This window comes from Hyla sarda, chromosome 12, assembly GCF_029499605.1.
Source record: "Hyla sarda isolate aHylSar1 chromosome 12, aHylSar1.hap1, whole genome shotgun sequence".
Taxonomy (NCBI): domain Eukaryota; kingdom Metazoa; phylum Chordata; class Amphibia; order Anura; family Hylidae; genus Hyla; species Hyla sarda.
Genome location: NC_079200.1, coordinates 20,014,709 through 20,158,887, shown reverse-complemented (window position 1 = coordinate 20,158,887; position 144,179 = coordinate 20,014,709). Strand labels below are relative to the sequence as shown.

Genomic DNA, 144,179 nt, shown 5'->3' with positions numbered 1-144,179 from the left:
TTCGGCTGAGGTGGTGGAGCCTTGGCTGGATGAAGGAGGGAGCGGATGGCCACTGGGTGATGCAGCAGGCTGGACCACTACATCGGAGCCACGGTTCTCCCAGGTCGCTTTATGTTGGCGAAGCATGTGTTGACACAGGGCCGTGGTGCCACATTGGGACCCTGGCCACGCTTCACCGACAGATCTTGCATGTGGCTATGTGAACCTCCTCCGGATGCCTTTTGAAAAACTTCCACACCGCCGAGTAGCTGATTTTCCCACCCGCAGTCCGCACTAATGGACTGCTACTGGCGCCGTCTCCAGGAACCCCTGTTCCACTACCTCCTGGAAAGGTAGGCTGCCGCGAAGCAGGTGGTCTCCCCCGGGCACGTTTGGCTCCTGAATTTCCACTACTGCCGCCACGCTGATTTCCAACCATGCTACCGCCTTGCTGCCTCAAGGGCAACCTGCAACTCTCTTCTTCTGATGATGATGAAGCCCCTTCTGCACCCGGCTCCCAATTGCGATCGGCTTCATCATCATCAACAGTTGTGCGCACGTCACTGATGTCCTCCTCAGGTTCCACAACAGTGTCTGCTTCAGGACCCTGAACACTTGCAACACCGCTCCCACGTCACTCTCCGCATCACTACTTGGCCGTCTAGCGGAGCAAGCGGCGCATGTCTCCTCCCCTTCTTGGCTGTCCAGTAGCTGCCTCAGTCCTCAGTAAATAGTGGAGCTGAACCCACAGCATAAGATTCTTCTTTAGGAGAGGGAACAACATAGGACAAAGGCAATGGGAGGACAGGGACTGCTCCCGGGCCATGCCAACTGAGGGTTGTGTCTGAGGAACCCACCGACTGTTGACTGGGGGTGTCAGAGGTCACTTGTGATGATGTGGATGAGCGTGTTAACCAATCCACGACGGCAGATGGGTTGCTGGTGGAGACACGACCGCTGGCTGATAAAGGGAGCTCAGGCCTCTCGCTGCGATTCCTGCTGCCACTCGCCCCTAGTCTGCTGCCAACTCTGCCTGAAGTATTTAGGCCTCTGCCACTCCTCTGTGCACGTCCTGGTATTTCTCTGCCTGACATACTTAGTGCATTTATGAGGGTATTACAATACGCTACACTACTCTTTAAACAGTATTTGTCTAGAACAGCAGCAGGTGATTACTTTTGGCTGTCCTCTCACAGTATGTAGGCCCTTGACAGATTAACAGGTACTAGATGGTACAATATTTGGATGTACCTATGCGGTATGCACTGATGAGGGCAGTAATATGCCTAACTATTAGCAGAAAAAACTGTATTTTTGTAAAACACCAGCCGGTGGATACTATTGTTTGGACTTTGATGGTATGGAGCACCTTGACAGCTTAACAGGTACTAAAAAAAAAACAGCCAGTGAAGAGTATTGTTTGGACTTGCACAGTATGTAGCCAGCCCCTTGACAGATTAACAGGTACAAAATGCACTACAGTCCACTGAACAATCACGTATTTCTGAACAGCAGCAGGACCCAACAGTGCATAACCACAAAAAAAAAAAAATAGGGATTAAACCCTAAATTGCACTCTGTCACACAATTCTGAGCAGCAGGACATTTGTGGAGCAAATAAAAATAAACTCAATTGGCCTTAAAAATGAGGAGATGAGATGGTTGATAAAGTTCAGGCAGCTTGGAGATGTGTATGAGGCAGCTGACAGCTATCTGCCCCTCTCTGCTGCAATGCTCAATAACGTGAATAGGAGGTTTAGCAATCAATGATCCTTCTCAGAGTAACAGCACAGCACTCTGCACTCCTGCCTTTCCCTAATGCTTATGTGACTAGCAGTTGTAGTGTAACGCTGTGGTATGAGCTATTCACACACACACAGTCCCGTCCTCTCTATCTGAGTGCATAGATGAAATGAAGAGAGACAAGATGGCCGCCGATTATATAGGGGCTGTGACATCACAGGGGTCAGTGAATACTGATAGGCTGCATCTCCCATGTGATTCAGGGTCATCCCGCCTACCTTCATTCCCGCCGCTGTCTCCCGACCTCCCATAATCCCCTGCCCCATGCACTCACATGTGGATCCGCCATCTTAGCTCTACAATAGCCTGGAACGCTGTAAAATGGAGTTTAATGAAGCGATTCACGCGATCGAATCGCGGCGATATTCGCATTCGTTGCGAATCAAATTTTTCATGAAATTCGTAACGAATTTGGGTTCGTCAACTTCGATTCGCTCATCTCTAAACATGATCTTTCTTTGCGCGAAAAAATTTCAGCGCAACCCATTCACACTAATGTTAAGTTCACACCGCTCACAGAATTCTGCCCATGGAATTCCGTAGTGTGAACGTACGGTAAACAATTATAAAATGCTGATCGCGAAATATTGCACAATTCCCAGTGTAAACATGCAGGTTGACAAACAAAGGATGACATTGCACTTAGTAGAAAGTATTGCAGTATCCCTGTGATAATATTGTAAATGTGACATTAACCCTTATTGTACTTTTCCCTAGTAGTGACCTGAATAAGCATCTACAGCATCCTTAGTAAGCAGTTTATAGCAGCAATGCCCAGAAGCTTAGTGCCATCCACATTAGGGATGCGTTCCCTTTTGCAGGTAGCTCACGGTCCCTTCTTATGCACACCGCCGTGCAACGTCTTGCGTCATCGGGGTACGCCTTCTGTACACAGCGCACTCCGGGTTACGTCATCCGGCCGCTGCACTGAATGCGGCTTCCCCGAACAGCACTGATGTCAATCTCCACGACCTTCGCCGCGCATGCGGGGATCGTAGGCGCATCGTCAGGGTACCGACGGGACCGCGAGCAACCTGCAAAAGGGAGTGCATCCCTAATGTGGATGGCGCTCAGCTTTTGGGCATTGCTGCTATAAACTGCTTACTACGGATGCTGTAGATGCCTATGCAGGTCACTACTAGTGAAAACTACAATAAGGGTTAATGTCACATTTACAATATTAGCACAGAGATAGTGCAATACTGACGACTAAGGGCAATATCGTCCTTTGTTTACATTGTCAAACTGCATGTTTACACTGGGAATTGTGCAATATTTAGTGATCAGCACTTTACAATTGTTTACCCTATTACACGGTCACCTTGTGGTAAAAGACTCCATACAGGGATCCCTCAACTTACAATGGCCTCAACATACAATAGTTTCAACATACAATGGTCTCTTCTGGACCATTGTAAGTTGAAACCAGACTCAACATACATTACTACAGACAGTCCAGACCTGTGAAATGTGTCAATGGCCGGAAGAACCGACCAATCAGAATGGACATTCACTGGTAAAATCCCTGTATTACTGAAGCGTATGCACTGACTGGTGTCTGGTAGCGCCCCTTACAGTACAGGGAGGTATTACATGTTCTGTACTATTTACCTGTGCCAGGGTTAGCTGCTCCTTTGGACACCAGGTGAGAGCGACTCCATATTTCTTTTTTAGGACACTGTGTACTGTACAGGACCCCGAAGAAGCTCCTTTCCTCTACATAGACCAGTGTTTCCCAAGCAGGGTGCCCCCAACTATTGCAAAACTACAACTCCCAGCATGCCCGGACAGCCAAAGGCTGTCCGGGCATGCTGGGAGTTGTAGTTTTGCAACAACTGGAGGCGCCCTGCTTGGGAAACGCTGACATAGACAGTGCTTACAGCTCCCAGCAGATCTTTCTTACTTTTATATGTAAGTATTTTCGTTGTTTACTTATTTTTCTTTAATCCTCACTTTTTCCTATTTTTGGATGACATTTTGGGCCTTTAGAACCAATTACCAGGTTTCCATAGAGTTATGGTCTCAACATGCAATGGTTTCAACATACAATGGTCGTCCTGGAACCAATTAATATTGTAACTTGAGGGACCACTGGTAGTACTTTAAGTATTTTATAAGATGTGCCTGCAGTACGGCAGGAGTCTTTGTGAATAGAGGTTCTAAAAATGGCTCTAAACTGACATAGCAGCCAGTAGAAACGCATTAAGGGGGTGAATTACTGTTACCTAAGCAGCGGTCTGCCGTGCTGCTCGGATTGGTTATATTCTTTGAGCAACCATTTTTAGTGGACCTGCTACTTATTTGAAGAACAATACAGTTGGTACCATTGTATTTCACATTAGGGATCACCCTTTCTTTGTGTGGGGTTGTTTTAGGCACTTCTTATTATTTCTGTTTTCTTAGGGAAATTGAAAAGAAAACCGCAATTTAGCAAATTTTGGAGGATTTTTGTTTTTATGCAGTGCACTTTATGGTAAAACTAAATGTTTTTCTTTATTCTGTAGGCCAATATCATTAAAATGATCCCCATGTTACAAGCTTTTCTATTATTATGCTACTTGTAAAAAAAAACTTGTAACATTGCCCTATACTGACCCCTATAATTTTCTAATTTTTCCGTATAAAGAGCTGCATGAGGGCTATTTTTTTGCACCGTGATCTGTAGTACAGTAAGGAGCATGAAGGGGGGCATTATTACACAGTAGGGGCACATAGGGGCATTTTTACAGTGTGGGGCATTAAAAGGAAAACTATTACTGTATGAAGAATAAAATGAGCGCTATTACTGACAGGCAGCACTGAGGAGATCCCTGTTATAGTATATGTGGGCGCTATTACTGAAAGGCAGCACTGAGGAGATCACTGTTATAGTATGTGTGGGCGCTATTACTGACAGGCAGCACTGAGATCACTGTTATAGTATATGTGGGCGCTATTACTGACAGGCAGCACTGAGGAGATCACTGTTATAGTATATGTGGGTGCTATTACTGACAGGCAGCACTGAGGAGTTCACTGTTATAGTACATGTGGATGCTATTACTGATAGGCAGCACTGAAATCACTGTTATAGTATATGTGGGTGCTATTACTGACAGGTAGCACTGAGAAGATCACTGTTATAGTATATGTGGGCACTATTACTGATAGACAGCACTGAGATCACTGTTATAGTATATGTGGGCGCTATTACTGATAGGCAGCACTGAGAAGATCACTGTTATAGTATATGTGGGCGCTATTACTGATAGGCAGCACTGAGGAGATCACTGTTATAGTATATGTGGGCGCTATTACTGACAGGCAGCACTGAGAAGATCACTGTTATAGTATATGTGGGCACTATTACTGATAGGCAGCACTGAGATCATTGTTATAGTATATGTGGGCGCTATTACTGACAAGCAGCACTGAGGAAATCACTGTTATAGTATATGTGGGCGCTTATACTGACAGGCAGCACTGAGAAGATCACTGTTATAGTATATGTGGGCGCTATTACTGATAGGCAGCACTGAGGAGATCACTGTTATAGTATATGTGGGCGCTATTACTGATAGGCAGCACTGAGATCACTGTTATAGTATATGTGGGTGCTATTACTGACAGGCAGCACTGAGGAGATCACTGTTATAGTACATGTGGATGCTATCACTGATAGGCAGCACTGAAAAGATGACTGTTATAGTATATGTGGGCATTATTACTGATAGACAGCACTAAGGAGATCACTGTTATAGTATATGTGGGCGCTATTACTGACAGGCAGCACTGAGATCACTGTTATAGTATATGTGGGCACTATTACTGATAGGCAGCACTGAGGAGATCACTGTTATAGTATATGTGGGCGCTATTACTGATAGGCAGCACTGAGGAGATCACTGTTATAGTATATGTGGGCGCTATTACTGACAGGCAGCACTGAGGAGATCACTGTTATAGTATATGTGGGCGCTATTACTGATAGGCAGCACTGAGATCCCTTTTATAGTATATGTGGGCGCTATTACTGACAGGCAGCACGGAGAAGATCACTGTTATAGTATATGTGGGCACTATTACTGACAGGCAGCACTGAGGAGATCACTGTTATAGTACATGTGGATGCTATTACTGATAGGCAGCACTGAAATCACTGTTATAGTATATGTGGGTGCTATTACTGACAGGCAGCACTGAGAAGATCACTGTTATAGTATATGTGGGTACTATTACTGATAGGCAGCACTGAGATCACTGTTGTAGTGTATGTGGGCGCTATTACTGACAGGCAGCACTGAGAAGATCACTGTTATACAGTAATCCCTCAACTTACAATGGCCTCAACATACAATATTTTCAACATACAATGGTCTTTTCTGGACCATTGTAACTTGAATCCAAACTCAACATACAATGCTACGGATAGTCCAGATCTGTGAAACATGTCAATGGCTGAAAGATCTGACCAATCAGAATGGGCATTCACTGGTAAATCCCCTGTATTACAGAAGTGCATGCACTGAATTCCTGTCTGGTAGCGCCCCCTACAGTACAGGGAGGTATTACATGTTCTGTACTCTTTACCTGTGCCAGGGTTAGCTGCTCCTTTGGATACCAGGTAGGGGCTGCTCCATGTTACTTTTTTAGGACATTGTGTGTACTGTACAGGACCCTGAAGAAGCTCCTGTCCTCTACATAGACAGTGATTTACAGTTCCCAGCAGATTTTTCTTACCTTCATATGTAAGGATTTTCTTTATCTATATTAGTTATCTACTTATTTTTCTTTAATCCTCACTTTTTCCTATTTTTGGATGACATTTTGGGGCTTCAGAACCAATTACCAGGTTTCCATAGAGTTCTGGTCTCAACATACAATGGTCGTCCTGGAAAGAGATTAATATTGTAACTTGAGGGACTACTGTAGTATATGTTGGCGCTCTTACTGACAGGCAGCACTGAGAAGATCACTGTTATAGTATATGTGGGCACTATTACTTACAGGCAGCACTGAGAAGATCACTGTTATAGTATATGTGGGCGCTATTACTGACAGGCAGCACTGAGGAGATCACTGTTATAGTATATGTGGGCGCTATTACTGAAAGGCAGCACTGAGAAGATCACGGTTATAGTATATGTGAGTGCTATTACTGATAGGCAGCACTGAGATCACTGTTATAGTATATGTGGGCACTATTACTGACAGGCAGCACTGATGAGATCACTGTTATAGTATATGTGGGCGCTATTACTGAAAGGCAGCACTGAGAAGATCACGGTTATAGTATATGTGAGCGCTATTACTGATAGGCAGCACTGAGAAGATCACTGTTATAGTATATGTGGGTGCTATTACTGACAGGCAGCACTGAGAAGATCACTATTATAGTATATGTGGGCACTATTACTGACAGGCAGCACTGAGAAGATCACTGTTATAGTATATGTGGGTGCTATTACTGACAGGCAGCACTGAGGAGATCACTGTTATAGTATATGTGGGTGCTATTACTGACAGGCAGCACTGAGGAGATCACTGTTATAGTATATGTGGGTGCTATTACTGACAGGCAGCACTGAGAAGATCACTGTTATAGTATATGTGGGCACTATTACTGACAGGCAGCACTGAGAAGATCACTGTTATAGTATATGTGGGTGCTATTACTGACAGGCAGCATTGAGATCACTGTTATAGTATATGTGGGCACTATTACTGACAGGCAGCACTGAGAAGATCACTGTTATAGTATATATGGGCGCTATTACTGATAGGCAGCACTGAGAAGATCACTGTTATAGTATATATGGGCGCTATTACTGATAGGCAGCACTGAGATCACTGTTATAGTAAATGTGGGCAATATTACTGATAGGCAGCACTGAGAAGATCACTGTTAGGCCATGTTCACACGTTGGAATTTCCGTGCCAGATTCAGCATTAAAATTTGCCATGGAGTTTCCGCTGCAGAAGAGTCCTGTTGAATTCAACAGGATTCTTCTGTTTTGTGCACACGACGGAGTCCGCCGGTGCCCTGCGGTTTGCAGAATGTCCGCATGCAGATTCTCCGTCTGGAAATTCTGTCGTGTGAACATGGCCTTATAGTTTATGTGGGTGCTATTATTGATAGGTAGCATTCAGAAGATCACTGTTTATCTGTGTGCAGTGACTATTACTGTATAAAGAACAAGGTGACAGTATTAGTTTAGGGCTACAGATCAAAAATGGGTTGCACAGTCAAAAATTGCCATGTTGTTCTTCTTAAATCGTGCTTGATCTCAGCTAATGTAAGTTAATGTAGACACACAAAGAGAAATCCAGCGCAAATCAGTTCTTGCTCTTTAGGTGTTTTCTTAAATGCTTAACCCCTTAACGATGGATGTAAATGCTTAAGGCACCATGACGTACATTTACGCGCCACCATAACCGCGAGCACCGGAGTGGTGTTCGCGTCATGCGTGGCAGGTCCCGGCTGCTATCAGCAGCCAGGGAACCGCCAGTAATGGTGGACATCCGCGATCGTGCAGATGTCTGCCATTAACCCCTCAGATGCCGTGATCAATACAGATCACGGCATTTGCGACAGTGCGTTACTCTTTGAATGGATGATCGGATCGCTCACAGCGCATCATCCAGCATGGCGGCCGGAGGTCCCCTCACCTGGCTCCGGCTGTCTCCCGGGGTCTCCTGCTCTGGTCTGAGATCGAGCAGACCAGAGCAGAAGATCGCCGATAATACTGATCAGTGCTATGCCCTATACATAGCACTTAAAGGACAACTGTAGTGGTCAAAAATCCCTGCCCAAATGTTCCCCAAACAAAAGTTATACAATTCAGTCAATTAGTTCTATTTACCTATATGCAGCCGTTTCTGAGATATTAGAGTTGCCAGCATAGCCCAGTAGTCCTGCGTCCGTCCCCTATTCATTCCATTGCAGCCGCCATCTTGGGGACGGAGATCTCTTCCTCCCAGCAGTGTTTGTGCTCCCCCTAGCCTCTGTCAGCTCCTCCCTCTTATGCATATGCATGAGCGGGTGCTTTCTGAGGCAGCCATAGGCTCATCCTCAGAAACGCCCCTATCTGTAAGATTCAAGCAGGGGGAGAATGAGGACGTCCACAGCTCCTCCCCCCTCCCCTGCTCTGTCTACATAGGACCTCACTTATCACGGGGAGGATTCAAGTTTTCATGGGGGAAACACAGAGCAAACCACAGAGCAGGGAGGGGAGGACGTGTGTGTGAAGGAGACATATTACACTGCACGGGCTGGTGGTGTATACAGGGAATAAATATCATACTGATTCTGTGTGTGAGGGGGGGGGGGGGGGGGGAGAACTACTGAATGACACATGCTGGGAGTTGTAGTCTCTGTTATGTGTGTGTGTATGCCAGTGTTTCCCAACCAGGGAATGCTGGGAGTAGTAGTTTTGCAACATCTGGAGGCACCCTGGTTGGGAAACACTGGTGTATGAACTACAACTCCCAGGAGAATACAGAGATACAATAGAGGTGTTGGTGAACTACAACTCCCAGGAGACTACAGAGATACAATATAGGTGTTGGTGAACTACAACTCCCAGCCAGGAGACTACAGAGATACAATAGAGGTGTTGTGAACTACAACTCCCAGGAGACTACAGAGATACAATATAGGTGTTGGTGAACTACAACTCCCAGGAGACTACAGAGATACAATAGAGGTGTTGGTGAACTACAACTCCCAGGAGACTACAGAGGTACAATAGAGGTGTTGGTGAACTACAACACCCAGGAGACTACAGAGATACAATAGAGGTGTTGGTGAACTACAACTCCCAGGAGTCTCCTGATACAGTAGAGGTGTTTGTGAACTACAACTCCCAGGAGTCTCCTGATACAGTAGAGGTGTTGGTGAACTACAACTCCCAGGAGACTACAGAGGTACAATAGAGGTGTTGGTGAACTACAACTCCCAGGAGACTACAGAGGTACAATAGAGGTGTTGGTGAACTACAACTCCCAGGAGTCTCCTGATACAGTAGAGGTGTTGGTGAACTACAACTCCTTTATACACTCAAACAGCAGAAAGCTGTCACGGCATGCTTGGATGTATAGTCTTACAACAGCTGGAGTCACCTCTGCAACTCCAAGCATGCACATACAGCAGAAAGCTGACAGGGCATGCTGGGATTTGTAGTCTTGCAACAGCTGGAGGCACCACTGGAATTCCCAGCATGCCCGAACAGCATATAAAATAACTGGGCATGCTTGGAGTTGTAGTTGTGAAAAAGATGGAGGGACCAACAATATCAGGACAGTTTTATAGACAAACAATTATGTTTTTACCATTTTTCCTTTCACTCTCCACTCTCCAGAGCCCACACTACAGTGAGCACGGAGGCAGCTGCTTCATCACCGGACAGGAGCAGCATGGGGAGGGGGAGATGAGCAGAAGGGGAGGGTGTATGCATAGGGAAGGGAGATGTGGGCGTTACAATATAATAATTTGCTCGGGGGGGGGGGGGGGGGGGGGATAGAACAGGGGGAGGGCAGCAGCTTACAGGAAGTAAGCACAAGGCATGATGGGAGATGTAGTTTTATTTTCACTTCTCCTCCGTAATTCGTGTGCTGATAACGGGAGAAAGACTGGGCCAATTTTGATGGGGGAGACATCGTTGGAAAGGTCTTTCAAAGACCTATTAAATGAGAAATTAAAAAAAGTTTTTTTGCCCAGCACTGCAGATGTCCTTTAACAGTATTAGTAATCAAATGATTCCTATGGGGACTATTAAAGTGTAAAAAAAAAAAAAAGTAACAAGATGTAAAATAAAAAAAGTAAAAAAAAATTGAAAAATCCCCTCCCCCAATAAAAAGTAAAACGTCCGTTTTTCCCATTTTACCCCCCAAAAAAGCATAAAAAAAATAATACACATATTTGGTATCGCCGCATGCGTAAAAAGTCTGAATTATTAAAATTTATTGTTAATTATCCTGTACGGTGAATGGCGTAAACGTAAAAAAAGTAAAAAGTCCAAAATTGCTGCTTTTTTTCCCCCCAAAAAAATGTATAAAAAATTCATAAAAAAGTAAAACCTAAGTAAAAGTGGTACTGATAAAAACTACAGATCATGGTGCAAAAAATTAGCCCTCATACCGCCCCATATACGGGAAAATGAGAAAGTTATAGGTGGTCACAATAGGGCAATTTCAAACATACAAATTTAGTTAAAATGGTTCGAGATTTTTTTTTTAAGTGGTACAATTATAGAAAAGAATATAATCATGGGTATCATTTTAATCGTATTGAGAATAAAGAAAACATGTCATTTTTCCAGAAAGTGTACAGCGTGAAAACAAAACCTTGCAAAATTTGCTAAATTGCGGTTTTCTTTTCAATTTTCCCACATAAATAATATTTGTTTGGTTGCACCGTACATTTTATGGTAAAATAAGGGATGTAGTTACAAAGTACAATTGGTGTCGCAAAAAACAAGCCCTCATATGGGTCTGTGGATCGAAATATACAAGAATTATGATTTTTAGAAGGCGAGGAGGAAAAAACTAAAATGTAAAAATAAAATTGTTCTGGTCCTTAACCCCTTAAGGACTCAGCCCATTTTGGCCTTAAGGACTCAGACAATTTAATTTTTACGTTTTCATTTTTTCCTCCTCGCCTTCTAAAAATCATAACTCTTTTATATTTTCATCCACAGACTAGTATGAGGGCTTGTTTTTTGCGCGACCAGTTGTCCTTTGTAATGACATCACTCATTATATCATAAAATGTATGGCGCAACCAAAAAACACTATTTTTTGGGGGAAATTAAAACGAAAAACGCAATTTTGCTAATTTTGGAAGGTTTTGTTTTCACGCCGTACAATTTCTGGTAAAAATGACATGTGTTCTTTATTCTGAGGGTCAATACGATTAAAATGATACCCATTATTATATACTTTTATATTATTGTTGCACTTAAAAAAAATCACAAACTTTTTAACCAAATTAGTACGTTTATAATCCCTTTATTTTGATGACCTATAACTTTTTTATTTTTCCGTATAAGCGGCGGTAAGGGGGCTCATTTTTTGCGCCATGATCTGTACTTTTTTTTGATACCACATTTGTATATAAAAAACTTTTAATACATTTTTTATAATTTTTTTTTTAATAAAATGTATTAAAAAAGTAGGAATTTTGGACTTTTAAAATTTTTTTTCATTCACGCCGTTCACCGTACGGGATCATTAACATTTTATTTTAATAGTTTGGACATTTACGCACGCGGCGATACCAAATATGTCTATAAAAAATGTTTTTTACGCTTTTTGGGGGTAAAATAGGAAAAAACGGACGTTTTACTTTTTTATTGGGGGAGGGGATTTTTCACTTTTTTTTTACTTTCACTTTTACATTTTTTTACATTTTTTTTTACACTTGAATAGTCCCCATAGGGGACTATTCATAGCAATACCATGATTGCTAATACTGATCTGTTCTATGTATAGGACATAGAACAGATCAGTATTATCGGTCATCTCCTGCTCTGGTCTGCTCGATCACAGACCAGAGCAGGAGACGCCGGGAGCCGCACGGAGGAAGGTGAGGGGACCTCCGTGCGGCGTTATGAATGATCGGATCCCCGCAGCAGCGCTGCGGGCGATCCGATCGTTCATTTTAATCGCGAACTGCCGCAGATGCCGGGATCTGTATTGATCCCGGCACCTGAGGGGTTAATGGCGGACGCCCGCGAGATCGCGGGCGTCGGCCATTGCCGGCGGGTCCCTGGCTGCGATCAGCAGCCGGGATCAGCCGCGCATGACACGGGCATCGCTCCGATGCCCGCGGTTATGCTTAGGACGTAAATGTACGTCCTGGTGCGTTAAGTACCACCTCACCAGGACGTACATTTACGTCCTGCGTCCTTAAGGGGTTAAAGGGGTACTCCAGCGCTTATACATCTTATCCCCTATCCAAAGGACAGGGGATAAAATGCCTGATTGCACTTCAGTTAAAATAAGTCCCCGGAGCATGTTCACTCCGGGTCTGATTACCAGCGACCACAGGGCCAGCAGCGTGTGACATCACGCCTCCGCCCCCGTGTGACGTAACGCTCCGCCCCTCAATGCAAGCCTATGGGAGGGGTGACAGCTGTGGCCCTGTGCTCGCCGGTAATCAGATCCAGAGTGAAAATGCTCCGGGGACTGATTTAAACTAGGGTGCTACGTGCAAGATCACGTGGGTCCCCAGCAGCGGGACCCCCGCGATCAGGCATCTTATTCCCTATCCTTATCCTTATTCCCTATCCTTTAAGGGGTTAAAACTGCATCATTAAATGTATGACTTTCTGTAATCCTGTGGTTTCCTATGACCTGTGGTTTCCTTATGATGCCGTTTTGCACTGGATTTCTCTACGTGTGCTTACAAGTTGCTGTTGCTCCACAGCTGTCCGTGCACTTCGTCCTTGCAAAGGGGGAGCTGAGCTGATTTGCACTAAATGGGGTCACGTTGTGACCCCCAAATTACCAAATCCAATTTCTCATGTTGTAGTCACAGCCATTTGGATTTTTTTTAATATTGTATAAAAGATCATGTGGGGTTAATCACTGTAAAATCACGTGACATGGAGAGGTGGACCAAATTACTTATTTTTCACCTGTAGTGGGTGGTCCATCCTCCTTATAGTCAAGTTGATTTTTACAGCTGATCAGTATGACTAAGACCGGGTTCACAGTCAAAACGCGTCACTCCACTATCCACAGTATGTGATTTTGTATCATGTTAAATAGGTACTTTGGTGAAAAACTTTTTTTCTTAATCAACTGGTGCCAGAACATTAAACAGATTTGTAAATACATTTTAAAATCTCAATCTCTTCTAGTACTTATCAGCTGCTGTATGTTCCAGAGGAAGTTGTGTAGTTATTTTCTGTCTGAACACAGTGCTCTCTGCTGACATCTCTGTCTGTCTCAGAAACTGCCCAGAGTAGGAGCAAATCCCCATAGCAAACCTATCCTGCTCTTGACAGTTCCTGAAAGAGACAGAGGTGTCAGCAGAGAGCACTGTTGTCAGACAGAAGATACAAAAAATAAAATAAAAAAACTTCCTCTGTAGTATACAGCAGCTGATAAGTACTGGAAGGATTATGATTTTTTTTAAATAGAAGTAATTTACAAATCTGTTTATCATTTTAGCACCAGTTGATTTAAAAAAAAAAAAAATTCACCGGAGTACATTTTAAGAATAAATAAAGAAGCATCTGAACCAAGAGCTACTGGCAAAATCTGGAACTTAGCTTTATACTAAGGGCCTGAGTAGGTGGAGCATGACACGGAGATTGAAGAAGCTCTACATAGGGAAATCATGGCACACCCCTTCTAGGTATAATATAGTATCTTTATTTCTCCAAAATGTTCCTTTAAAGTGTACCTGTCTTTAACAAAAACTTTTGATATAATGTAGATAATACCATTATATGTATATTTGTAATATACATTGATTAACCCCTGAAGGACAAAGCCCATTTTAATCTTAAAGGGTTACTCCACTCCTCAGCGTCCGGAACATTGAGTTCCTTAATGCTGTGTGCGGGCTTCCGTGTTCACGCCCGCCCCCTCGTAACGACGTCTATCACACCCCCTCCCATAGACTTGCATTGAGGGGTGGGACGTGACGTCACATGACAGGGCGTGACGTCATGAGGGGGTGGGCGTGAACACGGAAGCCCACACACAGCGTTAAGGAACTCAATGTTCCGGAAGCTGAGGAGCAGAGTAAGCCTTTAAGAATTAGAGCATTTTTTGCAAATCTGATCAAGGAAAAAACTTTTTTTATATATCAACTGGCTCCAGAAAGTTAAACAGATTTGTAAATTAAAATAGGTAAAAAACTGGGGATGTGCAGCTCACAATTAACTAGCCGAGGTAAGAGGGCTGTACACCTACACCTGGTGTTGTGATAAGGGAAACAAAACTAAAAAAGTAGCCAACCCCTCTAGGCTAGCATCAGTTGCCTGATACAGTGATGTAATGGTAAAAATGATGACTGGATCGTGCTTCAATTATAATATGAAAGTGCAAATTTATTACACAATAAAATACATATAAAATATAAACAATAACTCCTCGAAACACAAGGGCCCTTGTGCCGAGGAAAAAATACAATATAAAACTTATAAAACTTATACACACACCAATAGCTAGCATTGAGAATTTTTTTGAGAATTTTTTAACAATGCAATAATACTTTAAATCCGGCCTCCGATATTTCAAATGGGTTAAATGTCCCTTAAAGGTATGGATTCCAATTATACGTAAGGTAAAGTCCCATATAGGATATAGATTCCAAATTTTAAACGTAGAATGGGTAAATTATAGTTACCAGTCTGCAATACATCCCGATAGAAAGTCACCTTGAGTTGAAATGTGGAGTCCGCACGATTAGGTGGTACCGATTAGGTGGTACCAGACGCTGGCATGCGTCCTCGCGGCGGTCTGCCTGCCACAGACCAGCTGTAATAGTAACCGCTTGCTGATGTTTCGCTGCAGATGGTAACCACACGATGAAACAGGTGCGGACTTCTAGGTAACTCGATGGTGGGTGACGTCACAGGCGCTTGGGCAATGCTGCCTGGAAGATGATTCCGGGAATGGTGTACTGCTTAGCAGAACTGGATCGGAGTTCGCCTTTGAACAGTCAGGTAGCGGTGATGTATAATAATCTTATACCTAGACGCGTTTCTGGGCTCACATGTGCTTTATACACGGCCCTTTCCTCAGTAGGTTTGCATGATCTCTGAAGCAACAGATCTACTATATATTCATCCGGTCGTAATCAAATAGATTGTGTAAAGGTGATATTTAAGATATTCGAAAACTAGGAATGGATCACTATGGAGGGGTTTGATGTGTAAAACCCGAACTGGTATTAATATGGACTCTTAAGTCGGTACATCCTTGCGGATCTTGCATTATCGCACCGTATGTACCGGTCTCAGCGATAGTTTCAACAAATTCACAATGGGCAAAAAACATATACTAACATCAACTGTATATATCCTAAAGTTAAATAGAGACTCTAAACATAAGGAATATAAAAGTGTTGCATGATGCGGTGGGAATTCGCATTTGCAACCTAACCATCGCATCATGTGAAATAGAGGCAATAGCAGATATGGTTCTTATGAACCAGTAAATATACAAATATAAAGAAGAGGAATAGATAATAGTAATACTAAAATGAAAAATAAATAAAATGAAAATGAAAATAATAAAATAAAATAAAATAATGGTAATAGTTAATAAGAGGAATAGAGGAGATATACAAATATAACCAGTAAATATCAGATATGGTTCTTATGGTTCTATTTCACATGATGCGATGGTTAGGTTGCAAATGCGAATTCCCACCGCATCATGCGAAACTTTTATATTCCTTATGTTTAGAGTCTCTATTTAACTTTAGGATATATACAGTTGATGTTAGTATATGTTTTTTGCCCATTGTGAATTTGTTGAAACTATCGCTGAGACTGGTACATACGGTGCGATAATGCAAGATCCGCAAGGATGTACCGACTTAAGAGTCCATATTAATACCAGTTCGGGTTTTACACATCAAACCCCTCCATAGTGATCCATTCCTAGTTTTCGAATATCACCTTTACACAATCTATTTGATTACGACCGGATGAATATATAGTAGATCTGTTGCTTCAGAGACCATACAAACCGACTGAGGAAAGGGCCGTGTATAAAGCACATGTGAGCCCAGAAACGCGTCTAGGTATAAGATTATTATACATCACCGCTACCTGACTGTTTAAAGGCGAACTCCGATCCAGTTCTGCTAAGCAGTACACCATTCCCGGAATCATCTTCCAGGCAGCATTGCCCAAGCACCTGTGACGTCACCCACCATCGAGTTACCTAGAAGTCCGCACCTGTTTCATCGTGTGGTTACCATCTGCAGCGAAACATCAGCAAGCGGTTACTATTACATCTGGTCTGTGGCAGGCAGACCGCCGCGAGGACGCATGCCAGCGTCTGGTACCACCTAATCGGTACCACCTAATCGTGCGGACTCCACATTTCAACTCAAGGTGACTTTCTATCGGGATGTATTGCAGACTGGTAACTATAATTTACCCATTCTACATTTAAAATTTGGAATCTATATCCTATATGGGACTTTACCTTACGTATAATTGGAATCCATACCTGTAAGTGACATTTAACCCATTTGAAATATCGGAGGCCGGATTTAAAGTATTATTGCATTGTTAAAAAATTCTCAAAAAAATTCTCAATGCTAGCTATTGGTGTGTGTATAAGTTTTATAAGTTTTATATTGTAATTTTTCCTCGGCACAAGGGCCCTTGTGTTTCGAGGAGTTATTGTTTATATTTTATATGTATTTTATTGTGTAATAAATTTGCACTTTCATATTATAATTGAAGCACGATCCAGTCATCATTTTTACCATTACATCACTGTATCAGGCAACTGATGTTAGCCTAGAGGGGTTGGCTACTTTTTTAGATTTGTAAATTACTTTGATTAAAAAATCTTAATCCTTTCAATAATTATCAGCTGCTGAAGTTGAGTTGTTGTTTTCTGCCTTGCAACAGTGCTCTCTGCTGACATCTCTGCTTGTCTCGGGAACTGCACAGAGTAGAAGAGGTTTGCTATGGGGATTTCTAGAGCCAGTTGATATATATATATATATTTTTTTTCCTGGATAACCCCTTTAATAACTCTTTGATGCTTTTACTTATGAATTTGATTCAGAGAATGTTTTTTCGTGACATATTCTACTTTAAGATAGTGGTAAATTTTCGGCGATACTTGCATAATTTTTTTTGTAAAAAATTCTAAAATTTCATGAAAAACTTGAAAATTTTGCATATTTCTAACTTTGAAACTTTCTGCTTGTAAGGAAGATGAACATGCCAAATAAATTATAAATTGATTTACATATACAATATGTGTATGTCAAGTGTTCGTCGGGCGCAGTAGAGGGCACAGAAGGGAAGGAGCAACAACGGGATTTTGGAGAGTGAATTTTGCTGAAATGGTTTTGGGGGGGCATGTCCCATTTAGAAAGCCCCTATGGTGCCAGAACAACAGAAAACCCCACATGGCATACCATTTTGGAAACTACACCCCTCAAGGCACGTAACAAGGGGTCCAGTGAGCCTTAACACCCCACATGTATTTGACGACTTTTCGTTAAAATTGGATGTGTAAATGAAAAAAAGAAATTTTTCACTAAAGTTCAGTTTTTTCCCCAAATTTACAATTTTTACAAAGGGTAATGGGAGAAAATGCCCTCCAAATTTTGTAACCCCATCTCTTCTGAGAATGGAAAATCCCCATGTTAGGACGTAAAATGCTCTGCGGGCGGACTACAATGCACAGAAGAGGAGTCACATTTGGCTTTTTGAAAGCAAATTTTGCTGAAATGGTTTTTGGGGGGCATGTCGCATTTATGAAGCCCCTGTGGTGCCAGAACAGCATAAATACCCACATGGCATACTATTTTGGAAACTACACCCCTTAAGGAACGTAACAAGGGGTACAGTGAGCCTTAACTACCCACAGGTGTTTGACGACTTTTTGTTAAATTTGGATATGTAAGTGAAAAAAATTTTTTTTTTTACTAAAATGCATTTTCCCCCCAAAATTTTACATTTTTACAAGGGATAATAGGAGAAAATGACCCCCAAAATTTGTAACACCATTTCTTCTGAGTATGGGAATACCCCATGTGTGGACGTCAAGTGCTACAATGCTCAGAAGAGGAGGAGCGCCATTGAGCTTTTGGAAAGAGAATTCGTTTGGAATGGTAGTCAGGGGCCATGTGCGTTTACAAAGCCCTCCGTGGTGCCAGCACAGTGGACCTCCCCCCCACATGTGACCCCATTTTGGAAACTACACCCCTCACAGAATTTAAAAAGGGGTGCAGTGAGTATTTACACCCCACTGGCATTTGAAAGATCTTTGGAACAGTGGGCTGTGCAAATTAAAAATTAAATTTTTCATTTTCACGGACCACTGTTCCAAAAATCTGTCAGACACCTGTGCAGTGTAAATGCTCATTGTAACCCTTATTACATTACATGAGGGGTGTAGTTTCCAAAATAGGGTCACATGTGGGAGGGGTCCATTGTTCTGTCACTATGGGGGCTTTGTAAACACACGTGGCCTTCAATTCCGGACAAATTGTCTCTTCAAAATCCCAATGGTGCTCCTTCTCTTCTGAGCATTGTAGTTCGCCCGCAGAGCACTTTACATCCACATATGGGGTATTTCCATACTCAGAAGAAATGGGGTTTCACATTTTGGGGGGCTTTTTTCCTATTTTCCCTTGTGAAAATGAAAAATTTAGGGTAACACCAGCATTTTAGTGAAAAAAAAATATTTTTTCATTTTTCCATCCAAATTTAATGAAAATTCGTCAAACACCTGTGGGGTGTTAAGGCTCACTATACCCCTTGTCACGTTCCGTGAGGGGTGTAGTTTCCAAAATGGGGTCACATGTGGGTATTTATGTTTTTTGTGTTAATGTCAGAACTGCTGTAAAATCAGCCACCCCTGTGCAAACCACCAATTTAGGCCTCAAATGTACATGGTGCGCTCTCACTCCTGAGCCTTGTTGTGCGCCCGCAGAGCTTTTTACGCCCAGAAATGCTGGGAGTTGTTGTTTTGCAACAGCTGGAGGCTCGGTTTTGGAAACACTGCAGTACAATACGTTTTTCATTTCTATTGGGGGGACAGTGTAAGGGGGTGTTTATGTAGTGTTTTACCCTTTATTTTGTTTTAGTGTAGTGCATTGTGGTGTTTTTAGGGTACATTTGCACTGGCGTGTTACGGTGAGTTTCCCGCTAGGAGTTTGCGCTGCCGCAGCCCAAACTTAAAGCAGGAAACTTACTGTAAACCTGCCCGTGTGAATGTACCCTGTACATTCACATGGGGGGGGGGGACCCCCAGCTGTTTCAAAACTACAACTCCCAGCATTACTGACAGACCCTGCATGCTGGGAGTTGTACTTTTGCAACAGCTGGAGGCACACTGGTTGGAAAACCTTCAGTTAGGTTCTATTACCTAACTCAGTATTTTCCAACCAGTTTGCCTCCAGCTGTTGCAAAACTACAACTCCCAGCATGTACTGATCACTGAAGGGCATGCTGGGAGATGTAGTTATGCAACAGCTGGAGGTACCCAACTACAACTCCCAGCATGCCGAGACAGCTGTTTGCTGTTTGGGCATGCTGGGATTTGCAGTTTTGCAACATCTGGAGGGCTACAGTTTATAGACCACTGCACAGTGATCGCCAAACTGTGCCCCTCCAGATGTTGCAAAACTACAAATCCCAGCATGCCCAGACAGCAAACAGCTGTTTGGGCATGCTAGGAGTTGTAGTTTTGCAAGATCTGGAGGAATACAGTTTAGAGACCACTGTATAGTGGTCTCAAACTGTAGCCCTCCAGCTCTTGCAAAACTACATACTCCAGCATGCCCAAACAGCTGTCTGCAACATTGCTACAGTTTAGAGGCCATTGTATGTATAGTGGTCTCAGACTGTAGCCCTCCAGATGTTGCTAGGCAAATTACCGGCTTCCGTAGGATCCAGGGAGCCCTCCTCTTCTGCCACACGACATCGCCGCCCGCTGATCACCGTTGCCCGCAGCCTCCGGATGGGTAAGTGGATCTTCTGCCGTCGGTCTCCTTCGGTTCCCCGTTCTGCCCCGCCTACTGTGGGTAGGCAGGAAAGGGAAAACGAAAGTTAACCCCCTCGTTCCCGATCTGCAATTGGTCCTTGCTTCTGACGACCAATAGCAGGGATAGGAGGGGTGGCACCCCTGCCACCTCACTCCTATCCCTTCAGGGGGATCGTAGGTGTCTTAGACAACTGCGATCCCCCTTATAATCCGGGTCACCATAGGCCCGTATGACCCGGAATAGCCGCAAATCGCAAGTGTGAAATCACTTGCAATTTGCGCCGGTCGCAGACATGGGGGGGTCTGATGACCCCCTGGGCATTTGCGCGGGGTGCCTGCTGATCGATTTCAGCAGTCACCCCGGTCCGGTCCCCGCCCGGCGCACAGCGGGGACCGAAATTCCCACGGGCGTATGGATACGTCCTGTGTCCTTAAGCACCAGGAAGCCAGGGCATATCCATACGCCCTAGGTTGTTAAGGGGTTAAGCATTAATAAATCTGAGATGAGAACTTTGGGAACTTATGAATTTATAGTTTTTTCATGACATATTCTACCGTATGTTAGTGGTAAATTTTCGGTGATACCTGCATCATTTCTTGGTGAAAATTTCCAAAATTTCATGAAAAATTTGAAAATGTAGCATTTTTTTTTACTTTGAAACTCCCTGCTTGTAAAGAAAATGGACATACCAAATAAATTATATATTGATTCACATATACAATGTCTACTTTATGTTTGCATTAGAGATGAGCGAATCGAAGCTGACGAACCCGAATTCGTTACGAATTTCATGAAATATTCGATTCGAAACAAATGCGAATATCACCGTGATTCCGTGGCGCGAATCGCTTCATTAAACTCCATTTTACAGCGTTCCAGGCTCCAAGACACCTAAAATGGTGGATCCACATGTCAGTACATGGGGCAAGGGAAGCTGGAAAGCAGGATGCAGCCTATGAGCGTTCATTGATGTCACAAGCCTATATAATCAGCAGCTATTTTGCGGCTGCTCATTTCATGCCATACACTGCAGAGAGATAGGACGGACTGCGTGTCTCTGTGTGTTACACAGACACGCTGAATTGATCATAGCGCAGCGTTCACTTCCAACAGCTAGTCACATCAGCATTGTGGACAGAGGGGAGAGCAGTGCTTGTTCTCACTGAAAAGGATTTTTACTCCAGCCATTAACCTCCTAGTTACTTTATTCAGCATTTTATCGGAGGGGCAGATAGCTTTTCTTTGCCTCATACATTTCAACAAGCTGCCTGAACTTCATCAACCTTATTAGAGGAGGCAGGAATGATTTTTCAGCACAATTGTGTATTTTATCCACAAGAAATCATCTGCTGCTTATACTAGTCTGTAGATGGTATAATAACCAGCAGTTCACTCCATTCTTAATACTTTTTGACAGAGTGCAATTTAGCGTTTAACCCCTTAAGAACCCGGGGTTTTTCCGTTTTTGCATTTTCGTTTTTTCCTCCTTGCCTTTAAAAAATCATAACTCTTTCAATTTTGCACCTAAAAATCCATATGATGGCTTATTTTTTGCGACACCAATTCTACTTTGTAATGACATCAGTCATTTTACCCAAAAATCTACGGCGAAATGGGAAAAAAAATCATTGTGAGACAAAATTGGAGAAAAAAAAACGCTGTTTTGTAACTTTTGGGGGCTTCCGTTTCTACGTAGTAAATTTTTCCGTAAAAATGACACCTTATCTTTATTCTGTAGGTCCATACGATTAAAATGATCCCCTACTTATATAGGTTTGATTTTGTCGTACTTCTGGAAAAAATGATAACTACATGAAGGAAAATTTATACGTTTAAAATTGTCATCTTCTGGGGCGTGTCCTAGCAGCGCATGGCGGCGGACGCTTGATTGCAGTGCTCCGCTACTCCTACGGCCTAATAGCGGCTCCACTGCTAAATAACCCACTACTTGCCTGCAATTTCTGCTGATTCCTGTGCCGAAATACTCTTCCCATATGATTATGACCCGAAGTCGGGGTAAAAAGAAGAGCCCAATGAAACTTACTGCTTTCTTCCCTGCGGCGGGGACCGCTCAAGATGGCGCCGCTCCGTCCCCTGTGCCTTCGGCCGAGACCTCCTCGCCTGGTAGCTCAGCTTCCCATCCCGCCAAAGGCGCCTCTCCTGCTTCTTCCATCTCCGCAGTGAGCAGAGTGGGAGGCCGCCATCCAGCTCCGGCGCCTCAGAGACATCGGGATGCCGCAGAGAGATCCCCGGCAGTGCCTTCCCCTCGCCGCGATGACTGCTCCCAGGCCTCGCCAGGACTACCAGGTACCCCTGCCCGGGTCTTACTAGATAATGGGGATTCTGCTGAGGCTCCCTTGAATGCAGATGTTATGAGGGGGCTTCTATCGGAACTTAAATGTTCCCTGCAGCTAGATTTTAAAAACTATTCAGCATGAGATGGCATCTCTGGGGAACCGTACATCCCATATTGAAAATAAAATGGCGGAACTGACCTCTTCGCACAATGCTGTTGTGGACTTGACTAATGCTCTGGATGATGAAGTCTCTACTCTTAGACTTAAAATCGCCGACGTGGAGGACCGTTCCCGCAGGAACAATCTTTGCATCAGAGGGGTCCCAGAAATGATTAAAACCGAGGAGCTGAGTACATACCTCACTGATTTTTTCACTTTGCTCCTACCTCATACATCCCCCTTGGATCTCCTCATGGACAGAGTACACCGGCTTCCAAAGCCTAAAGCCCTGCCTAACTCAGTACCTAGAGACGTGATCCTGCGTATGCATTTCTATCATATTAAAGATCAGCTGATGCAGATTGCTCGATCCTCTATGGACTTACCTGACAGGTTTGCTGGCCTGCAACTTTTCACAGATCTTTCAGTGGCCACCCTGGCCAGGATACGCGGATTCCAGGCTGGCACGAAGTTGCTTCGTGAGCATAAGATTCCATATAAATGGGGATTCCCTGTTAAGCTGATCATTACCCACAAAGGGGATAAGCATGTAGTTTCCTCTCCGGATGCGCTGGCTCGACTATGCAGTGACTGGCAACTTTCGGAACTGTCTTGTTTTCCTCATCCCTCCACTGCTTCCCCAATTCCTGGAGTACCTGAAGAGTGGCAACTGGTCGCTAATCGGAAACGTAAGAACCCGAAGTGACTTTGAGGTTCGATACATACACGCCTATAGTGGCGTCCTACTGAACTTTTCTACCTACACTCGTTTGCAGTTGGGTTGTATCCTGTGTTAACAGTTGATTTTTAGGCCCGGCTGCGGGTGACTTTTCAAATGCTCCTCCCTAAGGCTTACCACATGGCCTTAATATCATATCCTTTTCTCTGTTTTGTTATTGTTGTTCTACTTGTCTGTCTTACATGTTGTTTTGTCCGGTCGATACCTTATGACTTACCGTCTTGCATGCCTGTCTTTTTATGCTCTGCCTGCAAAGCTACATTCTATGACATTGCTCTATTTCAGTTGAATGTGTTATTTGTGCTCAGATTGGTTGTTCTAATTCTGTTTCACTATGGGTATTAGATTTTTGTCTATTAATGCTAGGGGTCTTAACTCCCCATTCAAAAGATCTATGTTGTGGAGGGAATCTCAACGCAGGCACGCAGGCAGACTCCATCGCTCTCAAAGTCCTTAAGGTAATGACAGACTCAGAGGGCCGCTATGTTATTTTAGTTTGCACTATCAACAATATTGTTTACACTATTGTGGCTTTATATGCTCCTAATCGGCAACAATGCTCCTTCCTTAGGACCTTATTATGCACAGTCGAAAATATAGCGGAGGGACATGTGATCCTATTAGGTGACTTTAACATGACTATATGGCCCCATATTGACTCCACTGCACGGAATCTAAGACGAGACGAGTCGGGCTTCTTTTCTTTAGTATTGTCCCATGGGCTCTATGATGCCTGGCGGATAACCCATCCCACTGAAAGAGATTTCACCTTTTTTTCTAATGCCCATGGGACATACTCCAGGATAGACTATGCCCTGACGTCTAAATCCCTACTTCCGCTAATTATGGATACTCACATTTACCCTATAGAATGGTCTGACCACTCCCCTATAAGCATTACTATATGTGAGCGATATCTACAACACCCTGTCTCTGTATGGAGACTGAATTCGATGGTCCTCCACAATCCGGAATACTCAGAGGCCACCTCCTCTGTTATATCTACATATTTTCAAATTAATAATAATGGAGAGGGTGTCTGACTCTACGTTATGGTGTGCCTTTAAGGCCCTTATCAGGGGACATTTTATCAGCCAAACGTCCTATGACAAGAAAAGGAGGCAGGCGCAGACACTGGAACTGCAGCAGAAGCTAGCTGACTTGCATAGGATTAATAAGGTCGCCTATTCTCCTGATACGGCCCTTGAAATTTCCAGACTTAACGCACAGCTCCACACACTGTCCCTGCATACCTATGAACTTGCGTTTAGACGCCTAAAGATGTCGTGGTACTGGCAGGGCAATAAACCAGGCTCTCTCCTTGCCAAACAATTGAAGAAAAGGGCTGCTAGATCACGGATTGCCTACATAAGCAACCCCTCAGACAACACTAGAGTCACTGATCCACAGGGTATAGCTAACTGTTTTGCTAGATATTACAAGCAATTATATAATCTGGGGTCCGACGATTCCATTGTTCAGCCTTCTGCAGCCGCTATCTCCTCCTTTCTCTCCTCTATGTCACTTCCTTCTTTGTCCCCTGAACAGTCTGCTGAATTAGATGCCAAGTTTACTGAAGAAGAGGTTCTAGCATGCATTCGGTCCCTCAGGCCTGCCAAATCACCGGGCCCTGATGGAATCACTAATGATTTCTATAAGAAGTTTGGCCCCTTGCTCACCCCATTCCTAACTAAAACCTTTAATTATACCGCAGATACTAGCTCTCCCCCTAAGGAAATGCTGGAGGCCTTAGTGGTCACCATCCCAAAACAGGGTAAAAGTCAGGATTGCACGCCAAACTATAGGCCGATTTCCCTCTTAAATTGTGACATTAAACTATACGCCATGTTACTAGCGAGCCGCCTCAATAACATTATACCCGGCCTTATTAGTAAGGACCAGGTGGGATTTATTAGGGGTCGCCAGACCCTAGATGGCACGAGACGGTTTCTAAACCTGATCAACAAGGCCCACATGGATCGAGCGCCTTCTCTGCTCCTCTCCTTGGATGCGGAGAAGGCGTTCGATCGTGTACATTGGGGTTATTTGCAGCAGGTATTGCGGAAGTTCCAAATTCCAACTAGATTCGAGAGTGCCATAATGGCTCTATACACGGCTCCATCTGCTAAAGTGTTCTCTTCTGGTGCCCTTTCACATAGCTTTGCTCTGAGTAACGGAACCAGACAGGGGTGCCCTTTATCCCCCCTCCTATTTGCTATGGTGATGAAGCCCCTGGCCCAAAGGATACGTATGTCTCCTGAAATTTCTGGCATCGCAATGGGGCTGAGTGATCATCGGATAGGATTATTCGCCGATGACGTGATCATTTGTCTCACCCAGCCCCTTAAATCCCTCCCTGCAGTCTTAAATATTATTTCAGAGTTTAGCTCGGTCAGCTACTATAAGTTGAATGTCTCTAAATCTTGTATACTCCCGCTAAATGTTCCACAAGATATGGAACTTACCCTACGCTCTAGATTCTCCTTTGTATGGGCGGGTGCGAGTATTCCTTATTTAGGTATTACCTTGACCGCACATCCAAATGATGTTGTACCTACCAATCTCTCCGCCCTGAAATCACATGTGGCTAAAGAAATTGCTGAGTACTCACTGTTGCCCACTTCGTGGGCAGGACGAATTGCAGCAACCAAGATGATGCTGCTCCCAAAGATACTTTATTATTTCAGTACTCTCCCAGTTGTTATACCTGCATCCTATATAGCACAACTACAACGGCTACTCTTACATTTTATTTGGGCAGGCAAACGCCATAGAGTGAGTGCGTCCATTCTATATCAGCCAGTCGATAAAGGTGGTATGGGAGTCCCTAACCTTCCAGCATATTATCAAGCTGTCTTGCTAGATCAGCTCAAGAGATGGTGGTGGCAGATAGACTCGCCCCATTGGGTAGACATTGAAGCTGACTTGCTTAGTTCCCCTTCTCTTAGTTGTCTCCTTTGGTCTCTCCGCTTTAACCCTACCTTTTCTCCTTCCTCTCCATACTCTACTGTAGCAGCGGCTGTGAGAACTTGGAGTAAGCTAAATATTCTTGACACATTGTGGCCCCCCCGGCTCCCTGACATCCCCTTAACAGCAATCAGTGCACATTTGGACAACCTAGATATTGATTCATGGTTAGTGACGGGGCTGACCTCGGTAGCTGACTTACTCGACCCAGATGGGGTGATGCCCTTCACATCCCTGACCGCTAAATACAATATCCCTCATAGAGACCTGTACAAGTATCTTAGAATCCGACATTTCTTGCAGTCCCTTCACTGGCCCATGTCACCCTCCCCCAAGACAGCATTTGAATGACATTTTTTGAACTCTCAGGACTTTACTAGAGGTATCAGTGTAGGTTATGAGGATATACTGAAACTTGATGTTGTACATAAATACACGTACCAGACTCGGTGGGAGGAAGACTTGACATGGGAGTTTACTAGGGAACAGTGGGAATTCGCATTTAAATTACCTAAGAAATGTTCCAGGTGCACGTCCCACCTTGAGGCCTCCCGGAAACTGCTGTACAGGTGGTACTACACCCCTTTGCGCTTATCCAAAATATATCCTGGAGCCTCCCCGATGTGTTGGAGGTGTAAGCAGTCCCAGGGTACGTTGTTACACGTGTGGTGGGAGTGTCAGGGTATTGCTCCCTTCTGGAGAGATGTCAAACTTCTCCTTGACAGACTTCTTGATATTCCGTTTCCCTGGGGGCCAGGGGTTGCTCTCCTGTCCCTTGACTTGGAAGCTATCCCTCTGCCATTCCTGTCCATTCTCTTCCATGTATTAACAGTTTCCCGAACGTCCATTGCTCAGCTTTGGAAGTCCGCAGAGGCACCAGACCTGGCCTCAGTGAACGCTAAGGTCAAACACAACTTGACTATGGAGGGCCTCATAGCTAAGAGGAAAGGCATCAATAGACTAACTATTGAACGTTGGTTTGCTTGGGCGGATAAATTTTAGGGGTGCTCGTCTACCTTGAGGTGTTTCATAGATCTACCATGAACTGTGCTCTAGCTTACCTATTACGATTTGGACTTTGTGATGGTGAAATTTGCTTTGCCTTTTACAGTGCAACTCATTCAGTCATGTTCATTTTATACCTGATGACCGGCACATATTTTATGATGTTTGTTTTTTTATTCTCTGTTTTCTCCCTACTCAGGGTATTTTTTGTGTTTGTAAAAACTGAAAACTTAAATAAAGTTTAAAAAAAAAATAAAAAAAATTGTCATCTTCTGACCCCTATAACTTTTTAATTTTTCCGCGTATGGGGCGGTATGAGGGCTCATTTTTTGCGCCGTGATCTAAAGTTTTTAGCGGTACCATTATTGCATTGATAGGACTTATTGATCTTTTATTCCTTTTTTCATGATATAAAAAGTGACCAAAAATGCACTATTTTGGACATTGGAATTTTTTTGCGCCTACGCCATTGACCGTGCGGTTTAATTAATGATATATTTTTATAATTCGGACATTTCCGCACACGGCGATACCATATATGTTTATTTTTATTTACACAGTTTTTTTTATGGGAAAAGGGGGGTGATTCAAACTTTTAATAGGGGAGGTGTTAAATTATCTTTATTCATTTTTTTTCCACAATTTATTTTTTGCTGTGTTATAGCTCCCATAGGGACCTATAACACTGCACACACTGATCTTTTACATTGATCACTGGTTTCTCATAAGAAACGACTGATCGATGATTCGGCCGCTTGACTGCTCATGCCTGGATCTCAGGCACTGAGCAGTCATTCGGCGATCGGACAGCATGGAGGCAGGTAGGGATCCTCCGGCTGTCTTGTAAGCTGTTCGAGGTGCCGCGATTTTGCCGCGGCTATCCCAAACAGCTCCCTGAGCTAACCGGCATGCTTTCACTTTCACTTTAGAAGCGGCGTTCAACTTTGAACGCCGCGCCTAAAGGGTTAATAGCGCGCGGCACCGCGATCAATGCCGCGCGCTATTAGCCACTGGGAAAGTCCAGGCAAAAGTAATCACCGGCTGGTGTTTTACAAAAATACGTTTTCCAAGTGTACTGTAGCGCATATTTTTGCCCTCAAACGTGCCTACCACATACCTACATCTAAGTAGTGCACTTTTTGTACCTGCTAATCTGTAACAAGCCTACATACAGTGAAAGGCCAGGGAAAGTAATCACTGGCTGGTGTTTAATGAAAATACGTTTTCCAAGTGTACTGTAGCAAATTTTTTTGCCCTCATACACGCCCACGACATACCTACATCTAAGTAGTGCACTTTTTTCTACCTGTTAATCTATAACAGGCCTACATACAGTGAAAGGCCAGGGAAAAGTAATCACTGGCTGTTGTTTTATGAAAATACGTTTTCCAAGTGTATTGTAGCGCATTTTTCTGCCCTCATAAGGGCATAGCACATACCTACATCTAAGTAGTGTACCATTTTGTACCTGTAAATCAGTCAAGGTCCTACATATTGTGAAAGTCCAGCCAAAAGTACTCATCGGCTGGTGTTGTACTCAGATCCTTTTTTAAGTGTACTGTAGAGCATTTTTCTGCCCTCATCAGTGCAGACCACATACCTACATCTAAGTAGTGCACTATTTTGTACCTGTTAATCTGTCAAGGGCCTACATACTGTGAAATGCCAGCCAAAAGTGCACACCAGCTTCTGTTCTAGAGAAATACTGTTTTAAGCAATTACTTTTACGCACTGAATATGTCAGGCCCAGAAGTGCCAGGATGTGCACAGAGGAGTGGCAGAGGCCTAAATCCTTCAGGCAGAGGTTGCAGCAGACTAGGGGAGAATGGCAGCAGAAGTCACAGCGAGAGGCCTGAGCTCCCGTTATCAGCTAGCGGTCGTGTCTCGACCAGCAACCTATCTGCCGTCGTCGATTGGTTAACACGGTCATCCACTTCATCACAAGTGACATCTTACACCCCCAGTCAACAGTAGGTGGGTTCCTCAGACACAACCCTCAGTTGGCATAGCCCGGGAGCAGTCCCTCTCCTCCCATTGCCTCTGTCCTATGCTGTTCCCTCTCCTACAGAAGTATCTTATGCTGTGGGTTCGGCTCCACTATTCACTGAGGACGATCTAATAGAGGACAGTAAGCAGCTACTGCCCAGCCAAGAAGTGGAGGAGACATGCAACCCTCCCACCAGTAGGCATGTAGTACCCCGAGATTAATCTCCTCCCCCCCAGTAGGCAGGTAGTACCCCGAGATTAGAATCCCCGTAGACAGGTAATACCCCTCAGATGAACCCCCTCCCCCAGTAGGCTGGTAGTACCCCCAGATTAACACCCTCCCCCAGTTGGCAGGTAGTACCCCCAGATTAACCCCCACCCCAGTAGGCAGGTAGTATCCCCAGATTAACCCCTCCCCACAATAGGCAAGTATTACCCCCAGATTAACCCTCTCCCCACCAGTAGGCATGTAGTACCCCCAGATTAACCCGCTCCCCACCCCGAGATTAAAACCCCCTGTAAACAGGTAGTACCCCCAGATTGACCCCCTCCCCTAGTAGGCAGGGGGTAGCCCCAGATTAACCACCTCACCATTAGGCAGGTAGTACCGCCAGATTAACCCCCTCCACCAGTAGGAAGGTAGCACCCACAGATTAACACCCTCCCCCAGTAGGCAGGTAGTACCCCCAGATTAACCCCCTCCCCCCAGTAGGCATGTAGTACCCCAAGAATAACCCCCACCCCAGTAGGCAGGTAGTACCCCCAGATTAACCCCCTCCCCCCAATAGACAGGTAGTACCCCCAGATTAGGCCAACCCCCCTGTAGACAGGTAGTACCCCAGATTAACCCCAAGTAGGCAGGTAGTACCCCCAGATTGGCCCCCTCCCCCAGTAGGCAGGTAGTAACCCCAGATTAGACCCCCCCTCCAGAAGGCAGGTAGTACCCCCAGATTAGACTCCCCAGTAAACAGGTAGTACCCCCAGATTTACCCCCTCCCCCAGTAGGCAGTTAATACCCCAAGATTAACCCCCAGTAGGCAGGTAGTACCCCCAGTAGGCAGGTAGTACCCCCCAGATTAACACCCACCCCCAGTAGGCAGGCAGTACCCCCAGTAGGCAGGTAGTACCCCCAGATTAACACCCACCCCAGTAGGCAGGTAGTACCCCCAGATTAACCCCATCCCCCAATAAGCAAGGTTTACCCCCAGATTAACCCTCTCCCCACCAGTAGGCATGTAGTACCCCCAGATTAACTCCCTCCTCCCAGTAGGCATGTAGTACCCCCAATTAACCCCCTCCCCCAAGTAGGCAGGAAGTACCCCCCAGATTAACCCCTCCCCCTAGTAGGCAGGTAGTACCCCCAGATTACCCCCCCCCCAGTAGGCAATTAGTACCCCCAGATTAACCCCCTCCCCCAGTAGGCAGGTAGGACCCCCAGATTAACCGCCAGTAGGCAGGTTGTACCCCTAGATTAGACCCCCCCAGTAGACAGGTTGAACAACCCCGAGATTAGACCCCCCTGTAGACAGGTAGTACCCCCAGATTAACCCTTACCCCCAGTAGGCAGGTAGTACCCCCAGATTTACCCCCTCCCCTCAGTAGGCAGGTAGTACCCCCAGATTAACCTCCTCCCCCAGTAGGTAGGTAGTACCCCCAGATTAACCCTCTCCCCACAGTAGGCAGGTAGTACCACCAGATTAACCCCCTCCCCTCAGTAGGAAGGTAGTACCCCCAGATTGGACCCCCCAGTGGACAGGTAGTACCCCCAGATTAGACGCCCCCTCCCCCGTAGACAGGTAGTATCCCCAGATTAACCCCCTCCCCAGTAGGCAGGTAGTACCTCCAGATTAACCTCCTCCCCCCAGTAGGCAGGTAGTACCCCCAGATTAACCCCCTCCCCCAGTAGGCAGGTAATACCCCCAGATTAACCCCGTCCCCACCAGTAGACAGGTGGTTCCCCCAGATTAACCCCCTCCCCCAGTATTAAAGTAGTACCCCCAGATAACGCCTTCCCCCCAGTAGGCAGGTAGTACCCCCAGATTGACCCCCTCCCCCAGTAGGCAGGTAGTACCCCCAGATTGACCCTCTCCCCCCAGTAAGAAGGTAGTACCCCCAGATTAGATCCCCCCAGCTGGTACCTCTGCAGTTGCCAGGAATTAAGGGCAGAACCTTCTCTAGATAAGGGCTTGCACAGCTATGCGCGGTAATGATGTTCGCTCACGTCACACTCTCATAATACCTAGGGCCGGCGTCAGGACGTAGTATGCCCGATGGCCAGTCCGGCCCTGCTCAGGCTGCTGCTGATGGAGCTGGTACTGCTCCTGCCACCCCACCCCTCCCCAGCAGCCATGGCAGTGGAAGGTGAGCACAGAGGGCCCCACAATTCAGACCTGTGAGAGGATGAACGATGGCACCGATAGGCATCGGCCAACTGACTACGTAGGATGTCTCTGTAGTAGGTCAGTTTGTCCTCCCTCTCAGTGGGTGTAAAAAAAGGCCCCTATTTTGTGCCGGTAACAAGGGTCCAATAAGGTAGACAGTCAGAAGTCATCCCACTGCCGTATGGTGACAATTTGTCGGTCACTACGCAAGCCAGTGATGATGCATCGTGCCATTTGTGAAAGTGACTCGGAGAGACTCCCTGCCTCCATCTCCACTGCATACTGCCAAGGTGTGTCTGGGTCCTCTGTCTTGCCCTCCTCATAACCCGATAGCTCCTCTGGCTGCTCCTGCCCCTCCTCTCCTATCAGAAGACTAGAAAAACGACCCATTTGGTGAAACCTAAACTGTGCTTCACTGTGCCCCTCCCCTCCTCCTCCAGTTTAGCCTCCAAAGCACTCATGTGGCCTTGAGATGTAGGCACTATGTCTCAAGTGCCCTGACCAATTATAATTTGCAACACGTGCTGTAGGAAATGAAGCAGTGGAATTACGTCATTCATCCCACAATCCTGGCGACTGACTAATAATGTGGCTCCCTCAAAGGGCCTGAGCAAACGGCAGGTGTCACATATGAGCTGCCACAGGTTGACATTGAAGTTGCACAGGGGAGTACCCCTATCCGCCTGATAGCTTTTCTCTGTTCGTATAGTCGGTCACAATATGGAGGGTGGAATTCCAATGTGTGGCAACGTCGCAAATCAGACTATGTTGGGGGATACCATTCTTATGCTGCAGCTCAAGGGGGGTGTGCTTTGCGGTGTACGAGTCGCTGAAGTGCATGCAGTTTCCTTGCCATTGTTAGGATATCTTGCAAATGGGGGGAACACTTCAGGAACCGCTTGACAACCAGATTGAACAGGTGTGCCATGCAGGGAGCATGGCTCAGCCTTCCTTGTCACTGCGCAGACAAGATGTTCTTCCCGTTGTCAGTCACCATGGTTTACATTTCCAGTTTTAGTGGAGTAAGCCATGCTCCGATTTCTTGATGAATAACTTTTAGCAGTTCCTCCCCTGTGTGACTCTGTTCGCCAAGGCAAACCATGTGAAGAACAGCGTGACACCGCCGTGCCCTGCACACATGGTATGCTGAAGGGGCACTGAGACTTGTCCATGCAGTGGAGGCTGAGGACACAGTGGAGGATGAGGAGGCGGAGTCACACACAGTCACAGGACCAATGGCCTGAGAGCGTGGAGGAAGAAGCGGCATGACCTGTCCAAGCTTTTGTGGCTGTGCAGGAACCACATTCACCCAGTGAGCCGTAAAGGACATATATTGTCCCTCGAAGAAATAAAGACAAAAAAGACAACCGGGAGGCAGCGCCTCGTGTATTACCCTTGGCAGGTGAGGGAACCAAAAAGTATGCTGAATGTACACCCAGGACTTAAGTCAGGGTGGCCGCTCACCTTAAAGTAGAAGAATTGCGCATATCACCCCTTGATTGGGGTACCAGATAGAGTTGGATGAGCTGCCGAGCCTGATGGTCACAGGAGCGTGTCAACGCCCTGTAGAAACTGGAATACTTGTGAGAAAAAAGACCAATGGATCCAGGCGCTGCTCTATCCAGGTATACACAGGATGCAGGTGAGTGTTCTTAATCAAGCAATTTTATTGAACACAAAACAACAAAAGGATCATGACGCGTTTCGGGGTAAATTCCCCTTCCTCAGATGATCTAGGTGCTGCTACAACAAGCACCCTTTATATAATGGCAAGGTGGAGGAGGTACAGGTCAGGAAGGGGTGGGCTGAATGTGATGTCACATCCAGTCCACTTACAAAAAACTTAATTTACATGTAGAAACAGCAGAAAATAATTATTGTCTAAAACATACAGGTGTGCGTTCGATTATGATAATAATATAACATCAATATAAACAGTACTAAGTGATATAACATGGGTGGAATCGGCAATGTGACAAACACATGCGGGAGCTCTGACGAGGTAAACAACATAGCCATGTGGCTGAAAATAAACATAAACAATGGCATCGGTCTATTGTAAGGCGCTCCACTCGCAGCACGCACCGGCATAGCAGTGACAGGAGTATCCACGGACGTGTTGCCAAGCAGACGTCTCTGAACGGAAAACAACCAATCACAGTACACAGGGCGCAGCTTGCAGCGGAGCGCCCAACATAGTGAGTAAACAACATAGGGAACAACACCATCTATGGAAGAAAAAGGTAAAGTAAATACAAAAATAAATAAATGAAATGAAGGCAAGAGATATAAGTAATCCACAATATCCCATGTTAAAGGGTGGGAAAAAAAAAAAAAAAAAAAAACACGCCTTAGGATGTCCATATCGGGCGTTTCTAACAGCAACAACCACAAACTAAAATGTACCTTCTGAACACACATAATAAATTATTTAACACGCCAGAATAAATTAATTGATAGAAAATGATTAATAAAAAATGCGATGATCCCTATAAACAGTACATGATTACGTAAAAAATGAATTGATATATATAAATACACAAAATAAATGTACATTAAAATACTAATAAAATTAAGTCTGGATCTTAATAATAAAATAGTATAAATAAGGAGTCAACGCTGTGACAGCTACTAACAAAATGTGATGATAAATACTTAGACAAAAGGCGTCCCCATCCAGTATGTCTACACAATCATATACCCATATCTAAAAGATTTAAAAAAAAAAAAAAAAAAAATTTAAAAAAAAAAAAAAAAAAAATTATAAAAAAAATAATAATGATAATTAATGGAAAAATAAAGCTATTAAGATGTTATAACCGCTGAATGTTGCAATATCACAAGGCAGTCTCCACCAACTCATTCAAACCAGACGGTACAAGGGTACGGAGTTTAAAGATCCAGAAATTCTCTCTCCTTCTCAATAAGCTGAATCTCTGGGAATTATCAAGTGCAATATTTTCTATAGCCTGAAGTTTCATGCAACTGAAATCAGACTGATGGTGGGTCAGCAGATGCCGAGATACACTATGCAAGGTGAACCCTAAATTTGCATTGCTACGATGTTTGTTGATCCTCTCCCTTAGGCATTGGGTAGTACGACCCACGTACTGTAGGCCACATGGACACTAAAGGAGATAAACAACAAACCGTGTGGAGCAATTAATGAATGTTTTAGTTTTAAAACTTTCATGGGAGACAGTGGAAACAAATGTTTTACTGCGACTCACAATTGAGTCGCAGCACTTACATCTGTTGTGTCCACATTTAAACGTCCCAACTGTGGTTAAAAAGGTCTCTGAAACCTTCTTGGGTGCCTTTAGTCTACTTGGCGCTAAAATATTCTTTAAAGTGCGGCCTCTTCTGAAAGTGATGCCAGGCTTAGGTGGTAGTAATGAATTCAAAAAAGGATCCTTACATAAAACATGCCAATGTGTATTAAAAATGTTCCTAATGGCCTGATGGTCCTGATTAAAAGTAGTAATAAAGTTGCCCGCCCAATCTGGTACAGTTTTTTGTTCCGTATGCTCAGTTATATCTTTTGGAACAAGACACTCTTTTTGGGTTAGGGGTCTGGCTCTATCAAGTGACGCTTTAACCAGTTTCCTTGGATATCTTTTAGCAGCAAATCTTGCTTCTAGTGTTTTACTTTGCTTATCAAAGTCGCTCTGAAGGGTACAGTTGCTACGGATCCTTTTAAACTGTCCGAAAGGGATATTAGTCAGCCATTTTTTAAAATGGGCACTACCAAAATCTAAGTAACTATTACTATCTACCGCTTTAAAGTGCGTCTTAGTGTGCAGTTTTTTGGACTCATCATGAAAGACTACCACATCTAGGAATTCTGCATGGTTATTGTAAACAGACTGCGTAAAATTAAGGCCCCATTGATTTAAATTAAGATCCGTTAAAAATCTATTGAGCTCCAAACTACCACCATCCCAGATAAAAAAAATATCATCAATATACCTTTTAAACAAATGACAATGTACAAAAAGGGGATGGGTATATATGACCGTCTCCTCAAAAAGCCCCACAAATAGATTCGCAAAACTGGGCGCCATCTTAGAACCCATAGCGGTACCCGTGTCTTGCGAGTAGATTTGTTTTTGAAACTCGAAGTAATTGTGTTTTAAAATGAACATCAGGCTTTCCAATACAAACTCTCTCTGGACATCAGGCATGTTAAGATCTCGTAATAAAAACTGTTTGACAGCGTTTACTCCTAATTCATGGTCAATCACCGTATACAAAGAAGAAACATCCATGGTGACCAAAAGAAAATGGTCTTCCCATGTTGTATCAACCACACTGTTAATAAATTGAGCTGTGTCTTTTAGAAAGGATTTTAAGCCTATCACATGTTTCTGGAGTAATAAATCCACATAGTGTGACAAATTCGCGGTCAGGGAATTAATCCCTGACACTATCGGACGACCTGGGGGGTTCATGACACACTTGTGGATTTTGGGTAAAAAGTAAAAAAAGGGGAGTGCGGGTTCTGTAACTAGTAGGTAATCTTTTTCTGACTTGGTAAGAACACCTTCCGTATAGCCTTTCATCACCAAAATATGCAACTCTTTCAAATAAATAGTAGTAGGATTAAAAGAAAGGGGTCTATAAAACTTAGTGTCTGATAGTAGTCTGAGTGCTTCTTTAATATAGTTGTCCCGGTCCATGATAACAATTCCCCCCCCCTTATCTGCAGACTTAATAACAATGTTTGCATTGTCCGCCAATTGTTTGATGGCCAAAGCTTCCTTCTGATTGATATTACTGGGCTTTTTCTGGTTGCCTTTAGAGAGACCCTCTAGATCAGTGTTGACCAAAGCAAAGAAGGTCTCAATAAAGCAACCCCTGGCTTGCAGGGGAAAAAAAGTAGATTTAGGGCGAACCCCAGTGCAAATGGGGGGTGGATCCAGGGTCTCAACATAAGTGGTGATGGGGTTATACTCAGAGTTGGTGGGGCCCTCTGTGTCCTTCATAGCAAAAAACCGCTTGATAGTTAACTTCCTAATAAAATTATTAAGATCCATAAATAAATTAAAATTATTGGACTTATCAGTCGGACAGAAAGATAAGCCTTTTCTAAGTACATCTAACTCAATCTCATCCAAGATATATTTAGACAAATTAAAAATGTTCACGGTAGTTACCGTTTCTGTAGTTGGTTGTGATGGTTTGTTCTCTTTTTCTTTTCGTCTCTTACCTCCTCCTCTGCACCCTCTTTTCCTCTGTCTTTTCTTTTTAGACCTAATGGTGGGGCTACATGTACCGTCTCTACTGGCTGGGATTCCAGTGTTTTCAAATTGGGAGGGGTAATGTTCACAATTTGAGGAAGCCCTAAAAAAGCTGTTGTGTTGGCTTGGATGGAGTCATCTAGATCAGGATCCTCATGTATAGTGAGGGCTGAAAGGGAGATATTAGGTCCTGTTGGGGTATAAAACTGGTGTTCTATGACTGAAGTTGAAGTACTGGGTGTGACATGGTGTACCGTAATAAGGGAGTCCTCTAGCAGCGAATTGTCGCTGTCATCAAACCTCCCTGTGGGAAGATTGTTGGTCCCGCTTGGTAAAAACTCAAGGAGGTCCAACAAATCCTGTGAAACATTATTGGATACAGAACAATAGCCTACTTGTTCTGTAGATGGCAAAGCACTATCAGTAGTGGATACTAAAGTGGTACTATGTATCACCTCAGGAATTAGAGGTGCTAAATGGTTACTATGAATCACCTCGGGAATTAGAGGTACTGGATGATTAGTTGTAACACAAAGGTTGCCAAGTGACTGTGTATTGGATTTAACTAGACTATTCGCAACATTAATGGGTTGAGATCTAATTGAAGAAATGTTTATATTAGTATTACTATTTTTGTTATGAACATTATTTTTATTATTGACAGTGTTGGACTGAATAACCGGCTTAGTAACATGATTTATTGCTTTTCTTTTGTTAGGGTATTGATTACCCTGATGATTGGAAGCCTTAAAGGTCCGTGGATGTTGATATGTATTCAAATTCTGCTTATTCCGGTTGGAAAGTGATATTTTGCGCTGTCTAGTAAAATTGGGTTTGTGACTGGAAAATGCCGGTGTGTTAGGCAGGCAGGTGTCTGATTGTTGTGCAGAGGATAATTGGTTATCTGTATGTTTTAAATGGGTATGGTTATTTAACCAATAACGGATATTGTTGGACCTATAATCGTCCCTATCTCTATTTAGTTTGCCTATCTTTTTGTGCATAATGTCTACTTCAAACTTATGTACTTTCCTCTTAAAACTAGAGAGCCATGACGCATACTCTGGTAAGTGTTCATACGCTGAAAGTAACAAAATACATGAGTCTATCCTATTTGAAACGTTTTCAACTAAGATGTTACGTTTGTCTCTCAAAAGTTTCAAAATGGTGTTAGAGCAAAAATTAAGTGCATGGTCCCAAGATCCACAGAACTCAGAATCATCCTCAAACGTAGGTAGAGGACGCAATCTCAGTCCACGTGGAATGATCTGTTCTGCCAGGTATACCTCTAAAAATGAACTGTCTAAATGATGTTGGGTTTCCTCAAGGGAAAGTTTCTCTAGTTCAAAGAAGAGAGATTTCATACGAGCCAGTTCATCAGGCGTACCTGTTAATGCATTGGATGAAAGGAGATCTTCCGTTCTCACGGGTTCTGTGGAGATCATAGAGTTGAAGAATGTAGATCTTTTGTTCAGACGGGAATCCTTTAGATCCATGATGCCAGTCACTGGAGGGAAGTGTACTCCAGAAATAGATGTGTAAGATATGGATTTTACACGAGTCGCTCCGGTAGTGGGCACAAATGCACCTATTGGTCTGTCCTCCTGGACAGCCAAGACCTACGAAGAAATAAAGACAAAAAAGACAACCGGGAGGCAGCGCCTCGTGTATTACCCTTGGCAGGTGAGGGAACCAAAAAGTATGCTGAATGTACACCCAGGACTTAAGTCAGGGTGGCCGCTCACCTTAAAGTAGAAGAATTGCGCATATCACCCCTTGATTGGGGTACCAGATAGAGTTGGATGAGCTGCCGAGCCTGATGGTCACAGGAGCGTGTCAACGCCCTGTAGAAACTGGAATACTTGTGAGAAAAAAGACCAATGGATCCAGGCGCTGCTCTATCCAGGTATACACAGGATGCAGGTGAGTGTTCTTAATCAAGCAATTTTATTGAACACAAAACAACAAAAGGATCATGACGCGTTTCGGGGTAAATTCCCCTTCCTCAGATGATCTAGGTGCTGCTACAACAAGCACCCTTTATATAATGGCAAGGTGGAGGAGGTACAGGTCAGGAAGGGGTGGGCTGAATGTGATGTCACATCCAGTCCACTTACAAAAAACTTAATTTACATGTAGAAACAGCAGAAAATAATTATTGTCTAAAACATACAGGTGTGCGTTCGATTATGATAATAATATAACATCAATATAAACAGTACTAAGTGATATAACATGGGTGGAATCGGCAATGTGACAAACACATGCGGGAGCTCTGACGAGGTAAACAACATAGCCATGTGGCTGAAAATAAACATAAACCATGGCATCGGTCTATTGTAAGGCGCTCCACTCGCAGCACGCACCGGCATAGCAGTGACAGGAGTATCCACGGACGCGTTGCCAAGCAGACGTCTCTGAACGGAAAACAACCAATCACAGTCCACAGGGCGCAGCTTGCAGCGGAGCGCCCAACATAGTGAGTAAACAACATAGGGAACAACACCATCTATGGAAGAAAAAGGTAAAGTAAATACAAAAATAAATAAATGAAATGAAGGCAAGAGATATAAGTAATCCACAATATCCCATGTTAAAGGGTGGGAAAAAAAAAAAAAAAAAAAAAAAAAAAAACACGCCTTAGGATGTCCATATCGGGCGTTTCTAACAGCAACAACCACAAACTAAAATGTACCTTCTGAACACACATAATAAATTATTTAACACGCCAGAATAAATTAATTGATAGAAAATGATTAATAAAAAATGCGATGATCCCTATAAACAGTACATGATTACATAAAAAATGAATTGATATATATAAATACACAAAATAAATGTACATTAAAATACTAATAAAATTAAGTCTGGATCTTAATAATAAAATAGTATAAATAAGGAGTCAACGCTGTGACAGCTACTAACAAAATGTGATGATAAATACTTAGACAAAAGGCGTCCCCATCCAGTATGTCTACACAATCATATACCCATATCTAAAAGATTTAAAAAAAAAAAAAAAAAAAATTAAAAAAAATTTAAAAAAAAACATTAAAAAAAAAAAAAAAATTAAAAATAAAAAAAAAAAATTATAAAAAAAATAATAATGATAATTAATGGAAAAATAAAGCTATTAAGATGTTATAACCGCTGAATGTTGCAATATCACAAGGCAGTCTCCACCAACTCATTCAAACCAGACGGTACAAGGGTACGGAGTTTAAAGATCCAGAAATTCTCTCTCCTTCTCAATAAGCTGAATCTCTGGGAATTATCAAGTGCAATATTTTCTATAGCCTGAAGTTTCATGCAACTGAAATCAGACTGATGGTGGGTCAGCAGATGCCGAGATACACTATGCAAGGTGAACCCTAAATTTGCATTGCTACGATGTTTGTTGATCCTCTCCCTGAGGCATTGGGTAGTACGATGATATATTGATATTGATGATATTTTTTTTATCTGGGATGGTGGTAGTTTGGAGCTCAATAGATTTTTAACGGATCTTAATTTAAATCAATGGGGCCTTAATTTTACGCAGTCTGTTTACAATAACCATGCAGAATTCCTAGATGTGGTAGTCTTTCATGATGAGTCCAAAAAACTGCACACTAAGACGCACTTTAAAGCGGTAGATAGTAATAGTTACTTAGATTTTGGTAGTGCCCATTTTAAAAAATGGCTGACTAATATCCCTTTCGGACAGTTTAAAAGGATCCGTAGAAACTGTACCCTTCAGAGCGACTTTGATAAGCAAAGTAAAACACTAGAAGCAAGATTTGCTGCTAAAAGATATCCAAGGAAACTGGTTAAAGCGTCACTTGATAGAGCCAGACCCCTAACCCAAAAAGAGTGTCTTGTTCCAAAAGATATAACTGAGCATACGGAACAAAAAACTGTACCAGATTGGGCGGGCAACTTTATTACTACTTTTAATCAGGACCATCAGGCCATTAGGAACATTTTTAATACACATTGGCATGTTTTATGTAAGGATCCTTTTTTGAATTCATTACTACCACCTAAGCCTGGCATCACTTTCAGAAGAGGCCGCACTTTAAAGAATATTTTAGCGCCAAGTAGACTAAAGGCACCCAAGAAGGTTTCAGAGACCTTTTTAACCACAGTTGGGACGTTTAAATGTGGACACAACAGATGTAAGTGCTGCGACTCAATTGTGAGTCGCAGTAAAACATTTGTTTCCACTGTCTCCCATGAAAGTTTTAAAACTAAAACATTCATTAATTGCTCCACACGGTTTGTTGTTTATCTCCTTGAGTGTCCATGTGGCCTACAGTACGTGGGTCGTACTACCCAATGCCTCAGGGAGAGGATCAACAAACATCGTAGCAATGCAAATTTAGGGTTCACCTTGCATAGTGTATCTCGGCATCTGCTGACCCACCATCAGTCTGATTTCAGTTGCATGAAACTTCAGGCTATAGAAAATATTGCACTTGATAATTCCCAGAGATTCAGCTTATTGAGAAGGAGAGAGCATTTCTGGATCTTTAAACTCCGTACCCTTGTACCGTCTGGTTTGAATGAGTTGGTGGAGACTGCCTTGTGATATTGCAACATTCAGCGGTTATAACATCTTAATAGCTTTATTTTTCCATTAATTATCATTATTATTTTTTTTATAATTTTTTTTTTTTTTTTTTTAATTTTTATTTTTATTTTTTAAATTTTTTTTAAATTTTTTTTTTTTTTTTTTTTTTTAAATCTTTTAGATATGGGTATATGATTGTGTAGACATACTGGATGGGGACGCCTTTTGTCTAAGTATTTATCATCACATTTTGTTAGTAGCTGTCACAGCGTTGACTCCTTATTTATACTATTTTATTATTAAGATCCAGACTTAATTTTATTAGTATTTTAATGTACATTTATTTTGTGTATTTATATATATCAATTCATTTTTTATGTAATCATGTACTGTTTATAGAGATCATCGCATTTTTTATTAATCATTTTCTATCAATTAATTTATTCTGGCGTGTTAAATAATTTATTATGTGTGTTCAGAAGGTACATTTTAGTTTGTGGTTGTTGCCGTTAGAAACGCCCGATATGGACATCCTAAGGCGTGTTTTTTTTTTTTTTTTTTTTTTTTCCCACCCTTTAACATGGGATATTGTGGATTACTTATATCTCTTGCCTTCATTTCATTTATTTATTTTTGTATTTACTTTACCTTTTTCTTCCATAGATGGTGTTGTTCCCTATGTTGTTTACTCACTATGTTGGGCGCTCCGCTGCAAGCTGCGCCCTGTGGACTGTGATTGGTTGTTTTCCGTTCAGAGACGTCTGCTTGGCAACGCGTCCGTGGATACTCCTGTCACTGCTATGCCGGTGCGTGCTGCGAGTGGAGCGCCTTACAATAGACCGATGCCATTGTTTATGTTTATTTTCAGCCACATGGCTATGTTGTTTACCTCGTCAGAGCTCCCGCATGTGTTTGTCACATTGCCGATTCCACCCATGTTATATCACTTAGTACTGTTTATATTGATGTTATATTATTATCATAATCGAACGCACACCTGTATGTTTTAGACAATAATTATTTTCTGCTGTTTCTACATGTAAATTAAGTTTTTTGTAAGTGGACTGGATGTGACATCACATTCAGCCCACCCCTTCCTGACCTGTACCTCCTCCACCTTGCCATTATATAAAGGGTGCTTGTTGTAGCAGCACCTAGATCATCTGAGGAAGGGGAATTTACCCCGAAACGCGTCATGATCCTTTTGTTGTTTTGTGTTCAATAAAATTGCTTGATTAAGAACACTCACCTGCATCCTGTGTATACCTGGATAGAGCAGCGCCTGGATCCATTGGTCTTTTTTCTCACAAGTATTCCATATATTGTCCCTGACAGTAGTTAAAGCTCCAGACGTCGACGCTGCCATGCGCTTTGGTACACACTGACAGGCTCAAGGACTGGCCCACCTTCTCTTCCACAAAATTGTGCAGGACTGGTTCTGCCTTCTTCTCAAAGAAATGACAGCTTGGGACTCTCCACCTGGGCTTGGCACAAGCCATCAGTTCTCTGAAAGGTGCAGAGTCCACCACTTGAAAAGGGAGAGACTGCAGCACCAGCAACTTAGACAGGAGCACATTCAGCTTCTGCGCCGTTGGATGAGTGGGTGCATACTGTTGTCTCTTGGACATGGCATCGCCGATGGATTGCTGGCAGAATGACTGACTCAAAGTAGGAGGAGCAGGAGAATCTGGAGCGACAGAAGGAGGGTATGAAACACAGCTCCCTTTGGCTGAGGTGGTGAACCATTGGCTGACTGAAAGAGGGAGTGGCGTGCTACTGCGTGATGCAGCAGGCTTAACCACCACATCTGAGCCACAGTTGTCCCAGGCTGCTTTATGGTGGGGCAGCATATATTGACGCAGGGCCGTGGTGCCAACATTGGGACCCTGGCCACGATTCACCTTCTGCAGACATATCTTGCATGTGGCTATGTTAACCTCCTCTGGATGCTTGATGAAAAACTGCCCCACTGCACAGCAGCTGATTTTCCCACCAGTCCGCACTAATTGACTGCTACTGCACCGTCTCCAAGAACCCCTATTTCACTATCTCAAGGGAAGGTAGGCTGCCGTGAAGCAGGTGGTCTCTAGTGTTGCTCGCGAATATTCGCAATGCAAATTTTATTCTCGAATATCGCATATTCGCGAATTTGCAAATATTCACGAATATAGCACTATATATTCGTAATTACGAATATTCGTTTTTTTTTTTTTGGTTTGTTTGTTTTTTCACAGTACACATCACAGTGATCACCCCTCTCTGCTTCTAGCATGTGTGGTGTAAAGAAGGCTCTAATACTACTGTGTGAGACTGGCGTACCAATTTTCGCATATGCTAATTATCGCATATGCGAAAATAACACGCGAATATTACGAATATGCAAATTTAGCGAATATATGACGAATATTCATCCATATATTCGCGAAATATCACAAATTCGAATATGGCCTATGCCGCTCAACACAAGTGGTCTCCCCCAGGAACGTTTGGCTCCAGAATTTCCACTTCTGCCTCAGCTTGCTGGCTCAGCTGCTGCCTCAGGGGCAACCTGCCACCCTCTCCTGATGATGATGAAGCCCCTTCTGCACCCGGCTCCCAAGAGCGATCGGCTTCATCATCATCGAGTTGTGTTTGCACATCACTGATGTCCTCCTCAGGTTCCTCAACAGTGTCTGCTTCAGGAGCCTGAACGCTCGCAACACGGCCTCCCACACCACTCTCCTCATCACTACTTTCCTGTCCAGCAAACTGTTCTCCCCCAATTGTTGCATAACTACCAACATGACCTTCGGCTGTCTGAGCATGCTGGGAGTTGTAGTATTGCAACAACTGGAGGCACACTGGTTGGGAAACATCGTCTGTTTCCAATTCAGTGTTTCCCAACCTGTGTGCCTCCTGCTGTTGCAAAACGATAACTCCCAGCATGCGCTGACATACAATACATGCTGGGAGTTGTAGTTTTGCAACAGCTGGAGGCACATGGGTTGGGAAACACTGAGTTAGGAAACAGACAGTGGTGCGGAAACACTGCCGTAGTCTGTTACCTAACTCAGTGCTTCCCAATCCCAACCCATGTGCCTCTAGCTGTTGCATAACTACAACTCCCAGCTTGCACGGTCTGTCAGCATGCACGGGAGTTGTAGTTTTGTACAGGGTACATTCACATGGGCGGAGGTTTACAGCAAATTTCCCGTTTCAAGTTTGAAATGTGGCAAATTTTCCGCTGCAGCGGGAAACTCACTGTAAACCCCCGCCTGTGTATATGTACCCTAAAAACATTACACTAACCCTAAATAAAGAGTAAAACATTACATATACACTAAACCCTTACACTGTCGCCCCCCAATTAAAAAAAAAACGGCTTGTACGTCAGTTTTTCCAAAACGGAGCCTCCAGCTGTTGCAAAATAACAACTCCCAGTATTGCCGGACAGCCACTGACTGTCCAGGCATGTTGGTAATTTTGCAAAAGCTGGAGGCACCCTGTTTGGGGAAGACTGACGTACAGTATTTTTGGTGCAGAAGGCAACTGTAATGCTTGCATCCGGGTACACCCCTATGAAAATCCCTAATTTAGGCCTCAAATGTGCATGGCGCTCTCTCACTTTAGAGTCCTGTCGTATTTCAAGGCAACAGTTTAGGGCCACACATGGGGTATCTCCGTACTCAAGAGAAATTACGATACAAACTTTTGGTGGCTTTTTCTCCTTTTACCCCTTATGAAAAGGAAAAGTTGGGGTCTACATCAGCATGTTAGTGTAATTTTTTTTTTCTAACATGCTGGTGTTGCCCCATACTTTTCATTTTCATAAGAGGAAAAAAGGAAAAAAAGACCCCCAAAATTTGTGACACAATATCTCCCAAGTACGGAAATACACCATATGTAAGCGTAAAATGCTCTGTGGGCGCACAAGGCTCAGGAGTGAGAGCGCACTATGTACATTTGAGGCTTAAACTGGTGATTTGCACAGGGGTGGCTGCTGGTTACAGCGGTTCTGACATAAATGCAAAAAAAAAAATAATACCCACATGTGACCCCATTTTGGAAACTACCCCCCTCACGGAACGTAATAAGGGGTATAGTGAGCCTTAACACGCCACAAGTGACTGACAAATTTTTGGAACAGTGGTCCGTGAAAATGAAAAATGTAATTTTTCATTTGCATAGCCTACTGTTCCAAAGATCTGTCAAACGCCAGTGGGGTGTAAATGCTCACTGCACCCCTTGTTACTTTTCTTGAGGTGTGCAGTTTCCCATATAGTGTGCCATGTGGGGTATTTTTTGCGGATCTGGCACCATGGGGGCTTCCTCAATGAGACATGCCCCACAAAAAACATTTCAGCCAAATTCACTTTCCACGCTCCTTCCCTTTTGAGTCCTCTAGTGCACTCACAGAGCACTTTACATCCACATATGATATATTTCCTTACTCGAGAGAAATGGTGTATTAAATTTTGGGGGGCATTTTCACCTATTACCCCTTGTGAAAATGGAAAATTTGGGGTAATTTAAGCATTTTAGTGAAAAAAATTAAATTTTTCATTTTCACGTCCAACTTTATTGAAAATTTGTCAAACACCTGTGGGGTTTTAAGACTCACTGTACCACTAGTTACATTCCTTGAGGGGTGTAGTTTCCCAAATAGTATACCATGTGGGGTGTTTTTCACTGTTCTGGCACCATAGGGGCTCTCCAAAATCCCATTGTCGCTCCTTCTCTTCTGAGACCTCTAGTGCACCCACAGAGCACTTTACATCCAAATATGAGTTGTTTCCTTACTTGAGAGAAACGGGGTTACAAATTTTGGGGGCTTTTTCTCCTTTTAAAAATAAAAAACATGGGTCTACAAGAACATGTTAGTATAAAAAATGTGAATTTTCAAATTTTTCATGAAATGTTTTAATTTTCACCAAGAAATGATGCAAGTATTGACGGAAATTTGCCACTAACAAAAAGAAGAACAATCTCTGAATCAAATTCATAGGTACAAGCATCCCAGAGTTATTAATGCTTAAAATGACAGTGGTCAGATGTGCAAAAAATGGCCGGGTCCTTAGGGTCAAAATGGGCTCGGTCCCCAAGGGGTTAACATGAAACTTGATATACATGTTACTTATAAGTCAACAACAAACATAGGATATGTGATTTAACCCTTACTCACCCCCATTTGCAAGGGTCGGGGTTTTTGTTTAAAGTCCCATACAAGTCTATGGGAAATATATGTTACTGCATAACTTCCAAACGGCTGGAGATATTTCGATAATACTTGGTCACATGTTACTTATATGTCCACTTAAAATATAGGATAGTTAATTTAACCCTTAACTACCCCCATTTGTGAGGGTCAGGGTTTTTGTTTAAAGTCCCATGCAAATCAATGGGAAATGTTTGTTCCCACATAACTTCCTTACAGCTGGAGATATTTCAATACCTGGTACACATATTACTTATATGTCAAATAAAAATATATGATAATTACATTAAACCTTACCTACACTCTTATATAAAAGATGGGTTTTTGTTTCAAATCCCATGCAAGTATATGGGACTTCCAGTACCTTACTCCACAAGCTCCGCTCTGCATCTCCTGGTGAATGTGTCTGTCCTGCTTGCAAGCCACATCCCATAACACAAAGACACGCCAACACTTGAAGCCCGACCCCTTTTATTACCTCATCTTTTTGTGCATCGGTCTGGCTTGCAAATCACGCCTAGTCCCACAAAGCCACGTCCCCTTCTATTTTCAGTTGACGATATCTACATCACAAATCAGTCTCACCTGAGGACAGGATATGAGGATGGCACATAAGGATGGGATAAGAGGACAGCATATAAGGTCGGGATATGAGGTCGGGATATGAGGTCGGGATATGAGGACGGGATATGAGGACGGGATATGAGGACGGGATATGAGGACGGGATATGAGGACGGGATGTGAGGATGCCAACGTTTCTGCTGCCAATGCAGCCTTTATCAAGGCTACATTGTCAGCAGAAACTTTGTTAGTTTGTATTACCATGGAATAAACCACTGTTTTTACACCTGAATCCTTCGTGTGCTGTGGCATCCTTCCTAGATGTCTAACTTGCCCTGACCGGGGCTCCATTCGCTGCTTGCACCGCCATCATACTATTGTGGGACGTGCTGCTCTATCCTTTCTTGTGCTATATATATATATATATATATATATATATATATAGGCTATCATCTAATAAAAATTAAAAAGAACACCACTTTTTGCCATAAAAAAAAAGAAAAACTAAAAACACCCTGTCACATGACATTTAAAAAAAGTATCAATAATTGGTATCGGCGAGTACTTTAAAAAAAAGTATCGGTGCTCGTACTCTGTCTTAAAAAATGGTATCGGGACATCCCTAGTTTCTTTGTATGTATGGATGGATTACTTGCGTTGTTACAAACATCTGGTGAAAATTGCATGTCAATATCCTTTGGAAATTAAGTGAGAAAAATGGGGACCTGGTCAATACTTATTTCCCCCATTGTATATACAATGTTTAAACACGTAGGTCAGAATTTATCAATTATTTCTCTTGTCTACATAGCACCAACATATTCTGAAGCTCTGTAAAGATATTGGTGACAATCTTCACCACAGAATTTTTAGGAAGCCTAATTAACCCCATTATATAGTAATATTTACACTCGTAAAAAATGCAACATAGGTGTTTTTGTATACATAGTAACATAAAATGAGGAATAATCTAAAAACTAACATAATTTCTCTTCTAGAAAAACCTGTAAAATGTCTATAGATAAGAAGCAAATGTTCATTTTGGGTCTCACAGTTGTTTGTATCTTTGTGGTAAGCTTCACAATCCATCAGAAAAGTGCTCAGGTAGGTTTATTTTAGTCATTGACTTAAAGGAGTATTCCGGGCAAAAACATTTTATCCCCTATCCAAAGGATAGGGGATAAGATGTCTGATCACGGGGGGCCCGCTGCTGAGAACCCCCCCCCCCTCCCCCACGATCTCCCTGCAGCACCCGCATTCTATGTGCTGAATCTCCAGTTTCGGAAACCTCCAGGTTTCTGGGACTGGGGATGGGACGTCACGCCACGCCCCCTCCATTCATGTCTATGGGAGGGGGCGTGAAGCCGTCACGCCCCCTCCCATACACTGACTGGAGGGGGGCGTGGCGTGAGGCCCCCAGTCCTGGAAGCCCGGAGGTTTCCGAAACCGGAGATTCAGCACCCACATAGAATGTGGGTGCTGCAGGGAGATCGTGGGGGGGGGGGGGGGGTCTCAGCAGCGGGCCCCCCGCGATCAGACATCTTATCCCCTATCCTTTGGATAGGGGATAAAATGTTTTTGCCCGGGATACCCCTTTAAGATCAGACACTGCTAACAAAGCTTAATTTCTTATAACATGTGGCTGTTTTTCTTTCAGCCTTTAAAGCTTGACTATATGCAAGTAAAAAAATGTATAACTTCTTGGGGGGCTGCTTCGACAACTACAGAATCATCAAGTAAAACAAGTACTATATACCTACAAATAAAACAGATAATGACTCTCATAAATCAAACTATTCCAAATGTGGATTTTACAGATTTAAACAAGACAACCAGTGCCAAACATAGCACAGCAACCATTGTAGACTATAAACCTACATACTGTGTTGGAGAGGATATAACAGTTCGAGTCGATATGTATAACTACTTGGGAGAAAAGAAGACTTATGGAGGAGACTTCTTACGAGCTCGGATTTTTTCTCCAAATCTTGCAGCAGGAGCTTCTGGGAAAATTGAGGATTTTAAAAATGGGACCTATAATGTGTATTTTACTCTTTTTTGGGAAGGTGTAATGCAGATATCCATCCTCATGATGCATCCCAGTGAAGGGGTCTCTGCTTTATGGAACTCGAGGAACAAAGGATACAAATATATTGCTTATACTGGTATATTCCTCAATAGAAGCCAAGAGGTTCAGACGGAATGTGGATTTTTTTTTTATTCACACAAAGAAAAATGTGAATATCTAGACACAAAATATGGAGAATCCTTCTACTGTATTAGACCACCAGGGGTAGCTTGTGAAGCTTTCATATTCCTGAAGAGTAGAAACACACCTTACACGGATCTCACCAATGTGCAGAAGAAGCTCTTTACCAGGTAAGCACATATTTGAAATAATAGGGTTCACAGAAGAAGCATATGCTACATACTAACAAAAAATAAAGTATCGATGACTTAAAAATATAACTTTTTAAATTATCTCTTCAAATTACAAACATTTTATAGGATCTACCACACAGTTCCTAAAATCCTGAAATGTATCCTGTTTAACTTTTGAGATATACAAAAAATCAGTTGAGTCCCCTCTTGAAAAGTTCAATATAACAGATGCCCATGAACTCTCAGAGCTCCATGTAACTCTTCATAGCAACTGAATACAACACACGTGTAGGGCAATCAAATGCTGGCAGCACGCCAACTTAAACGTTTCATATGGTGAGGGACTTTATATATATATATATATATATATATATATATATATATATATATATATTATAATCTATGGAAAACAGCAGCATTTTCAGTATGTTCACCAGTCATGGCACAACGTTTCAGGGGCGGACCCCCTTATTCATGGCGCATGAATAAGGGGGTCCGCCCCTGAAACATTGTACCATGACTGGTGAACATACTGAAAATGCTGCTGTTTTCCATGGATTATAATTAAAAAGTCCTGCGAGGCTAACCATTGTGCAATATGGATTAAGAAAATAAACCCGGAAGAATCTTACATTTTTCAAGATACGTGAGTTATGTCTTTTAAAGTCACTCACCATATGAAATGGTGAAGTTGGCGTGCTGCTAGCATTTGATTGCCCTACACGTGTGTTGTATCCTGTTTAACTTTTCCCAGGCAGACACTAACAAAATGTTTTTAGGCCTTGATGGTACTAAAGCCACAGGTATTCTACATATGTTTTTATACTATCGTAGGTAATAGAACTTATGTACTAGGGTCTCTTATTACTTTCTGTAATAAGAAACACAAATTCACAGATCTGTATTCTGTGGTGATGGTGCCCAAGCAACAGGTATTCTTTATAATTTTTCATGTTATATCATGTACTAGAACTTCATCGGTTACTGTATTTATCGGCGTATAGCACACTCTTTAAACTAAAATTTTAAGCTAAAAGTCTATCTGCGTCTTTAATGCTTATAAACTTTTTCAGGCCCCGCAGAAGCAGCTGTGGTTCAATGATTTAAAGCAGCCGATTTAAATAATGTAACTGCAGCAGCTTCTCCAAGGCCAGAGTCCCGCCGCCGCTGCTGCCCGATTCCCATGTCCCTCCCAATCCTCGACTTTCATATATACCTGCTGGCGTGCTCCTGCAGGCTCGGGCAGCGTCCTGCGCTGTAGCTGTGCGCTGACAAGTGACGTCCTTAAACCTTTTTTACCCAAATTTTCTTAGAGAAATGTGGGTGCATGTAATGGGCCGGTGCGTGTTTATACCCAGATAAACGCAGTGTGCTTACTTTGCGTAGCAGGCAGCAAAGCACAGTGGCACTGAAACAATTGGTATCAAAGTCTATTTCTTAAACTTGACTCAAAGTGGAATTTTTCTATTCTTATTTGTATTTTTATTTTCTGATCCCTCCCCTAGTCCCCTGCTCTTCACTCTGCTTTCTTTTTATTCTGTGATGCATCATCCCCATAGGGACTGACCCACTCAACCTCAACTCAATGACTGGCGGCAGCAGTGTCCCCCCTAAGTCAGTAAATTGGTTGAGCGGAAATATATACTAGTCATACTTTCTCCCAGACTAAGATGTAACTTTTAATGATGTATTAGTATAAAACATAGGTACAACACAATTATATTTTAAAAGCACCAGTGTCACCAGCTAGAAAGTGGCAATAGTGCGTCATTGTGAACTTGATCACTGGGGGTGGGGGGGATGGTGACGCCCAGTAATACACACCACTTAAGGTATCAAATACTGTATAACTGTTGATTGCTGCAAAAGATATAAGTCCCAAACTGGTGACAAAAGCTATTTAAAACCTCAGACAACTAGCCCCCCTGACATGTTTCACTCAAAAAGGCTTCATCAGAGGTCTGGGCTAATGGTTGAGTGGGTAGTCTTGACAGGTCACTAGAACCATCTGAAGGAAACCATCTGAATTGTAGCTGCAGGTGATCAGGGTATGTGAGTACCATTCATTTTTTGTTTTATCGAACTCCTATTCATTTATAAACAGTTTCTTATCCCCAGACAAGACCATTAACTAACTATTATATTATTATTGGGTTCGAAAGCATGAATTTACTTAAAACAAGGCAGCTGGATGAAATGCTGCTTAAGCTCAGACAGACTTGAGAACAAGTGTCATCAATGTAAAAACATGTTTTCAGTACATTATGTTTTTTTTTCTCACTATGATATTAAAGGTCCAATATAAGAGCAGAGATATCCAAGCAAGTAAAAACTGTTAATGTTTCGCACTGCACCAGTAAGTATATATATATATATGTATTTTTTTTTATAACTATTTATGGAGGTTTCAGAAGGTCACTGTTAGAGATCAAACCCTGCAAACCTAAATTGAATCTGAATTTAGGGGTAACCATGACTTGCATGAACCTGGCAATGTGCGCAATAATAGCACAAGGGGTGAGAAACACACGGTGTTTTGTCACCTACAGGAAGAAGTAATGGGAGAGAGAGAGAGAGAGAGAGAGAGAGAGAGAGAGAGAGATAAACAGATTTGTAAATTACTACAATTAAAAAAAAATCTTAATTCTTCCAGTACTTATTAGCTGCTGTATGCTTCAGAGGAAGTTGTGTCGTTCTTTTCTGTCTGACCACAGTGCTCTCTGACGCCTCCTGTATCCGTGTCAGGAACTGTCCATAGTAGGAGCAAATCCCCAGAGCAAACCTATCCTGCCCTGGACAGTTCCTGACATGGACAGAGGTGTCAGCAGAGAGCACTGTGGTCAGACCAGAAAGAACTACACGACTTTCTCTGGAGCATACGGCAGCTGATAAGTACTGGAAGGATTAAGATTGTTTAGTAGAAGTAATTTACAAATCTGTATAACTTTCTGGCAGCAGTTGATTTCAAATGTCTTTTTTCCTCCAGATTACCCTTTTAAGGGGGTTCTCCAGGATAAGAATAACAGTGGTAATTTCTTGCAAAAATAGCGCCACCCTGACCTCAGGTTGTGTGTGGTATTGCAGCTCAGTTCTTTTGAAGTGAATGGAGCCAAGGTGTAATACCACACAACACACAACCTAAGGACAGGTGTGGTGCTGTTTTGGAAGAAATTAGCTCAGTTTTACTATTCCTGGATAAGCTTTTAACCCCTTAAGGACACAGGGTGTATCCATACACCCCCGTTTACAAGTCCTTAAGGACACAGGGCGTATGGATACGCCCTGCGCATTTCCGGCCCCCGCCGCTAGCCGGAGGGGAGCCGGTGCCGGATGTTACCAAACTCTGTGTTTCACAACCAGTGTGCCTCCAGCTGTTGCAAAACTACAACTCCCAGCATGCACTGATAGACCGTACATGCTGAGAGTTGTAGTTTTGCAACAGCTGGAGGTATTTCCCCCCCCCCCCCCAATGTGAACGTACAGGGTACACTCACATGGGCGGAGGTTTACAGTAAGTATCCGGCTGCAAGTTTGAGCTGCGGCAAATTTTCTGCCGCAGCTCAAACTGCCAGCGAGAAACTACTGTGAACCCCGGCCCGTGCGACTGTACCCTAAAAACACTACACAAACACAAAATAAAATAAAAAGTAAAAAAAAACTACATATACAAATACCCCTACACAGCCCCCTCCCCAATAAAAATGAAAAACGTCTGGTACAGCACTGTTTCCAAAATGGAGCCTCCAGCTGTTGCAAAACAACTTCTCCCAGTATTGCCAGATAGCCACTGACTGTCCAGGCATGCTGGGAGTTTTACCACAGCTGGAGGCCTCCTGTTTGGGAATCACTGGTGTAGAATACCCCTGTGTTCACCCCTATGCAAGTCCCTAATTTAGGCCTCAAATGCGCATGGCGCTCTCACTTTGGAGCCCTGTCGTATTTCAAGGCAACAGTTTAGAGTCACATACCCTTTTTTTTTTTACATATGCAAAAGTCGTGAATCACCTGTGGGGCATTAAGGTTCACTTTACCCCTTGTTATGTTCCCCGAGGGGTCTAGTTTCCAAAATGGTATGCCATGTGTTTTTTTTTTGCTGTTCTGGTACCATAGGGGCTCCCTAAATGCGGCATGCCCCCAGAGCAAAATTTGCTTTCAAAAAGCCAAATGTGACTCCTTCTCTTCTGAGACCTGTAGTGCGCAAGCAGAGCACTTTTCACCCCCATATGGGGTGTTTTCTGAATCGGGAGAAATTGGGCTTCACATTTTGGGGGGTATTTTCTGCTATTACCATTTTTAAAAATGTAACATTTTTGGGAAACCAAGCATTTTAGGTAAAATTATTATTTTTTTTTTACATATACAAAAGTCGTGAATCACCTGTGGGGTATTAAGGTTCACTTTACCCCTTGTTATGTTCCCCGAGGGGTCTAGTTTCCAAAATAGTATGCAATGTGGGTTTTTTTTTTTTTTGCTGTTCTGGCACCATAGGGGCTTCCTAAAGGTGACATGCCCCCCAAAAACCATTTGTCGCTCCTTCCCTTCTGAGCCCTCTACTGCGCCCGCCGAACACTTTACATGGACATATGAGGTATGTCCTTACTCGAGAGAAATTGGGCTTCAAATACAAGTAAAATTTTTCTCCTTTTTAACCTCTTGCAAAAATTCAAAAATTGGGTCTACAAGAACATGCGCGTGTAAAAAATTAAGATTTTGAATTTTCTCCTTCACTTTACTGCTATTTCTGTGAAACACCTAAAGGGTTAAAACACTTACGGAATGTTTTTATAATGGGGTCTTTTATGGGGTATTTCTAATATGAAGACCCTTCAAATCCACTTCAAAACTGAACTGGTCACTGAAAAATAGTGAGTTTGAAAATTTAGTGAAACATGTCAAAATTGCTGCTGAACTTTGAAACCCTCTGGTGTCTTCCAAAAGTAAAAACTCATACATTTTATGATGCAAACATAAAGTAGACATATCGTATATGTGAACCCAAATTTTTTTTATTTTGAATATCCATTTTCCTTACAAGCAGAGAGCTTCAAAGTTAGAAAAATGCAACATTTTCATTTTTTTTATCAAATTTGGGGATTTTTCACCAAGAAAGGATGCAAGTTACCATAAAATTTTACCACTATGTTAAAGTAGAATATGTCACGAAAAAACTATCTCGGAATCAGAATGATAGGTAAAAGTATCCCAGAGTTATTAATGTTTAAAGTGACAGTGGTCAGATGTTCAAAAAATGCTCTGGTCCTTAAGGTGAAAAAGGGCTCAGTCCTTAAGGGGTTAAATATGTGGGCTGGGGCGGACGGAGAAGACGTGCTTCAGTACATCTCCCCCTGGAGCTGAGATAAATGACAGGATAAACCTGCTTACAGCACCCCAACGCACCCAAAACCCACTCCGGTGGTCTCCTAAAGAGGTGAGGAACACCCGGACACCAGCCGGTCCTCAGAGAACAACGTGGGACCGGACACGTACAGGACCTGGCGCCATTTTGAGGCAAGTCCCCTCCACAGCCCCGTCCCACAGCCCCGTCCCTCGCCTGCGCTCACTCACCTATAGTAGAGGTCTGCTGGCTCCGGCAGCTGCCGACACACAGGCGGCGTCCTGATGATTCCCCCACTCGGGAAGCGCTTCTCACACGCCGCTGCTCGTGGTGGCGGGAGGCCCTGGCAGCGACACACGCCATCTTAGCTGCAGGGCTGAGCGATCTGGGGGGGAGAAAACAAGTGGCGTGATAGTGAGGAGACTACAGAGTCCCCTCGCCTCCGCTCTACCTCTACTCTCCCTCACCTCTCTGAAGTCGGAGATAAGAAGCCTGCTTCATCAGTGCAGCAGTCGGCTGATATATGCTCCCGGTATAGGGAGCCATAACCCCCACACAGTGACACACAGGCTGTGGACTGGTCAAGACAGGGGTAGGAGCAGCGCTAATTCAGAGCTCTCACCACGCATTTACATTACTGTTGGATGTGCAATGTGACTAAGGAGCTCCCCTGTTCTATAATAACCCCTGTTCTATAATAACCCCTGTTCTATAATAACCCCTGTTCTATAATAACCCAGCTCTGCATTCATCTCAAAGGAATCTGCTGGGCAGCTGAACTTTCAGAACTCTTATTATCAAGCTATAGCAATTGCATCTTCAGCTCTCTGCCGCCATCTTGTGGCCACTCTCCAGACTGCACCTCAGTAGCTATTACAGCTCAGTGTCAAATTCTATGTTATACCATTCTAGCTCTGGGTGCCTCTGCCCCCCCCCCCCCCCCCGTCGCACCTGTCCCCCCTGGCATGCTAGTAGCCGATAGCCAAAACCAAAGTCTGAACCTTTAACCCCCGACCGCCACTCCATTAATCAATTTTGTCTGCCTGACATGTGAGAATGCTGTTGTGAAACTACCTAAGGTTCGACAGGGACTGTGAGATGTGAAACGAATTCCTACCAGTTTCCCTCCCCGCATTGGATGCAGAGCAATACCCTACTACTTAACTAATACTACAGGATGGTCAAAGTCGGTCCACCCAAAACCAGACCAGACTCTCCGTACCGCAAAAAAGGTGTGGCGGGTGACCACGAAAGTGATTCTGAGGATCTAGTATTGAATAATGCCCTGCCTCTATCCCGCACATTCATGGACAAACTACTAAGGACGGCTCTGGAAGCAGTCTCTAAGGACTTACAGGAATTAAAATCTGACATGAAGCAGATCGGGCATAGGGTCGAACAGCTGGAATCTACACAATCGCAGGTCATATCCTACACGTCGGCTTCCACCTCAGCTTTAACCTCCTGTCAGTCGCACCTAAACAAAGTGATTGATTGGCTAGAAGATCAGGACAATAGGGGCAGGAGAAATAACCTGAGAATCAAGGGCCTGCCTGAGACAATCTTGCCGGAATCCCTCAGCTCCACGCTAAAACTCATCTTCATAAATATCTTGGGCGACGCGTATCCTTTAGAGATTAGTGTTGAGCGGCATAGGCCATATTCGAATTCGCGAATATTCGCGAATATATGGACGAATATTCATCATATTCTTTTATTTTCGCATATGCGAATATTCGCGTGTGCGAAAATTAACATATGCGAAAATTTGCATATACAAAAATTTACATAAGCGAAAATTCGCATATGCAAATTTTCGTATATGCGAAAATTCGCACACCAGTCTCACACAGTAGTATTAGAGCCTTCTTACACCACATAAGCTGGAAGCAGAGAGGGATGATCACTGTGATGTGTACTGTGAAAAAAAAACAAAAAAAACGAATATTCGTAATTTCGAATACATAGCGCTATATTCGCGAATAAAATTCGAATTGCGAATATTCGCGAGCAACACTATTAGAGATTCAAATTGAAAGGGCTCATAGATCCCTGCAGGTAAAGCCTAAACCACAAGATCCCCCGAGGGACGTCATCTGCCGCCTATTGAACTCCACAGTGAGGGACGACATCCTGAAAACGACAAGATCTGCCCCGGACCTAGTGTTTGAAGGCACACACCTGGCCATATTCCAAGATTTAGCAAGGATCACCCTGTCAAAAAGAAATATGCTGCGACCGCTGACATCACACCTGCGCTCCAAGAATATCGTATATAGATGGCTGTTCCCCTTTGGGATCTCATTCACGGTGGACGGTGAAAGATTTGTCATAAGAACCAGACAAGAGCTGTCCCCGGCGTTTGAGGTGCTTGGTCAGAACGACCTGGATGTACCTGACTGGTCCACTGTTATTGACTTGACCGCACTCCCAGCGATTGTGCCTCCTACGCCATGGGAAGAGGCGGGATCCCAGAGGTCTCAGAGGGGCAAGAAGAAATCCAACAAGATGACCCCTAAACGGATCGATATGGACTCAGTGTGAAGTCGACCCTAGTCCTTTCTCTTTTTCTCCTTTTGTCCCTCACAGGTTAAAACAGCTGGACCCTCTCCTCTTCTTCCGGCAAGACATGGGAGTATGATGGACCCCTCCCTCCGCCATCATCCGGAGAGGGAGCAACGGGCCTCCTGGTGTAAACTGTTTGCTTTGATTTATTCCTCATGAACACTACCCGCATAACCAACATAACCAACAGAACCTAGATTGGTCACCATACAACCACCACTTCTAGTTAATGTATTTTAAGATGTATATATACTAATTGAACAAAGCCGATATTTGTACTCCAATCACCTAGCCCCCCCCCCCCCTACTTGTCCCCCTTAATCTAGCCGGGAGCTGGGCGGTTATATCGGGGATCACATGGTTTAAACTCACATCGGGGTGCATTGAGTGAACGGTTATTACTTCCTGACTTGATCGCATAGATCCATTCTTCCTGCACACCACCCACACTCACTAGCCACTCTAGATTAGTTCAAATATAACAGTCATTTCTTATTAGCTTAACCTAAACTGTGCATGCCTTTTTTTTTTATTTTTTGCTAACCGATGATGATATATGTTCCCAGGTTGCCTGACCCCCCCCCCCCTGGCCCCCATTCCCACTCCGGGACCTAATGGTCGTGCTGCTGGTGCACAAGTTTGATCCTACCCTCAGGCACAGTGGACAGATAGTTATTCTTCTATCCTTACATTGCTACTTCACCTGGAACACCCGTATCTGGCTCCCACTCGCTCTGAACCCATGCTCGTTGTGCCCTATACTCCCCCCCCTCCACTCCCTAACCCATGGCCTTCCTAGAGCTCTGCATCCCCCGTAACCTCTTACCCCCCCCCTCCTCCTCCCTCCCTCCCCTCCCCCTCACTAACTTCCCTAACCTCTATTCCGCTGACCTCCCCCCCCCTTCTACCCACAATCCTCCAAGTGTCCCTGTAGCCCTAATACCCCCCCCCCCCCAGGCAATACCCTATACGTGTGGTACCCCACTTCCCTCCCCCTAATGGGATTTCCTCCCTCCCCCGGCATACCGACGAATGAGCAACCTCCCCCCCCCACTTTGCTAAACCGCATCTCCTTCCTCTTATCTTTAGACCCCCCCCCATGCACACCACGCCATGTAGGGATTCTAGTCCCTCCATTACCCCCCTTTAACTTCCCCTCCCCCTTCCCTCTTCCACTGCCTCCCCCCTTCCCCCGCCCTTCCCATCCTTCCCCCTCCCTAGTATTGTCCCTTTTTATGACACTACCGGTGGACATGTTACCTGTTGCATTCTCAGTTTTTGCACCTAGAATGTCTTACGGTCCCATGATGAACCTACAACCACTAATTAGGTAGACTTGTACGAAGTTTCATTGTTATTTGCTTAGTTCAATATATAGTACTTGATACTTGAAGGGTGTTGGTCGGAGATCCGACCACTCCCGTATTTAACACCCTCCTGGTGTTTTTTGTATTCTTCACCCGAAAGAGTCTACCTAGGCTCTTGACACAACCCACTTAGGGTTAATTGCTTTCACTGTTCTTCTTTCTTCTCCTACCTTCACTTCTCTGGCCTCAGGGACCCTCTACTTTTTCTCACTCCTTCTGCCGTTCTCTTCCTTGCGCTCCTACTTCTTTCTCTTCCACCCCCCCCCCTTTTTCACACCTCTCTCCTGCCAGTCACCCTACGTCCTCGCCCATCACACCCCTACCCTTACGCCTTCCCCACACCGACATATCGGTGTCACCCAGTCCTTCAGGTGTCTGTAGATTTATATGGCACAGGTGAAGTTCTGCTCATATAACGTTAAAGGGTTTAACTCTCCCTCCAAGAGACATGGAGTTTTGTCTCTCCTGAAAAAAGACAAAGTTTCAGTATTGTTTTTACAGGAAACTCATTTCAAACATAATAGACTGCCTAAACTCCCCACTCAATACTTCTCTTCTTGGTTCCATAGTTGCAGTTCCAACTCATCTTCCAGAGGCGTTGCGGTTGCATTCCATAGGGACGTGCCCTTCACCCTCCAAGAGAGCTGTGATGGAGGAGATGGCCGCTCACTGTTCTTGAAAGGTAAAATGGGGTCGATGACGTACACCTTTGCTTCTCTATATGCACCCAACACACAACAGGTTCGATGGCTGCTGGGGACTCTGGAGAGACTGCGTGTCTTCGCGGAAGGCCCTATAATATTTGGGACTGACCTAAATTTAGCCCTAGATCCGATAAGGGACTCATCTACCGGTCGTTCCTTGGTGTCTCCAGCGGCCCTGCGAACCTTGAGGAACAAACTGATGGACTTAGGTCTCATAGATGTATGGAGATCTCTCCATCCCTTGGAACACACTTATTCCTTCTACTCGGCCCCGCACGCGTCCTCCCACAGGCTCGATTACTTATTCTGTCACGAAAGCATCATGCCTACCTTGATTAGTGCTGACATTACTCCTTGCACCCTCTCAGACCACTCCCCAATACAGGCCACCCTCTCTTTGTCCCACGTCCCCACAAGAGATTGGACTTGGCGACTTAATGAATCACTATTGACAGACGAGGTAGCGGTGGGCAAGCTGACAGAACAGTTGAGCTCCTTCTTCACATTCAACATTTCTCCTGAGATGCCCCTTCCATTGGTATGGGAAGCACACAAGGCATATATGAAAGGCTTACTGATAGCACTTGGTTCTAGAGTGAAGAGGGAGCGCAACAAAACGATAACAGTCCTGTTGAGTGACATAGCACGCCTCGAGAGGACCCTGCATAAAGCTCCACAGAGAGAAAGAGAGCAAGAGCTAGCGCCTTTGCGCGAACCCCTTAAAGATATCCTTAACAAGCAACATGCTAGCACTGTGGTGAGGTTCCAACAGAAACTCTTCCTCCATGGGGACAAGGGGGGGGCGCCTCATGTCAGCCTTGATTAAAAAGAAGAGAGAGCGTTCACACCTAGGATCGTTGATGGGGGTGGGAAGTCCCAATCCAATACGAAGCAAATAGCCATAGCCTTCCAAAACTATTATAACACTCTTTACAATATTAAGTCGGCAGGGGGGGCGGGCGTGGAGAGACGACAGGCCATACAAAATTTTTTGACTGATCTCCAACTGCCACGACTGTCCATTGAGGACGGCCAGGCCTTATTGACCCCATGTTCTTCCGAGGAAGTCCTCGCAGTACTAAACTCGTTCCCCATCGGAAAAAGCCCTGGACCAGATGGGTTCAGCCTCCTCTATTACAAAAAATTTCAACCAGTCCTTCTACAACATCTTACCAACTGGTGCAATGAGCTCCTGGGGGGCGCTGTGCTCCCGAAACAATCTCTAGAGGCTCATATTACAATACTGCCTAAGGAAGGAAAAGACTTGTCTCGCTGCTCAAGCTATAGGCCAATATCTTTACTGAACCTTGACATAAAAATTTGGGCCAAGCTCCTTTCCAATCGTTTAAGCAAACATTTACTGGATCTTATACATCCCGACCAATCCGGCTTTGTCAAGGGGAGGGAGGGGAAACACAATGCTTTACGTGTGTTACATGCCATACATTTAGCCAATACGACCAATGTCCCCCTAGTCCTTCTCGGCACCGATGCTGAGAAGGCATTCGATAGGGTAGCTTGGGACTACATGGAGGCAGTTCTACAAAGATTTGGCATACCCGAGGGATTCACAAGGGCTATCATGTCCCTGTATGGAGCACCCAGTGCAAGGATAAGGGTTAACGGGACGCTCTCAAGGGGTGCCCCTTGTCCCCGTCCCTTTACATTATAGAAATGGAAACATTGCTTCAGAAACTCAGACAGGAAGAAGGTATAGAGGGGCTCACGATTGGGGGGCAAACACACCTAGTAGCTGCCTTCGCAGATGATCTGCTACTACTCACTACAAACCCATCGGAGGCTCTGCCCAAAATACAACATGTCCTAGATGCCTATGGGGTACTGTCCAACTTTAAAGTGAATTACGCTAAATCAGAGGTGCTGAACGTGTCGGTCCCTCCGGTAATACTTGCGGACATGAAAAGACATTCCCCCTATAAGTGGCCTGTGGAGAGTATTACATATTTGGGTATAACACTTCCCACAAACTTATCTAAACTATTCCAACTTAACTACCCCCCGCTGCTCGATAAAATTAAACGGCAACTCGACTCCTACAACCTCCCATTCCTCTCCTTGATAGGGAGACGAAACTTACTTCAAACCTACGTAGTTCCCTCCATTCTCTACCTACTCCGTATGGTACCGATAAGACTACCCTCGGCTCATCTGCTCCAGTGGAAACGAATGCTTTCTTCCTTTCTGTGGTTCTCAAAACGTCCTCGCCTGCCGCACTCTCTGCTAATCAAACCAAAGCGTCAAGGGGGGTTGGGAGTCCCTGACGTAGGGCAACTCTACACCATGACACACTTACAAAGATGGGTGGAGGTCTCCTCAGGTACCAGCCTTCTGCAGGGCAACAACTTAGAGACTCTACAATTGACTACGGACAGCTTTTCGGCCACGCGGGCAGTTTGGTTACCCACGACTGACCTCATCTCTAAGATTACAAATCCCATATTAGTGGGTACGTTAACGGTTAAGAAGACCTTTGACAGGCAGAGACGATGGGACGCGACTACCTCTCACTCACTCTCCCCATTGATGCCTAGCTCTTTGATCCCCTACCTCCCCCCTTGCCCAGTGTCAGTACCCTCGGACATCTGTTCTAAACTAGCCCAGGTTCCAGTTAAGACCTTGTGCCCTGAAAACACTCCACCAACACAAGACCTCATGCAGTCCCTCCTACCTGACAGACCATTACACTTCTTACACGCCCAAGCTATGCGAAGCTCATGCCAATCAATGCTTAAGGTTTACGTCATCAGAAAAGACCCCACTTGGTTAGAAATAGCCTCGCAGTCTGCGGCAGAGTCCAAAATCAGACTCCCATTTATACGCTCTCATGTTAATAAGGAGGGGGAAGGCTCGACACCTATGTACTTAGTGTTGTGGGAGAAGGAGTTGGGACTTTCTCTGACAAAGGAGGAGAGAGCGACAGTGTTGAAAAATGCCCATGGCTTCTCCAGGTGTGTGAAACTTCAGGAAAACCATTTCAAGCTTTTGTCCAGATGGTACAGGACCCCAGAGCTGCTGCACCACTGGGGCATGTCTCCTACGAAAGAATGCTGGCGTGGATGCATACACACTGGCTCACTATCTCACTTATGGTGGTCATGCCCGGTGATAGCAGAGTTCTGGAAGGAGGTGGGGCAACACATAGATTTGATCCTGGGTGAAACGGTGCAACTGACCCCATCATTGGTACTCTTAGGCCTACCACATCCAGGAACTACACTACACCAGCATTCTCTTCTAGCACATTTGTTGGCTGCAGCAAAACTACTGATTCCATTACATTGGAGACAACCTAACGCCCCGACGGTGCATGAATGGCTAGCTAAAGTGAATAGCATTTGTAGATTGGAGGAGCTGTCCAGCTGGAGCAGTCGCTCTTACGATAAATACTTTAAGACGTGGTATCCATGGTTGCACTATAGAGATATACCACAGTCCAACACAGTAGCCACAAGTACTAATATGGGATAGGTGCCATAATAGCTCTATGAAGCGGACTTCCGATTGATATGCCTGGTCTGCCCCTTCCCATCCCTCTCCCCCCCCCCTCCTCACCCTACCCCTCCCCCTTCCCCCCCCCCTTCTATGGCCCTCCTCACTCTTCTCTTACCTTCTTTGCTTCTCTTTCCTCTTTTCTGTATTCTGAGTTTTTACCAAATTTGATTTGTTTTGGAACTTTACTTTGACACTTCGCTATTTAAAGTTGAATTGGTGTGGTCTGGAGTAGTGTTGCTCGCGAATATTCGCAATTCGAATATTATTCGCGAATATCGCATATTCGCGAATTCGCGAATTTCGCGAATTTCGCGCTATATATTCGTAATTACGAATATTCGTTTTTTTTTTTTTTTTTTTTTTTTTTTTTTCTTCACAGTACACATCACAGTGATCACCCCTCTCTGCTTCCAGCTTGTGTGGTGTAAAGAAGGCTCTAATACTACTGTGTGAGACTGGCGTGCGAAAATTCGCATATGCGAAAATTAGCATATGTGAATATTCGTATATGCGAATTTTACCTTATGCTAATTTTGTATATACTAATTTTCACCTCTGTAGATTTTCGCATACGCGAATATTCGCATATGCGAAAATAAAACGAGGATATAACGAATATGCGAATATTCGCGAATATATGACGAATATTCGTCCATATATTCGCGAATATTCACGAATTCGAATATGGCCTATGCCGCTCAACACTAGTCTGGAGAGCGTACTTCTACTGCCGATCTCAAGCCGCTTCGGCGATTGGGTGCAATCTCCGGACAACAACCTTTAACCGTATGTTACCGCATTTATGGGCTTGAGGGAGCTGTTATTAGACATGTAAACTGAGCCAAGGCAGTTATGTAACCCTGTCTGACCAGAATGCTCTGAGCCAAATGCATGCAGCCTGCTTTAATTTACTGTTCTTCATCTTTGTTATGTAATTGTTGAAAAACTAAATAAAGAATTGATTAAAAAAAATAAAAAATTGTGGGCTGATCTCAGACAGGGACCTCCTGTTCTGTCCCTACCTGCAGAAGTTTATTGGTGCACCACAAATCCCAGCTAATGGTGATCCAGTTCATAAAAATCACATGTTAAGGAGAAAAGATCATTATTTAGAGGGCTGACCTCAGACAGGGACCTTGTTTCACTACAAAAATCTAGAAAACTGACCAAAGCATTAAAATGTAATTAAGCATAGCCATCTAATGCTTTTTTACTTGTTAACCCCTTAAGGACTGAGACAATTTTATTTTTACATTTTCATTTTTTCCTCCTCGCCTTCAAAAAATTATAACTCTTTTATATTTTCATCCACAGACTAGTATGAGGGCTTGTTTTTTGCGCGACCAGTTGTCCATTGTAATGCCATCACTCACTTTACCATAAAATAAAAAAGAAAACTGCAATTTTGCAAATTTTGGAAGGTTTTGTTTTCACGCCGTACAATTTACGGTAAAAATTACATGTGTTCTTTATTCTTTGGCTCAATACGATTAAAATGATACCCATGATAACATACTTTTCGATTACTGTTGCGCTTAAAAAAAATCGCAAACTTTTTAACCAAATTAGTATGTTTAACCCCTTAAGGACCAGGCACGTATGAGTACGTCCCTGTGCCCTGGGTCTTAAGGACCAGGCACGTACTCATACGTCATACGTCTGGGGGAATTTCGCATCCCGCCGCGCAACGGGCGGGTTGCGAAACCGGATTCCTGCTGAAATCGTTCAGCAGGTGTCCTAGGCAAACGCAGAGGGGGGTCCTGAGACCCCCCCATGTCGGCGATCGCAGAAAATCGCATGTCAATTCAGACATGCGATTTTCTGCTATTCCGGGCTGATCGGGTCTCTGGTGACCCGATCAGCCCAGAAAATAGTGATGATCTGACCTGTCAGTGACAGCCCAGATCATCTTGCAGGGTAGGAGTGAGGTCGCAGTGCTGCCTCCTATCCCCTGCCATTGGTCAGAATTGATTCTGACCAATGGCAGAGCAGGACAGTGGGTTGCCATGGCAACCCCCATTCTGCCCACCCCTGAATGCCGCGGGGAACATGGGGAGAAGATGGAGGTCGGTACCTGCAGGAGAAGATGCCTGGGAACAGCTGATCGTCGCTGCAGACTGCTGGATCCTGGATCAGGTAAGGAAGCGACGCGGGGGGGGGGGGGGGGAATGAAAGTAAATGAATGAAAGTAAAAGTAATGTGATCTTTACTGTGGCAACCACTAGGAAGGCCAAACTGCAACTCCCAGCATGCCCAGACAGCCAAAGGCTGTCTGGGCATGCTGGGAGTTGTAGTTTTGCAACATCTGGAGGGTCACAGTTTGGGGACCACTGTTACAGTGGTGCCCAAACTGTAGCCCTCCCCCTCCAGATGTTGCCAAACTACAACTCTCAGCATGCCTAGACTGCCCAGGCATGCTTTGAGCTGTAGTTCTGTAACATCTGTCCCTTCAGATTTTGCAAATTTCATGAAATTTTTGAAAATTGCTGCTCTACTTTGAAGCCCTCTAATTTTTTCAAAAAGTAAAAATATGTCCATTTTATGATGCCAACATAAAGTAGACATATTGTATTTGTGAATAAAAATAACATTTATTTGGAATATCAATTTTCCTTACAAGTAGAGAGCTTCAAAGTTAGAAAAATGCAACATTTTCAAAATTTTCATGAAATTTTGGTATTTTTCACCAAAAAAGGATGCAAGTAACGCCAAAAATTTACCACCAAAATAAAGTAGAATATGTCACGAAAAATACTATCTCAGAATCAAAATATTCGGTTAAAGCGTTTTAGAGATATTATTCTTAAAGTGACAGTGGCCAGATGCGCAAAAAACGCTCTGGTCCTACAGTAAAAATTGGCCTGGTTCTTAAGGGGTTAAAATGCCCCTATTTTGAAGACCTATAACTTTTTCATTTTTCCATCAAAGCGGCAGTATGAGGGCTCATTTTTTTGCGCCGTGATCTGTACTTTCTATAGATACCATATTCGCTTATATAAAACTTTTAATACATTTTTAATAAAATTTTTTGTAATAAAATGTTCTAAAAAAGCAGCTATTTTGGCCTTTTTTTTTTTACGTTCACGCTGTTCACCGTACGGTATCATTAACATTTTATTTTAATAGTTCGGATATTTATGTGATGCCAAATATGTATATAAAATAATTTTTTTTACACTTTTTGGGGGTGAGATAGGGAAAATGGGACCATTTACGTTTTTATTGGGGGAGGGTGTTTTTCATATTTTTTTTCCTTTTTTTCCTTTTAATTTACACTTTAATAGTCCACATAGGGGACTATTTATAGCAATCATTCGATTGCTAATACTGTCCAGTGTTATGCATAGGACATAGCACTGATCAATGTTATCGGTCATCTTCTGCTCTGGTCTGCTCGATTGCAGACCAGAGCAGAAGACCCGTGGAAGGCAGCGGAGGAAGGTGAGGGGACCTCCGTCTGCCGTTCTGGATGATCAGATTGCCGCAGCAGCGCTGCAGGTGATCCAATCATCTGTTTTAGTGACCGCGATGCTGCAGATGCCGTGATCTGTATTGATCACGGCATCTGAGGGGTTAATGGTGGACATCTGCATGATCGCGGATGTCTGCCATTACTGGCGGGTCCCTGGCTGCTATCAGCAGCTGGGACCTGCCGCGCATGACCCGAGCATCGCTCCGATGCCCATGGTTATGCATAGGACGTAAATGTACATCCTGGAGCGTTAAGTACCAGCTCACCAGGACGTACATTTATGTCTGGCGTCGTTAAGGGGTTAAAGATTACAACACAGTCAAAAGCTTTGATATTGAAGGCAGCATAGCCATATGAAGTGCAGTTTCATGTATTTTCTGGCTTTAATCAAACCAAGTAAACTTACCTGGGTTTAACATAACAACGCAGTTAAAAAATGTTGAAATGGAATGCAGCATAGCTGTATGAAGCAGAATTGCGTGTATTATTTGTTTCTGCAGGGGTCATTGAGAAAGAGGTAATGCACCTCGAAACGCGTTTGATGTGGCAAATAAAAGAATTCTTGGATCATATACAAGTCTACTAAAGTTATTTCCGCCAGCGGTTTGCGCCATCCATCCGGAGAATTTTTCCCACTACTGCTACATTGAGAAGTTTACAGATCGAGTGGAAAAATCTTTTCACTCGAGAAAATCTGGAGGGCTGCACTGCGAACCTATCACAGCGACTGTGTGCTGCAGCACTGGTGTGTACAACAACTGAAAAGCTAATAGCAGGCAGCCAGTTAGGGTGAGCTCCATAAAGCGGCATGAGATGTGGCTCCGATGTGGTGGTCCAGCCTGCTGCATCACCCAGTGGCACGCTGCTCCCTGTTTCAGCCAGCCAAGGCTCCACCACCTCAGCCGAAGGGAGCTGTGTATCATACCCATCTTCTGTCGCTCCAGATGTTCCTCCTACTTCGAGTCAGTCATTCGGCCAGCAATCCATCGGCGAAACCATGTCCAAGAGACAACAGTATGTGCCCCTCATCGAACGGTGCAGAAGCAGAATGTGCTCCTGTCCAAGTTGCTGGTGCTGCAGTCCCTCCCTTTTCAAGTGGTGGACTATGTATCTTTCAGAAAAATGATGGCTTGTGCCGAGCCGAGGTGGAGAGTCCCAATCCGTAATTTCTTTGCGAAGAAGGCAGTACCAGCCCTGCGCAATTCTGTGGAAGAGAAGGTGGGCCAGTCCTTGAAAATGAAGGAGAAGTCCAGCACTGCAGTGAAGGCAGCTTTATTAAGTGAGAAGCACACAGTAAAAACACACTAGTCAGACATGTTTCAAGCGCGAACGCTCTTCCTCGGTGACGTCAGTGTGAGCACAGGTGAGCACTGATATACCCAAATCCATGGGTGGGGCAAGATGAAAAAACGCCCATATACCTGGAGTCACACTGATTGACAGGGATCGAGGTATGCAGATAAAATACACATGAACAGTACATAAAATATAAAATGTATATAAAATACATAAATACTAAATATATAATACCACATACCAAAATTGAATACCAGCAAAAGGAAAGAAAAGGAGAAATATATGAGATTAGTAATGGAACAGTAGTTCCCTACGGATATTTAATCCTGTGGGACTGCGAGTTCCTAAAGTAAACTGCCAGAAAGCTTCTCTGTCAGCTAATTTTTTCCTAGTACATCCTCCTCTAATGCTGGATTTAACAAGTTCAATAGCATAGATTGTAAAACCACTGGTATTGCCCTGATGTACAGTTTGAAAATGGGCAGACGCCGCTGATCTATGTCTGCTCGATGTAGTGGTACTATCACGTAAATGCTCTAAAGCTCTGGTTTTTAACTTCCTAGTTGTGTGACCCACATACTTTAGTTGACAGAGTGAGCATTCTATGATGTGCACTACATAGGTATAATTGCAGTTGATATAAGACTTTATGGTGAAAGTCCTAGTACCATCAGCAGTAGTAAAGGTTTATGGGCCAGTTCTTGATCCTGTCGGTGTGTACCAACGTGCACGGCAGCACCGACGTGTGGAGCTGTAACTACGGTCAGGGACAATACATGTGGTTCTTGCACAGCCACAACAACAGCAACTTTTTCAGGTCACGCCGATTCCGCCTCCATGCTCTCATCCCATTGGTCCTGTGACAGTGTGCGACTCTGCCTCCTCATCCTTCACCGTGTCCTCAGCCTCCACTGCACCAACAAGTCTCAGTGCCCCTCCAGCATACTATGTGTGCAGGGCACGGCATTACGCTGTTCTTCACATGGTTTGCCTTGGCTAACAGAGTCACACAGGGGAGGAACTGCTAAAAGTAATTAATCAAGAAATCAAATCATGGCTTACTCCACGAAAACTGGAAATGGGAACCATGGTGACCGACAACGGGAAGAAAATCTAGTCTGCACTGCGACAAGGAGGCCAGAGACAGGTTGCCAAGCGGTTCCTGAAGTGTTCCCACTATCTGCAATACATCCTAACAATGGGAAGGAATCTTTGCATACACTTCAGCCACTCGTACACCGCAAAGCACACCCTCCTTGAGCTACAGCGTCAGAACAGCTTCCTCAAACATAGTCTGATTTGACTTTCCTCACGTTGGAATTCCACCCTCCATATGTTGGACCGACTATACGAACAGAGAAAAGCCATCATCGATTTCTTGATGATCCAAGCGGATAGGGGGACTCCCCTGTGTAACTTAAATGTCAACCAGTGGCAGCTCATATGTGATTTTGAGGAAGCCACATTATTAGACAGTTGCCAGGATTATGGGATGAACAATGTCATTCCACTGCTTCATCTACTACAAACGTGTTGAAAAAAATGGCTGGTCAGGGCACTGGAGACGTGGCGCCTACATCTCACGGCCACATGAACCCTGTGGGGACTGAACTGGAGGAGGAGGGGGAGGGGCACAGTGGAGCACAGTTTAGGTTTCCCGAGATAGGAAGTTTTTCTAGTTATCTGACAGGAGAGGAGGAACAGGAGCAGCTAGAGGAACTAGAGGGTTATGGGGAAGGCGAGACAGAGGACCCAGACACACTGTGGAACTATGCAGTGGAGATGGAGGCAGGGAGTCCCTCCGGTCACTATCACAAATGGCCCGATGCATGCTCACTTGCTTACGTTGTAACGGCCGAATTGTCACCTTTCGGCAGCGGGATGACTTCTGGCTCTCCACCTTATTGGCCCTCACTACCGGCACAAAATGGGGGCCTTTTTTACACCCACTTAGAAGGAGGACAAACTTACCTACTACAGAGACATCCTACGATGCAGTTGCCACCTCCAGGCTGTCTCATTCTGCCACCATATGTTTTCCTCATGCTGGCGCCAGCTCCAGGCCGTATCATTCAGCCACTATATGGTCTCCTCATGATGCTTGTACATTACTTAAATTTTTTAAGGTATCACTAGCTACCATGAAACTTCAATTTAAAATTGAAAATTCAACTTTTAATCTTTGGGATTGTGAAGCCCTATTGTCTCCTCATGCTGCTGCAAACTCCAAGCTGTGTCATTCAGCCACCATATGGTCTCCTCATGCTGCCGCAAATTCCAGCCTGTATCATTCAGCCACTATATGGTCTCCTCATGCTGCTGGGATATTATCTAAAAAATGTTAAGGTAGCACTAGCTACCATAAAAATTCAATTTAAAATTGAAAATGACAGCAGGGACCCGCTGGAATATGTAGAAGGAGACACATTTGAGTGTTTTTAAAATTTAAGTTTTAGGGGAGTTTTCTATAAGGACTTCTTTGTGCCTTGGGCTGCAGCCCAGGGATGTTGTGTTAATTTATCTATTGGGAGGTGTCCGCTAAGGGAGATTTTACTGTACAACTCCCAGCAATTTTCCACCTACTGATGTACGCTAATTTTTGGGGGCTTTTCATACAAAAGCTGTTTCTTCTTCACTATTTTAGGGCACCAATTATGTCGAAACTCTTACATTTTTTAAATCTTGGAAAAATCAATTGCCTCTTCTTGACTTACCAGACTAAAAACTGTTGCTACTTTTAAAAAAAGGATAATTTTTGGAATGCCTGCAAAAATCCATTGCATCTTCACTTGCCAGACTCAAAACCTGTTGCTACTCCCATAAAGGTATATTTTTGTAATGCTTGGAAAAAGCCACTGCATCTTCCATGTGCCTTTTTAACACCGGCAGGCATCTGCCAACAACCAGGGATACTTTATGCAGCTTTATTTTAGTGTTAAAAAGCTGTTAGTTACCTTTGGTTATCGCATGTCACTGTAACTTTGACATTAACTTATCCACTTTAAAACTACTTAACCCCTTAAGGACTCAGGGTCTTTCCGTTTTTGCACTTTCGTTTTTTCCTCCTTCCCTTATAAAAATCATAACCCTTTCAATTTTCCACCTAAAAATTCATATTATGGCTTATTTTTTGCGTTGCCAATTCTACTTTGCAGTGACATTAGTCATTTTACCCAAAAATGCACGGCGAAACGGAAAAAAAAATCATTGTGCGACAAAATCGGAAAAAAACGCCATTTTGTAAATTTTGGGGGCTTCAGTTTCTACGCAGTGCATATTTCGGTAAAAATTACACCTTATCATTATTCTGTAGGTCCATACGGTTAAAATGATACCCTACTTATATAGGTTTGATTTTGTCGCACTTCTGGAAAAAATCATAACTACATGCAGGAAAATGTATACGTTTAAAAAGGTCATCTTCTGACCCCTATAACTTTTTTATTTTTCCACGTACAGGGCGGTATGAGGACTCATTTTTTGCGCCGTGATCTGAAGTTTTTATCGGTATGATTTTTGTTTTGATCGGACTTTTTGATCACTTTTTATTCATTTTTTTAATGGTATAAAAAGTGACCAAAATACGCTTTTTTGGACTTTGGAATTTGTTTGCGCGTACGCCATTGACCATGCGGTTTAATTAATGATATATTTTTATAGTTCGAACATTTACGCACGCGGCGATACCACATATGTTTATTTATTAATTTTTTTTTGCACTGTTTTATTTTTTTTATGGGAAAAGGGGGGGTGATTCAAACTTTTATTAGGGAAGGGGTTAAATGACCTTTATTAACACTTTTTTTAACTTTTTTTTTGCAGTGTTATAGGTCCCATAGGGACCTATAACACTGCACACACTGATCTCCTATGCTGATCACTGGTGTGTATTAACACGCCTGTGATCAGCATTATCGGCGCTTGACTGCTCCTGCCTGGATCTCAGGCACGGAGCAGTCATTCGTCGATCGGACACAGAGGAGGCAGGTAAGGGCCCTCCCGGTGTCCGATCAGCTGTTCGGGACGCCGCGATTTCACTGCGGCGGTCCCGAACAGCCCGACTGAGCAGCCGGGTCACTTTCAGTTTCACTTTAGAAGCGGCGGTCAGCTTTGACCGCCGCTTCTAAAGGGTTAATACCGCACATCGCCAAGATCGGCGATGTGTGGTATTAGCCGCGGGTCCCTGCCGTTGATGAGCGCCGGGACCGACGCGATATGATGCAGGATCGCGGCGCGATCCCGCTTCATATCGCGGGAGCCGGCGCAGGACGTAAATATACGTCCTGCGTCGTTAAGGGGTTAAAGGAGTACTCCACTGGATTATTTATTTATTTTTAAATCAACTGGTGCCAGAAAGTTATAGAGATTTGTAAATTACTTCTATTTAAAAAATCGTAATCCTTCCAGTACTTATCAACCGCTGTATACTACAGAGGATGCTCTTTTTTCTTTTTGAATTTCTTTTCTGTCTGACCACAGTGCTCTCTGCTGACACCTCTGTCTGTTTTAAGAACTGTCCAGAGTAGGAGCAAATGCCCATAGCAAACTTTTCCTGCTCTGGACAGTTCCTAAAATGGACAGAGGTGTCCGCAGAGAGCACTGTGGTCAGGCTGGAAAGAAATTTAAAAAGAAGAGAGCTTCCTCTGTAGTATACAGCAGCTGATAAGTACTGCTTAGTACTGCTAAGATTTTTAAATAGAAGTAATTTACAAATCTAATCTGTTTAACTTTCTAGCACCAGTTGATAAAAAAAAAATGTTTTCCAGTGGAGTACCCCTTTATACATTCCTAGCAGTGTTATGCAGGGCTTTCTATCTAAGGCAGTGCCATACACACGTCTTGAGGCTTATTTTGTTTCCGGTTTTCAGAGAACTAGTTTGATATGAGCTGGACATTTTCCAAAAATTCAGCAAGCCTGGCATGTTGATTTTTTTTTATTTTTATTTTTTTATTTTTTTACATTCAGTGTTAGTGAGTAAACTCTGCATTGGTAAATATATTTTGCCCAACAAGTAGCCAAAATAGTTAATAGTAGGCCATAAAGTAGCTAGAACAGGTGCAACAGCCCTTCTTCCATATATGAAGACACAAATATTATAAAAGGAAGCCCCAGAGGGGAAAAAGGTGGAGTGAAAGGAGCATTACAGGGGTAGGCTGTAGCTAGCAATGGCAGTGATAGGGTAAGGACAGTGAGGTTCACATAGTGGTAGTAGAAGAAAAGGGGCAGTGATAGGGTAGGGCTTGTGAGGGAAGAAAACATACTCTGCAGTGAAGCCAGAAGAATGAAATTAGATGCTACGTCTGGCAATTTTAAGAAAATGCTGTACTGGGTCCAGGAAGCCGCTCTGCAGTGAGGACCGAGGTGGCTAGAGCAGCTATTTTTCTGGGTTTCCCCTTCTCCTGTGGCTCTTTTGGTAGAAAAAGGGATGCAGGCGAGCCCCTCTTGGTACCCTTTGGTCTCCAAAGCCCGATACCCGCTCGGGTAGCAGTAAGACTTGGGGGAATCCCCAAAGCACAGGCAGAAGAATAACTAGCTCAGTCTGTGAAAAAAGGGGATAAGACATTCTTCAGATATATAAATGAAAAAAGGAAATTAAAACAAGGAATAACTAAATTAAAAACAAAGGAAGGAAGGTATGTAGAAGAGAATTAAGGGCTAGACAACTGCCTTAACCGGTTGCGTCCAAGGACGAGCCAGCTTGTCCTGAGATGGCAAGCGGTGTATGACGCAGGCTCCTGGCTACAGCCCGCGTCACACCTGCCCCCAGCTGATTCCTGTAGCTGGGCCGCCGTTAATAGCTGACATGCGGCGATCGCCGTGGGCGGCTATTAACCTTTCAGATCGCCGCTGTCAAAGTTCACAGCAGCATCTAAAGGGACATATAAACCATCTCTGGTGGTCCATTGGGGTGGACGGCCCCCCTGCAGAGCGATCTTGGGGGGGGGGAGGATGAACCACTGTGGAGGTAGCCTCTCCTGCTGCGGCTGTCTCGGCTCTGTGATTAATAGAGCCTGGCTGAACCAGGCATTATCAATCAGGAGCAGAGCACACAGATCAATGTGGTTCTATAGAACCACATTGATCTGTATGAGGAATCTAAAAAAAAGGAGTAAAATAAAAAAAAAGTAAATTAAAGCATTGAAAAAAACACCCATTAACCCCTTCCATATTAAAAATTTGAATCACCCCCTTTTCCCAAGTTCCATATAAAAAATATGTAAACATAATAAAAATAAACATATGTGGTATTGCCGCGTGCGTAAATGTCTGAACTATAAAAATATAATGTTAATTAAACTGCACGTTCAACGGCGTACACATAATAAAATTCCAAAGTGTAAAATTGCGTTTTTTTGGTCACTTTGTATACCCTAAACGAATACATAAAAAGCTATCAAAAAGTCCCATCAAAACAAAAATGGTATCGATGAAAACATCATATCATGGTGCAAAAAATGAGCCCTCATACATCCCTGTATATGGAAAAATAAAAAAAAGTTTTAGGGGTCAGAAGATGACAATTTTACACATATTAATTTTTGTGCATGTAGTTATAATTTTTTTAAGTAGTGAAATAAAATAAAACCTATATAAATTAGATACCCTTGTAACCGTATGGACCTACAGAATAAAGATTACGTGTTTTTTTTTACTGAAAATTGCACTGCATAGAATGGGAAGTCCCCTAAATTTTCAAAATGACATTTTTTTTTTTCCAATTTTGCCCCACAAATATTTTTTTTCTTATTTTGCAGTAAATTTTGTGGTGAAATGATTGATGTCATTATAAAGTATAATTGGTGGCGCAAAAAAATACCTCATATGGGTCTGTATGTGCAAAGTTGAAAAAACGAAACATCCTTAAGGGGTTAAAGAATACTTCTGTTCAGTTTTTACTGATGTAAAAGAAGGGAAAGGACCTCCATTAGGGAGGAAGACTAATGAATCGTTTGATGCATGTGTCTTTACAGAGGAAGAGGTTCTACGTTTGCTTTCTAAAGTGAAGACAAATAAATCACAGGGGCCTGATGGGATACACCTAAAATTATTAAAAGAGCTTAGTGGGGAGCTAGCAAAACCGTTAACAGATTTATTTAACCAATCACTGGTAACAGGAGTCGTCCCAGAAGATTGGAAATTAGCAAATGTCTTTTTTGCCCATTCACAAGAAAGGTAGTAGGGAGGAATCAAGCAACCATAGGCAAGTAAGTCTGACATCAATAGTGGGGAAGTTAATGGAAACCCTACTAAAGGATGGGATTGTGGGACATCTAAAATCCCACGGATTACAAGATGAAAAACAACATGAGTTTGCCGACCACAGGGCTGGCGGCGTGTGACGTCATGCCTCCGCCCCTATGTGACATCAAGCTCCGCCCCTCAATGCAAGGCTACAGGAGGGGCGTGATAGCTGTCATGCCCCCTCCCATAGGCTTGCATTGAGGGGCGGAGCATCACACGCCGCCGGCCTTGTGGTCGCCGGTAATCAGACCCGGAGCGAACACGCTCCGGGGACTGATTACAAACGGGGTGCCGCGTGCAAGATCATGGGGGTCCCAGCGGCGGGACTCCCGTGATCAGGCATCTTATCCCTATCCTTTGGATAGGGGATAAGATGTGTAAGCACAGGAGTACCCCTTTAAGGACCAGACCAATTTTATTTTAGCATTTTAGTTTTTTCCTCCTCTCCTTCTAAAAATCATAACTCTTTTATATTTTCATCCACAGACCCATATGAGGGCTTGTTTTTTGCGTCACCAATTTTACTTTGTAATTACATCACTTATTTTACCATAAAATGTACGGCGCAATCAAACAAATATTATTTATGTGGGAAAATTGAAAAGAAAACCACAATTTAGCAAATTTTGGAAAGTTTTGTATTCACACTGTACACTTTCTGATAAAAATGACATGTTTTCTTTATTCTGTGGGTTAATACGATTAAAATGATACCCATGTTATGCGCTTTTCTATAATTGTACCGCTTAAAAAAATCTCAAACCATTTTAACAAAATTAGTATGTTTGATATTGCCCTATTTTGACCACCTATAACTTTCTCATTTTTCCGTATATGGGGTGATATGAGGGCTCATTTCTTGCGCCATGATCTGTAATTTTTATCAGCACCACTTTTGCTTAGGTTTTCTTTTTAATAATTTTTTATAAATTTTTTTTGGAATAAAATGTGACAAAAAAGCAGCAATTTTGGACTTTATTTAATTTTTTTACGTTTACGCCATTCACTGTATGGGATAATTAACAATATATTTTAATAGTTCATACTTTTACGCACGTGGAAATACCAAATATGTGTATTAACTATTTTTTTACGCTTTTTTGGGGGGGGGGGTAAAATGGGAAAAACTGACATTTTACTTTTTTATTAGGGGAGGGGATTTTTCAAATTTTTTTACTTTTTTATTTGACATTTTTTAACTATTTTTTTAAATTTTTTTTTTTACACTTTTTATGTCCCCATAGGGGACTATTCATAGAAATCAGTTGATTGCTAATACTGTTCAGTGCTATGTATAGGACATAGCACTGCTCAGTATTATCGGTGATCTTCTGCTTTGGTCTGCTCAATCTCAGACCAGAGCACAAGACCCCGGGAGACGGCCGGAGCAAGGTGAGGGGACCTCCGGCCACCATGCTGGATGATCAGATCCCCGCGGCAGCGCTGCGGGCGACCCGATCATTCATTCAAAGTACCGCACTGCTGCAGATGCCGTGATCTGTATTGATCACAGCATCTGAGGGGTTAATGACGGACATCCGCGTGATCGCGGATGTCCGCCATTACCGGCGGGTCCCTGGCTGCTGATAGCAGCCCGGACCTGCCGGGCATGACGTGAGCACTGCTCCGGTGCTCGCGATCATGGTGGCGCGTAAATGTATGTCATGGTGCGCTAAGTACCACGTCACCATGACGTACATTTACATCCATTGTCGTTAAGGGGTTAGAAGAAAAACTACAACAAGAGGACATTGTTTTAAATTACAGGGGCAAAGGTTTCTGCACTAATATCAGGAAGTATTACTTTACTGAGAGAGTAGTGGATGCATGGAATAGCCTTCCTGCAGAAGTGGTCGCTGCAAATACAGTGAAGGAGTTTAACCCCTTAAGGACTCAGGGTTTTTCCGTTTTTGCACTTTCATTTTTTCCTCCTTACCTTTAAAAAATCATAACCCTTTAAATTTTCCACCTAAAAATCCATATTATGGCTTATTTTTTGCGTCGCCAATTCTACTTTGCAGTGACATTAGTCATTTTACCCAAAAATGCACGGCGAAACGGAAAAAAAAATCATTGTGCGACAAAATCGAAAAAAAAAAACGCCATTTTGTAACTTTTGGGGGCTTCCGTTTCTACGCAGTGCATATTTCGGTAAAAATTACACCTTATCATTATTCTGTAGGTCCATACGGTTAAAATGATACCCTACTTATATAGGTTTGATTTTGTCGCACTTCTGGAAAAAATCATAACTACATGCTGGAAAATTTATACGTTTAAAAATGTCATCTTCTGACCCCTATAACTTTTTTATTTTTCCACGTACGGGGCGGTATGAGGACTAATTTTTTGCGCCGTGATCTGAAGTTTTTATTGGTATGATTTTTGTTTTGATCTGACTTTTTGATCACTTTTTATTCATTTTTTAATGTTATAAAAAGTTACCAAAATACGCTTTTTTGCGCGTACGCCATTGACCGCACGGCTTAATTAATGATATATTTTTATAGTTCGGACATTTACGCACGCGGCGATACCACATATGTTTATTTTTATTTTTTTTTACACTGTTTTATATTTCTTATGGGAAAAGGGGGGTGATTCAAACTTTTATTAGGGAAGGGGTTAAATGACCTTTATTAACACTTTTTTTTTACTTTTTTTTTGCAGTGTTATAGGTCCCATAGGGACCTATAACACTGCACACACTGATCTCTCATCCTGATCACAGGCGTGTATTAACACGCCTGTGATCAGCATTATCGACGCTTGACTGCTCCTGCCTGGATCTCAGGCACGGAGCAGTCATTCGTCGATCGGACACCTAGGAGGCAGGTAAGAGCCCTCCCGGTGTCCGATCAGCTGTTCGGGACGCCGTGATTTCACCGCGGCGGTCCCGAACAGCCCGACTGAGCAGCCGGGATACTTTCAGTTTCACTTTAGAAGCGGCGGTCAGCTTTGACCGCCGCTTCTAAAGGGTTAATACCGCACATCGCCGCGATCGGCGATGTGTGGTATTAGCTGCGGGTCCCGGCCGTTGATTAGCGCCGGGACCCACGCGATATGATGCGGGATCGCGGCGCGATCCCGCTTCATGTCGCGGGAGCCGGCGCAGGACGTAAATATACGTCCTTCGTCCTTAAGGGGTTAAACATGCATGGGATAAGCATAAGGCTATCCTTCATATAAGATAGGGCCAGGGACTTATGACAGGATTCAGATTATTGGGCAGACTAGATGGACCAAATGGTTCTTATCTGCCGACACATTCTATATTTCTATGTTTACTATTTACTAGTGGTGTAGCTCAGAACACTTCTGGTGGCTGCCCCTGCCCTTGGTCGACATGCAGAGATTATCCTGGATGTGGGCTGTTCCTGTGCTGATGCATCAGAAACAAGGTGGTCTGGGCAGAGGAATTGCAGCAGCGATTAGGCTCTGTCAGAAGCATGGCATTCTTTAAGCCTGCCTGGTGTAGTGCAGGCTGGTGAGCTTTTCTACATTTTGGCCCCCTGGGTTATCTTGGGTGCTGCAGGATTATTGCCGGAATGCTGATCTGTCCTTCAGTTTCTGCCACAGTGGGCATGGTGGCAGTACATGCCTTTGGGTGTTTGGTTGGCTATGAAATGGAGGCTGCTCATTACCTTTAGATAGAGAGATAGCCTCTGGGCTTTAGGGCCTATATGAGTCTGCCACCATATCCTGTTAACTGGGAGGGGTGAATATGGGTAGCAGTTTGGGGGTTATAGTCGTTGAGGACAATGCAGAAACTTTTAAGCAAGGGTGGAGCCAGTGGAGTACCCAGTGGCAGTTTGGAGTATTCAAATTGGGTAGGACTTCTCATATGGGTAGTAATTGAAACAAAAAGTCAGGAGGAGATGGCAGCGCCTCATGTATATGCAGAAGTGAATCTTCCGTATGGCAAATAATAAGGTAATGGTAAGGTATGGATGTTTATAGAGAGCAGGTCAGCAGTTTTAGGATAGAAACCTTGGCAGAGGTTTGTAATGGTAGATGCAGAGAATGTGGAGAAAAATAACTGCAGCAACGCTTTCATTCAAGGAGTCGAAGATTCAGAGAATTTCTTGGTTTCAATAACTCTTTTATTGAACAGTTAGGAAAAACAGCACAAAAAATAAAATAAAAATAAAGATAATGAAACGACAATAATGGCAAGACGCATTTTGGGAGGGTAATCTCGCTTCACCAATTGCAGAAAGTGGAGTCGTATGACAAATAGAGAGTTATGGGAGGTATATATGCTGAAAAAGGTGCCAAATTGTCGAGATGCAGCCAATCAGAAGAGTCGAGGTCGGTGACCAATCATCACCTCTGGTTGGCGTGAAGTCAAGCTGAAGTCAAGGATTTCCTTCGCTGTGCTACAGCTTTCCGGGCACTGAGGTGGGGCTTGCTAAATGACAGGTGCGGTGAGCGGAGCTGCTGGACTGTGTTCCTGAGTAGGCATCCGTTTGGTACATTTAACAGGCATTCTGGTCCTACCTTGGCTAATCTCTTCTTCGCTGAAAGTACCACTACTCTGCTCTGAACATGTCACCTTCTCCTCACCTTGTTCCTATATCCTGTCCAACACTACATCATCAGTATCAAACTCCTCCTTATCGTGCCCGCCAATCCTCTCAGCATAAACTTCTGATGTTTTATCATAGGCTCTTTGCTCCCCCTCAGCACATCCACAATGATGAATTACAGGATGCCCACCATAGCTACGCTCTGCCACAGCTTCCACCTTCACCACCTCTGCAATGCATTTTGAAGGCTGATGGTCCTAGCACAACTCCTCTCTCATGGCTAATGTTCTCTTTCTGCTTAGCATTAGGGGGAAAAGCAAAGACAGATGATGAAACATCTAGGATGAATATTTTCACCACGCCATGTCAATGTAGATGATGAGGAATCCACTGACACTTGGCTCAAAGTCATATCGTCAGACTTTTTTTCTTCCTTAGATGACCAAGAAGGAGTCAACCAGTCCACAAGGGCAGCATTATCCTCCAAAACCACATTACCTCTGGAACCTGTCCTCAGATGCCTATTCAGTGTTCACTCTCAATGCTTTAAACACACATTACAGTTAAACCCAGGTAAAATTACTATGGCCCTGATTTACTAAAACCTGAGTGTTTAATGTGGAGTGTTTTTCTTTTTACTCAGTTCCCCCCCCCGGTTTACTAATCTGTTGCCCGTCTCATTTTTATTTTTTTTGTGTCGCACAGGTTTAAATCTGTCTCATGAAATGTATTCTGCCCTGACAGGCAGTATTGCCAAGATGATTACAGAAACATCCAATTATAGATAGGAAAGTGAGAAGCAAACACACAGAACAGATTAACCCCTCAAGGACCAGGCCAATTTTCACTGTAGGACCAGAGCGTTTTTTGCACATCCGACCACTTTCACTTTAAGCATTAATAACTCTGGGATGCTTTTACCTATAATTCTGATTCCGAGATTGTTTTTTTCGTGACATATTCTACTTTATTTTATTGGTAAAATGTTGTCGATACTTGCATCGTTTCTTAGTGAAAAAATCAAAAATTTGATGAAAAAATAGAAAATGTTGCATTTTTCTAACTTTGAAGCTCTCTGCTTGTAAGGAAAATAGACATTCTAAATAAATTATATTTTGATTCACAAATACAATATGTCTACTTTATGTTTGCATCATAAAGTTGACATGTTTTTACTTTTGGACGACATCAGAGGGCTTCAAAGTTCAGCAGCAATTTTCCAATTTTTCACAAAATTTTCAAAATCAGAATTTTTCATGGATCAGTTCAGGTTTGAAGTGGATTTGAAGGGCTTTCTTATTAGAAATACCCCATAAATGACCCCATTATGAAAACTTCACCCCCAAAGTATCCAAAATGACAAAGTGTGTTAACTCTTTAGGTGTTTCACAGGAATAGCAGCAAAGTGAAGGAGAAAATTCAAAATCTTCATTTTTTACACTCGCATGTTCTTGTAGACCCAGTTTTTGAATTTTTACAAGGGGTAAAAGGAGAAAAATCCTCTCAAAATTTGTAAACCAATTTCTCTTGAGTAAGGAAATACCTCATATGTGTATGTGAAGTGTTCGGCGGGCGCAGTAGAGGGCTCAGAAGGGAAGGAGCGACAATGGGATTTTGGAAAGTTAATTTTGCTGAAATGGTTTTTGGGGGGCATGTCACATTTAGGAAGCCCCTATGGTGCCAGAACAGCAGAACCCCCCCCCCCCACATGGCATACCATTTTGGAAACTACACCCCTCAAGGCACGTAACAAGGGGTCCAGTGAGCCTTTAAACCCCACAGGTGTTTGACGGATGTGTAAATGAAAAAAAAAATTTTCTCACTAAAGTGCAGTTTTTTCCCCAAATTTACCATTTTTATAAAGGGTAATGGGAGAAAATGCCCCCCAAAATTTGCAACCCCATCTCTTCTGAGTATGGAAATACCCATTGTTAGGACGTAAAATGCTCTGCGGGCAAACTACAATGCTCAGAAGAGAAGGAGTCACATTTGGCTTTTGGAAAGCAAATTTTGCTGAAATGTTTTTTTTTTTTTTTGGGGGGGGGGGGGGGGCATGTCGCATTTAGGAAGCCACTATGGTGCCAGAACAGCAAAAATACCCACATGGTATACTATTTTGGAAACTACACCCCTCAAGGAACGTAACAAGGGATACAGTGAGCCTTAACAGCTCACAGGTATTTCACAACTTTTTGTTAAAGTTGGATGTGTAAATGAAAAAAAAAATATTTCCCTAAAATGCTGTTTTTTCCCCAAAGTGTACATTTTTACAAGGGGTAATAGGAGAAAATTACCCCCAAAATTTGTAACCCCATTTCTTCTGAGTATGGACAAACCCCATGTGTGGACGTCAAGTGCTCTGCAATCAAACTACAATGCTCAGAAGAGGAGGAGCGCCATTGAGCTTTTGAAGAGTGAATTTGTTTGGAATGGAAGTCAGTGGCCATGTGTGTTTACAAAGCCCCCCGTGGTGCCAGAACAGTGGATCCCCCCACATTTGACCCCATTTTGGAAACTACACCCCTCACAGAATTTAATAAGGGGTGCAGTGAGCATTTACACCCCACTGGCGTTTGACAGATCTTTGGAACAGTGGGCTGAGCAAATGAAAAATTAAATTTTTCATTTTCACAGACCACTGTTCCAAAAATCTGTCAGACCCCTGTGGGGCGTAAATGCTCACTGTACCCCTTATTACATTACGTGAGGGGTGTAGTTTCCAAAATGGGGTCACATGTTGGGGGGGTCCACTGTTTTGGTACCATGAGGGCTTTGTAAACACACGTGGCCTTCAATTCCGGACACATTTTCTCTTCAAAATTCCAATGGCGCTCCTTCTCTTCTGAGCATTGTAGTTCGCCCGCAGAGGATTTTATATCCACATATGGGCTACAAATTTTGGGGGGCTTTTTTCCTATTTTCCCTTGTGAAAATGAAAAATTTAGGGTAACACCAGCATTTTAGTGAAAAACATTATTTTTTTTTCATTTTCCCATCCAACTTTAATGAATATTCGTCAAAAACACCTCTGGGGTGTTAAGGCTCACTATACCCCTTGTTACGCTCCGTGAGGGGGGAAGTTTCCAAAATGGGGCCACATGTCGGTATTTATTTTTTTCGTTTATGTCAGAACCGCTGTAAAATTAGCCACCCCTGTGCAAATCACCAATTTAGGCCTCAAATGTACATAGTGCGCACTCACTCCTGAGCCTTGTTGTTCGCCCCCCGAGAATTTTACGCCCACATATGGGGTATTTCCATACTCAGGAGAAATTGCGTAACAAATTTTGGGGGTCTTTTTTTCCTTTTACCTCTTGTGAAAATAAAAAGTATGGGCAACACCAGCATGTCAGTGTAAATTTTTTTTTTTTACACTAACAGGCTGGTGTAGACCCCAACTTTTCTTTTTCATAAGGGATAAAAAGGAGAAAAAGCCCCCCAAAATTTGTAGTGCAATTTCTCCCCAGTACGGGAATACCCCATATGTGGCCCTAAACTGTTTCCTTGAAATACGACAAGGCTCCGAAGTGAGAGAGAGCCATGCGCATTTGAGGACTAAATTAGGGATTGCATAGGGGTGGACATAGCGGTTTTCTACGCCAGTGATTCCCAAACAGGGTGCCTCCAGCTGTTGCTAAACTCCCAGCATGCCTGGACAGTCAGTGGCTGTCCGGAAATGCTGGGAGTTGTTGTTTTGCAACAACTGGAGGCTCCATTTTGGAAACACTGCCGTACAATAAATTTTTCATTTTTATTTGGGGGGACAGTGTAAGGGGGTGTTTATGTAGTGTTTTACCCTTTATTATGTGGTAGTGTAGTGTAGTGTTTTTAGGGTACATTCACACTGGCGGCGGTTTATAGTAAGCTTACCGCTAGGAGTATGCGCTGCAGCGAAAAATTTGCCAGGGTCTGTTCCATGTTGGGGGCAGTAGTACAGGGGCTGAGGGATTGATTGCACTGGGCCTCACTTCTGAGACCCGATCCAATCAGAAGTTATTAAGCAGGGGAGCGGACGGCATGCTCCTCACCAGCGATGTACAGTACTTTTACTTTCATTTTTAAATTCCCCTCCGGGAGCCCTGAATGGCCGGTACTGAGGCGCCTGCAGCGCTTCTATATAACTTGCCCCCTGCTGCGCTATATGTCTTGCCCCCCGCAGCGCATTTATATAGGTATTGTCCCCTGCAGTGCATGTGTCTATATATTTTCCCTGCAGCGCTATCATAAGCCCCAGGCAGAGCTATGAATGAAAAATATTCTAACAGCAGCGCATCTGGCTAGGAAGCTGTCCGGTCCGATGTACTGCTGAAAGAATACTTGTGTTTCATAGCGCTACGGCAGCATATGTTACATAGAAGCACTGTGGGGGCCAGATAATGCTATATGTCTGGCCCCCACAGCGCTTCTATAATCATATGCCTCCGCAGCGCTATGAATGAAAAGTATTCCAACACATGGATGTGGAAATCCTATCGCCTGTTGCCCGGGACATGTAGTTCCTGGCGCCGGAAAGGTGAATTTTTCATAGATTTATCCCTGTATCGGGCAAGCAGGGCCGGACCGATTTCTCCATTTTTTTTTTTTTATAATGCCGGTGTGAGGTGCAGGAACGGATGCAGACTTGCATGGGACGCAAGTCTGCTCCTCACACAGGTGCTCAGGGTGTATGTAGCGGGCTCCTGACTCCTGCCCGCTCCATACCCGGCGGCCCCCGGCTGATTTCAGTAGCTGGAGGCCACCACTAATAGCTCCGCATGCGGCGATTGCCGCGGGCAGCCATTAACCCTTTAGATTGCCGCCATCAAATTTGACAGCGGTGTCTAAAGGTATCTTTTAACCATCCCTGGTGGTCTAGTGGGGTGGACTAGTGGTGGGCAATCCCCTGTGGAGGTAGCCGGAGTGCTTACCACTACATCCATGGCTGCCCCCATAGATATGCATTTGATTGAGCCTGCCTTGAGCAGGCTCAACCAAATGACCACAGATCAATGGAGTTCAATAGAACTGCACTGATCTGTATGAGGAATCTAAATGATTCCTCCTAAAAAAGTGTATTTAAAAAAAAAGTTTAATAAAAGTTTAGAAACACCCATTAACCCCTTCCATATTAAAAGTTCATATCACCAACCCCCCCCCCCCCCCCTTTTTCCATAGAAAATAAGTAAACATAATAAAAATAAACATATCTGGTATTGGCACGTGTGTAATTGTCCGAACTATTAAAAAATAACATTTTATATCCCGTACGGTAAATGGCGTTAACGTAAAAAAAAAATCACAGAATTGTGTTTTTTATGTTTATAACATCATATCCCAGAAAAGTAAAAAGTGTTAAAAAAAAAGTCTGATCAATACCAAAATGGTACCTATAGAAACAGTATATTATGGCCCCAAAATTAGCCCTCATACAGCACAGTATACGAAAAAATTTAAATGTTACAGGTCAGGATATTTTTTTTTTATTAAAAAGTAAAAAAAAAAAATTTCATTTGATATTGGTGTAATCAGGCTGACCTAAAGTATCAAAATAATATGTAAGTTTGACCACAAGATGAATGGCGAAAAAAAGAAAACTTTTTTTTTGTTTCAGAGCATAAGTTATGGAAAAATGAAACGTGTCATTACAAAGTATACACCGCCCCACAAAAAACAAGCCTTATATGGGTCTGTAGATGGCAAAATAAGATTTATGGCTATTATAGTACAAGGAGGAATAAACGAAAGTGCAGAAACCAATAAAGACCTTATTTACATACTGTTTTGGTTGAAATTATTTGATCTACCAGGACAAGTGGATTTTCTTGAGGGACAAGTAGATTGTGTTCCGCTTTAGTCCCTTGGACAAGTAGTTTTTTTTATTTTTTTATTTCCACACCCCTGTCTAACAGCAGCACATCTGGCCGGGAAGCCGGACAGCACGATGCACTGCTGAAAGAATACTTGTCTTTCATAGCGCTGCGCCGGCATCTGTATAGAGAAGCACTGTGAGGGCCAGATAACGCTATATGTCTGGCCCCCACATCGCTTCTATAATCATATGCCTCCGCAGTGCTATGAATGAAAAGTATTCTAACAGCAGTGCATCTGGCCGAGATATTTTTCATTCATAGTACTACGGAGGTATGTGATTATAGAAGTGCTGTGGGGGCCAGACATTTGGATATTCATAGCACTGCCAGGGGCTTATAATAGCGCTGCGTGGGGGCAAATATATATACACATGTGCTGTGGGGGGCATATGATTGTGCTGCGGGGGACAATACCTATATAAATGCTCTACGGGAGCAAGAGTTATATAGCAGGGGGCAAGATATATAGAAGTGCTGCGGGGGGCCAGACATATACCCCTCCAGAGATTCTATATATCTTTCCCTACCGTAGCACATCTATTTGAAAACCCCGCCGGGAGCCCTGAATGGCTTCTTAGTACCACCCATTCAGGGCTCTCGGCGGGGAATTTAAAAATGAAAGTAAAAGTACACTGTACATCGCTGGGGAGCAGGGCATGCTGCCCGTTCCCCTGCTTAATAACTTCTGATCGGATCGGGTCTCAGAAGTGAGACTTGGTGCGATCAATCCCTCAGCCCCTGTACTACTGCCCCCAACATGGAACAGACCCTGTTCCATGATGGGGTTAGGATTCACTTGGTTTTGAGTCATTTCCCAATAGCTCAGAGCTGTCAGGTTTTGGTGAAGCAAAAATCACACATTTTTCTGTGAGTTTTTCATCATACTCGGAGTGTTTTTTTCTTTTTTGTCGGAAAACGCCCCTTTTACGGCTAACCATGCCCATTTTGATGGGTTTAAAAAGCACTCTGAGTGATTGTATTTTGTGTCAGGAAATTATGTTGCACAAAGTGTTGCATGGGCTGTGCGACACAAATTTGGTTGCACAATCCCAGAAAAAGAGTCAGGTTGACATTAGTAAATCAGGGCCTATATGTTTGATTGAACCCAGAAAATACACATAACTTGGCCTTCGATGCCTATTTCACACTCACTCTCACTGTTTTACTCAGCATGCTTTGAATTGTTATGTGATAGTTTTTTTGGGTTCAAACTGAAGTCAGACTACTGGGATTTGTAGTGCACCAACTGGACACAGCCATGCAGGTGACAGGTCATTGAGGTCTGCCCACTGCTCAATGCTTTACTCAACTTGGATTTGTAAAGACTTTCTGTGATAGGTAGTTTCTCCGTACTCTCTATCTCAGTTTTCTCTCCAGGATGGCAGCCGTAATTCAGTGCATAGGGTTTTGTCAGCTTCTTAAACCCACCTCTATGCTGTCTCCTAATTGGCCTGGGAACATAATGAAAGCAATGATTGGCTAACCTGGGGTCATGTGATCTTGCTATCAACTCAGTGTTCTAGTACTTCCTCCGTTCATTCAGATGCCAAAACGCCATGTGTTTCTCATCCCTTCTGCTAATAATGGTACCATTGGCAGGCTCATGTGAGCCAAGCCTGGTAAAGCTCAAATGCTGGGCAGGCAGCTTTTAACCTACAGTAAGAGCTGGTTTGCCTAGCTTGCCTTGCTCGACTCTAGTTACAGCTAAGGGCAAAGTAACATTACAGAGTTACTACATGTTTAAGTTAAAGGAGGCTAAGCAGATCGAGTTGCCTTCAAGTCCCTCTCATGCTGGGTTACTAAGAATACTTGGGGCCTTATCAAATAGTGTTTACAAGACGATTTGTATATGTGTTTTTAAATATTTATGTGTGGTATCCAAGTACCGGAGTGTGTCCTGTCAGGTAAACATTGCTTCAGGTACCTGCGATAGGCCCTGCTGCTCAGGTGATGCTTTATGGGATATTCCGGTGGGAATTTATTTTTTTTAAGTCAACTGGTGCCAGAAAGTTAAACAAATTTGTAAATTACTGCTGCAAAAAAAAATCTTAACCCTTCCAGTACTTATCAGCTGCTATATACCACAGAGGAAGATGACTTTTTCTTTTTTGTCTGACAACAGTGCTCTTTGCTGACACCTCTGTCCATGTCAGGAACTGTCCAGAGGAGGAGCAAATCCTCATAGCAAACCTCTCCTGCTCTGGACAGTTCCTGACATGGACAGAGGTGTCAGCAGAGAGCACTGTGGTCAGACAGAAAAGAACAACTCAACTTCCTTGATTAGGATTTTTAAATAGAAGTAAATTAAATAGAAGTAATTTACAAATCTGTTTACCTTACTGGCACCAGTTGATAAAGAAATGTTTTCCACAGAAGTACCCCTTTAATATTTGTTCTGTATGTTTATATTGTTTTGCACTGTACCTTTAAGAAATGTACAGGAAATCTATTAGGAGGCATGATTCAGAGTACCCTATGTGACCCTGGATGCCCAATGGGGGGCTCCTCTAGTTAGGCCATATATAGTGTAGATGGGGAGGAGCTATTCAGAGTAGAAAGAGTTTAGGAGTTTGGTGAGTCTGTGTGCAGAGCTCAGTGTAAGCTGCAGTCAGTGTGGAAAAGTGACAGCAGGAGTATGAGGTGATTCAAGGCAAGCCTAAAATAAATCTTCAAGCAAGCGACCACACCATTCTGCAAGTGTTCCCAGCCCAGGAGTAGTCTGAAATTCCTATTTGTGAGCGTAATACCCGGTGAGTCGATGGGCCAAACAGTGATAGTTCATATCCTGGCAGTGTAGTGTTAATTGGACACATCAGAATACTAGTGAGGCCTTGGAATTAAGTCTAAAGTCCCAAGTAAAATACTACAAGTAACAGCAAGTCTACAGGACTCCCAAGGGTTACACTGCATCTCCTCTACTCTAATCTGCGCTGTGAGGATTGTAACATCTACTCCTGCCTCAATAAAGACAGCTATCTGTAACCTGGAATTGTTGTATTTATTATACCGCACCTGGCCCCGGAGAAGCTGTCCTAAGCTCGGACCGTGTAGGTTAACGGTGCCCTGGCATCACAAAATGATACAACTCACCACCCCAAGTCACGTACCATACCAAAGTCTAACTCCCCGTAACTGACACATATGGTTATTTATTGAATTTCAGGTTACATATTTTTTAAGCAAAGGGGGACAGCTGTGGCATTTACACCATCTCCAGGAGTCAATAATTTTCGGGGGGGGGGGGGTATTTGGGATGGTGGCTGGCCATAGCATAGATAGACTATCCCATGGTCAAGGAAGCCTCAGAGTGGAAAGAATTGGAGCTGGGGGCATGACAGGGATAGGGTATATCTATACTAATGGCAGTAAAGGGGTTGGAGCACTGACAGTGACATAATGCTAGGGGGAGGATAGGAGCAATTATAGGGCAGGACCGGAGAGGGGAGAACCTAATCTCTGAAGCAAAAAAAAGTGAAGCCAGGAGAAGAATATTCCTACCCACCTGCCCTATTTTTTGTTGGGTATTTTAGATTGGATTACTTGTCACAGCGGCGTTAGTTGGAGGGGATTGATGAGGTACTGTAATAGAGATTGGAAAGTTTTAAAGTATTTTTCAGGGGAGCTGGGAATGGTATGTGTTTTACAACATCTATATATGGTTATTTATTAGATTTTAGGTTGTATTTTTTAGTGATAAATTTGGATCCACTGTGCGAGAGACGCTGAACATTTTGAGTCCTACCTTGCCCGGATCCGCTGCGCCGTTCGCCCGTTATAGCTGGTTTTCGGTATATTCAAATTAGCTGCTAACTGGCACAGGCGGGGTTACTGCCTTCAACTGGCACTGTGACGTAACCGCCACCTGACCCGCAGCACCGCTGGCTAATGAATATTCATACGTTGTCTTATACTCTCTGTCTCATCTCTGCCGAGTCCTGGACGATACTGTGCATGCGCGGGATTTTCTACTATAACCGGAAGCGGTCTTCAGCATTGCTTCATTTGTCCGGAGCAGCGCTGAAGTAAGGGTGCATGCGCAGTATCGTCCAGGACTTGGCCAAGATGAGATAGAGAGTGTAAGACAATGTATGAATATTCATTAGCCAGCGGTGCTGCGGGCCGGGCGTCGGTTACGTCACAGTGCCAGTTGAAGGCAGTAACCCCGTCTATGCCAGTTAGCAGCTAATTTGTATATACCGAAAACCAGGTAGAACGGATGAACGGCGCAGCGGATCTGGGCAAGGTAGGACTCAAAATGTTCAGTGTCACCCGCACTATCCACAGGTACCTGTGGATAGTGCGGGACAAAACATGTGACAGTTTTCCTTTAATTGAGCTTTGTTCATGGTCATAAGATTTTTTATATTTTTTAAATCTGACTAGTAACTTGCCAGTTAAAAATGTATATACCTTATTAAGAAATTATAGCTCTACTTAAAGAGTACCTGTCATCAATCTATGTGTTCTAAACTAACTCAGATTATATTCACTAACTACTCCTAACACCCCTCCTGCCTTAAAAAAAATAATAATTCTGAGCTTTAAAAAGCTGTGTATCATACCTTCCTCCTTGCTCACATTGTGAGCTCCCAGCAGGAGAAAGTGGGCATTCCCCAGCAGGGGCGATGTTACTGAAGCCTGCAAGAGTTGTGACTTGCCGTGCCCTGCAAGCACTTGCTGAGTTTGGAATTCTGCAAGTCCGGGGGGAGACCAAATTAACTGATTGGGAACAGAAAAGAGCCACCTAGTGGCCATTTTTTCAATCACATTAAAAACATATGTGGTAACGGGGTATGATGAGGGCAGATGTTGTTACCCTAGGGGCAGATTGAATTCACCCTATGTATTTGTGATGCCAGGGCGTGGTTTAGCTTATAACCACCTGAAGGTATACCGCTGGATCCTGGGCTAGGCATGGGGGCAGACATGAAGCCAAGTTACGGATAACAGTAGCATTACTGAGGGTAGACAGATGGTAAAGTCTATACACTTCAGCCAGGGCCCACGGATGTGACCAGTGACCCAGAGACCTTGACAGTTGCTGACAGGAACTGACTTGACTGACAAAGCTATGATTATAGCTTACTTGCAATTGACTGTGGATGCAGACTTGACTTGAGGCCTCCTATGACTCTGGACACACACCTAGACTTGACTTGACTGAACTGGACCTCATCAACAAGAGCTCTAAGCTCCAAGAGAGCGAGCTAGCTCCACCCAGGGTGTATAAGGGGGAGACTAGCAGGGAGCCCATAGGTCACCCCTGGGATCACCTGGTCACTGGTACCTTTCACCAATCGCATGGTACATTTCTTAAAGCAACAACACATGATATATTATAATACATAGCAAAACATATATACAGGGGAGAAACAAGCACAAGGGGCCCAGGGGACACTGAAGGGAGGCTACCGGACAGGGCAGTAACAGTATGGGGTAACACCTTCTGTACTTGGCCACCACAAACTCACCCTCTTAAATACAGTCATCCTCGATGCCCAGTCCTGGAGGGTGGATGACCGAAGTGGCCACTGGGGACCTAGTGACAGTTCCTGGGGCATTATGCAAAATGTCCTTCACAGGTCTGGTTATGAAAAGCAAGACAGGGGCGAGTCCATGTAGCTCTTGTAAATGTCCATACAGGCTTCTATATTTTAGGGCAATAAACATGTGGGGATAACGGACCTTGTAACTGCTTTAGTAATACATTTAAGACACTAATACACATAAGTTGCGGTTTGGGCTGCCGGAGGCTATCTTCCCAATGCTTTGGCTGCTGGGGCCCTTCGGTTTTCAACACTTCTCCCCAGAACTCAACATACATTGTTATTCAACAGTGTTACCATTACATATTGTACTCTGTCTCTATACATGCTTTTACCGTAGAGTAAGCTGTACACGTGGACAGTAGTGTTGCTCGCGAATATTCGCAATGCAAATTTTATTCACGAATATCGCATGTTCGCGAATTCGCGAATATAGCACTATATATTCGCAATTACGAATATATATATATTTTTTACTTTCACAGTACACATCACAGTGATCATCCCTCTCTGCTTCCAGCTTGTGTGGTGTAAAGAAGGCTCTAATACTACTGTGTGAGACTGACGTGCGAATTTTCACATATGCAAATTTAGGTATATGCTTATTTTTGCGCATATGCAAATTTTCGCATATGCGAAAATAAAAGCGAATATTACAAATATACAAATATTAGACATATCTATCTATCTATCTATATATGTATACATTGAAGACTTGTGGATGGGGACTACAAATGATGTTACAGTCCTGACTTAGACATTTACATGTGTGTGGACTATTTTGATTATGTATGGACTAACGATGTGTGGTACAACTTTACACATTATTTTGTAACTTACTTACTCTTACTCTTTGTACCCTGCGGGAATTTGTCCTTGTGTCGACAGTTGGGACCTGTGCAACACCACTTTGGGGGAATCTGGAACTCTTGTGTCTTCTGGAGCTCTTGGAATCTTTGCTAATTCCTCCTCGATGAACTCAAGAGCAGGTATTGGTCCAGGGCTGGCGGGACCCAGAGTCGCTGGTGTCCGCACTGGAGAGGCTAGAGATGGAGTTGGTACTCTAGAGACCGGTGTATAGGCCCAAGCCAATGGTGACAAGACTGGGACAGGTATAGAGACTAGAGTAGGTTGAACCAACCCTGGTGCTGGTGAGACACAGAAGACCGCAGGCTGGGTTGAAGAAAACATGGGGTAATCCATGGATGGGTGGTTTCCCTTGCCTGGAAGTACTCTCTCGCAGGTCTGACAGCTGGAGGAGGTGATGCTGGGAGCACTGGTAGATATTCTTTCAGACAAAACTTGATTCAGTTTCGGTGAACAACTTGCGGCTCGTACCCAGGCTTTTGTACTTTGTATACATCAGATTCCGGATAGTGTATGGCTGTCCTAGTGTACGGTTCCGTCTCCGAGATAGAGTCTAACTTGTGGGTCCTTGGAAACTTCCGCAGCCAGACTTTATCGCCCAATTGAAGTGGTTTGGCGGAGGCATGACGGTTATAGTCCTCTTGTCTCTGCTGGGCCTTGCCCGTCTTCTTGCTGACAATTTCTTTGGCCTCTTGGATTCTTCTCTGGTTGGCAGAGACCCACTTCAGAGAGGCAGCTGCCCATGTTGCCCATCATCGGGTAGAAAAGGGTGTATCCCGTAGAACAGTGGACTGTGTTCTTATAGATCTTCAATAGTTTGGGCAACAGTCGGGCCACTCTTCCTGTCTTGACACAGAAGCTGCTTGCAACATGTGGATAAAGACTTGATTGATGCCCTCACAGAGCCTGTTCCCCTGGGGGTGATAAGCTGTAGTCCGGAGTTTCTTGCATGCATGGAATTGACACAGCTCTTGGAAGAGTTGGGCTTTGAAAGCCATTCCACGGTCCAATAGGACAGACTACGAGCACCCATGGGTTTGCACCCAATTGGAGTAGAACATCTGGACCGCTGTCTTGGCTATGAGATCTTTAACGGGGACAACGACAACCCGTTTAGAGTAGTGATCCACCATGGTGAGAGTATGAGTGTACCTGGACCAATAGGAGACAATTTGACACGGTATAGCATGACCAACGGGTTAGTCCTTTCAATTTGGATGGATTAAAGGGGTGCTCTTGTGTCTTTGCGCACGTTCTTGGTGCCGTTACAGACAACACATTCGCTGCACCATTTCTCAATGTCACTCTGCATTCCGATCCAATAGAATCTTCGCCTGACAGTAGCTTCGGTCTTGTGGACTCCAAAGTGTCCTGATTGATCACGGTATGCATTGAGGACCATCGGCGCATCTCTTCGGGGAACCAGAATCTGATGAAGTTGATTACCAGAGACTGGATCCAAATAATTTCGGTACAACAGTCCTTTCTGCACGAACAGTCGCTTCCACAGATGTTTCAGCTCAGAGTCACAGAGGGCCCGGCAAAGACGGGTTGGTACCTTTTTTGCCAGAAGGTAATCCAACAGATCCCCCCATGACTCGACTTACGCCTTGAAGAGTCTTCCATGTGTATACGTCTTCTTTAACCTTTTCGTACCTGGGTTCACCGTCCATGAGGGTGGTCACAACATTCTGGTTCACGAACCGTTGGTAGAATGGGGGCATCTCCATGTCTTCCCATATGTCTTCGACAGGGGGTTCTTCACCGGGGGTCATCCTAGACAGTACATCAGCATTGATATTCAACTTGCTGCTTTTGTACTTGATGGGGAAACTGTAATTGGCTAATCTTGAAGCCTTGGCAGATAGTCTTTGAACTTTTTGGTCACGGCCCACACCAGGACAAGAAGTTTCCAATTTGAATGAGCTTTAATTTGCATCGTTCTTCTCTGCTCCTCGCAGGTTACGACTGGCATAGGCAATTACTTGCTCTTGCCCTTCCTGGACTTGGGAGAGGACAGCTCCCAGACCTTCAAAATGGGTATCAGTGTACAGCCGGACCAGCTGGCTGTAGTCTGGATACGCCAAGATGGGTGGTTCTGTCAGCAGATATTTGAGAGCTCGGAACGCCGTATCTTGCTCTTCGGCCCATTCAACAGGTAGTCTTCCATAGCAGTTCTCCTTTGCTGTACCCGGTAAGAGATCTGTGAGGGGTTCTGCAATCTGGGTGAAGTGGGAAATGAAATGGCGGTAGTAGCCGGCAAACCCCAGGAAGCTCCTGACATCTTTCACCATGTGCGGGGTTGGCCAGCTCTTGACAACTTCCACCTTTTCAGAATTAGGCTGGACTCCCTCTGCACTGACAACATGACCCAAGTAGTGGACCTGAGGTTTGAGCAAGTGACACATTGATGGTTTGATCTTCAGCCCATGCTTGATCAGGACTTGGAAGACGTCTGACAGGTGGCTAAGGTGTTCCTGGTAGGACTTGGAATACACAATGAAATCATCCAGGTACAATAGGACACTTTGAAAATTCAGATGGCCCAAGCACCTTTCCAGCAGACGCTGGAACATAGCAGGGGCATTGCACAGCCCAAATGGCATACTTTTAAACTCGAACAATCCCATGGGTGTCACGAAGGCGGTCTTTTCCCGATCATCGACGGCCATGGGTACTTGCCAATAGCCACTGGTTAAGTCCAGGGTGGAGTAGTAAGCAGCCGGCCTGATGGCGGTGAGTGACTCCTCAATCCTTAGCAATGGATAAGCGTCCTTGTGTGTGACATTGTTCAATTTCCTGTAGTCGACACAGAAGCGAATGGTTCCGTCCTTTTTCTTGACTAGGACAAGTGGCGCTGCCCAGGGCCTCTGACTTTCCTGGATTACGTCTGCCTCTTTCATGTCGGCCAGCATCTTCTTGACAGTCTGATACATGCTGGGCGCGACCGGACAGGGTCTTTCCTTGATAGGTGGGCTGTCACCTGTGGGGATCCGGTGCGGAATCATTGAAGTCTGCTCGAAGTTTGTGGGGTGCTTGCTGAAAGCCTCATGGTACCTCTTGGAAACATTGATGATTCCATTGACATGGTCCCTTGGGGTAGTGTCGTCTCCAACCTGGCGTTGCACCCACCAGGGCTCTGGAGGGCTCACACGGGATCCTTCGACCACTTGAGCTGTACACTGTCAGACCACCAGACATTCCGTCACAATGTCTTTTAACTTTATGAGGCTACAGGAGTGTATTTGAACAAGACAGTAGCAGAATCAGACAGGTTTACTAACCGCACAGGGAATCTCCCATTGGTGACAGTGACAAGGCTTCTCGCAGCTCGAACAAGAGGATGATCTTCCAATTGCATAGGTTCCAGCAGGGCCTGATGTCTAGAACTCGTACTCTGCAGATTTCACCTTGCTTGTTGGCAAACTTCTGCTCCGCCTGTAGAACTTTCAAGTGGTGCTGCGCAGCCCGCTGGCCTGAAGGGGACATATGGGGAAGAGAGGCATGCTAGGCATCTAACACTGTAGTGAAAAAATTCTTCATAATGTTAATCCCCAATATAAACTCAGCAGACCCCTTATCGGTCACATTAGTTACAATCACTCCCTGCCCGCTAAGTACATGTTCTCCCAACTGAATGGTTGGCTCCCAGTATCCATGTCTGGGAACTGGTTGCCCATTATCCGCAACTACTTGGAAGAAAGCTGATAGAAAACACTTTTAGGTCTAGTAGACACTTGTGACCCTGTATTAATCAATGCCTCCAACAGTACATATTCTACAATAACTTTTACATAGGGGAAGGAGGCGACATAAAGTGAGAGTCTGGACTTGGACCTGATGACCGTTTTCCTGAGGGTCGGTCCGCGACCTCAGGGGAAATCCGTTTAAATCCAAGCACTGCATTTTCCAATGTCCTGACTTAGTACAGTAAGTGCAAAATGGTCCTTGAGTCCCCGGGGGTCTATTGGGCAGAGGATTGCGGTATTTGAAATTGTGGTGAGCAGGATCAAGGGCAGGTTTCCTAGGCAGGGGCGGTTCAAGGTTAGGTGAAGCGGCCCGGGTGGCATGCTCCTTCACAGCCTTAGTCAGTTGTTCAATGTCCTGCCTAACACTCTGTAAATCTGAGGCTGCTGTAACTTGCAAAGCAGGTGACACTGGGGCGGGAGCTGGTGATGGTGGGGATATAGGTCTGGCTACCACCCCTAGTGGCTCTTGACAGGTGAAAAAATCTTCCTCTAACTCAGTCCTGGACTCAATCACTTGAATTGGAAATGACAAGTTGGGGTTTTAGACCGCTAAGATTCTAAACTGGGCTTTGTCCCACTGAGCCCCATCAATAAATCTGTCAATTAACATCTTGTTGCCCTGCTCAGGTATTATACCATCTAATTTTTGGAAATGGGTCGGCAGACAAGAACCATTTGGCCCATCTAGTCTGCCCAATAATCTGAATCCTATCAATAGTCCCTGGTCCTATCTTATATGAAGGATAGCCTATCCCATGCATGTTTAAACTCCTTTACTGTATTTGCAGCGACCACTTCTGCAGGAAGGCTATTCCATGCATCCACTACTCTCTCAGTAAAGTAATACTTCCTGATATTACTGCAGAAACCTTTTCCCCTCTAATTTAAAACTATGTCCTCTTGTGGTAGTTTTTCTTCTTTTAAATCTCCTCTCCTCCTTTACCGTGTTGATTCCCTTTATGTATTTAAAAGTCTCTATCATATCCCCTCTGTCTCTTCTTTCTTCCAAGCTATACATGTTAAGGTCCTTTAACCTTTCCTGGTAAGTTTTATCCTGCAATCCATGTACTAGTTTAGTATCTTCTCTGAACTCTCTCTAGAGAATCTATATCCTTCTGGAGATACGGCCTCCAGTACTGCGCACAATACTCCAAGTGAGGTCTCACCAGTGTTCTGTACAGCGGCATGAGCACTTCTCTCTCTCTCTCTCTCTCTCTCTCTACTGCTTATACCTCTCCCTATACATCCAAGCATTCTGCTAGTGTTTCCTGCTGCTCTATGACATTGTCTTCCTACCTTTAAGTCTTCTGAAATAATTACTCCTAAATCCCTCTCCTCAGATACTGAGGTCAGGACTGTGTCAAATATTCAAAATTCTGCCCAAGGGTTTTTACACCTCAGGTGCATTATCTTGCACTTATCCACATAAAATTTCATTTGCCAGAGTTCTGACCATTCTTCTAGTTTTCCTAAATCCTTTTCCATTTGGCGTATCCCTCCAGGAATTATCAACCTTACCATCGAGACCTTTTGCGATATCACTAATGAAGAAATTAAACAAAATTGGTCCCAGTGCAGATATGTGAGGTTCCCACTGGTGACAAGACCTCGCTCTGAATATTCTCCATTGACTACAACCCTCTGTTGTCTGTCACTCAGCCACTGTCTAATCCACTCAACAATATGGGAGTCCAAGCTCAATGACTGTAGTTTAATGATAAGTCTTCTATGTGGGACAGTGTCAAAACCTTACTAAAATCTAGATATGCGATGTCTACTGCCCCTCCGCCATCTATTATTTTAGTCACCCAGTCAAAAAAATCAATAAGATTTGTTTGACACGATCTCCCTGAAGTAAACCCATGTTGTTTTTCATCTTGCAATCCACGGGATTTTAAGATGTTTCACAATCCTTTTCTTTAGTAGGCATCTAGGGCATCTGGGGCCTCTAGAGCATTCTATATGGCAACAGCATATGCTCTCACTGTCTCACCTGGTTTCTGTCGCCTTTCATACAGCCGGAGATGTACCTCTGATGGAGAATGTGACTCAAACACCTGGTACAGTCCTTCAAAGATCTGCTCTACAGTTGCCTTCTCTGAGGCTGGCCAGGTGAGGACTTCCTCTAAAGCAGGTCCCTGGAGTTGTCCTGTGAGCAATTGCACCTGTTGGTTAGGAGAAAAAGAGTAAATGACAAACAAACACTGGATCCTCTCTTTGAAATCCCTCAAGGTGAAGGGGTTTCCACTGTAGGTAGGGAGGACAGGGTTCCCCATGAATACCATATGCTGGAACACCAGGACTGTTGATGTTGACTGCAGGCAGGGCTGGCATGATCCTGTCAGCTGGGGCAGGTTATGACCTTGCTGCTGGAGATGAAGGGGCACTGTTGCCTGGTTGATCTGGAGAGCTGGGTTCTAACATCCTGTTGAATTTTGAGTGCGCTGTCGCTTTAAAGGAAATATGGTGCTTTTCCCTTTAAGATGATTGCTGAAGTGCTGCAGCGGCTTGGACTTGGCTAATGGGGGTACCGTAATGGATGTTCCCCCTCTATGTTGCAGGCACCCTGTTGTAAATAGTCTTGCGACCAGACTTGCAGGTACTGATGAGTTAATGCTAACAGGTACTGAAACCAGAGACTTAATACTGACAATCGTTTGTGTTTGCAGAGTCTGAGCTGCAGCGGGTGCTTGAAAGATAATAGCAGAGCCGGACGCAGCAGCCGGAAACTCCAATATGGCTGTGCCCAGGAAACTTCCTGTTTTGGTCCGGTCGTCAAAGTCTTCGCCCGTGCAACATAGGGCGGCTCTCTGGTTCCTCCTCGCAGTGCTGAAGAAGCGTCTGACGGGACTGACTTGACGGGGCGGAGCTGCGTTCGCTCACATGCACGGGAAACACCGGATCATGTTAACCCTTTCAGGTACCTACTCTCCACAATCCACGATGGCAAATAACAGTCTTTTCTTCACCTCTCCCTCTATTTCACAAGTGCCTTGGGTAAAACACTTTCCACTGAAAGTTCCGTACACTTTCTGGTGCAAACTTTATTCGCATCGGCATGCGATTTTCTGACAACACTGGACACAGTTCAGACTGGGGGGGAAGGACTTGTCGCATAAGGCGCACACCCATATCCTGTTCGTGACGCTAAAAGTTGTGGTAACGGGGTGTGATGAGGGCAGATGTTGTTACCCTAGGTGCAGATGGAATTAACCCCTTGTATTTGTGATGCCAGGGCGTAGTTTATCCTCGATAACACCCGAAGGTATACCACTAGATCCTGGGCTAGGCACGGGGGCAATAATGACTTTGACGCAAAGTTGAAGATAACGGTAGCTTTACTGAGGGTAGACAGATGGTAAAGTCTATACAGTTCAGTCGGGGCCCACGGAAGTGACCAGTGACTCAGAGACCTAAAGGGCTTGCTGGGACTTGTAGTAGGACTGTACAATATAATGCAGGCCATGCTGACTTGACAGTTGCTGACAGGGACTGACTTGACTGATGACTGACAAAGTTATGATTGTAACTTACTTGCAATTGACTGTGGCTGCAGGACTTGACTTGAGGCCTCCAATGACTCTGGACACACAACTAGACTTGACTTGACTGAACCTCAGCAACAAGAGCTTTAAGCTCCAAGAGAGCGAGCTAGCTCCTCCCAGGGCTTATATGTGGGAGACTAGCAGGGAGCCCATAGGTCACCCCTGGGATCACCTGGTAACTGGTACCTGCTGGGTAGCAATCACATGGTACATTTCTTAAAGCAATAACACATTATATATTATAATACATAGCAAAACATATATACAGGGGGGAAACAAGTACAGGGGGCCCAGGGGACACTGATGGGAGGCTGCCGGACAGGGCAGCAAGGGTATGGGGTAACACCTCCCTTACTTGGCCACCCCACATATAAAGGTTGAGAATTTTAAAAGCAAGTAAATCGCAAAGTGTCTTATAATAACATGTGGTGTCCCGCTCCCGCATCTGATGCAGTACCTGTATGTTGTTGGGTCCCCATAGCCAGAGTCCATAGGACTTAGGGAGCCCTGTAGTATAGTTTACCCCTGGTCGCCTCTATTACAACTCAGGTATCCTAGAATTCTATTTGGTTATTGTAAATAGAGATAAATAAATGTAAATAAATAGTTAATTACCTGTTTCTATTGGCGCTGCAGGACCTTCGGGTCATGTGGTGCGTTCCAAGCCTCACTCTGGATGCGTTCCTGGCCTCACTTTGGTATTTCTAGCCTCGTTTTAGTATTATTATGTGTATAGGCCCTGTGACGTAAGCAATCCCATCTCACCATGTAATGGTGAATGGCAGATGTGCGGACCAATCAGATTCGCCCCGCCCCCTACCCATATAAGGGTGCGGCGGCCATCTTTTCGCTCTCTTGTTCCTGGCTGCCAGTCAAGCACCATCTCTCTTGGACCTGTACAGCAGCTGTCGCAGTGAGTTAGGCCCGAGCCTTGCGGCAACGGCCGGATCATTCCTATAATAGTGTGTCAATTCCCAAACACTCTGCAGCATCACCGGACCTAATAATTCCCCTAAATCCGGACAGATCTGCAAATCTTTTCCTCAAACTACAAAGACTTTATTTATAACTGGGTCAACTACAACTGCCAGTCACTATGCATCTTCAGGACTGTTATATGAGACTGTTACTGTGCCTTGGATGTGTAACAAGCACTTTGAGTAAAAGAAGTTCAAGTTCAATCTACTTGTGGACCTTCAGTTATTTCATGCACCTATCTTTCCTGGGTAGGGCGGCGATAGGCCGGAGCATAGCCTCAGCATAATAGCCCTCAGCCTGGCGTTACGAACTTTAAGGTTAACATTAACCCCTTACATACCAGTACCATACCACCACTACCATACACCCCCAAAGGGCTACCAAAAAAAAATAAGGAACAATATATTAAAAGTTTAGTTTGGTGACAAGCACTCTTTAAAGACTAAAATATTTGATGTGACTACAGTTTAGGACTATTCCTAGTTTTAATGTCTTCTAAAAACATGCTTGAAAGGCCTGGAGGAAAACATTAAAAACCTTCTTAGTTAACCCCTGATGCCACTGATCTTCAGTTGCCAGTCTTGTTGCACAATGTTTGTTGTATTTAGGGTCGGAGCTTGCATTGTCCACTCCATAGCGGGACATCATAGTCGGGACACCATAGCAGTTGCTGTTTGGCTAAGCTTGCAATATACCGTATTTTTCGCCCTATAGGACGCACCGGCATATAAGACACACCCTATTTTAAAGGTGAAAAATCTAGAAAAAAAAGATTCTGCACTCAACAGTGATCTTCAACCTGCGGACCTCCAGATGTTACAAAACTACAACTCCCACAGGTTGAAGACCACTGGACAGGAGGTAGTACTCACCTGTTACCGCTGCCCTGGATGTTGCTCCATCGCTGTCGCCGCGTCCCCGGGGTGTCCCCGACGCTCCGGACGTCTTCTTCCCCGGGATCCACGCTCTCCGTCGCCATCATCACGTCGCTACGCACGCTGCTCCTATTGGATGATGGGACTTCATGCCCGGAGCAGACACCGAGGAAGCAGGTAAGGTCCCTCCCGGTGTCCTGTAAGCTGTTTGGGCCGCCGCGATTTCACTGCGGCGTTCACGAACATCCCGACTGAACAGCCGGGTTAGTGTTATTTTCGCTTTAGACGCGGCGGTCAGCTTTGATCGCCGCGTCTGAAGGGTTAATACAGGGCATCACTGCGATCGGTGATGTCCTGTATTAGCCGTGGGTCCCAGGCGCTGATGGCCGCAGGGACCGCCGCGATAGGGGTGTATTCGCCGTATAAGACGCACCAACTTTCCCCCCCCCAGTTTTGGAGAAGAAAAAGTGCGTCTTATACAGCGAAAAATACAGTACAACCCTAAATACTCCTTTAATCTTAAAATTGTATGGGGGAGCACTGTTTTTGCTGATAATTTTCCATCTTCAACTATGACTTCTAGAAATAATACTACAATTTATTGTTTTAGGTCATTTTATCAAAGAGACTGCTAAATGCCAGACAGGGCTCTATCCTCCCTTTCCAAGTGGATATTTCCTGCAAAACCAGTGGTTTCCAATATATTGTAACTTGTCCAATTTTGAGCCCTTGATTCATATGGACAAATATCTGGCTGGCAAACGGATATATCTGATGGGAGATTCAACGATTCGTCAATGGATAGAGTACTTCACAAAAGTCAAAAAGTGTATGTATGTATAAATGTATGTATATCAATAACCACTCTTCTATTTTTAATCATCCAATAATAGTGCATAGCCCAAAGAACCTGGTCTCACTCAGAAGTTGACCTGAAATGAGGTTTGCTGAACAGAACTTTGCAGACCTGGTAATGCCGCTATTAGAGGAGAAGAGATGGGGAACAAAGGGCGTTTTGGAACCATTTCAGTTTAGGATGATGAAGTAGGAACAATGAGATGAAATCAGGGTAGCCCAGAAAACTTTGCAGCTAGCAGCAAGATCACATGACCACAGGTTAGTCAATCATTGCTTGTATACAGCTGTCACACCAGGAGAAATCTTAGGGGTGGGTCTAAGAGACTGATAAAACCCTATGCACTGCATTGCATCCGCCATTTTGGAGAGAAAGCAGACAAGTGAGTAGTGCACAAAAGAACTCACAGTAGACCTACTGATCCCAGAAAGCTTTCACAATACAATATAAAGCAATTTTATCAAAGCATTGTGCAATGGGCTCACCTTAAAAGGGAACTCTGGTACCCAATTCTCATCCCCTATTTACAGGATAGAGGATACGTATCTGATCTCAGGGGGGTCTGACCCCTGGCATCCCCCACGATCTCCTGCCCGGTGCTCTGACTTTCCTCATGCACGTAGTGATGGTCGATATGCTCCCTCCAAGCATCTCTATGGTAGAGCCAGTAATACTCGAGTACAGTGGTGCATACACAGTGCATGCAGTGGTGGTGTTGATCACCACTGCTCCGTGCACATGCAGAGCAGGTGTTTTGAATAAAAAATCTACAGAACAGCGGGGTGCCAAGCAGGAGATCATAGTGGGTCCCAGTGTTTGGAACCTGTGAGGGCCTGCTGTTAAGGTAATTTTTTCCTTTTTAAACCAAAAACTGTGCTAGGACATATCTTATAGGGGTTATACAGGATTTAAAACTGTCTCCAGGTTGTGTGTGGTATTGCAAATCTGTTCCATTGTAATGAATGGAGCAAAGTTGTAATAATCATACACAACCTGGGGACAGATGTGGAGCTGTTTTTAGAAGAAATCAGCTCTGTTTTTCTAAACCTGTATAACCCCTTTACCCCTTGAGGATGCAGGAATATTCTATTTTAACATTTTAGTTTTTTCCTCCTGACCTTCTAATAATCCTAACGCTTTCAATTTTCACCTACAGACCCATATGAGGGCTTGTTTTTCTTGCCGAAAAAAAAAAAAACTGAAAAACAAAACAACGTAGTCTCAAGGTGATAACAGGTGCTCAACCCCAAGTGCAATTGTGCACACATACAGTGGGGTAGAGGACCCGCACCTATGGACAAAAGTGGGGTTTCAATCCTGTGGTAAATATATACAATGACATTAGCTAATCCTCAAAACTGATGTAAAAATGAGACATTAGCCAGTATATCCTTATATGAAGGACTTACCTGAGCCCGCACACCACACCAAGGTTTCTCATGTGATGCGGGACCTAACCACTAACCTTTTTTGCCTGGCCAGATGCATAGAACCGGGAACCAGATATACAGCAGCCTAAGGTCCAACTTGCAGACTGCTCCCCAGTCGCCTCCAGTGTGAACTCAGCACACATACAATGGGAGGGGGGAGACAGGTTACAAGCCCCACCCTTGCTGGTCTAGATATAGCAGGCCTCACAGGTGAAAACCCCCCAACGCTACCCAATAAGATATGCATGTGCATTGGTATAAGCCTTAAAAGACGCTTGCCGGCTTATATTTGCATGGACATGGCTATAGCAGGAAACTCAACCCCAAGTGCAATTGTGCACCTTCGCTGGGGTGGAGGTCCTGCCCGTTGATAAGGGCGATGTCCCCAGCAAAAATTGCATACAATGGAGAATGCCTGCAGACGGTCACAAGTACCACAATCACATCCTGACACCTGATAAACGTGTATATGGATGCGTAAAACATGACTGACTTTAAACAGAACTCAGCCATGCCCCCAATTTTACTTTGCAATGATATCGATCATTGTACCAGAACATTTAAAACAAAACGAAAAAAATAGTTATATGCGGGGCGAAATTGAAAAAGAATGCCATTTTGTAACTTTTGCGGGCTTCCGTTTCTACACAGTGAACTTTTTGGTAAAAATGACATAATGACCCTGATTAACTATTGTAAACCCAACTTGTTTCGTTGGGCTGTGCGTCAGAATATGGCGCATTGTGCCAAAAAATTTAAAAACTCGACCAACTCTCCATTTAGAAGGGGGTGTGGCTGCCAGGATAAGGGGTGAGGCTGTCAAAAAGGGGGCATGTCCCCCAACATTTTTAACCCCTTAAGAACACAGCCCATTTTGGCATTAAAGGGGTACTCCGCCCCTATGCCCCCTCCCATAGACTTACATTGAGGGGGCGAGGCATGATGTCACGATTGGGCGGAGCGATGAAACCACGATACTCTGTCCCCTGCATCGCCTTTCATCAGCCACAGAGCGGTCCTCACTCTGTGCAGCTGACAAATGGGGGTGCAGCAGGGAGATCGTGGGAGATTAGGCAATACCAAATATGTTTATGAATTTTTTTTTACGCTTTTGGGGATAAAATGGTAAAAAGGGGCCATAACATTTTTATTGGGGGAGGGGCTTTTTCCCATTTTTTTTATTAAAAATTATATTTTTTTTTACACGTTTTATGTCCCCATAGGGGACTATTTATAGCAATCAATGGATTGCAGATACAAAACAGTGCTATGCATAGACATAGCACTGATTAGTATTATCGCCAGCGCCGCGGCATCCGATCATCCATTCAAACGACTGCATTTCTGCAGATGCCGTGATCTATATTGTTCACGGCATCCGGGGGTATTAATGGTGCGATCGCTGATGTCCTCCATTACCAGTGGGTCCCTGGCTGCTGATAGGCCGCTCTGGTGCTCTCGTCATGTACAGGCCGTAGATGTGTACATTTACATCCTGTGTCATTAAGGGTTTTAAAAAATCCCAACATATTTATTAAGGTTTCCACAGAAAATGTGATGGATTTAAGATTTGGAAAACCCCACAGTTCAGAGCGGTTGTAAAAAAAAAACAAAATGTAGGGAAAAGTGCAAAACATAGGGAAGCATTAGTAAATACCGTGGAAAAATACTGGTAGGGAATTAAAACCCACAAAGAAAACTACAAAACACTCATAAACTTTATTCTGTAGGTCCATCCGATTACAATGATACCCAGCATATATTGGTTTAGTTTAATTTTACTATTTAGAAAAAAATTTTTTGTCTGAAATGAGAATGCTTCAAATTGTCCTGTCTAATTTTTGGGACATTATTTCATTTTTTGATCTGTAGTTGTTATTAGTACTATTTTTTAAACATTTTTATGGTATATAAAGTGACCAAAAACATGCAATTCTGGACTTTGGTGTTAAGGGGTTAAATTGTCCTCTTCTGACCCCTATAACTCTTTTATTTTTCCGTATACGAAGCTGTAGGTAATTTTTTAGCTGTGATCTGTAGTTTTTATTGGTACCATTTTTGTTTTAACCTCTTGGGGACGCAGGGTGTATGAATACGCCCTGCATCCCCAATCCCCTGCTGCTCGCCGGGCGGGGACCGGATCGGGATGAATGCTAAAATCATTCAGCAGGCATCCCGTGACAACGCCTGGGGGATCCTGAGACCCCCCCATGTCGGCGATCGGCAATTTGCGGCAATTCCAGGTCAATCGGGTCCCCTGTGACCCGGAAAAAAGGATGATAGGTGCTGTCCGAGATGGCACCTATCAACGTTTAGCAGCAGAAGCCACCTCATGATTGTCCTGATTCGACGGCCGTTACCGGCCAACGAATCAGGACTCCTGCTGTGGTGGTGTCCCTAACAGCACCCGCTCCGCCCCTGTTCCAGAGGGTGAGAACGGGTGCCGGGAGGTCTCACCTGAGGCTGGGGCCCCGATCCCCGGAATCGGCTGTGGGATCAGGGCCCCAGGAGCAGCGGCGGCAGGCGGATCATTAGAGCGCAGCAGCAGGAGGTAAGGCTGGCCTCCTGCTGTTGCTTAGCAACAACTCCCAGCATGCACAAAAGGGCATGCTGGGGGTTATTGTGCAATAGCAGAAGGCACAACTACAACTCCCAGCATGGGAGTTGCAGTAGTGTGCCTCCACCTCCAGTTGCAGTAGTGTGCCTCCAGCTGTTGCATAACAATAAGCCCTAGCATGCCCTTCGGCTGTAAGTGCATGCTGGGGGTTGTAGTATTGCAACAGCTGAAGGTACACTGGTTGTGAAACACAGAGTTTGTTACCTAACTCAGTGTTTCGCAACCAGTGTGCCTCCAGCTGTTGCAAACTACAACTCCCAGCATGCACTGATAGACCGTACATGCTGGGAGTTGTAGTTTTGAAACAGCTGGAGGCACACTGGTTGCAAAACACTTAAGTTAAGTAACAAACTCCCAGTGTTTTGCAACCAGTGTGCCTCCAACTGTTGCATAACTACAAACCCTAGCATACACGGGTAACCAAAGGGAATGCATGCCCTTTGGCTGTCCGGGCATGCTGAGAGTTGTAGCTTTTTGCAACAGCTGAAGGCACACTGGTTGCAAAACGTTGAGTTTGTTACCTAAATCGGTGTTTCACAACCAGTGCCCCTCCAGTTGTTGCAAACTACAACTCCCAGCATGTACTGATAGACCTTACATGCTGGGAGTTGTAGTTCTGCAACAGCTGGAGGCACACTAGTTGCGAAACACTGAGTTAAAGGGGTATTCCAGGAAAAAACTTTTTTTTATACATCAACTGGCTCCAGAAAGTTAAACAGATTTGTAAATTACTTCTATTAAAAAATCTTAATCCTTCAAATCCTTCAAATCCTTCAAATAATTATCAGATGCTGGACAGTTCCCGAGACACGAGTCATCAGAGAGCACTTAGACAGAAAAGAACAACTCAACTTCAGCAGCTCATAAGTGCCGAAAGGATTACGATTATTTAATAGATGTAATTTACAAATCTGTTTAACTTTCTGGAGCCAGTTGATATATATAAAAAAGTTTTTTCCTGGATAACCCCTTTAAGTAACAAACACTCAGGGGGAGATGTATCAATGTTGTTGTTGGTAGACGTTTTTTGTAGATCATTTTGGTTGGTCTAAATTTGGAGCAATTTCTCCAAATTTATCAAACTTGTTCAAGCCCCATGATAAATTTCGTGCAATGGTCTAAATCTCCACACAGTTCTATTTGTAGACCTGTTCTACACCTCACAGGAATAGTGGTGTATCCTGGACGCTGGGCTTTTGTTCTATTGTTTTTCAGGATTCCACTGAGGTTTTTTTTTTGTCCACCAGCAAAAACGCCTGAAAAACAGTCCCAGCTTTTCCTACATTTTGGTAATTTTTCTTGGGGGAGATTTATCAAAAACTGTACAGAGGAAGAGTAGTGCAGTTGCCCATGGCAACCAATCAGATTGCTTCTTTACAAAAATGAAAGGAGCAATCTGATAGGTTGCTATGGGCAACTGCACCGCTCTTCCTCTACATAGGTTTTGATTAATCTCTCCGCTTGTGTTTTTTCTGGCATTTTTGCTGATGTGCGGAAACAAACATTTTTGTACCCTGTGTGCATTTTTTTCACTGCAGGTACTACTCCAGGGGTCAGATGCAGAGCGCCCGCCCCACGGAGTGTAAGGAGTGATGTACAGCATATACATATACAGGGTGCAGAGCATCACTACTTACCTCCGCCCGCTGTATAGTATACAGGGGGCATAGTGTATCCATGTATACTATACAGGAGCCCAGCAAGGAAAGAGTTAGCCCACACTGCAGTTCTGAGTTAAATCTTTGTGCGCTCTCCTGTATATACAGCCATCTATAGATGACTGTATATACAGGATACAGTAGGCAGACAAGAACAGTTGGAGGCTCCCTGTTACACACTGCAGTATGGGCGCACTCACCAGGTGAGATCGCAAATGATGTCCTTTTTTTTCCTCATTTCAGATACGTGAATGGGGAGGACTACGTCAGATTCAGTGTATTGCGATGATGACCAGCTTTTTTTTTAATGTCAATAAAAGGTTTAATGAGGGCTGTGTGGGGAGTGTTTTTTTTTTTTTAAATACATTTTTTTTTCAATGCCGGGCTTAGCGTTAGCCACAAAAACAGCTAGCGCTAACCCCCAATTATTACCCCGTTACCCACCGCCACAGGGTTGCCGGGAAGAGCCAGTACCAACAGGCCTGGAGTGTCAAAAATAGCGCTCCTGGCTGGGGTTATTTAGGCTGGGGAGAGCCAGTAACAATGGTCCTCGCCCACCCTGGTAACGTCAGGCTGTTGCTGATTGGTTTGTATCTGACTGACACTGAAAATATGGGGAACCACACACTTTTTTTTATTACAAAAAAAAAACAACACATAGGCTTCCCCATATTTTCAGTTTCAATCAGACACCAACCAATCAGCAACAGCCTGACATTACCAGGATGGGCGAGGACCATTGTTACTGGCCCTCCCCAGCCTAAATAACCCCAGCCTGTTACCGCCTAGGCCAAGGAGCGCTATTTTTGATGCTCCGGGCCTGTTGGTAACAGCTCTTCCCGGCACCCCTGTGGCGGTGAGTACCGGGGTAATAATTGGGGGTTAGCGCTAGCTGTTTTCGGGGCTAACGCTAAGCCCAGCTTAGTAATAGATTCCGTCTACAAGACGGCTTCCACTACTAAGCCTGAAATTTCAATTATAAAAAACACAACACATGAAATAAAAAATGGATTTAAAAAAACACTCCCCCCACAGCCCTCGTTAACCCTTTTATTGACATTAAAAAAATGCTAGTCATCGTCACACTCCACCGAATCTCAGGTAGTCCTCTGCATTCACTTATCTGAAATGACATTTTTGGCGCTCTCCCCTGGGTAGAGCGCACATAATGCAGTGTGTTCCTAAAGAGGGAGCCTCCAATTGTTGCTAAACTACAACTCCCATCATGGGGGCTGTAGGTAAACAACAGCTGGAGTCTCCCTGTTTGGGAACACACTGCCAAAAAGGCTCTGTTCCCATTATGCAAAACGCATAATGAGAACAGAGCCATACTTACCACCCTGGCTTCAGGCCTGGACTGTGAAGCTCCGCCCCTAATGATGTCATCACTAGGGGGCAGGGGCGGAGAAGTTGCAAGGGGTCTCAAGAGTGAGACCCCTGAGATCAGTCAGTCTGCCCTTGGACTACTACTCCCATCATGGGAAATTTTGCGTCCCATGATGGGAGTAGTTGTAGTACCGCAGTGCTGAGGGATGGCTCTTACACATCCCCCAGCTGCGAAACTGTATTGTGACTGTTAGGACTACTACTCCCATCATGGACAGACTCTGTCCATGATGGGAGTTGTAGTCCTCGGGCTGAAGGACAGATCGCAGCAGGTCATTCTCCAGAGACCCGCTGCGATCTGCATTTATTAACTTAAAAAGCCAGCGGCAACACTGCACTCCCCTCCCCCCCCCCTCCTCCTGTATACAGATGTCACGATTCATAATCCCCGCCTCCGGGAGAGGGGAGCTCTGATTGGTGGAAAGCTATTCATCACTATACACCAATTACAGCTCCTGTCTTCTGGCGGGGATTATGAATTGTGACAGGTCTATACAGGGGAGCGAGTGGAGCCGCTTCTACAGTATATAATTGTTATGTGCACTGTACCCCCCCCCCCCCTCCCCCAGACTAATACTGACCCCTTCTACAGTATATAATTGTTATGTGTACTGTACCCCCCCCCCAGACTAATACTGACCCCTTCTACAGTATATAATTGTTATGTGTACTGTACCCCCCCCAGACTAATACTGACCCCTTCTACAGTATATAATTGTTATGTGTACTGTACCCCCCCCCAGACTAATACTGACCCCTTCTATAGTATATAATTGTTATGTGTACTGTACCCCCCCCCCCCAGACTAATACTGACCCCTTCTATAGTGAGCGCTGGGACCGCTGTGTGATTGACAGGTCCCCAGTACAAGTGTCCGGCCCCACTGACCTTGTTATAAATCTTTATGATACACACTGCCCGTCCTCCTCTTCATTCTTCTCATACCGGAGACGAGCGGCTTCTGTATCATAGTCTATAGACAGAGCGCCCCCTCCCGGCCTCCACACTGCACAGGGCTGGGGTCAGACAACGGCAGGGGGCGCTCTGACTATAGTGAAAGCAGAAGCCGCGCGACTCCGGTATGAGAAGAATGAAGAGGAGGACGGGCAGTGTGTATCATAAAGATTTATAACAAGGTCAGTGGGGCCGGACACTTGTGCTGGGGACCTGTCAATCACACAGCGGTCCCAGCGCTCACTATAGAAGGGGTCAGTATTAGTCTGGGGGGGGGGGGGGGGGGGTACAGTAAACATAACAATTATATACTGTAGAAGCGGCTCCACTCGCTCCCCTGTATAGACCTGTCACAATTCATAATCCCCGCCAGAAGACAGGAGCTCTGATTGGCTAATAGTGGTGAATAGCTTTCCACCAATCAGAGCTCCCCTCTCCCGGAGGCGGGGATTATGAATCGTGACATCTGCATACGGGAGCCGGCGGTAGCGCAGTGGAGCCGCATATACCGCCGGCTTTTTAAGTTAATAAATGCAGATCGCAGCGGGTCTCTGGAGAATAACCTGCTGCGATCTGTCCTTCAGCCCCAGGACTACAACTCCCATCATGGACAGAGTCTGCCCATGATGGGAGTAGTAGTCCTAACAGTCACAATAGAGTCCCGCAGACAGGGGATGTGCGTCTCTCAGCGCTCCGGTACTACAACTACTCCCATTATGGGACAGATTCTGTCCCATGATGGGAGTAGTTGTAGTACTGCAGTGCTGAGAGACGGCTCCTGCATCCCCCACCTGCATCTTCCACCGTCTGCCATTTTCTACGAGTCCTTGCTAGCACTCTTAGGTTTAGACTACTTTTCTTGCAAAAAAGCGCAATTGCGCAAAAAAAAAAACATCTACTTCTTTTTGCGCAATTGATAAATACCAGTCCACTGGATTAGTTGGTGTACGGTAGACCAAACTGGTGACAACTTTAGAAAACTGTCCACCAAAAAAAACGCAGCTCTATGCAAAAAAAGCGCAATTGCGCAAAATTTGTAGACGTGAAAAATGGTCTAAATGCAATGATACATGTCCCCCTCAGTGTTTTGCAACCGGTGTGCCTTCAGCTGTTGCATAACTACAACCCCCAGCATGCACAGACAGCCAAAGGACATGCTGGGAGTTGTAGTTTTGCAACAGCTGGAGGTTTGCCCCCCCCCCCCCCCCCCATGTGAATGTACAGGGTTTACAGTGAGTTTCTTGCTGCAAGTTTGAGGTGCAGCTAAATTTCTCCTGCAGCTCAAACTCCCAGCCGAAAACTCTCTGTGAACCCGCCATACACAAAAAGTAAAAAAAACCACTACATATACACACATATATTCCTACACAGTTAACCCCCCCCCCCCCCCCCCAACAAAAAAAAAAAAAAAAAGAGAAACATCTGGTATGGCACTGTTTCCAAAACAGAGCTTCCAGCTGTTGCAAAAACGACATCTACCGATATTGCCGGACAGCCATTGTTGACTGTCCAGGCATGCAGGGAGTTTTGCAACAGCTGGAGGCACCCTGTTTGGGTGGTTCGGAGGCAAGTGTAATTCTTGTATCCGGGTTCGTCCCTATGCAAATCCCTAATTTAGGCCTCAAATGCGCATGGCGCTCTCTCACTTCGGAGCCCTGTCGTATTTCAAGGCAACAATTTAGTGCCACATATGGGGAATTTCCGGGAGAAATCGTCTAACAAATTTTGGGGGGCTTTTTCTCCTTTTACCCCTTATGAAAAGGTAAACTTGGGGTCTACACTTGCATGTTATTGCAAAAGAAATACATTTTTGACACTAACAAGCTGGTGTTGCCCCTTACTTTTCATTTTCACAAGAGGTAAAAGGAAAATAAGACCGCCAAAATTTGTTACGCAAACACCCCATATGTGGACATAAAATTCTCTGCGGACGCACATCAAGGCTCAGGAGTGCGAGCGCCATGTACATTTGAGGCCTAAATTGGTGATTTGCACAGGGGTGGCTGATTTTACAGCGGTTCTGACATAAACGAAAATACCCACATGTGACACATTTTTTAAACTGCACCCCTCACGGAACGTAACAAGGGGTAGTGAGCCTTAACACCCCATAGGTGTTTGACAAATTTTCATTAAAGTTGGATAGGAAAATGAAAAAAAAAATGTTTTTCAATAAAATGCTGGTGTTACCCTAAATTTTTCATTTTCACAAGGGAAAATAGGAAAAAGCCCCCCTAAGTTTATAACCCCATTTCTTCTGAGTATGGAAATATCGCATATGTGGAAGTAAAGTGCTCTGCGGGTGAATTACAATGCTCAGAAGAGAGGGAGCTCCATTGGGCTTTTGGAGAGAAATGCTCACTGCACCCCTTATTAAATTCTGTGAGGGGTGTAGTTTCCAAAATGGGGTCACATGTGGGGAGGTCCACTGTTGTGGCACCAGAGGGGCTTTGTAAATGCACATGGCCCCTGACTTCCATTCCAAACAAATTCTCTCTCCAAAAGCTCAATGGCGCTCCTTCTCTTCTGAGCATTGTAGTTCGCCCGCAAAGCACTTTACATCCACATATGGGGTATTTCCATACTCAGAAGAAATGGTGTTGCAAATTTTGGAAGGCATTTTCTCCTATTACCCCTTGTAAAAATGGAAAATTTGGGGAAAAAACAGCCTTTTTGTTAAAAAAAAAATTTCCATCTACACATCCGACTTTAACGAAAAGTCGTCAAACACATGTGGCGTGTTAAGGCTCACTGTACCCCTTGTTATGTTCCTTGAGGGGTGTAGTTTCCAAAATAGTATGCCATGTGGGTTACAGATATGCCATTCAGGAGCATCTAGAAAGAAAAGCAGAAGAGCTCCATGTGGAATATTGCTAGTAATCCAAAGGAAAGGGGGAGGGGTTAGGCAATCGCTTACCAATACAGGTTGTGTACCTGCATACATAGTTAGTATGGTTGAAAAAAGACATACGTCCATCAAGTTCAACCAGGGTATTGAAGGGTAGGGGTGTGGCGCGATATTGGGGAAGGGATGGGATTTTATATTTCTTCATAAGCATTAATGTTATTTTGTTCCAGGAATGTATCTAACCCTGTTTTAAAGCTGTTAATTTTTTCCTGCTGTGACCAGTTCCTGAGGTAGACTGTTCCATAAGTTCACAGTTCTTATGGTAAAGAAGGCGTGTCGCCCTTTGAGGCTAAACCTTTTCTTCTCCAGATGGACGGAGTGCCCCCTTGTCCTTTGGGGAGGTTTAACCTGGAACAGTTTTTCTCCATATTTTTTGTATGGGCCATTAATATAGCAATAAAAGAAGGTAAATGGCACTCACCAGTGTCGTGGTATAACAAACTTGTTTATTCCATAAAGTGCAGCATAATAACAGACAAGGCAAGGGAGGACTTGGACGCCGTCCACGTAGCGTTATATTAATTAATATACCTATATACCATTAATATACCTATATACATTTATCATATCCCCCCCTTAAACGTCTCTTCTCAAGACTAAACAATTGTAACTCCTTTAATCGCTCCTCATAGCTAAGATGTTCCATGCCCCATATTAGTTTAGTCGTGCATCTCTGCACCCTTTCCATCTCCACAGTGTCCCTTTTATGGACTGGTGCCCAAAACTGAACAGCATATTCCAAGTGAGGCCGTACCAATGCTTTATAAAGGGGGAGTATTATGTCCCTGTCCCTTGAGTCCATGCCTCTTTTTATACATGACAATATCCTGCCGGCTTTGGAAGCAGCAGCCTGACATTGCATGCTATTCTGTAGTCTGTGATCTACAAGTACACCCAGATCCTTCTCTACCAGTGACTCTGCCAGTTTAATCCCCCCTAAGACATACGACGCATGCAGGTTATTAGTACCCAGATGCATAACTTTACATTTATCCACATTGAACCTCATTTGCCAAGTGGATGCCCAGACACTTAGTCTATCCAAGTCATCTTGTAACTTATGCACATCCTCTATAGACTGTACCGTGCTACAAAGCTTGGTGTCATCTGCAAAGATAGAAACAGAGCTGTTAATACCATCCTCTATATCATTGATAAATAAGTTAAACAACAGCGGGCCCAATACTGAACCTTGAGGTACACCACTAATAACCGGGGACCAATCAGAGTACGAATCATTGACCACCACTCTCTGGGTACGATCCATGAGCCAGTGTTCAATCCAGTTACAAACTAAAGTTTCCAAACCCAAAGACCTTAACTTACCTGTCAGACGTCTATGAGGGACAGTTTCAAACGCTTTAGCAAAATCCAGAAACACTATATCCACAGCCATTCCTCTGTCAAGGCTTCTACTTGCATCTTCATAAAAGCAAATTAGATTGGTTTGATGACTTCTATCCTTAGTAAACCCATGCTGGCTATCACTTATAATACAATTATCCCCTATGTATTCCTGTATGTAATCCCGTATAAGTCCTTCAAACAATTTACCCACAATGCACGTTAAACTTACCGGTCTATAGTTTCCTGGGGAAGACCTAGAGTTCTTTTTGAAGATTGGCACCACATTCTCCTTGCGCCAGTCCCTTGGCACAATACCAGACACCAGTTAATCTCTAAATATCAGGAATAGGGGTACAGATTATACTGAACTTAGTTCTCTAAGAACTCTTGGGTGCAATCCATCTGGCCCTGGAGATTTGCTTACATTTATATTACTTAACTTACCTTGTACCATTTCTACATTAAGCCAGTTCAGTACATTACATGATGTGTTCTCAGCACTGACCTGGCCAATGTCAGCTCCTTCTTCCTTAGTATATACAGAACTAAAGAACCCATTCAATAGCTCTGCTTTCTCTTTATCGCCTGTGACAACCTCCCCATTATCATTATTAAGGGGTCCTACTTGCTCTGTCCTTGTTTTTTTTGCATTTATATATCTAAAAAAATATTTAGGATTAGTTTTGCTTTCTTTGGCCACCATGGAGAGCATTAATATGGGAAGCAGATATCCTGTCTGCAGCCTTCCTAATGTAAATGTATACTAAAGATGAGCGAACAGAAGCTGACGAACCCGAATTAGTTACGAATTTCATGAAAAATTAGATTCGCAATGAATGCGAATATCGCCGCGATTCTATCGCATGAATCACTTCATTAAACTTCATTTTACAGCATTCCAGGGCAGGGGATTATGGGAGGGCGGGAAACAGCGCGGGAATGAAGGTAGGTGGGATGACCCTGAATCACATGTGAGATGCAGCCTATCAGCATTCATTGACCCCTGTGATGTCACAGCCCTATATAATCGGCAGCCATCTTGCCTCTCTTCATTTCATCCATGTACAGAGATAGAGAGGACGGGACTGCGTGTGTGTGAATAGCTCATACCACAGCGTTACACTGCAACTGCTAGTCACATCAACAATAGGGAAAGGCAGGAGTGCAGAGCATAGGCGTGCGCACGGGGTGTGCCGGGTGTGCCCAGGCACACCCTAATCAAGCCCAGGAAGGCATCCGAGGCCACCACTGAGCAGCCCGCAGAGGACCCCCCGTCACATTCGGGACATCCCTGTGTCCCGAAAGATCTTTTCGGGACACAAGGATGTCCCAGTAACCTTTCTACAGCGGCCCCCGTGTTAACTTTCAAAACATAGGGGCCGCCGGGAAGTAGCGCACGCAGGGACGTCATTGACGTCCCGTGCGTGCGCCCATAGCAACAGAGGAGCGGAGATTCCAGGAAGAGGATGCGCGCGCCGGCCGGAATAGTAAATGACCAACACGAGCTGGTGTGGGGGAAACTATGTGGGGGAAACTATACTGCACCTAATGTGGGGAAAACTATACTGCACCTAATGTGGGGGAAACTATACTGCACCTAATGTGGGGGAAACTATACTGCACCTAATGTGGGGGAAACTATACTGCACCTAATGTGGGGGAAACTATACTGCACCTAAAGTGGGGGAAACTATACTGCACCTAATGTGGGGGAACTGTACTGCACCTAAAGTGGGGGAAACTATACTGCACCTAATGTGGGGGAACTATACTGCACCTAATGTAGGGGAAACTATACTGCACCTAATGTGGGGGAAACTATACTGCACCTAATGTGGGGGAAACTATGTGGGGGAAACTATACTGCACCTAATGTGGGGGAAACTATACTGCACCTAATGTGGGGGAAACTATACTGCACCTAATGTGGGGGAAACTATACTGCACCTAATGTGGGGGAAACTATACTGCACCTAATGTGGGGGAAACTATACTGCACCTAATGTGGGGGAAACTATACTGCACCTAATGTGGGGGAAACTATACTGCACCTAATGTGGGGGAAACTATACTGCACCTAATGTGGGGGAAACTATACTGCACCTAATGTGGGGGAAACTATACTGCACCTAATGTGGGGGAACTATACTGCACCTAATGTGGGGGAAACTATACTGCACCTAATGTGGGGGAAACTATACTGCACCTAATGTGGGGGAAACTATACTGCACCTAATGTGGGGGAAACTATACTGCACCTAATGTGGGGGAACTATACTGCACCTAATGTGGGGGAAACTATACTGCACCTAATGTGGGGGAACTATACTGCACCTAATGTGGGGGAACTGTACTGCACCTAATGTGGGGGAACTGTACTGCACTTAATGTAGGGGAACTGTACTGCACTTAATGTAGGGGAACTGTGCTGGTGCAGTACAGTTCCCCCGCATTAGGTGCAGTACAGTTCCCCCGCATTAGGTGCAGTACAGTTCCCTCGCATTAGGTGCAGTACAGTTCCCCCACATTAGGTGTAGTACAGTTCCCCCACATTAGGTGCAGTACAGTTCCCCCACATTAGGTGCAGTACAGTTCCCCCACATTAGGTGGCACCTAATGTGGGGGAACTGAACTGCACCTAATGTGGGGGAACTGTACTGCCAACCTAATGTGGGGGAACTGTACTGCCAACCTAATGTGGGGGAACTGTACTGCCAACCTAATGTGGGGGAACTGTACTGCCAACCTAATGTGGTGGGACTTATACTGCACCTAATGTGGGGGAACTATACTGCACCTAATGTGGCAGGACTTATACTGCACCTAATGTGGGGGGACTTATACTGCACCTAATGTGGGGGAACTATACTGCACCTAATGTGGGGGAACTATACTAATTGTGTGTATGTGTGCGTATATATATATATATATATATATATATATATATATATATATACAAACAACAAAAAACGTGGTCTCAAATGGCTGGAGGTGCTCAACCCCAAATGCGGTTGTGCATTTATACTGGGGGAGCAGATCCTGCCCTTGTAGTCCGTTGCTAGGGGCGATCCCCAGCATAAAAATGCATACAATGGAGGATGCCTGCAGCGGACTACAAGTGCCACAATAGAATCCTACACCAGATAAACGGTGTGGATGTGTAACAATAGGAATACAATACAGGAATATGGGTGCACTACTGTGGTAGATGTATACAGTGACATTGTTTATCCCTCAACACTGATGTTAAAATTGAGACATTATCCAGTGTATCCTTATATGAAGGACACACCAGAGCCCGCACACCAACGCCAAGGTTTCTCAAATTGGTCCGAGACCTAACGCTAATCCTACCTGTGCTTGATAAGCAGAACAGGGGCCAGTGGTCAATTACGGCAGCTAATGTGGCAGGACTTATACTGCACCTAATGTGGGGGGACTTATACTGCACCTAATGTGGGGGAACTATACTGCACCTAATGTGGGGGAACTATACTAATTGTGTGTATGTGTGCGTACATATATATATATATATATATATATATATATATATATACACACACACATATATGCACGCGCGCGGCGTGAGTTTGTGCTTTAGGGTGCACACCCTAATGCAATAGGCTGCGCACGCCTATGGTGCAGAGTGCTGTGCTGTTACTCTGAGAAGGATCATTGATAGCTAAACCTCCTATTCACGTTATTGAGCATTGCAGCAGAGAGGGGCAGATAGCTGTCAGCTGCCTCATACAGATCAGCAAGCTGCCTGAACTTTATCAACCATCTTATCTCCTTATCTCATTTTTCAGCGCAATTCAGTGGGGTTTTTTTGCGCCACAAATCTTCTGCTGCTCAGAATTGTGTGACAGAGTGCAATTTAGGGTTTAATCCCTGTTTTTCTTTTGTTTTGTTTTTTTGTCGTGCTGCACTGTCGGGTCCTGCTGCTGTTCACAAATACGTTATTTTTCAGCGGACTGTAGTGCATTTGTCTGCCCTCATACGTGCATAACACATGCCTACATCAAAGCAGTCTACTATTCTGTATCTGTAACAAGTCTAAATACAGGGAAAGTCTTGACTCCTGGCTAAAGTAATCACCTGCTGGTGTTTTTAAAAAATACTGATTTTTTCTGCGTATAGTTGCACATATTTCTGCCCTCAACAGTGCATACCGCATAGGTACATCCAAGTATTGTACCATTTTGTACCTGTTAATCTATAAGGGCCTACATACTGTGAAAGTCCAAACAATAGTATTCACTGGCTGGTGTTTTACACAAAAACTGATTTTTTCCTGCGTATTGTTGCGCATATTTCGGCCCTCATCAGTGCATACCGTATACGTACATCCAAGTAGTGTACCATTTTGTACCTGTTAATCTGTCAAGGGCCTACATACTGTGAAAGTCCAAACAATATTTTTATAAAACACCAGCCGGTGAATACTAAAGATTTTTTTCTGCGTATAGTTGCGCATATTTCTGCCCTCATTAGTGCACACTGCATACCTACATTCAAGTAGTGTACCATTTTGTACCTGTTAATCTGTCAAGGGCCTACATACTGTGAGAGGACAGCCATAAGTAATCACCTCCTGCTGTTCTAGACAAATACTGTTTAAAGAGTAGTGTAGCGTATTGTAATACCCTCATAAACTCACTAAGTATGTCAGGCAGAGAAGTGCCAGGACATGCACAGAGGAGTGGCAGAGGCCTAAATACTTCAGGCAGAGTTGGCAGCAGACTAGGGGCGAGTGGCAGCAGGAGTCGCAGCAAGAGGCCTGAGCTCCCGTTATCAGCTAGCGGACGTGTCTCCACCAGCAACCCATCTGCCGTTGTCGATTGGTTAACACGCTCATCCACATCATCACAAGTAACATCTGACACCCCAGTCAACAGTCGGTGGGTTCCTCAGACACAACCCTCAGTTGGCATGGCCCGGGAGCATTCCCTGTCCTCTCATTGCCTTTGTCCTATGCTGTTCCCTCTCCTAGAGAAGTATCTTATGCTGTGGGTTCAGCTCCACTATTTACTGAGGACGATCTAATAGAGGACAGTCAGCAGCTACTGCACAGCCAAGAAGGGGAGGAGACAAGCGCCACTTGCTACGCTAGGTGGCCAAGTAGTGCTGCGGAGAGTTACGTGGGAGGCGGTGTTGCAAGGGTTCAGGGTCCTGAAGCAGACACTGTTGGGGAACCTGAGGAGGACATCAGTGATGTGCACACACCTGTTGATGATGATGAAGCCGATCGCAATTGGGAGCCAGGTGCAGAAGGGGCTTCATCATCATCAGGAGAAGAGAGTTGCAGGTTGCCCTTGAGGCAGCAAGGCGGTAGCACGGTTGGCATTCAGCGTGGTGGCAGAAGTGGAAATTCAGGAGCCAAACGTGCTTCGCGGTAGCCTACCTTTCCGGTAAGTAGTGGAACAGAGGTTCCTGGAGACGGCGCCAGTAGCAGTCAATTAGTGCGGATTGTAGGTGGGAAAATCAGCTACTCGGCGGTGTGGCAGTTTTTCATCAGGCATCCGGAGGAGGTTCACGTAGCCACATGCAAGATATGTCGGCACCACGGCCCTGTGTCAACACATGCTTCGCCACCATGAAGCAGCCTGGGAGAACCGTGGCTCCAATGTAGTGGTACAGCCTGCTGCATCACCCAGTGGCCATCCGCTCCCTCCTTCATCCAGCCAAGGCTCCACCACCTCAGCCGAAGGGAGCTGTGCGTCAAACCCTCCTTCTGTCAGTGCAGATGCTCCTGCTTCTCCCGATTTTAGTCAGCCACTCCGCCATCAATCCATCGGCAAAGTCATGTCCAAGAGACAACAGTATGCGCCCACTCATCCAACGGCGCGGAAGTTGAATGTGCTCCTGTCCAAGTTGCTGGTGCTGCAGTACCTCCCTTTTCAAGTGGTGGACTCTGCACCTTTCAGAGAATTGATGGCTTGTGCCGAGCCGAGGTGGAGAGTCCCAAGTCGTCATTTCTTTGCAAAGAAGGCAGTACCAGCCCTGCATAAGTTTGTACAAGAGAAGGTGGGCCGGTCCTTGAGCCTGTCGGTGTGTTCAAAAGTGCATGACAGCTCCGACGTGTGGAGCTGTAACTACGGGCAGGGACAATACTTGTCTTTTACGGCCCACTGGGTAAATGTGGTTCCTGCACAGCCACAACAGCAACTTGGAAAGGCCACACCGCTTCCTCCTCCACACTTTCGCTCTCAGGCAGTTGGTCCTGTGACAGTGTGCGACACCGCCTCCTCAGCCTCCACTGTGTCCTCCGCCTCCACTGCACATGGAAAACTCGGCGGCCCTTAATCGTACCATGTGTGTAGGGCATGGCGGTGTCAAGCTGTTCTTCACATGGGGGAGGAATTGCTAAAATTCATTCGTAAAGAAATCCGAGTATAGTTTACTCCACGAAATCTGAAAATGGGAACCATGGTGACCGACAATGGGAAGAACATCGTGTCCGCGCTGCGACAAGGAAGTGTGAAACATGCGCCCTGCATGGCACACGTGGAATCTGGTTGTCAAGCCCTTCCTCAAGTCTTCACCCCATTTGCAAAACATCCTGACAATGACAAGGAAACTGTGCAAGCACTTCAGCCACTCGTACACCGCAAAGCACACCCTCCTTGAACTGCAGCGTCAGAACAGTATCCCACAACATAGCCTTATTTGTGACGTTGCCACACGTTGGAATTCCACCCTCCATATGTTGGACAGACTATACGAACAAAGAAAAGCCATCACCGATTTCTTGATGATCCAAGCAGATACGAGTACTCCCCTGTGTAACTTCAATGTGAACCAGTGGCAGCTCATACGTGACACCTGGCGTTTGCTGAGGACCTTTGAGGAAGCCACATTATTTGTAAGTCGCCTGGATTACGGCATGAACTACGTAATTCCACTCCTACATTTCCTACAACAAATGATTGAAACGATGGCTGGTCAGGGCAATGGAGATGTTGCGCCTACATCTCAAGGCTACATGAGCCCTGTTGGTGCTGAACTGGAGGAGGAGGATGAGGGGCAGAGTGGAGCACAGTTTAGGTTGGATGAGATGGCCGGTGTTTCTAGTCATCGGACAGGAGAGGCGGAGCAGGAGCAGCCAGAGGAGCTAGAGGGTTATGAGGAAGGCGAGACAGAGGACCCAGACACACCGTGGCAGTATGCAGTGGAGATGGAGGCAGGTAGTCCCTCCGAGTCACTGGCACAAATGGCACGATGCATGCTCAGTTGCTTGCGTAGTGACCCTCGAATTGTCAAAATTCATCAGTGGGATGACTTCTGGATCTCCACCTTATTGGACCCTCGCTACCGTCCCAGAATGGGGGCCTTTTTTACACCTATTGAGAGGGAGGACAAACTGACCTACTACAGAGAGATCCTACATAGTCAGTTGGCCAATGCCTATCAGTGACATGGTCCATCCACTCGCAGGTCTGACTCGGGGGGTCCTCTGCGCTCATCATCAACTGCCGTGGCTGCTGGGGAGGGGTGAGAGGAGCAGTACCAGCTCCATCAGCAGCAGCCTGAGTCTAGAGTCGCTGATGATAAGCTTTCTTCACCCGCATAGTGAAGCAACTCATCAGCAGCAGGTAGACATGGAGCAGAACCTGAATCAGCAGGTGGTGGCATACCTTGACATGGCCATGCCAACAAACATTGAAGATCCACTGGACTTCTGAGCAGCCAAACTTGATTTATGGCCGCAACTAGCAGAGTTAGCCATGGAAAAGCTATCCTGCCCGGCCAGTAGTGAGCCACCAGAGCGGGTGTTTAGTGCAGCCGGGGCCATAGTCACCCCAAGGCGAACTCGTCTGTCCACGAAAAATGTGCAGAGACAGACGTTTGTCAAGATGAATCAGGGATGGATCAGCCAGGATTTCCAGCCACCAATGCAAGATGCCTCAGAGTAGATTGACCATGCTGCTATACCAACACTTCCCAATTATGGTTATGAAACCCTCTTGGGTTATCAATTAGGGTTATGAAACCCTCTTGGGTACTGCCAATGCCTGCTCCTGACTCATCCTGTGTCTTTCAGGAACTTCTTGCCTCATTGATGCTTCTGGCCTTGGGCCTTTAATTTTTGGATGTTTAGCAGTAGCTAAATACAAGCTTAATGCAAATTTCAACATTGATCTTTAAATGTAATGGGGTTGTGAAACCCTCTTGGGTACTGCCAATGCCTGATCCTGACTCATCCTGTGTGTTTCAGGAACTACTTGCCTTCATGATGCTTCTGGGCTTGGGCCTTTAATTTTAGGATTTTTTAAATAGATACATGCTTAATTTAAATTTCAACATTTATGGTGCAATGTATGGGGTTATTAAACCATTTTGGGTACTGTTTTTTCAAGTTTTCTGATAATTTTCTCAGTAATAAACTTGAATTTTCCAGAATAATAACCATTACACCATTGAACGCTTGTTGTGTGTGATTTTTTAATTAAAATTTTCATGAACAATACGGTGATGGATGAACTCTTATTCTTTATTTCAGAAAACATTACTTTAGAGAAGAATGTCTTTTGGTGGTCCACCGTCCAGCATTATAGAGTCTTCTGGACTCTTGGATATGCGCTTGTTCTTAAACAAAGGTTAAAAAAAAAAAGGCCTGTCAGCAATGGAGACGTTGCGCCTACATCTCACGGCCACATGAACCCTGTGGGGGCTTGTTGTATTTGTTCCTTTGTACCCACACGCTGGGGTCTGGGACACTCAAACTTTGATTTAAATTTCAAAGTAAAAAATCAGACATTTCAATAGTCTCCTCATGCATCAGCCAACTCCAGGCTGTGTCATTCAGGCAATATATGGTTTACTGATGGCGCTGCTGGGCCTGGGTCGGGGAATTTCAAATTTTCTCATAGGTAGCACCCGCTATCCAAAAGTCTTCTTCATAAATTTCTACAATTGTTGTGTTTTTTTGTGGGGATTGTGAAGCCCTGGTGTGTACTCATGCATCAGCCAACTCCAGGCTGTGTCATTCAGGCAATATATGGTTTACTGATGCCGCTGTGGGGGCTTGTTATATTTGGTCCTTCGTATCAACACGCTGGGGTCCGGGACAGTTTGATTTAAATTTCAAATAAAAAAATCAGACAGTTCAATGGTCTCATCATGCATCAGCCAACTCCAAGCTGTGTCATTCAGGCAATATATGGTTTACTGATGCCGCTGCTGGGCCTGGGTCTGGGAAATTCAAATTTTATCATCTTCGGTTTAAATTTCTAAATTCATCTTTTAATCTTAAGGATTGTGAAGGCCTAGTGCCTACTCATGCAGCTGGCAACTCCGGGCTGTGCCATTCATCCACTATATGGTCTCCTCATGCTGCCAACACCTCCATGCTGTGTCATTCAGCCACTATATGGTCTCTTCATGCTGCCAAAACCTCCACGCTGTGTCATTCAGCCACTATATGGTCTCTTCATGCTGCCAACACCTCCACGCTGTGTCATTCAGTCACCATATGGTGTCCTCATGCTGCCAACACCTCCACGCTGTGTCATTCAGCCACTATATGGTATCCTCATGCTGCCAACACCTCCATGCTGTGTCATTCAGTCACTATATGGTGTCCTCATGCTGCCAACACCTCCACGCTGTGTCATTCAGCCACTATATGGTCTCCTGACACTGATGCCATCACAAGGCTCTGTCATTGTGCTGCTGTGCGGCAGTGATTCTAAAAGCGATGCCAGTAATCTGCATGTTATTCTGAATAACAGCATTATTTCACTACCCCCGCACACTCAATATGCATTTTAGAACACAGCAAAGTGTTCTATACCCCTATTGAGGCTGTCTGTAGGCTAGAAATAGCCTTTTTTAATATAAATTTGCCACAAAAAAAATTCTGATCGAAACAAACTTTTTCGAAAAAAATTCGGCGAATTGGCCGAATCGAATTTTTCAAAAGTTCGCTCATCTCTAGAATTTAGGGTTCGATTAGAATTTATTTGCGGCAAACCGAATCTTTTTGAAAAGTTCTGCATACCGGCGAGCCAAAGTCAAGGATTTACCTAAGTTATATAACATTAGTGTAAAAATAAGAGGATTGATACAATCAATATACATATCCATCCCAGGCTATCTATGGTGATGATGAGCAGGACATAATAGCCTCTCATAATTGTGGTAGCTCCAGAATGTCTGTCCTTTCCTGTCCAATGTGCAAATAGAGAGCTTTCTGGTTTCCAACATGAGCTGAAATCCCATATGCCCTTCTTAGTTGCCTATTCCCCTCTTACTTATCTCCCATTCCCTACTGCTGATTGTACCAGAAAAGGAGATCACCGAATAGGACCTATGAAATATAGGAGTGTCTTGGTGTGTTTAGGATCATTATCCATTTGTAGAAGCCATCTTCTCTTTAACTTCAGCTTTTTCACAGATGGCATCAAGTTAGCATCCAAAATTTGCTGAAAATTTATTGAATCCATTTTTCCTTCTACTCGTGAGATGTTCCCTGTGCCACTGGCTGCAATACAACCTCAAAGCATGATTGATCCACCCCCATGCTTAACAGTTGGACAGAGGTTCTTTTCATTAAATTCTGTTCCCCTTCTTCTCCAAACGTACCTTTGCTCATTCCGGACAAAAAGTTCAATTTTAACCTCATCGGTCCACAGAACTTGTTTCCAAAATGCATCAGGCTTGTCTATATGTTCATTTGCAAAGTTCAAACGCTGATTTTTGTGGTGAGGACGTAGAAGAGGTTTTCTTCTGATGACTCTTCCATCAAGACCATATTTGTACAAGTATCTCTTTATAGTGGAATAGTGTACCAAAACTCCAGTGTCTGCCAGATCTTTCTGGAGGGATTGTGCAGTCAAATGTGGGTTTTGAATTGTTTTTCTCACATTCCTGCGAGCTGTTCTGTCTGATAATTGTCTTGGTCTTCCAGATCTTGCTTTAACTTCCACTGTTCCTGATGACTGTCATTTCTTAATTACATTCTGAACAGAGGATATTGACATCTGAAAACGTTTTGCTATCTTCTTATAGCCTTCTCCAGCTTTGTGAGCGTCAACTATTTTCAGTTTCAGATTTCTAGACAACTGTTTAGAAGAACCCATGGAACTGATTGTTGGGGCAAGGTCAGGTGAGTCTGGGCATTTAAAAGCTTTGAGATTGACATCACCTGGTCTTCCCAGATGATGATTGAGAACAACCCATGACACTGGCAGGTCTCAGCTTTGCAAAGGGGGCAGTGCATGCTAAAAATTCTGCAGGGTGCCCAAACTTTTGCAGACGCCATTTTTTTGTTTTCTGTTATTTTGAAAGTGTAAATGATGGAAATAAAATCTAACTTTTGTTGACATATTATAAGAATGTCTAATCTGTAATTTGATGCCTTTTGGAGATTTTTCCATCTTTCCTTGGCTTCTTTATGCACATTAATACAAATTTTTACCTGGGGTGCCCAAACTTTTGATCCCCACTGTATTGTGGTAAGATGCAGTAGTGGAGTCAAGATGTAATCCTGTATACTTTATGATAAAACTGACATGTTCTATTCATTCTGTGGGTCAACACGAGTAAAATGATCTTTACACACTTTTCTATTACTGTCCTACTGTTAAAAGAACTCAACCTTTTTTTTATTTTTATTTTTTTTAAATAAAAATTGCCCTATTCTGACTCCCTATAACTTTCTAATTTTTCCACATACAGGGATGTATGCATATTTTTTTGCGGCTTTATCTTGGGTTTTTATTGGTACCACTTTTGTGTATATTTGACTTTTTTGATAACTTTTAATTTTTTCTAGGATGTGATGTGAACAAATATCAGCAATTTTTGGTTTTTTTTATCCATTCACGCCGTTCACCATACAAGATCAGTACCAAAACATTTTAATATTTCTGATATTTACACACATGGCAATACCAAACATGTTTATTTATTACATTTTTTTACGTATTTTCCTTTTGGAAAATCAGAAAAGTAGAACATTTTCTTTTTTGTTGGTGGAGGGGCTTTTTCACTATTATAAAAAAAAAATACATTGTTTAGTCCCCAAAAGGGACCATTTATTACAAGATTTGGATTGCTTTTACTGTTAAGTGCTATACATAGGCATTGCACTGATCAGTGTTATTGACAATTTACTTATCTGGCCTGCTAGAAGGCAGACCGGAGAAGATTATTGCAGCAGATGGCCGGGAGAATTTAAGAGACACCCGTAATTCATCACACCTCCGCGATTGCACCATGAGTGGTCGGATGATTCCCCCAAGCCCTGCAGATACTTCAGATTCCGTGATCATGGCATCTGAAAGATAAATGGTGGGCATCAGTGTGATTGCTGATGTCTGACAGCAGTCGGCGCTCACATGTTCTCATCATAGTCGCGTCTTAAATGTAGGGCGATGTGCGCTGCAGCGACGTACATTTATGGTGAGTGCCCTTATAGGGTTAAGGTGGCCATACACTCTAGAATAAAGTTGACCTATCCTGCCAACTTAAGTAGGTTCGGCTTACTGTAAAAAGCAAAAGCCTGGAGGTGTGTATGGGCACCTTAAGCCTTGATAAATATCAATTGAAAACTTTTTAAAATTATTTTGCAGCACTCAAGTATTTTGACAATCATGGAACTGGCTGGCACAAAACACATTTAGCTATTGATTCAACAAATAATCTTCAGATTCAATGGAAGAAGCATGGACACCCATTTGTAACTCAGAGTTTCTTCAACATGAAAGACCATTCCTATATCACTAATGAAATTGACCAGATTGGCGGAGGAGCTTACACCATCATCGTCATTTCTGTAGGACAACATTTCCGACCCTTTCCCCTTGACCTGTTCATCAGAAGAGTTCTCAATATTCGTAAAGCCATTGAAAATTTGTTTTTAAGAAGCCCTGATACCAAAGTCATCATAAAATCAGAAAATACCAGAGAGATTAATACCGATGTTGAACGATTCAGTGATTTTCATGGATATGTTCAGTATCTCTTGGTAAAGGACATTTTCAAAGGACTTAATGTGGGTGTGATTGATGCCTGGGACATGGCCACAGCCTATGGATCCTATAACGTTCACCCACCAGAAACTGTGATTAAGAATCAAATCAATCTGTTTCTGTCCTATATTAGTTAAATGTTATGGATAATTTAGATGCTTATCACTTTTTGTCTTGAGCGTTTATGTTAAAGGGGTACTCCACCCCTAGACATCTTATCCCTTATGCAAAAGATAGGGGATAAGATGTCTGACCGCGGGGGTCCCGCTGCTGGTGACCCCCGCAATCTCAGTTGTGGCACCTCAGACATCCGGTGCACGGAGCAAACTTCACTCCGTGCCAGATGACTGGCAATGTGGAGGCTCATGACGTCACAGCCATGCTCCCTCAATGCAAATGTATGGGAGGGGCATGACGGCTGTCATACCCCATGACATAGACTTGCATTGAGGGGGCGTGGCCGTTACATGAGCGGGGCACAGCTGTGATAACACGAGCCTCCGGCGCTGCACCCGACGCTCTAAACAAATGCCAGGTGCAGCAGGGAAATTGCGGCGGTCCCCAGCGGCAGGACCCCCACGATCAGATATCTTATCCCCTATACTTTGGATAGGGGATAAGATGTCTAGGGGCGGAGTACTCCTTTAAAGTTGTGTTTTTAATGAAAACTACATTACTCTTTCAATAAACTTTTTGAATTAAGTTTTATATTATTGCCCTGTGTAGTGTTTGCATGATTGATGACCACTCAATATAACAGGAAACCTTTGCAGTTTCACAATTTTACAATAACATTTTATGTGGAACTTTGAGTTGTTTTTTTTCCTGAGCTATAATGCAAAATTATTGTATTGTGTAATGTTCATTGTTTACCTTATTGTGCCGCTTCACCCTCTTTTTTTTTTTTTTTTTTTTTATCTGTGCCCAGAAGTGCTTTAGGCTGAATTGTTCAGTATTTAGTATTGTCTTATTTTTTTTACCTTCTTGCTTTACAGCCTGAGAAAATGGCCCTGATTTATTATTGTAAATCCGACATGGTTTGTCGGGTTGTGTGCCAGATTATGCGCCAGAAATTAAAATAACCCGACCAACACTCCATTTTACTGAGAAAACTCGTAAAAGGAGCGTGGCCATCATGAAAAAGGGGTGTGGCTACAGAAAAGGGAAATGTCCCCGATATTTTCGCAAAAAAACAACATAATTACAAAGGTTTCCACAAAAAATGCGGTGGAAAGTGCAAAATGTAGGAAAACATTAGTAAATACCGTGGGAAAAAAATTGTAGGGAATTAAAACCCACAAAGAAAACTACACAACACTCTTAGAAAATCAGGGCTAATGTGTCAGTAGCTTTTAGTAGAAAGAATAGCTCAGCCTTTCCAACTCAATTCCTGTCGCCGGTGCAGCATTTTTGCCCGGAATACCCCTTTAAGGTGTTGTACCTGAGCTTCCTTCAAAAAGGTGAAAAAAGGTTTCACAGTGATATGCACAAACATACAGAAACAAATGACATACAGATTAGAAAATTACAATAAAGGAGTGAAACAAGACATGTCAGGGAACTAAATAGGATAAGCACAAGTAAGATCTTACTTATTATTTTTAGTGTAGTGCTTGAGAGAGACCTTTGAGGGGCTAGCTGAGCATGGCGGAGGCGGGATGCTGAGCTGAGCACCGCCACCGTTAGTCACCAGCTAAACAAACCGGCGTTTTCAAACTAACCAGGCCAAGAAAAGGTCAATATGACCAGAAGCAGAACTAAGAAAAGCCCCGTAAAACTCACCAACGTTTATCAAGCTCTGGAAGGGGCTAGAGAAGGGATGAGCCGAAGAGGAGCAGCAGTGGCAGTGTCCAGTGACTCACCCGGAGTGTCACACGGTGACAGAGGAGGCATCCCGAGAGGCGGAGGGAATGTGCAGCACCAGCGTGGGAATTCCAGCGTCCCGCGGCTGGAAAGGACGACCGATGCCGAGGAGGTGCCTCATGGATGGGGTAGTCCTAAGCGGGGGGCGCAGTGAGGCGCAGTAGGCTTGGAAACGCCACGGCAGATTACCCAGAGAAGCACTGCGCGGGACCAGCCGCAGCAGATGGATGACGTCAGCTGCATAGGAGCAACAGCCGGAGGCAGCGAGGAGGCAGTTTGGAGTAATCCAGCAGACATGGAGGATACTGTGCAAGATCAGAGGAATAAAGAGGACCAGAATGCAGGAGCACTCTGCCAGCAACATGAGGCAACCTCCTCAGGAGGGGTGAGTGTGAATGCAAATATGGGGAAGGATTGGGCCATGACTGCAAATTGTGGGAGTAATATTCCTGAAACAGACCCCCCTGCTTTAAACCGGAGGTCGGATTATAAGAATGTACCCTGTATCCCCACACTAGCCAGCCTATCTGCCCCAATAGCCTTTAGTCCCTATGCTAAATCGTTATTAAAAACTCTGTCAGTTCCAATGACCCCCCCAGAGAGGCAGGTTGCCAGGACTTTAAAGTTATCTCCTTCAAAAGAAATGACGCCCTCTAAACCCATCACAGAGGATGCTATGAAACAAATGCTGCTAGAAATGCAATCAGCCTTCTCAACTATTTTACAAAGTGCTGTGCAAAATATCCAGCATGAGGTACAGACACTTGCTAGCCGCACTGCACACACTGAGGAAAAACTAGAGGAGCAAGCAGCAGCTCACAACAAAGTGGTGGACACTGTTAAAAATTTAGAAGATGAGGTAACTAGCCTTAAATTGAAACTCCAAGACATGGAGGACCGCTCAAGGAGGAATAACCTCAAAGTGAGGGGGGTCCCAGAGGAGATTAACAGGGAAAATCTGATCCCATACCTAAAGGATTATTTCCATATGCTGTTGTCGCATTCATCTGAACTAGATCTGACGATGGATAGGGCACATAGACTGCCTAAACCAAATTTTGTCCCCACTTCCAGCCCAAGGGATGTAATATTGCATATGCATTTCTTTCAGGAGAAAATACTACAGGCAGCTAGAAAATCACAACAGCTGCCTGATAGATTTAGGAACCTCCATTTATTCGCAGACTTATCACCAGGAACTATGACAAGGAGAAGAGAATTTTCCCAGGGAACTCGCCTATTACACGATCAGGGGATTATATATAAATGGGGATTTCCGGTCAAATTAATTATTACCTATAAAGGGGATAAGCATACAGTATTGAACCCCCAGAGACTGTTGGAACTATGTCATGACTGGGGCTTATCTTCCCAGCAGGAGAACCTGGCTCAAACCTCCACACAATTGCAGAAACTTCCCCAGGAATGGACTAAAATCGGGTCCCCTCGTGGGAAAAAATAATAACATTTAAATATTAACAGTACCGCCCTAAATTAGGAAGGAAAAAAAAAAAAAAAAGGAAAAAAATAAAGCGATGATATAAGATTAATATGAATGGAGGTAGAACCTGCATCTCTGCCTTACCTCTTTAGAGTATAAAGTATGAACTCTAGATGTGGCTCTGGGGGTACTGGTGCTCCCCTCGACTTAAAGGTTCCTTTTTTTTCTGGGAATGTTGCCTTATGTTATTGCTTTGCTGTATTATTGTTAACATTCAATGCCAAATTAAAGCTGGATTAGCCTATGTAGTTGTTTGTAGGTAGTTCCTGCAAATCCCCCAAGGGGCTCAGAATTAAGCCCTGTGATATATGTGTAAGTTAGAATGACGAATAAAGTACTTATGTTTGAATGTATGGTGGCTTGTTTGAAAGTGTTACTGACGGACTCTCTCTCTCCTGACCTAGCATTAAGGAATAGACAGAAGAAAGCATCAATAGGACTTTGCGAAAGAATAGGACTGCTCCTATCACTTACAGAGCGAACCTCCACACTACAATGACAATAAGGTTGGTTTCACTAAACTGCAGGGGTTTGAACTCTCCATTTAAGAGGAACCTAGTTTGGGAAGAGGCTGAAGGCTTAAAGGCTGACATCCTCTGCATCCAGGAGACACCTGCAAGCGGAAGATGCCCATAGGCTACACCACCCTAAATATCCCCTCATTATACAGGCCCATGCACCGGCTAAGAGGAGAGGGGGGGTGGCCCTTATAATAAATACAAGGGTTAATTTTACAGATATGGTGGCAGAAACAGACCCAGAAGGAAGATATGTAATAGTAAGGGGTAAAATAAATGGGTCCCCTCTGGTGATTATTGGCGTATACGCCCCAAATAACAAACAAAACCAGTTTTTACATAGGGTCTTGAGTAAAGCATCCTTCTCCCCCGAAGAAAAAGTGGTTGCTATGGGCGATTTTAACCATGTTATATGGCCTTCAGTAGATTCGACGTCTCGATCAAAACAGGTAGAACCAACGGCATTATCACGCACAATTGCACATTTTAATCTTTATGATATTTGGAGAGTTCAACACCCGACAGAGTCTGACTATACTTATTATTCAGCCCTTCATAAAACATACACACGCATTGATTATTTTTTGGTTACAAACTCACTACTAAAAGTATCCTTATCGTTCGACATAAAAACCATCTCATGGTCAGATCATGCCCCCGTAGTGTTAACAATTAACGAAACCTTTGGTGCCCCTGCACATCATCCATGGCGCTCCAGTCCATATATAATTAAAAACTTGGAGATGAAGGAACGCCTATCTACTTGGATTCCATCCTTTTCTGAGACTAATAAGGGTTTGGTGATTTCCGAAACCACTTTATGGTGCGCTTTCAAAGCTTCACCTGGTGGGCAACTAATATCTCAGATGGCCTATAATAGGAAACAAATATATCATAGAAAATTAGAACTTCAAAAAAAATTGGCGGATCTGCATAGGCAGAATAAAATAAACTACTCTCCACAAATTGAGGCTACTATATCAGCTGTTATTGCAGAGCTGCATAACCTTAGCTCACACAAATTTGAATTAGCAATTAAGAACTTGAAACTAAATTTCTACTGGTTAGCCAATAGACCAGGTTCTTTTCTGGCACGCCGGTTGAAATTGAAAAAATCTGAAAATAAAGTGCCATATTTGATATTACCAACAGGGGAGAGGGCGCAAGACCCCCACAGCATAGCGGAGGGCTTCGCAACCTATTATAGGGGATTATATAATTTAAAGGAAAATAATAAGTTAGTCCAGCCGTCGATAAATGAAATAAACTCCTTCTTGAATAAGATATCCTTGCCTGCCTTTCCCCTTTTAGGGTAGCAGAAGTTGAATCCTGCATTAAGGAAATGAAGACCTCCAAAGCCCCTGGTCCGGATGGTATAATTAATGAATTTTATAAAACACATCTAAAAAAACTTCTTCCATATTTAACAGACTTATTTAACTACATATTAAATACCGGCACGGTAAATAAAGAAATGTTAGAAGCAACTATTATAACAATACCAAAACCCGGGAAACAATCAACAGAACCAAATCACTATAGGCCAATATCTCTTCTAAACAGTGATATTAAAATATTCTCTAAATTACTGGCTAATAGGTTAAACAGACTTCTCTCGGCTTTAATAAATGCAGACCAAGTAGGGTTTGTTCAAGGGAGACAGTCATTGGACGGGACTAGACGCTTTTTGAATCTAATTGCAAAGGCTGTGTCCGATCGAGTGCCTTCTCTGCTTCTATCCTTGGATGCGGAGAAGGCATTCGATCGGGTACACTGGAGGTACCTGAGGCTGGTATTAGAGAGGTTTGGGGTGCCAGGTAGGCTTGTTACTGCAATTATGGCCCTGTACTCAAGCCCCTTCGCTAGGGTGAGCAATGGGGGGGTTAAATCTAACCCTTTTGATATTACAAATGGTGCTAGGCAAGGGTGCCCCCTATCGCCCTCTCTCTACGCCTTAATAATAGAGCCGTTAGCCCAGACTATCCGTGAGTCTCAAGAAATCAAAGGGATATCAGTAGGTCCGCACATGCACAAGATAGGACTCTTTGCGGACGATGTTCTTTTATCAATTTCAGACCCAAGAAATTCATTATCCCATCTAATGGCCATAATTAAACAATTCTCTAGAATAAGCTATTACAAATTAAATGTATCAAAATCGACAGTTCTCCCATTATCTATAGACACGGATACCAAAATGGAGTTGATTACCCAGTTTTCCTTTGCATGGTCAGATTCACTTACTTATCTAGGTATAAAGTTAACCTTCTCCCCAACACAAACAGTACGCATCAACATAGAGCAGCTGCGCTTAAGTCTAAATTCACATATTAAAGACTTCTCTAGACTCCCAATTTCTTGGACAGGACAAATAGGAGTAATAAAGATGGTTCTACTCCCCAAGATATTATATTTATTCCGCAATCTCCCACTTAAGATCCCCGCTGTTACTATTAAACATTTGCAAACCATTTTAACAAAATACATATGGAAAAATAGTACAGTTAGGGTTAAATCAGAAATTATATACAGGAGTATTAAACAGGGGGGACTTGGGTGTCCTGATCTGAGAAATTATTATCGTGCAGCCCACTTAACCCAGCTACAGAGGTGGTGGCATAATGACAACTCTGCAAAATGGAGAGAAATAGAGGATTACCTGACTAGCTCAGTCTCTTTGGATGCAGCCCTTTGCCAAATTTTATTAAATAAATCAATAAGTTCTACAAGAAGCCCCACAGCGAGAGCAAGCATGGAGGTGTGGCGTTACGTGCTATCTAAACACCTTATAAACAACATTAATTATGACACTATGCCTTTAATAATGCTTAACGATCAAGTACCTGACACGGACCTCTCCCTGTGGGTCAAAAATGGCATAACCAAGATAGGACATATTTACGGTAAAAACCATATACAACCTTTTGATTATATTTCTTATAAATATAAAATACCGCCGCACGACTTTTTAAAATATTTACAAATACGGCATTCATTAGGGCCACATAGAGAAGAGACACAGACACAGAAAACAAAGTTTGAAAAGTATTTCTTTACATCCAAGGGAGGTAAGGGGGGTATATCAAAAGCGTACAAAGCTTGTCAGGCTATTTCCCAGGACCCCATCCTAAATTTTCAATTAAAATGGGAAAAAGATCTTGGTAAACAAATTCTCCCTGAGTGTTGGTCCCAAATGTACATAGTTCCTGTAAACCTGTCGCACTGTGTCTCCCATTTGGAAAGTTCTCGGAAGTTAATGTACCGTTGGTACCTTACATCGACACGTATGTCCAAAATGTATAATAAAGACAAGTCTGGGTCATTGTGTTGGAGATGCTTACAGGAAGAGGGCACACTTATACATGTTTGGTGGACATGTCCACTAATACAGAAAGTCTGGGAAGAGATAAATACCCTGTTAAATAACATTTTAGCAAAACAAATAGAATTGGGCCCTGAGCTAGCCCTTTTAAATATAGGGCTAGAACGCCTCCCATATAAGGACAGACTTATAACTTTTCACTTACTATCCGTCGTCCGCTCAGCAATAGCATCTAATTGGAAGTCTCCCAACACTCCTAAGACAATAGAAATCCTAAATCTCTTAAGCCATGCATGCGTTATGGATAGATTAAGATTGGACAAAGTGGATAGTACACCTATACAGGATAGTAAATGTAAAATATGGGAACACTGGATAAAGGAAATAGGAGTATTGAGAGCTGTCTAGGGTTAATAAACACCGATACAAAGACTTGGGGAGCGGGGGAGTGTAAGAATGAAGCGAAAGGAAAGTATGAGAATAGGTGAGAATGTAGGTATGGTTGCTAAGGCTTGGCTGTTGGGACAGAATTTCTGTCTATGTTATTCTTCTCCCATACCCCCTTCTTTATTAGGATGGAGGAAGTTTCTGTGTTTTTTTTTCTTTATGTTTTCTGTTTTCTTTTTTTGCATTATTCCCTTCCTTTGTATATGTGTTATTGTCACGATGCCGGCTGGCAGGTAGTGGATCCTCTGTGCCAGAGAGGGATTGGCGTGGACCGTGCTAGTGGATCGGTTCTAAGTCACTACTGGTTTTCACCAGAGCCCGCCGCAAAGCGGGATGGTCTTGCTGCGGCGGTAGTGACCAGGTCGTATCCACTAGCAACGGCTCACCTCTCTGGCTGCTGAAGATAGGCGCGGTACAAGGGAGTAAACAGAAGCAAGGTCGGACGTAGCAGAAGGTCGGGGCAGGCAGCAAGGATCGTAGTCAGGGGCAACGGCAGGAGGTCTGGAACACAGGCTAGGAACACACAAGGAAACGCTTTCACTGGCACAATGGCAACAAGATCCGGCAAGGAAGTGCAGGGGAAGTGAGGTGATATAGGGAAGTGCACAGGTGAAGACACTAATTGGAATCACTGCGCCAATCAGCGGCGCAGTGGCCCTTTAAATCGCAAAGACCCGGCGCGCGCGCGCGCCCTAGGGAGCGGGGCCGCGCGCGCCGGGACAGGACCGAGGGAGAGCGAGTCAGGTACGGGAGCCGGGGTGCGCATCGCGAGCGGGCGCTACCCGCATCGCGAATCGCACCCCGGCTGGAAGCGGAATCGCAGCGCCCCGGGTCAGTGGATCTGACCGGAGCGCTGCAGCGGGGAGAGTGTAGCGAGCGCTCCGGGGAGGAGCGGGGACCCGGAGCGCTCGGCGTAACAGTACCCCCCCCCCCTTGGGTCTCCCCCTCTTCTTAGAGCCTGAGAACCTGAGGAGCAGACTTTTGTCTAGGATGTTGTCCTCAGGTTCCCAGGATCTCTCTTCAGGACCACAACCCTCCCAGTCCACTAAAAAAAAAGTTTTCCCTCTGACCTTTTTAGAAGCTAAGATGTCTTTGACAGAGAAGATGTCCGAGGAGCCGGAAACAGGAGTGGGGGGAACAGATTTGGGAGAAAAACGGTTGAGGATGAGTGGTTTAAGAAGAGAGACGTGAAAGGCATTAGGGATACGAAGAGAAGGAGGAAGAAGAAGTTTGTAAGAGACAGGATTAATTTGACACTAAATTTTGAAAGGACCAAGATAGCGTGGTCCCAACTTGTAGCTAGGGACACGGAAGCGGACATATTTAGCGGAGAGCCATACCTTGTCTCCAGGGGAAAAAACGGGAGGAGCTCTTCTTTTCTTATCCGCGAACTTCTTCATGCGTGATGAAGCCTGTAAGAGAGAATTTTGGGTCTCTCTCCATATGATGGAAAGGTCACGAGAAATTTCATCCACAGCGGGCAGACCAGAGGGCAAGGGGGTAGGGAGGGGGGGAAGAGGGTGACGGCCGTACACCACGAAAAATGGGGATTTGGAGGAAGATTCAGAGACTCTGAAGTTATACGAGAATTCGGCCCATGGGAGGAGATCTGCCCAGTCATCCTGGCGGGAGGAAACAAAATGTCGCAAATAATCACCCAAGACCTGGTTAATTCTTTCTACTTGTCCATTGGACTGGGGATGATATGCAGAAGAAAAATTTAATTTAATCTTGAGTTGTTTACAGAGAGCCCTCCAGAATTTAGACACGAATTGGACGCCTCTATCCGAGACGATCTGCGTAGGCAACCCGTGAAGACGAAAAATGTGTACAAAAAATTGTTTAGCCAACTGAGGCGCTGAAGGAAGACCAGGAAGAGGAATGAAATGTGCCATTTTGGAGAATCGATCAACGACCACCCAAATAACAGTGTTGCCACGAGAAGGGGGTAAATCAGTAATAAAATCCATACCAATCAGAGACCAAGGCTGTTCGGGGACAGGCAGGGGATGAAGAAAACCAGCGGGCTTCTGGCGAGGAGTCTTATCCCGGGCACAGATAGTGCAGGCTCGCACAAAGTCCACAACATCCGTCTCCAGAGTCGGCCACCAATAGAAGCGGGAGATGAGTTGCACAGATTTCTTGATGCCCACATGACCTGCGAGATGGGAGGAGTGACCCCATTTGAGGATTCCGAGGCGTTGGCGTGGAGAAACAAAGGTCTTCCCTGGAGGAGTTTGTCTGATGGAGGCAGGAGAAGTGGAGATCAGGCAGTCAGGTGGAATGATGTGTTGCGGAGAGAGTTCAACTTCTGAGGCATCCGAGGAACGAGAGAGAGCATCGGCCCTAATGTTCTTATCGGCAGGACGAAAGTGAATCTCAAAATTAAATCGGGCAAAGAACAGAGACCACCGGGCCTGGCGAGGATTCAGCCGTTGGGCAGATTGGAGGTAGGAGAGGTTCTTGTGGTCGGTGTAAATAATAACTGGAAATCTTGATCCCTCCAGCAGATGCCTCCATTCCTCAAGTGCTAATTTAATGGCTAGAAGCTCTCGATCCCCGATGGAGTAGTTCCTCTCCGCCGGAGAGAAGGTCCTAGAAAAAAACCCACAAGTGACAGCATGCCCGGAAGAATTTTTTTGTAGAAGAACAGCTCCAGCTCCCACTGAGGAGGCATCAACCTCCAATAGGAAGGGTTTGGAAGGGTCAGGTCTGGAGAGCACGGGAGCCGAAGAAAAGGCAGACTTGAGTCGTTTAAAGGCGTCTTCCGCTTGAGGAGGCCAAGACTTGGGATCGGCATTTTTTTTGGTTAAAGCCACGATAGGAGCCACAACGGTAGAAAAATGTGGAATAAATTGCCTGTAATAATTGGCGAACCCCAAAAAGCGTTGGATAGCACGGAGTCCGGAGGGGCGTGGCCAATCTAAGACGGCAGAGAGTTTGTCTGGATCCATTTGTAGTCCCTGGCCAGAGACCAAATATCCTAGAAAAGGAAGAGATTGGCATTCAAACAGACATTTCTCAATTTTGGCATAGAGTTGATTGTCACGAAGTCTCTGAAGAACCATACGGACATGCTGGCGGTGTTCTTCTAGATTGGCAGAAAAAATTAGGATATCGTCCAGATATACAACAACACAGGAGTATAACAGATCACGAAAAATTTCATTAACAAAGTCTTGGAAGACAGCAGGGGCGTTGCACAGGCCAAAGGGCATGACCAGATACTCAAAGTGTCCATCTCTGGTGTTAAATGCCGTTTTCCACTCATCCCCCTCTCTGATGCGGATGAGGTTATAGGCGCCTCTTAAGTCCAATTTAGTAAAGATGTGGGCACCTTGGAGGCGATCAAAGAGTTCAGAGATGAGGGGTAGGGGGTAGCGGTTCTTAACCGTGATTTTATTAAGACCGCGGTAGTCAATGCAAGGACGTAGGGAGCCATCTTTTTTGGACACAAAGAAAAATCCGGCTCCGGCAGGAGAGGAGGATTTACGGATAAAGCCCTTTTTTAAATTCTCCTGGACGTATTCAGACATGGCAAGAGTCTCTGGGGCAGAGAGAGGATAAATTCTGCCCCGGGGTGGAGTAGTACCCGGGAGGAGGTCGATAGGACAATCATAAGGCCTGTGAGAAGGTAGAGTCTCAGCTTGTTTTTTGCAGAAAACATCCGCGAAGTCCATATAGGCCTTAGGGAGACCGGTTACTGGAGGAACCACAGAGTCACGGCAAGGGTTACTGGGAACCGGTTTTAGACAGTCCTTGGAACAAGAGGGCCCCCAACTCTTGATCTCCCCAGTGGACCAATCCAGGGTTGGGGAATGAAGTTGAAGCCAGGGAAGTCCAAGGAGAATTTCCGAGGTGCAATTGGGGAGGACCAAAAGTTCAATCCTCTCGTGATGAGATCCGATGCTCATAAGAAGGGGCTCCGTGCGGAAACGTATGGTACAGTCCAATCTTTCATTGTTTACACAATTGATGTAAAGGGGTCTGGCGAGACTGGTCACTGGGATGTTGAACCTGTTGACGAGAGAGGCCAAAATAAAATTTCCTGCAGATCCAGAGTCCAAGAAGGCCACAGTAGAGAAGGAGAAGGCAGAGGCAGACATCCGCACAGGCACAGTAAGACGTGGAGAAGCAGAGTAGACATCCAGGACTGTCTCACCTTTGTGCGGAGTCAGCGTACGTCTTTCCAGGCGGGGAGGACGGATAGGACAATCCCTCAGGAAGTGTTCGGTACTAGCACAGTACAGGCAGAGGTTCTCCATGCGGCGTCGTGTCCTCTCTTGAGGTGTCAGGCGAGACCGGTCGACCTGCATAGCCTCCACGGCGGGAGGCACAGGAACAGATTGCAGGGGACCAGATGAGAGAGGAGCCGAGGAGAAGAAACGCCTCGTGCGAACAGAGTCCATATCTTGGCGGAGCTCCTGACGCCTTTCGGAAAAACGCATGTCAATGCGAGTGGCTAGGTGAATAAGTTCATGTAGATTAGCAGGAATTTCTCGTGCGGCCAGAACATCTTTAATGTTGCTGGATAGGCCTTTTTTAAAGGTCGCGCAGAGGGCCTCATTATTCCAGGATAATTCTGAAGCAAGAGTACGGAATTGTACGGCATACTCGCCAACGGAAGAACTACCCTGGACCAGGTTCAACAGGGCAGTCTCAGCAGAAGAGGCTCGGGCAGGTTCCTCAAAGACACTTCGGATTTCCGAGAAGAAAGAGTGTACAGAGGCAGTGACGGGGTCATTGCGGTCCCAGAGCGGTGTGGCCCAAGACAGGGCTTTTCCAGACAGAAGGCTGACTACGAAAGCCACCTTAGACCTTTCAGTGGGAAACAGGTCCGACATCATCTCCAGATGCAGGGAACATTGGGAAAGAAAGCCACGGCAAAACTTAGAGTCCCCATCAAATTTATCCGGCAAGGATAGGCGTAGACCAGGAGCGGCCACTCGCTGCGGAGGAGGTGCAGGAGCTGGCGGAGGAGATGACTGCTGAAGCTGTGGTAGTAACTGCTGTAGCATAACGGTCAGTTGAGACAGCTGTTGGCCTTGTTGCGCTATCTGTTGTGACTGCTGGGCGACCACCGTGGTAAGGTCAGCGACAACTGGCAGAGGAACTTCAGCGGGATCCATGGCCGGATCTACTGTCACGATGCCGGCTGGCAGGTAGTGGATCCTCTGTGCCAGAGAGGGATTGGCGTGGACCGTGCTAGTGGATCGGTTCTAAGTCACTACTGGTTTTCACCAGAGCCCGCCGCAAAGCGGGATGGTCTTGCTGCGGCGGTAGTGACCAGGTCGTATCCACTAGCAACGGCTCACCTCTCTGGCTGCTGAAGATAGGCGCGGTACAAGGGAGTAGACAGAAGCAAGGTCGGACGTAGCAGAAGGTCGGGGCAGGCAGCAAGGATCGTAGTCAGGGGCAACGGCAGGAGGTCTGGAACACAGGCTAGGAACACACAAGGAAACGCTTTCACTGGCACAATGGCAACAAGATCCGGCAAGGAAGTGCAGGGGAAGTGAGGTGATATAGGGAAGTGCACAGGTGAAGACACTAATTGGAATCACTGCGCCAATCAGCGGCGCAGTGGCCCTTTAAATCGCAAAGACCCGGCGCGCGCGCGCCCTAGGGAGCGGGGCCGCGCGCGCCGGGACAGGACCGAGGGAGAGCGAGTCAGGTACGGGAGCCGGGGTGCGCATCGCGAGCGGGCGCTACCCGCATCGCGAATCGCACCCCGGCTGGAAGCGGAATCGCAGCGCCCCGGGTCAGTGGATCTGACCGGAGCGCTGCAGCGGGGAGAGTGTAGCGAGCGCTCCGGGGAGGAGCGGGGACCCGGAGCGCTCGGCGTAACAGTTATTATATTAAATACCAATAAAAAATAAAATTAAAAAAAAGACACACGATAACTGCAGAGCTACAGTGTAGAGGTTGGTGTATCAAGATGTCACGGATTCTGCTCTTTCTGCTCTTCATCTTCACATTGACCGATCCTGTTTACAATGAAAAACCTTTTCGTTTCAAATATCCCATTAACAACATCGTTGTTGGGGGACAATATGTGATAGTCACCACAGAGAATTGCCTGTACCAATTGAATCACGCGCTGTTTCCACTGAAAACAACGGGACCATTTGGAGAAGATGATTCAATCTGCACAGGGGACAGTGACCAAAAACCAACCTATTAAAATAAAATCTTACTTGTCTACAATGACACTCTGCTCACTTGCTGGAATGAGAGAGGAACTTGTAATGAGCGCCATGTGGACAACTTTACAACTGTGGAAAAAGCTGGAGATTGTATTGTTCCCCTGAACAGGACACATCCTGCAAGGGGTTTTATATACTTTAAAGAAGATTCCATTAACTTATTTGTTGCCAAATTTCAAAATAATGATGGCTGTGATAACACTGAATACAACATTGCTGTAAGACCAAAAGATAAAATAAATAAGGACTTTACATTGTGGGATAAAGCTTTATTAAAGGCTAGCACACTGGGTCTGAACTATGTTGATGCATTCCAATGGAAGCACTTGTTTATCTTTCCTTATTACCTGTCTGATTACAGTAGTGCCAGGGTTGTTGTGCTAAAAGAAAATAACTTGTATTTGGTTTATCATACCCAGTCTAATCTCATATGTGGGAGCAAACCACAAAGAAAGATCATTTTATCCTCATTTGCATTTCACACTTCAGACAGTCTCCTCTGGGCTGGAATATTTACAACAAACAATAAAGCATCCACAGATAGAACAGCATTATGCATCTATAATTTTACGGTTCTGGAGACAGCCAAAACATCGATTAAATATGAAGACTTTCACGTTGATTCTCTTCATTCTGGTACTATTGATGATCTCTTACCATTACATGGAACTCCAACACTGACCCACGGAGACCTAACTGCTGTACATGTAAAAGAAGTGGAAAGGAGACTGGTATTCTTTCTTGGGACTGAAAATGGAAAATTACTTAAGGTTACTTTAAACTCAAACTACACTGCAAACTGTCCAGAAGTGTTGTATACATTTCCAGATGAAGCTCCTATATTCCAAACAATGCACATTGACCCTGTTAACATCAACTATCTATATGTTGCCACTAAAAAGGAGATAAAACGTCTGAAGATTGCAAATTGTGAACAATATGAATCGTGCAATGATTGCCTGTCAGCATATGATCCGCACTGTGGATGGTGTCATTCAATGAACAGGTGCACCATGAAGACAGAATGTGAATCTACATCGCTGGGAAAATGGAGTGGAATTTCAGATAAATATGGAAAATGTCTAATCAAAGTTATTCCCAAAGATGGAGAGATTTCAGTACACATTGAGAAAAACCCTTCACTGGACAAAGATGCCTGGAACTGTGAAATAAGAAATAAAGATAAAAGGGAAACCCTTTGTACAGGCAGAAATGAAACTCCATCCTTGAACTGTTCCTGCCAGTTTTCTGCACGTAGAACATTTGAAACAGACACATTAGCTGTTGTAGCACGGAGTAATGGCACAACTATCTCAGAACAATTCCAATTTCAGAAGTGCTCACAGTACCTAGAAAACAGTTGCTTAGACTGTATATCAAGTGGTTGCTTATGGTGTATCAAAACTTCTACATGTATGTCTCCACTAAGCCAGTGTGAAAATAAAGACTTTGCAGATGAGGACAAATGCAGAATCATTGAAGAAAGAGCAGTACAGAAATCTTCATCCCATGTCAACATTACATTTGTGGAAGTTGACAGGGTTACCACAGTAGGAAAGAAAGATGTCCTTATTGGTGGTGAAAATCTGCTAAATCTGTCAATGGTATCTTTATTTGGTGCCAGCAGTTGCAAACCTCAGGTAATAAAAGTGTCCCGTCACATAAATAAAACTCATGCCCAGATCTCTCTGCCACAAAGTCAAAATGGAGTCAAGAGACTTTGTGTAGATTTTTATGGGAATTGTTACAAAAATGGTATTACCTATCAATCGGTGTCGTGCTCAGCCATTGTTCCAAATACTATGTGGCTCAGTGGTGGTCGAAATATCAGTATATCTGGTAGAAATCTGGACTTGGTAGACAATATTGTCATTTCAAAGAACATGTACAAAGATCAAGACAGAAGTAAGTGCTTAGGAAATGCATCACATTGCCATTTTATAGCTCCAAAATTAGGTGAGACCATACAGAGCTCCTATGTGAACTTAGCCACTGAAGAAAGTACTGTGAGATGTGGGGAATTAATTTATAAGGCGGACCCTACTTTCAGTACTTATCAACTAAATGAGAATGATGCAGAGATTGAACTAAAAATAGAGAAAAAAAAGGATGAACTGAAAATTCAACCACATGAAATTGAAGTCCAACTACACTATGAGGCAGAGGTACTAAACTGTACAGCCTGGAATATAACAGGATTCACTAAGGATTATATATATTGTAAAGCAAAGAAAAGTTTAACTGGGAAAGTTATGGGCATACCATTGTGGGTTGAGGTTATATTAGGCAACTTGAAAGTAAGAGTAACAAATCCAAGCTCTTTCCTATATCTTTTCATTCTCCTGGTTGTTCCACTTCTTGTAATTGTAGTTATCGCTGCCATTTTAATCACAAGACACAAATCCAAACAACTGAGCAAGAAACTGGGCAAAGATATTGAAGAACTGGAGTGTGAAATAAGGAAAGAGATACGTGAAGGTTTTGCAGAACTTCAGACAGATAAAGAAGATGTGGCTGAGGAAGCCCTTGGAACTACTCCTTTCTTTGACTACAAACATTTTGTTCTAAATATCTTCTTTCCTGAGTCTGAAAAAAGCAAGCAAGACATATTTGAAAAACTGTGTGATACTATTCCATCAACATTCCAAGCTAGAAAGTCAACGCAAGATGAGGAAATAGTATCCACTATGAAGACATTATTTGAGAACCAAAAATTTTCTAGTTCTGCTTATCCATATCTTGGAAAAACAGAATGATTTTACACTAAAGGATCGATGTATGTTTGCATCCTTCCTGACCATTAACTTCCACTGTAATCTACTCTACCT

At 44.2% G+C, this 144,179-nt stretch overlaps 2 protein-coding genes across 2 annotated transcripts in view; both read left to right on the top strand.

Moving 5' to 3' along the window:
- Window positions 1-41,667: 41,667 nt before the first annotated feature.
- LOC130296267 (NXPE family member 1-like) lies at window positions 41,668-127,634 on the top strand. Its single transcript, XM_056547659.1, has 7 exons — window positions 41,668-41,807; window positions 48,548-48,653; window positions 49,207-49,928; window positions 52,226-52,287; window positions 100,148-100,164; window positions 101,992-102,193; window positions 127,099-127,634. The coding sequence occupies exons 1-7, from the start codon at window positions 41,668-41,670 to the stop codon at window positions 127,632-127,634; spliced, it is 1,785 nt and encodes a 594-aa protein (XP_056403634.1).
- Window positions 127,635-141,083: 13,449 nt separating this feature from the next.
- LOC130296266 (plexin-C1-like) overlaps window positions 141,084-144,179 on the top strand; it is a 5,435-nt gene continuing 2,339 nt past the window's right edge. The window contains 2 exon segments of the mRNA XM_056547658.1: window positions 141,084-144,062; window positions 144,064-144,179. The exon segment at window positions 144,064-144,179 is cut by the window's right edge and continues 573 nt beyond it. Coding sequence (XP_056403633.1) covers window positions 141,084-144,062; window positions 144,064-144,179 — 3,095 coding nt within the window.

Bases quoted from the DNA above. Each gene is read 5' to 3' on its own strand.
- LOC130296267 (XM_056547659.1), top strand. From the start codon at position 41,668: ATGAAACTTCAGGCTATAGAAAATATTGCACTTGATAATTCCCAGAGA. The intron at 49,929-52,225 runs GTAAGCACATAT...ATGATATTAAAG, and splicing joins CAGAAGAAGCTCTTTACCAG to GTCCAATATAAGAGCAGAGA. The intron at 102,194-127,098 runs GTATGTATGTAT...ATTATTTTGCAG, and splicing joins CTTCACAAAAGTCAAAAAGT to CACTCAAGTATTTTGACAAT.